Source organism: Polyodon spathula, chromosome 1, assembly GCF_017654505.1.
Source record: "Polyodon spathula isolate WHYD16114869_AA chromosome 1, ASM1765450v1, whole genome shotgun sequence".
NCBI classification, from domain to species: Eukaryota; Metazoa; Chordata; class Actinopteri; order Acipenseriformes; family Polyodontidae; genus Polyodon; species Polyodon spathula.
This window is the reverse complement of record NC_054534.1, coordinates 47113573-47223318: the sequence shown is the minus strand read 5'-3', so window position 1 is coordinate 47223318 and position 109746 is coordinate 47113573. Positions and strand designations below refer to the sequence as shown.

The following is a 109746-nucleotide window of genomic DNA, read 5'->3' as shown; positions in this document are numbered from 1 at the left end:
GGTTTTCTTTTCTTTTTTTCATTTTCTTTTCGGAAGCTTTAAACATTATTGTAATTAATCAAACTTACCAGTTCATTGTACTGTGGTCATCCTGTGTGCTCTCTTAAGCTGCCAACTTGGCTACCACACCAAACAATCAAACACAAATAGTTCACTATATACAGTGCCTATAGAAAGTTTACACCCCCTTTCAAAATGTTCACCTTTTGTTGCCTTATAACCTGGAATTAAAATGCATTAACATTGTTTTTTTCATTTATCTACACAGCCTACCCGACAACTTCCAAGTAAAAAAAATATTCTAGAAATTTGTTAAAATTAATTAAAAATAAAAACTGAAATATCTTGGTTGGATAAGTGTCTATCCCCCATGTAATAGCAATCCTAAATTAGTTCAGGTGTAACCAATCGCCTTCAAAATCACACACCAAGTTAAGTGGCCTCCACCGGTGTTAAATTGTAGTGATTCACATGATTTCAGGATAAATTCAACAGTTCCTGTAGGTTCCCTCTGCTGGGTAGTGCTTTTCAAAGCAAAGACTCAATCATGAGCACCAAGGCGCTTTCAAAAGAACTTTGGGACAAAGTTGTTGAAAGGCACAGATCAGGGGATTGGTATAAAAAAAAATATCAAAGGCCTTGAATATCCCTTGGAGCACAGTCAAGAAAATTATTAAGAAATGGAAGGTGTATGGCACAACCAAGACCCTGCCTAGAACAGGCCGTCCCTCCAAACTGGATGACCGAGCAAGAAGGAGACTGATCACAAAGGCTACCAAGAGACCAATGGCAACTTTACAAGAGCAACTGGCTTTTATGGCCAAGACTGGTCAAAGTGTGCATATGACAACAATATCCCAAACACTCCACAAATCTGGCCTGTATTGTAGGGTGGCAAGAAGGAAGCCATTACTCAAGAAAACCCACCTTGAATCCTTTTTGAAGTATGCAAAAAAAAAAAAAGAAAAACACTCAGGAGATTCTGCAGCCATGTGGCAAAGGGTTTTGTGGTCTGATGAAACTAAAGTGGAACTTTTTGGCCTAAATGCAAAGCATTATGTTTGGCGCAACCCCAACACAGCACATCACCCAAAAAGTCATCATCCATACTGTGAAGCATGGTGGTGGCAGCATCATGTTATGGGAATGTTTCTCATCAGCAGGGACTGGGGCACTTGTCAGGATAGAAAGGAAAATGAATAGAGCAAAGCACAGAGAAGTTTTTCAGATAAACCTGCTGCCCTTTGCAAGAAAGTTGAAACTGGGACGGAAGTTCACCTTTCAGCATGACAACGACCCATAGCACACAGCCAAAGCTACACTGGAGTGGCTAAAGAGCAAAAAGGTAAATGTCCTTGAGTGGTTCAGTCAGAGCCCCGACCTAAACCCAGTCGAAAATTTGGGGCATGACTTGAAGATTGCTGTCCATCAATGCTCCCCAAGGAACTTGACAGAGCTTGAACAGTTTTGTAAAGAAGAATGGTCAAATATTGCCAGATTTAGGTGTGCAAAGTTGTTAGAGACCTATCCCAACAGACTCATAGCTGTAATTGCTGCCAAAGGTGCTTCCACCAAGTATTAACTCAGGAGGGTGGAGACTTATCCAATTATGATCTTTCAGTTTTGTATTTTTAAGGTATAATTTTTTTTTCAATTGTAATAAATTGTAAATAAAGTGTGTTCTAGAAAGTTCTAGAAATGCGTTCGAGTTCGTCTGTGCCCTTGCCCTATAATAACCCGTATCTTATATAACTTGTTTTTGTCACGCTTATATAACTTGTTTTTGTCAGAATGTTCTAGGGAAAGGGATGGTTTATTCAGAGGGCCGAGCCTCGAGGGAGTGATCTGGCCAATCACTCTCTCACACGCAGAAGCCTAACTTGGTAAGTTATAAAGGACGGGGTTCTTCCCTGCTCTGATGAGAGTCAGCCGTGAGGATTAGCGTGCAGTCCTGCTCGGTATTTTCTTGGAGACAGCTGCTTTCTCTTACCAGGGTCGAAGGGCTCTCCCGATCTGCTTGGAAGGGTAAGAATTAGTTCAGTTGCGTCTCATGGATTGTATTGATCTGTGATTAATATAATCTTTGTATGTAACCTTGTTGGGTTGTGTCCCGTTAGGGATATCGTTATTCGCAGTATAGCATCTGTGTATGTAACTGTGTGTGTGTGTGTGTGTGTGTGTGTGTGTGTGTGTGTGTGTGTGTGTGAAATAATAAAGGACCTTTTGAAATTACTCTGTGAAGTAATTGTCTTATTTACCTCCACATCAACTTCCTTTTAAATTTAAAGTAATTAAATTTCACACAACATTATTGGCGTAGTCGGCAGGATCATAAAAGGAAGTTTGGACGTAAATAATCACAATGTTTAAACGCAAGAATAAGGAGCTTGAGCCTGAGGTGCTGCCTGAATGGGATGAAACCATTTATAGTGATGGGGCACAAGAATTAAGAAAGGGCGGAGGGCTGCCAGAATCTTGGTTTAAACTATTGAAACAAGCAAAACCTGAACAATTAACAACATGTCTAAAGAAAGTACCAGTTGGTAATAAACGAGGTATCATGTTTCCGTGTGTTGTAAAAAGACAGAACGGCAAAAAAAAAAACGTTGTGTTTTGTTGTTTATTGTTTTTTTTTATTATGTTCTTTTTTCTTTTTCCGTTTTGGGGGGCCGTTTTGGTTTATTGTTTTCATTTATGTTTTATCAATCTATCTATCTAGAACAGAACTACGTTGTACCTTGCAGGCTGCAACGCAGAACAAACGTAGTTAAACGTGTCTTGTTGTCACAACACTACAACAACAAAACACTCCCCTTTTAGATGTCGTTTGCTGTTCCTAGGTTTTTACGTACTTCTCTCCCGACAGACACATGACACCTCCCACACTCTATAACTTGAAGATTTCAATTGACATTATTGTGGTAAAAAAAAAAAAAAAAAAAAAGAAAACAAAAAAGGGCCCCTAGATGCCCTGTTTTTCGAGCTCGGCATCCCAGTGGCGTACACAATTGAAAATCCCCTCAATCTCTCTCATCCTCCAGTTCGGTTTTTTCTGAAAGATTTTGCCCAAGCACCCGAGATCAATCTTTTTACAATCGTCCCACCCTAGGCAACCACTCAGGGTTCCTATTGCTGGACCCTCTCGCTATCCCCTTCGGGGGGCGGCCCTCCTTATACCTTCCGACACCGCGTACCTCCCACTGTAAACCTCTCGAGCGCCTGTGCCGACTAGGCCCTGATATGATATAACCCTGGGCCCTGTATAATTTGGACTGTGGATGAAAAACTACTTGGCTGGAAACTTAGGGTTTTTGGTGGGGAAAACGTTCTCGATTTGGATCACAACTTCGTCTGTTCACACGTACCAGGTGGTCCCGATGAAAAACATGGGTTTCCCCGTTGCGCCCGTTAAGTATTATTACGCCTGTTTCAACATATTAGAAAACTGGCCGAATTGTGTTTTTGGTTACTCACTGAACTAATAAGTACTCTTCTCTTTGCCTATGAGCAGTAAGGCTCGTTGCACACGAACTACTTGGTTTAACTATTATACCCACAAAACAATGCGTCCAAGAAGTATGCTATGCTACGTTCCCTTTGACATGCACATCCTAGAAGCTAACTACATGAGACATTCAAAACCTGGAACTCCCGTCATCCTACTCATTTACTAATTAATCTGTTCACCCACAAACGAAAGAGCCAACCAGGTAATTAACCAACACCTATGATTAGAGAATGAGGTTGGGATTACCGTCTGAAAGGCAAGGCAAGAATTCCGTATTTACCAATCGTTTACCTGTTTTTTTTAAGATGTAACGTTTTCACCTGACTTTTCTCCCCCAACCCCACCCCCCTGGGACAAGTACCCCTTGGAAACTCAAAACTTCGCAACCTTAATGTCGCGAAGAAATTCCCTCGCCACGTCTCCAATTGATAGACTCTCTTAGCTCTTCGTGGGGCAAATGGCCTGTGCGCGTATACTTCATGCTTGTGCGGCGTATCCGCGTTACTTGGAAACCTGGCTTCATATTTACTTGCCCAAGAAAGGGAATAGTTACTTCATCAATATCTACTCAACTAATTCATTCCTCTTCACTTCATCCACTAATGGGCCAGGAACTGACGACCAACGTTGCGCGAACGACACACGCATGATCTCGATACGCGTCGGTGGCGGTGGTATATAATTCCCTTCTCGGTCTAACCGAAATGTTATAGTCTTTCACCCGTTGTCTGCGTCTCTCCATCCCATCCACCCATCCAAAATTTATTTAATCTCTTTCAAACACCACTGGATCAATCTACATCTTACCTTATCTCCGTGTGTCCTTTTCTTTCTGTCTGGTTTTTCTGTTCCTTTTTCTTTTGTCTCTTCTCTCTTATGTGTAACACCTGTAAGTCACCATTTATGGTTCCCTTGGTCCCCCTTGCCCCCCCCCCCTTCTCTCCACACCCACTCTCCCCCCCTAACCCGCTTCCCGCCCTCGACCCTCCGCTCTAACGTCCTCACCTCATCCCTGCCTCTCCTCACCACCAAAAAAAATTTTTCACCCCCTCCCCCCCACCGGCCCCCCCCCCCGAGAGAGGAGGCATCGTGTCGGCCGAGCTTACCCCCCCCGCGCCCCCCCCCCCACCCCCACCCCCCCCCCTCCAAAGGCGTCCCTGTGGGCGTCCGTTTGGAGAGGGTGGGGGAGGGGGGGGAGGGGGCCGTGTCGGCGTAACTATGTGCAGTCCGCCAAAACGCTTGTCACGACCCAAAACACGTGTTGTGGTTTCCTTTTTAAAACCAAACACGGTTACGGTACCGGTACGTCACGGGTCTCGGTTACAACCACACCGTTCTTCTTTGTACCAAGCCAACTGGTGTGGTTTCCTTTCCGTTATTTTTAAAACCTTTTCGGTTTTTCCTTTTAAAAAAACCGCGCCCAAACGGTTCTCCTCAAAAAAAGATGGAAAAAAAAAAAAAATAAAAAAAAGAAAAAAAAAAAAAAAAAAAAAAAAAGGAAAGAGAGAAACTTCTTCTTCCTTCTCACTGTTTTCTTTTTTTTTTCCCGTACTTTTTTTTAGTTTTCCATCGTTTTCTCCTTTTTTGTTTTACGTCTTACAAAAACAGGTTTTTTTGTTTTTCTTCTTTTTATTTTTTTTTCTGTTCTTCTTGTGGTTTTTTTTTTATTTTCTACTTATTTGTCTTAGTGTGTTGTTTTTTTTGCATTTTTTTTCCTTCGGTGTCTCGTTCTTCTATTGGTTGCTTTTTCTTTGTTTTGTTTCATTTTTTTGTTTTTTTTATGATTCTTTTTTGTCTTTTTTGTCTTTTTTCCTTCTTATTTTCGTTCACTTTTTTTTTGTTTTATCTCCCTTTCTTTGGAAAACAAAAAAAAAAAAAAAAAGACAGGGAAAGAAAAAGAAAAAAAAAAAAAAAAAAAAAAAAAAAAAAAAAAAAAAACAAAAAATAGAAAAGAAAAAAAACGCTTGTTCTTGTTTGCTAAAAACAAAAAACAAAAAAAAAAAAAAAAAAAAAAAAAAAAATAAAAAAAAAAAACAAAAAAAAAAAAAAAAAAAAAAAAAAAAAACAAAAAAAAAAAAAAAAAAAAAAAAAAAAAAAAAAAAAAAAAAAAAAAAAAGACAAAAAAAAAAAAAAAAAAAAAAAAAAAAAAAAAAAAAAAAAAAAAAAAAAAAGAAAAAAAAAAAAAAAAAAAAAAAAAAAAAGAAAAACAAAAAAAGAAAAAAAAAACAAAAAAAAAAAAAAAAAAAAAAAACAAAAAAAAAAGACAAAAAAAAAAAAAAAAAAAAAAAAAAAAAAAAAAAAAAAAAAAAAAAAAAAAAAAAAAAAAAAAAAAAAAAAAAAAAAAAAAAAAAAAAAAAAAAAAAAAAAAAAAAAAAAAAAAAAAAGGAAAAAAAAAAAAAAGAAAAAAAAAAAAAATAATAAAAAAAAAAAAACTAAAAAAGTCCCTTCCCTCGAGATGGTGAACGCTTAAACTATGTTACTTTGGGCGCTTCCCAGTATGCTCCTAACAGGCCGGTCGTAACGCCGGGGTTAAGCCCCAACAAACAACATTCGAGCTTTATCGTGTCCGTTATAATGGATATATTAGACCAATGTACCTCGGAATAGGATTTAGAAATACATTAAAAGTAAAAAAAAAATGTAACAAAAAATGGGGGGGGGGCCATTTGATTTGATATAAGGGGCTGGGGGGAGCGGAGGGAGGGAAGGCCCAAAGAGAGAGAGAGGCCACTTTAATAACGGGAAGCCAAGCAAGATTTAAGCAAAGCTTTAAAAAGCAAGAGATTTAAATGGCGATCTCAACTGTCAATGCTCCGACCCCCCCCGCCGCGGGGTTTTTTTGGGGTAGTATCACCCGCGGGGAGGGGGCGGGGTGTGAGGCGGGGGGTATGGGGGGGGTAGGGTTGTAGGTGCTGGGCGCGCTGGGTTAGGGGGGGGGTAGGGGGGCGGGGGTGGTAGTACCGCCGCGGGGGGCCCCGGCGGGGTAGGCGGGGGTGTGGTGGGGGGGGTGGGGTAGGGTGGGGGTAGGGGTAGGCCGTTTGTAGTATCCCCCCCGCGGGGGGGGGGTTAGGGGGGTGGGGTGGGGTACGTGGGGTAGTTGGTGGTGTTGTTTATCGGGCGGGGGGTATTATCGTTGGTGTTTGTTAATTAAGTCTTTAGATTATTTTTTTTTATCCCGTCAATGGACGGTTTCCTTTATGCGCACAACCATGAGGTCAAATTTTTTCTGGTACCAATATCCATACCTATATAAATTCTCCACATTATACTGGCGGAGCTTAAGCAGGGTATGACGACTCAATTTAAAGTTAAACCTGCTATCACCAGTGTTCTTGCTGGGAACAAAAAACACATGATCACCCCCTTTTGAAGCCAATTTTAATTTTAAATTAAATTTATATATTTAAAATTTTTAAATATTTTTATTATATTTTTACCTTGGGTAAGGTATGTTTATCGTAGAAATTGATTGCTCAACCCCGCTAAGTTCTGTTATGTCTTAAGGACCACCTGTAATGTCTTTAATGACCTTAATAACCCGATTTGGCCAGTAAAGAAATCTGACGGTACATGGAGAATGACAGTAGATTATCGTGAGTTGAATAAACATACACCCCCGTTAACTGCTGCAGTACCCGATACTATTAGTATTATTGAACGGGTGCAGCAGCATGCTGGCACATGGTATGGAGTAATTGATTTAGCAAATGCTTTCTTTACTATACCAATACCAGAAAATAGACAAGAGCAATTTGCATTTACGTGGGAAGGAAGACAGTATACTTTTACTAGATTGCCACAGGGATATTTACATAGTCCTACGATATGTCATCGAATAGTGGCTGAACATTTGGATGAAATAACCTTACAGACTAAAACTGACGTGCAGAGGTTTATAGGATTATTTGGATATTGGCGACATCACATACCACATTTAGGACAAATCCTACAGCCTCTATATAAGGTAACGCGTAAAAAGAACACCTTTGAATGGGGACCAGAACAGGACACAGCGTTCCGGTTAGCACAAGAGGCTATACAGCAGGCGGTATCTTTAGCTAAGATATTATCGGGGCCAGTAGAATTACAGGTGTCTGCTGATAATCAGTATGCCAACTGGGCACTATGGCAAAAGCAACAGGGTAAAAGACGTCCTTTAGGGTTTTGGTCACGGAAACTACCAGAAGCCGGAGCAAGATATACTCCGTTTGAACGATAACTTTTAGCTTGTTATTGGGCACTTAAGGATACTGAGCAATTAACAGTGGGACGAGAAGTAATGTTAAGACCTAAAATACCTATTTTAACATGGGTAAATAGCAACCCCTCTACGCACAGAATAGGAGGGGCTCAGGAAAGCAGTATTATTAAATGGAAATGGTATGTGGCAGACCGAGCCAAGCCAGGACCAAAGGGGGTATCAGTATTGCATGAACAGATAGCAGAGATACCCGAAACAGGAGAGCTTACTATAGAGGTTAAACCCTTAGTAGAATCATCGGTAAAATGGGGATGTCCTTATGATGCATTGAGTAAAGAGCAAAAGAAACATGCATGGTTTACAGATGGTTCAGCAAAGTTTATCGCTGGACAAAGAAAATGGAAAGCAGCGGATTTCAATCCAGAAACAGAACAGATCTTAGAAAAGGTAAGGACAGGACATAGCAGTCAATGGGCAGAATTACAGGCAGTAGTGTTGGCTTTAGATCAGGAAGGAATTACTGAGTGCAGAATTTATACCGATTCCTGGTCTGTAGCAAATGGGCTGTGTGTATGGATGCCAACTTGGCAACAACAGGGATGGAAAATAAAAACTAAAGAAGTGTGGGGAAAAGAACTGTGGGACAAAATATGGGAGAAGGTCCAAACTATGCGGGTGACAATTACACATGTAGACACACATACCCATTCGATTTCTGCAGAAGCTCTTCACAATGCAACAGTAGATTCTATTGTACATAATATGCCAATTGAAGTACAGAAACCGACAGAGTGCCCTGATGTAGCTGAATGGGCACACATAAAATCGGGACATTGGGGAGTGCAAGCTACACGTGAATGGGCATGACGGCGAGGAATTTATTTGTCAATAGATGAAGTAAAATCGGCTGTGTTACAATGTGATACTTGTCAGCATTTCCGAAAACAGGGATTACCACAGATCATTCAAGGTCAAATTGCACGAGGGAAAGAACCAAACCAAATCTGGCAGATAGATTTTATTGGACCCCTGCCAGAATCTAAAGGATGTAAATATGTTTGTACTGCAGTAGACACGTTTACGGGAATTGATGAGAGTCAGCCATGAGGATTAGCGCGCAGTCCTGCTCGGTATTTTCTTGGAGACAGCTGCTTTCTCTTACCAGGGTCGAAGGGCTCTCCCGATCTGCTTGGAAGGGTAAGAATTAGTTCAGTTGCGTCTCATGGATTGTATTGATCTGTGATTAATATAATCTTTGTATGTAACCTTGTTGGGTTGTGTCCCGTTAGGGATATCGTTATTCGCAGTATAGCATCTGTGTATGTAACTGTGTGTGTGTGTGTGTGTGTGTGTGTGTGTGTGTGTGTGTGTGTGTGTGTGTGTGAAATAATAAAGGACCTTTTGAAATTACTCTGTGAAGTAATTGTCTTATTTACCTCCACATCAACTTCCTTTTAAATTTAAAGTAATTAAATTTCACACAACATCAATAAAAACTTTTTTTCACTATTAAGGGAAAAAAAAGTTTTTATTGAGAAAAAACTCATGGTGCATAGATAAGTGGAAAAAAAATCCTCATTTAAATGCATGAAACGGGGGTGTTGACTTTCTGTAGGCACTATAAATATATATTCTTTAAAAAAAACGTTGTTAATGCATCAGTTAGGGTTGATATTAAAACGACAAAAGTAAGGAAGGGTTTTAACCCTAACTGTTCATTCCCTCCCACCCCCTCACAAGCAGTGCAAGGGGCAAGGCAACACAAGCAACCACAGACAGCCATCATCAGCTAAGACGAGCAACATACAACTCTCTGCAGATAACACGAGACATCCATCATCATGGTCCACTAGGCGTATGACTTCTAAGTGCTCCCTAGAGACCTACTGGGAGGCTGCTGAGGTTGTCGGGGAAGGCTCACTGCATAAGGATGGATGTTTACAGAACACATGTGTGTGCTATCTGCCAACATAGTCCTAGAACACTGGAGAATACAGAACCTACTGGTATTACAGCACAACGTATACAGCACAACTGACGGGGAGGCCAGCACTCCCATTAAACGGTATTCTGTTGCTCATCCAGTATAACACTGAAAAACTCTTCAACTGACATGAAAGCACATTCCACTTGCCCACGTAAACACAGTTTCATAACAGTGTACCTCATACACTTCCATTTTTACACGTGACAATATCATTGCGTTATTCATCTCTTGCATGGGTGTCCTGTTCTTAAAGTGCTCCCATTCCCCCTATCCATGTTACTATGAATGCTAATACTGGCCCATCACCCCTTCCTCCCTTGCAAAAGACTATTGTATTAGTCTTTATTATGCTATTGAACATCAGCAATTCCGTGCAACAGAAGGTTATGCTAGGTCATATTCATATTACAGCACTATTGGTAGTCATTCTGTTATGTACCTGTGTCTTACTACTGACTATACATATACACATCAAACATATGGATGCTACACTAGACACTGGTCATGGCAATGGAAGTCATAGAGGTAAAGTATGATGTTGGTGCCACTATTATGCATTTGTCTCCTACTAACATGCATAAGCAGTGCCCAGATATACACAATGCCCCAACACACTGGCATGGCAATAGACCTCATACACCTAGTGGACCATGATGATGGATGTCTCTTGTGTTATCTGCAGAGATGTATGTTGTTTGTCTTAACAAATGATGGTTGCTTGTGTTGCCTTGCCTTGTTTTGTTCTCTGTTTCTTCAGCCTTTTTATTTATAATAAACTTGTGCATCAGTACTTCACTCGCAGTACTGTTCTTTGTCTCTTCCTGGTCTGACGTCACCACAGGCCGACCTGATCACACTGTAGTAAAGGTTTACTTGGAAGCAATCCATAACACTCTAGGTCCAATTCCACAGATTGGTTGACAGGAATGCAGTAGTAGGTTTCAGCAAAAAAGCAGGATTGGTATGGAGCGTAAACTTTGTCCTGGCTTCTGCAGAAATTAAGCAGAGTTTCGCAATTGAGAATGCCTGCATCTCACACGGCAGCTTTGTGGAGGTTATTGCAAGCAAGAAAGCCACTTCAAACGATAACAATTTCAGCTCAGCTGAATGCAAGGACTCAAATGGAAGCTTTATGAATACTTCAAGCACCACGTTAAGCCCCAGCAAGGAACAATAGCCTTCATAGACAGCCAAAGCTACCAAGCTCCTTACAACAATCGCCCCAGCAGGAAGTGAGCTCCTGGGGAGACCGAACCAATTTTGACATGGCAAGCTGAAATAGCTGCCAGACAGACCTTTAATGTAGAGGGGGATTTCCCCTCATCAAACAGGTCCTGCAAAAATTGCAGTGTAACTGCCATGAGACAGGTCATGGGGTCAAACCCACGAGGAAGACACCATGTCTGAAAGACACCCCACTTGTACCAGTACTGGAAATGCGTGGACGCTGCTCAGGCATTTTACAGGGTGTCAATAACGCTAATGGACAGACCCAGATGGCACAAATACAGCAGTTCAGTGGCCAGACCCAGAGCTGCAGGCTCGATGAGTAGGGATGCCATAAGGTTCCACATGCTTGACTGAGCAGATACAGGCGCATGGACAGTCTCCACGGCTGGCCGATCAGGAGCTACGTCAGGGCTGAAAATTAGTCTCCTGGGCCAATAAGGGGCTACTAAATGCATTTTGGCCTGATCCTGTCTGATTTTCTCCAGGCATAGCCGGAGTATGGTGAGGGGTAGGAAGGCATATAGCAGTTGCCTCGGTCACTGGTGTGCCAAGGCATCTATCACCAGTGGGTTTCTGGAGAACTGCTCTCCCGAATCTCTCCCAAATGAGACTCACCCCCTCGAGGTGAAGGAGGACACGTCCATAGTGATGACCTCCCTTCTGGTGATACTGCCCAGTACGATGCCATGGGGTAAATGGGCAGGCTGTTTCCACCAAGAGAGTACCTTTAGACAGTGACGAGACAATGTCAATAGGCAGTTGAGGTTGAACACATGCTGAAAAATCCTGCTACTGAACCAGGCTTGCAGAGGAAACCGAAAAGTAGGGTCTGAGAAGCTGCTGCCATCAAGCCAAGAAGTTTCTGGAATGTTACTAATGTGAGCGCTCTGTTGAGCTGAAAGAGCTCTAAACAGGCAGCTATTCTCTGCACTCTGCTGTCTGACAAAGTAAACAGCCTGGACCTGGAGTACAAGCACACTCCTCGATAAGAGGCTGTCTGAGAAGGTGTGAGCTGGCACTTTGCATGATTCACCATAAGACCCAACAGTTGAAAGTGACCAGTGACCAGTTCTGTGAGAGCGTCTGTCTGAGCTGGATACTGGGCACAAATGAGGCAGTTGTCCAAATAATTGTGTACTAATAATTAATACTTTTTAGTCTCAATGGGGCTAGGATAGCTTCCATGCACATTGAAAAGGCACTGAGAGCTAGAGGTCAAACAGCAAGACCCGGAACTCCCTGAAAGGTAAACTGCAGGTACTTCCTGTGCGCTGTTTTTATGGGGTTATGGATTCTATGAGGTCCACCATGGTGAACCAGTCGTCTGGCCTGATTGACTGTAGACGCTGTTGCATCATCAACATTTTTAACCTCTTTCAGCTCAGATACAAGTTTACCTGTCTAAAGCCACCATCCCGCTTGGGCACCAAGAAATACCTGGTGTAGAACCCGTCCTCCACCTGGAGGTGGTCTATCATACAAATAGCCTGCTTTTGCAGCAGAGCTGCTACCTCCTGAGACACCACTGCGGCGTCTTGCAGGTACATGACTGATGTTGAAGTCACACCCTGAAAGGGAGGGGGACCGTGCTTGAACTGCAGAGAGTAGCTGGTTTGAATTGTAATAAGCACCCAGCTGTCCATGGTGCACTGACGTCAACACTCCAGATGGCTCCCTTTTTTTTGAAGCAAGTGCACCATCTCCTTTGTGTTCAGTTTAGACAGACGGAGCAGGTTCTTATTGATCAGATGCAAGTCATCCAGTTGTTGTGGTGATATCCTGTGGTTGTCAGAGAGGGACCTCATCAATAGTAACTGGATGGCTATTAAAGTTGCCCAGCCGTGTGGTGAATGCACTGGCTGAACAGCCACACTTAAGGATCACCTCCGAGACCCGAAACTGCTTGTTGGGACAGATAGCGTCCTTGTACAGGAGCACTATATTAGGCACCTGTACCAGTGCAGCAATAGAATATTGGGCCAAACCCAGCTTCTCTGCATCATGCACCGTATATAAGGTGTCCATAAACCGGGAAACAGCAGGCGCTGTAGTCAGATGACTCCAGGTCGACTGCATCTCAAAGAGTTAAATCCGGGTGCAGTGCAGGGGACACGGGAAAGGTAGCAGACTTGTCATCGAAGATTGACTGCCTTGCCTCACGTTCTGTAGATCAGGGCACCTGCAAGACTGCAGTGGAGAGCATGCTAGCCTGCTGCCAATCTGCACTCATAGCCCCCTGGGACCCAAAAGGGACAGGTGTGGCAGGCAGTGCAGAACGTTCACACAGCAACAGTTCCTTAGTGGGAAACTGCTGCCCAGAGCTTCTCCATTTGCATAGAGTCCACCGATCGCTTGGAACTTATTCCTCAGGGGAGAAGGAGAGGCAGAAGAAGATGAGGAAGACCGTGAAGACAGCTTCGTAATCCTCTCTCCCTTGGCACATGGGGTGAGGATGCAGCCACCTATCTAACAGAAGAGAAAGATCGCTGTGCAGGTGAAGGACTGCTCTCACTGTACGTGTGCTGCAGCACACGCTGCAGAGGCCTACGCTTAGTCTCTATGAAAACGGAAAAAAACAGAATGAGAAAATACATTTTCCTCACACAAAATACAATAATGAAATTACTTTATTAATATACAAACCGTCTCATAATTTTGTCCGAAGCCAAAAGAAGAATAAAATAACTTTAGCCAGAGCTATAGTAGCCTGAGAGGGAGCGATTGTATCCACTGGCTTCATGCGGGGCACAAGGCCACAGCGGGGAATTTGTGCAAACACGATTAATGTGAACATTTTAAGCAGAAAAAGTAACAAGTACTTATCTGAATAGGCTCTCCTGTCCGGTCAGTTCTTGAAAAATGGTGCTGAGATCTGTGTGGATGGTCCTTTATACCCTTGGGGACAGGCATGACTGCATCACAGAGGCTCAGCTGAGTAGCTTTGCTATATCTTATACAGGTTTTGGGTCTTAGAGAGGTTAATATCCATTCAGTAATGGTTACATTTAGTACTTGAAAGGAAATTACTTAATTAACTGCCAGTCCTGTGACTGTTGTATTCCTCAAAGAATGTACTATTCCATAGGGCTCATAGTGTTAACACCCAGTGTCCAGAAGCGTCATATGCAAGGCTCTACTTTTAACTATTAAACATACAAGAAATACAGAGGCTCCAAAAAGTGATGTGAGACAATTTTTCCAAAAATGTCTCACATCAGTCAACTGCTGATTTCAGTTGACTGATGTGAGACATTTGCTGCCTGTTTAACCCTGCATGTATAATAGTCTGCTCTTTAAATAATTACAATTATGTTAATGAGCAAGACATCCCACAGGAGCAGGGTTCCCCCAGTTCTAGGAATGATGAACAGCAGGGTTGGAACATTTATTGCCCATAAGCCCCTCTCAGATAATTTGTAGTAGTCAAGTATTTTAATAAGCAAGACTTCCCACAAATGTGCTGCACCCCAAACAATATCTATTTACAAACAATGCAGAAAGATTGTGTGCTCTTCACTTTAATCCAAAATGTGTTTCTGTAATGGTGACAGGCCTTATGTTGCTACTAGTATTGGCAGTTACTATTGCAGTAACACATATTTTGGATTAGGGAAAATGTGTGTGTGCGTATGTGTGTGTGTGTGTGTGTGTGTATATATATATATATATATATATATATATATATATATATATTATATATATATAATGGTATGTCTTTGCTTTAGTTGTCCCCCACAACCAATAGTCTTAAAACACTTGAGTGAGTGTTAATTCCATGGATTTTCCTTCATTTTAAATTGCGTCAGAGTGTTCAATAGAGTATATTTCTGTCAACTAGTAGCAAGTGTCTCAGATTGTATCACACTGTGACCTACACTTGTGTCTGATGGAGAATGTATTCAATTATACTTGTACAAGCACATTAGCAAGGCTTATAAATGACTATATTCTTATAATATCCTTCCTGTATGCATATATAAATTCATACATTTGAATTCATAATGAAAGTTCCTGTAGTTTCCAAAGATTGTATGTAAATAACTTATGTAAATAATAAAATATAGCCGTGGATACTCTTTACTGTTAACTTATTTATATTTTGCTCAGGAACTTGTAATTATGGTGTCAATTCTAACATTGCATGAAAGACCAGACCTCATACATTTCAAAACTAAACCATTTTCAGACAGTTTCTCTGTCCAATTTTAATGCAACTAGGTGAAATTCTGAGTAAGCCAGCTATTATAAACTGGTCAAACATTAATGGGATTGTAGCAGGGCAGAAGAGAGCCCTACACATAGTTAGTGGGACAGGGCAAAGCCTGCTTGTGTTACAAGTATTATGTGTAAGTTGTGTATTATGGTTTTTTAAAAAAGGAAATGTATTGTTTGGGAATGGATGTTGTTGTTGTGAAATGATTTGAATGTACTTTGTGTTTATTTAAAACAAGTGTTTTATTTGTTCTTGTTTGGCAGCGTGGATGGGGTTAAAGCTCGGGCAGAAAGTGGCTGTCTCAGAATCGATTCATTTCTTGTTAATTTCGGAGATGGTCACATATGTACAAACTTGCAGCTTGTGCTGATCGAAGAGGGTGTTCAGGACGGAGAAACTGGTGCAAGTGAGCAAGTAGAGAAATAAAAAATGAAAGTAAACAAGGTACTGCCCAGCCTAACCTAGGTTTTGTGTTTGTTGTATGTGTTTGTGATTTGTTTGGTTTAAATATGTTTTTTGCTCTGAGCGTTGTTTTTGTTTATTTTTATTTAAATTAATAGGTGCGTACAAGCACTTCCAGCTCCACAAGTACCTGTCTCTGTGTCAGTCCTGTCACAGGGATGAATGGCTTTTCTGATGTTCTTGTCATTAAGTGTTACAGTATCCTTACTGTCACAATGCTAAAGTGCAACACAAGAAACTAAAAATTGTATTGGAGAAAAGACCAGCATTTGAGCAAATGTACTTTATATATTTATAAATACTGCAAGAAATTGAATACATTCAGACACAAACTTTTTGACTAGAAGCATTTTTTCAGTGTTTTCAATTCAAAATATTTATCATTGAATTTATTATGCTTGTCAGTATTTATACATTTTGCACAATTGAATCTTCCATAGTGATGGGTGACAGCTTGTTTAGTGTTAGTCACCAATGCAGATCTGATGTTTAGCATATCCTTTCCTGTTTCACTAAAGCAGCTGTGCACAGTGTAAATGTTCTTTATTAGGGACATGGGCCAGATGTTTTCACTTTCTATGAGCTATTAATATGGTCAACCTTGATCTGACTATCTTTCACCATAGTTAACCATGCCTGAAAGATGATCCCACAGCCAAACCATATTCACATTGTAAGATCATGGCCTTTTATACACCATGACCATAAAACAATCAGTCAACAAGATTAACATGCTTTACCACTGTTACACACTTTCCCTTACAAACATATGTTGTTGTTTTTGGGGTTTTAGCTTTTAAAGAAAAAATCCATGTACATTCTTCATATGTTCATGCAAACAATTCTGCATTGACTTCTGACATTTCTTTTAGGAACTATAAAGTTAGTTTTGTTCATTGACTCGCTTTCTGGATTGGGTTTTGTATACTAAGTATTACTTAAGCAATAGCACCCTGATTAGAGGGTATTCATCCCGAATGGTAGTTAATCATGTAATGAATGTAGCGCTACCATAGAGAAAAGGTCAACTACCAAGGTAACACCTTGTAATGAGGTGTTTTAATTGCAAATACCAACTGGTAAATAGTGGGTTTTATTACATGTGTATAAATTTGATTATCAGGTGCATTTACCTGTTTCATGTTTTGTCTTCCTTACTTTTTGCTATTTTTAAGCTAGTGCCATCAAAAAATTCTGCGGTCAACCACTGTTTGGTAGTGCCCTGCAATGCAGCTTCCTGATGGTGGGTGAACGTTTTAAAGTTTCTAATGCAAAATAATTTCCCTTACCAGTGTCCACAACTGATTCTGAATTAAAAGACCATAATGAAAGTTCCCTAAATAGTAATCCTTTTAACAGAACACCCCCACACCACCTTATATTTTGAATGAAATCCTAAGTTCATTGCATTCTTGGCTCTTAACAGCAGGCTGACAGAAATGATCTAAATCCCCGGTTTGAAATCCAGTCAGTTTGATCAGTCTCCTTTCACTGAGGGTGAGTCTATAGTGAATGCTTTGCTCAGATTGTCCTGACTTTTCTTCTCATTCTTCCCTTTAATCTTTCATTGGTTTATCTACAGAGCTGCTTCAATAAACTGAGTGAATCACCATCAGAAATGTAAGAGAAACCAATGCATTCTGTCAGATATGTCTTTTCTCAGTTACATAAAACCTGCAGTATTTTTGCAGTATCTGTCTGTCTTGAAGAGTGAGTCAGACAATGAAAAGACAGTCTAGCAGCAAGGCAATGCTTGTGTGCTGCTTTACATGGGGTAACACAAAGCAGATTCATTTGGATCAGCAACTGATATATAATGTAACCAGAGTGGTAACAGGTCATATTTGATATGTCAAAGGTATCACAATGGAAAGAACCAATACCCACTGGTACTCTATTGAAGTACCATTGTGTCATTTAAAAACAAGCCTGCTACCGTATGAGAACCATTGTGCAATCTTTGTTCCAAGTCCATTGTTTCCATGGCTGGTAATGCTATGGTTTGTTTATGGGTCTATGGGTTTTCTTCAAAGTAATACACACTGCTGAATTATTGCTGCATATAAACACGTTATCAATCAATCTGAATTTCGAAAGCAATGTTGATGCTGAAATTTTAATAGAAAAACCTTTCACTATTTGTGTGACTTTTAGACTTTCCTGCAAAATACTTTGCAATGTGTGAGTCTGGGAACTAGACAACTAGAGACTTTCTGAACTAGTTACAACATGTAAATTTCTCAGCATATGTAACTTTTTTCATCTCCATTTTTCCTTTGGCAATGAGTTTACCATAAACATCATTCTTGTTCTCATGTCCCATCGTTAAAATCAGTCCTACATAGTTTACAGAAAGTATGCCTTTTTCCAACATTGCTTAGGATTATGTGGAATATGTTGTTGAGCAAAGAAGCTTGACATTTGCATCAATATTTAATTTATTTATTTTTTTGCCGGGAAGGCTTGATGGTCAAGTGTGTCAGCTTGCCTCACACACGAATGGATGCCCGACACAGGGCTCCCCTGGGTCCTAAACCTTGCACGGCACAAAACAGTTGGAAAACAGCAGTTTTTTTCTCAATTCGGAAATGTGTTTGTGCCTCGTAAAACCACCTGAGCATTCATTAGCAATATAGCAGAAATACACAAGAGCTATGAGTGAATGCGCAGAATTGGAATACTATGCGACAATGTAATGTAATGGAAACATTCTGCACAGTTCAAGCCTGTCATGCTTACTGCAAAACTTAGCCATTTTCATTTAAATTTGGCCTTCAGAGCAATTCAAATATTTTTGTGCTTAAGCATATGAAATTTGCACACATGCACACATTTGAATCTAATACCACTATCAAAGGTATTAGCATGGCTAATAAGCTAAATATTTAAAGGGCCATCACAGATTCTACAGAACTCAAACAGTTGCGTCTATGCTGTGTGTTTGCTGGGAAGTGAGTTTATGATTTCTCTACTTCTGAGTCCGTAATATTGACAGGTGCCACACAAATATGAGTACAGATTACCTATTCTAATTAATTAACATTTTTTGACTTTCTTGTTTTCTGTTACAGTACCATTCAGTATTAGCCATGATCCTACTTATCAAACCGCTATTGCTCCGTGTCTGGACTGATCTGATTTTTGTAATGTGTTTTTTTGTAAGAACTGTAAGTCGCCCTGGATAAGGGGGTCTGTTATAAGAAAATATATACATACATACATTAACAACAACATACATACATATATGTACACACACACATTTTCCCTAATCCAAAATATGTGTTTCCACAATAGTAACTGCCAATACTAGTATCAATATTACAGAAACACATTTTGGATTAAAGTGAAGAGCACACAATTTTTCTGTATTGTTTGTAAATAGATATAATTTGTGTAGATAGATAACTTGCTTAACAAACCGGGGGGGGGCAATTAATTCAACTTAAATAAAACAGGCTGAATGGGCAGTGGAATAAGAAAGGTGCACCTTTCAGAATTTTACATTCAAAACGCAGACAAAATTTACCAATACAGTAATCAATAGTCTAGCCTACTACTGTCATACATGCCAACAGTCCCTATATGGTCGGGACAGATCTTCCCGATGAATAGGAATAAGGTTCTGATATTTACCCATAGGAAAAAAAAAACATTTTTCTGCACAGTAGAGTTAGTGAAAACCACATGTTGTGCTCTTCGTGCGGCTGACACATCTGCTGATCTCTAACTTGCACAAAGGTAAGAACGCTTGATTTTGTCTATTCTTATTGTCATGATGGTCGTGTGGTATTTAGTTGAAGGGGATACGTCTATTATATGATAATGAGTGTTTTTTGCGTATGATTCCTCCCATGTGTATGATGCATATGACCCTTGGTATGTAACATAGACCGAGCTGGCAGTTCCCTTTCAATTCCAAGACGACCACCAACGACATTATGGATGGGATATGCCTGCCCATTGGGTAGTATTGCTGAGGTCTTTATATCAGAGTTGTCGATAGGCCCCTTCCTGGGATGACGCACTCTGTCCCATAACCCAAGCATTAGCGATGTGAGTTTACACCCTCAAGGACCCTCGTGCCTAACGAAGGCAGGGCAGGATCTACCACATTAAGGAAGTAGAACCTGCAGAAAGTGTGTGGCGTAGCCCAGCTAGCAGCAATACAAATATTGGACAGCAAGGCCCCTCTGAAGAGGGCCCAAGGTATAGCCAACCCTCTAGTGGAGTGTGTGACCACCCTACCAGGCGGGGGCAAGCCAGCATCATCATGTCCACAATCCAATGTGTCAGATGCTGCTTTGAGAATGGCATCTCTCATCCTCCCTTGAAGAAAATGGGGGTGGATGGGAGGACTCCAGTTCCACAGGCTGATTGATGTGGAAGACTGTGATCACCTTGGGGAAGAAAGTAGGGTTGGTGTGCAGAGACATCGTTGCCATAGTCCCAAATACGCATGCAGGAGCTGTGCACCGACTAATCTGCATTGCGGCAGTGATAGCCATGAGGAAGGCTGTTTTCATAGACAGATACTCCAACTCCATGGAGTGTATAGGCTCAAACAGGACCTAAGCGGTGGAGGGAGTACTGCAAGGGTTAGTGTGCCGTTTCTGCCGAGGCGAAGAGATCGACCTGCGCCCTCCCAAATTGTTCCCAAATGCGCTCCACTAACTGAGGGTGGAGTCGCCTCTCTGACAGAAGGGGAAACTCCCTTAAGAGGAGGTCCTCTGCCCAGTTCACCTCTCCGGTAACGTGCGTCATCCACAGTGACAGCAAGTACCTCTGAGCCCACATCAAAAGCCTGAAGGCCATGCGATGCAACCCTGGAGACTGTAGGCCACCCTGGTGGTTGACATACGCCAGCACTGTTGTGTTGTCCATCCGGAAGAACACGTGTACCTGTTAGCACTGAGAGGAAATGGCGGGGAGCTGCAGCTCCAGCATGTTTATATGTAGGGATGTCCAGCGGTCTCACTGAAGTTGGAGGCATCTGTCTTCACCATTTGGCAGTTGAAAACCACTCCCATATGTACACCCTTGCGCAGATGAGAGGTCATCCTCCACCAGCAGAGGGCTGCCGCACTTGGGAGTTAGGTGGAATGCATTGAGCCAAACTTGTAGCAGGCGCATGCGAAGTAGACCCAGCTGAATGGCCGTTATGGCTGTGGCCATCAGACCCAACAATTTCTGGCACAATAGGAGGGTGACCTGCGATCCCTGTCGAAACAAATAGAGGCAGCCCTGGATAGCTGTTACTCTGTTGTCTGACAGGTATGCCACATCATACTGGAGTCCAGCCGGAGCCCCAAGTATGTTGTGCACTGCACCGGTGTAAGCCGACTCTTTGCATCGTTGATGGTGAGGCCCAGCCTCACCAGATGGACTGTCACAACTGCAATGTGGGCCACTGCTCACTGGTCCTGGTGACAGTCCGCATCGGAGGAGCTAGCCAGATGTTCAACCTGCCTTTGTGGAACCCTGACTTGGCTGACATCGGTTCAGTGTTCCGCATCAGCTGTGCACTGAACACCACTTGGACTGCTCACAACGTGCACTCAAGTTCATGCACCGTGAGCACTATGTGCACCATGTATCATGCAGCACCGTGCTGTAGCGCTGGGTACCGTGCGCACCGAGATAGCGAATTACCAAAGGCTATTCGTGCACCGAGGTATCGAAGCACCAGGGGGCAGCAATGCAACGGTGGCTACCCTACCAGCACGTAGCATGCATGAGGGAGACACTTGCGATGGACGAGTTCAAAGCAAACAGCAAAAATATGGTAGGAACAGATGGATGAGAACACACTGTTGTTTGTTTACAAGGCCCAACTCACCGAGGTGGGTGGCCTACACAGCCGGAGAGATCTACTCTGCAGCGGGATGAAGTAACAGAGCCTGGTAGAGAAATACATGGCTGGATGGCTGCAGTAAAACAACCGCGCTGCAGCTAATCCACAGCATGACCTTGAAAACAGGGCCATGCTGTCTATCACAGAGACAGGGGACGCACAGCAGCAGCCAAACAACATGACCCACGGAATCAGTCGACAGCAGGGATGCAGCAAGGCCTAGCCCCGTGGAGGCACTGTTTGAAATAGACAATCAATCACAACAATGCAGGCGAGGAGGCTGCTGAAAGACAGAAGAAGAAGACTCGAATTAGAGAGTCGTGATTCCTGGAAAGTGGCAAGCCGGCTTTCAGCACGAATGCAAGGGAAATACAACACGACTCAGAAGCTCTTTCTATGAACACGCTCAGCTAGATAGAGGTCTCATCGTACCATCTTGAGAAGGTAAAAGAGAAATGGCTTCCTCAGGATGATGGTTTTAATCCCTTGGTGGGGGGGACTAGGTGCGTCACCCCAGAAAGGGGCCTACCAGCAGCTCTGATATAAAGAGCTCAGCAAGACCTACCCAATGGGCACATATCCCATACACGATGTCATGGTGGTCGTCTTTGAATTGAAAGGGAACTGCCAGCTCGGTCAATGTTACATACCAAAGGTATGTACTATGATACCATGCTTTCTGTTTTGGGAGTTATTCTTTCAGCACCAAGAAAGCATGCTTGGGAAAGTAATTATTTTTCTTTCGGTCCGAAAGAACAATCATGATTGCAGCTTCCATGTTTATATTTTAAACATGTATCAACACTAGTGATGCTGCTATCACAATCGTTCTTTTGAAAATAATCATTATATAGATGTGGACAGAACGTTGTATGATCACTGGGTGTTTTCCATTGTTGTAGTACTTCAGGAAGCACCTGCATTTCACTTCAGTGATTGGATGATTGAGTGCAGGAGTGATTTGCGCAGTTAAGGCTTGCTTTTTAAAAACGTTATTTTGTGCCTCGCAAAACTGGTTTTGTGCTTAGTACATCATTTTGAACATGGCAGGATCTCTGAAATTGTTAGCCACTCCCGCATAATTGCGCTATGCATTCGATTTGTGCAGAGTGCAAAGTGGATTGTGGCATGCAAAAAGAAGTTTCGAATATGGCTTATTTTGTACATTCGCCCATAACGGCCATTTGCAACGCGCATAACCCTCGAATATCTTGGGCCTATATCTGTTAGATTCCTGTAAGCCGGGCATATTCTCCACCACATTATGGTTGATGTCATGAATTGTGTTTCTCTGATGTGTCATGGAACACTGTAGATGAAACATGAACACTGATTGTCTAGAATTTTAGGTATTGATTTACATTTTCTAATAGGTTATGTTAAAGTCCACGTATTTCAATATGTGTAATAAATCAAGGTGTATATTATTGTGATGTTTATAGGTAACATATTTTAAATGTAGAATTTATATTATGAAAAGGGGACAGTTTGGTTGTATTTCAAATACATTCCTAATTTCAATGAATCCATCAATCAATCTATATTTTATATAGTGCCTTCCATAGTGGACCACCATTACAAAACACTTTAAAGATGCAGTAACAACAAGAAAATCCATAATACATTAAATACAATGAAAAATGTGTAATATATGAAATAGTAGCAACAACACAACAGCTAATAGCAGATATCAGGCTTAAAGAGCATGGAAAGCAAGAGAGAACAGGTGGGTCTTGAGAGTTGATTTACAGCGAGCAACAGTGGGCGTGACATGCACCAATGCTGGGAGAGAGTTCCAAAGAGTCAGAGCCATGAAGCTAAATCTGCGTTTTCCTGGCGTGGTGCACTTTTGCTTGGGGATAACAAGCAGGTCAGAGTCAGTGGACCTCAGCTTGCGGACAGGGACACAGCGTGTCAGCAGGTTGAGGAGGTACTCGGGCCCTGTGTGATGAAGGGCACTGTAGATGAGCAGGAGAGTTTTAAAAGTAATCCTGAACTTTACAGGTAGCCAGTGCAGCTGGGCAAGACGAGGGGTGATGTGATCACGTTTTTTGCATGTGGTAAGGATCCTGGCAGTGGCAATCTGAACGAGCTGCAGTCGGGTTATGGTGTACTATACATGATCATAAACATATTTGCTTTAAATTCATATTGACCATATGTTCATAATCAGAGCTTAATAATGTATTTGGATTGTTTGGTTGCTATACAAGAAGTAGCTTCAATTGTTAGATTATTGATTTTGTTTGTATTAACTTTTTATTAGCTTTTTATAAAACTTACAATTATTCTGTGTTCTGCTGCTCCAATATTAAAATTTGATTATTATTTTGTATCAGAATTCACAAGACAGAGCTCCTTACCCTTTAATTATGGAGGTCCGGGCTTTTGATTGGGAGTGGTTTCTAGGTTTCAGCCACTTTGAACATACCTGTAATCAGGAACCACTAATCTTTTAATAAAGAATGGCATAAAAGAGCTTTATTGCAAATGATTAAAGGTTTAATAATGCTTTGATCTTGGCAGAGTAGGCAAGATCGCCCTACTGTGATGTAAAGGTTATGTCCTATCTCCCTTAAGAACTGTTGACTGCCAAAACTCCCCAAGCCTCTGCTGGTCTTTTTGAAAAGAGAGACAGCTCAGATTCTTCAATCCCAAGACCTTACGAATAACTATGATTGTAAAATAAAAAGCAAGTTAATGAATAGTTACTGCTTTGGAGAAGACTCTAGACTTTTAAAATGTTTGTTGCACTCTTACTTTTATCTGAACTTGAACCTACAATTACTCCAGTTACCTTTTAATTAAAGTGAAACAAAAGCACACTAAACAAAGGTTTGCTCCTCCTGTGGTTACTTGGCTATTGACACTGACAATATGCCATGGAATATGCAAGCCATCAAACCTGTATTTGTCTCATTAAAATGTCCAGAAATGCAGATGCTGCCCAGCTGTGCAGCAATGACAGTGTCGCCTTCTGTTTTTTTTTTTTTTTTATCCACTTAAAGCCCCGCTCTCTCTATCTCGCTCTCTCTCTCTAAGATCTCCCTGGGACTGCCATTCATTTTTTTCTCATCAGCGGCAATTAGAGTAAATTGATTCATTTGTGGGCTAGGAAACCAAGGGATAAAGGTGACAATATAATTAAGGTTTTTAATTCTATGCCTGAGTCCAGTATTCATGACAATTAGGTAGCTATAATGATATATATCTTTCGTTGCTGTTTTTTCCGTTTTGCTCCCATTTCCTGTTATCATTCATCCCACTTGGTTTGAGGCTGGGAAATTATCTTTCCGTTGGCAACCAGTATGGACTATTTAGTGAGTGAGGTAGCCCAGATTTAAATCCTTTACTCCTATAAAAATAACATACATCTAAAATATACAGTTAACTGATTTGATCGCTGTAACTATTTTTCTGTTCTAAAACTAATGTATGGCATATATTTTTTACACCTAGGCATGTTTAAAACCGGCCGTAATATTCAGACAGTTGTCCTAAATTCCAATACCTATTGTTATATTGTCTCAATTATGTAAACAATAGGGTTGTTGGTGTAACTGTTTCTTAGAAATAGTGTGGGTGTAGTACAAGAACTGAAAGTACCTAAGACATGTGCTTTATTAAATATTTTCAACACAAGCAAATCACAACTCACAAAATCACAGCTTGCTTACAAGTCAAATTAAAAGATTAAACTAGATCATTCTCTAATATTTCATACCAAGACTGGTAGTCAGTACACTACTTGAAATAAAGATTTCATATACATTTTTTTAAGGAGGGAATTTTTAATATATGGATAATAATGCTTTATTTTTTTATTCATTTGTTGTATTTTTAAGTTTCAATGGTAAACACTATGACTATATTAATATAGTATAAAAGCTTTCTGACTTCATAGCTGCCTCTGCGTTCACTACCCTGAAAGCAGATCACCAGCTGTGTGATAGCAGCACTCAAGTGTCCAGCCAATAAAAGTTGTTAACCTTTACCCAAAATCTGACACTAAACTCATCACCAGATATAGCATGAACTCTTAACAAATATTTCATGTAAACTGAGACAGTGCAGTAGTCCATGAGCACTGAAGTAGCATCAGGATCAGTATTACATAAGGTAGTAGTTTTGTAGTCTGATAACATATCCCCTCAGACGCCTTTGTTGCATGGCTGTTTTTTTTTCATTGAATTCATGCAAGGAATCCACCAGAGCATGATCCCCAGTAGTGATCCGTTACACAGTGATGTCAACACCACGTATATTTGTAAAAGGGCTCCTCCTGATACACTGAGAGCTTTGAGCTTTCGTAAACAAAACTTCTGACTTTTTTTAACATAGAAAACTGGCACGTTTTCTGATTACATACAAGTTTGAATCAACAGTTCAGGAGAATTCGAAGCTACTGGGGGTCCTCCAATCTCACCACCACACCAACTGACTCTTTACATCCAGGAAGTTGACAGCAGAAGTCAGCGAGCTACCAGTCTCTGCAGGACAAAGGCCAAACCTGCAGGTATCTGCTTGAAATACTTGCTTTTATTTATTTATTTTTTAAATTTGCCTTTTAGTGCTTTTTAGCAAATGTGAGATGTGTCGAAGTACAAAGCCATTGACAGTTTTCATTTGCAGCTTCAAAAGCACACTTCAATACTCACCTTAAGACCAACTGCAAACAGAGTAGGTCCAAAACCTCTTTTAAGCAAAGGGTTAGCAATTATGTAAAAATGTGTGGAGTCCATCAAATAGTACACTTTGGATAAAAACCCATCCTTCCAGAGGTGAAAAGCATGAGATACTAATGAACTAGGCCATTACGCCACCTAGCCATGTTCAATAAGCAAAACCAATTTTTGTATGGGCAAGGAGTGTTCCGAGGAAACTGTTCCTTTAAGGGTCTGTGTGACTGGGAGACAGGAGAGGAGAGCGAGCCTGGCTGGCTGTCGCTGGTGTGGTTATGCTCTCCTGCTCCGTTCGGGAACACAGACAGTTTTCCTCCGACAGGTAACTGATTGGATTAAGAGGCCTGTCTGACAGCATGTCTGTTCAGCCGCAGAGGCTAATCAACCTCCCCCTTCCTGCCTGCTAATAAATCCTCCGCATGGGACCGTTCTGCTTGATGATCCCTCCTCTGGGAGTTTTTAGGGCTTCTCTCTGGCAAAATGACTTTGATTCTATTAAAATTGTAGTGCCAAAGTTGGCAGGTAGTTACCAGGGAGTGATGAGAGGTGCCCATCAACCAGGTGTAAATAGTAGGTATGTTTTACATATTTAAATTATTTTTTTAAAATATCAAATTACAGAATATCAAATTCAAATAAGATTAAAATAAAGAATACAGCAGTTAACTTATAGTAAAAAAAAAAAAAAAAGTACCTATACGAGTAAAGTCCAGTATGATCACGTAGTAAGTATGATAAATGGATGAGTATGAACACAGCTACCTAGAAGAGTTAAATCAAACACAAGTTACAGGAAGTAGTTATAGTTAAGAGCAGTAGTAGAATACGGCGAGGTATGGCGCAGTTCAGTGCAAGTACAAGCTGATGCAAGTACTGGAACAATTGGATGCCATATAGTCCAGTATAGTCAAGAGTTGAGGTTTACAGATGCATTCTGACCAGGTGTGTCTTGAGGAGGCGCCGGAAGGTGGTGAGGGACTGAGTAGTCCCGAGATCCGTGCATAGGTCTTTCCACTACTGACGGGCAAAGGTGGAGAAGGAGCGGGCTCTGGAAGTGGGGGAGCGGAGAGGGGGTACAGCTAATCTGCTGGTGGTGGAAGAGCGGAGAGGGCGAGAGGGGGTGTAGAGAGATATGATAGTCTGGAGATAGGAGGGAGCAGAAAGGTCAAGACAGCGATCGGCGTGTACAAGAGTTTTGAATTGAATACGAGCAGTGATAGGGAGCCAGTGATAGGGAGCCAGTGCAGACAGCGGAGCAGCTGTGTAGCATGGGAGAAACAAGAAAGGGAAAAGACAAGGTGAGCAGCAGAGTTTTGGATGAGCTGGAGTGGATTGATAGCAGGAGGCAGGGAGGCCGACCAGGAGGGAGTTGCAGTAGTCAAGGCGGGACAGTACCCTGAACTAGGAGCTGAGTGGAGCAGCGGTGGGGAGGAAGAAATTGAGGTTGTGTGTCAGATGATGTGAATGCATCCAGGAGGAGATGGCCAAGAGACAGGTAGAGATATGGGAGGAAATGTCAGAGTCAAAGGGGGGAAAGGAGAAGAAGATCTGGGCATCATCAGCATAGAAGTGATACGAGAAGCCTTGGGAGATGAGGGGACCCAGGGAGCGGGTGTAGAGAGAAAACAGGAGGGGTCCCAAGACTGAGCCTTAGGGAACACCTGTCAAAAGAGAGCAAGAGGTAGAGAGTGAGCCATGCCAGGACACCCGGTATGTGGAGAGGGAGACATTTGGTTATAGGAACCAAGTGCTTGTATAAGACTAATATTTGTCTTCTGCTAAATAACAACAACAAGCAGCAAAGAAACAAAAAGATCTTCAACAGAATAAAATGGGGACCAGTGATAATATTGTTAATATATTGTTATTATTATTGGCGGTATGAAAATGGATTTACCCAGGTTATTTAAAATAGGTAACATTATACTAGATACAAAAATTAACAAGACATAATTTCTGTTCTTCTAAATGTAACCATTGCATGCACATACAGAGGGCCTTTGTAGTATTATAGCCATTATGCAGGAATAGTTTATCGAATTTATAGCCATATAGGAGGCTAAGAGTGTATAACAGTTTGCTGCAAATCAAGGCAGTTATGTTCACAGTGCAGTTTGACAGACAGACAGATGGATAAACAGACATGAGCAGCAAAGTTTTCATGCATGATGCATTTTGCTTTTAAATCCTAGAATTTGATAATAACAACAATGCAAGGTAGGAATGGATAAATTAGTCTTGTGGACTTCAATATGTCAGTCAGGTCAATGTGTGTGAAGTCAAAAGGCATTAATTAGAGGGTTAGTTTGCAAACTGTAGGCAGTCTGGTCTATTCATACCTAAATATATATATTACTTCAACAAACAAGCACATTGCTACCAGCAGTACAGAAGCATAACTATGCCCTTCACTTGATATGTATGGTACCAATAACATTGAACAATGATGACTTTATCACTCTGATGGTTGGAAATACTACATACTGTCATTAAGGAAGTAATGTGTGTAAAAGGACAATAACAAGAAAATATGCTTTTTCAAGCCTGAAGTCCTCCTCTGCACTAAATTGTTCTGACCCTGTGCATCTGGTAACCTCATTATCTTACAAGGGAATGGAATGGCTCTACTAATGAGCTAGGGACAATGGTAGCAACTACAATGATTTGTTTGTTAAATAGTACCACTGTAGCAACATTTTCATATTTTGACATACCTGTAGTGTACAATGGTAACTTGAAAACTTGCTTCCTTCTGCTCTGACAATGTTCCCCAACTCTGAGGATTGGTTTTTCCAGCAGGACAATACTCCATGCCACACAGCCAGGTCAATCAAGGTGTGGATGGAGGACCACCAGATCAAGACCCTGTCATGGCAAGCCCAATCTCCAGACCTGAACCCCATTGAAAACCTCTGGAATGTGATCAAGAGGAAGATGGATACTCACAAGCCATCAAACAAAGCCGAGCTGCTTGAATTTTTGCGCCAGGGGTGGCATAAAGTCACCCAACATCAATGTGAAAGACTGGTGGAGAGCATGCCAAGACGCATGAAAGCTGCGCTTGAAAATCAGGGTTATTCCACCAAATATTGATTTCTGAACTCTTCCTAAGTTAAAACATTAGTATTGTGTTGTTTAAAAATGAATATGAACTTATTTTCTTTGCATTATTCGAGGTCTGACAACTGCATCTTTTTTTGTTATTTTGACCAGTTGTCATTTTCTGCAAATAAATGCTCTAAATGACAATATTTTTATTTGGAATTTTGGAGAAATTTTGTCAGTAGTTTATAGAATAAAACAAAAATGTTCATTTTACCCAAACACATACCTATAAATAGTAAAACCAGAGAAACTGATAATTTTGCAGTGGTCTCTTAATTTTTTCCAGAGCTCTCTCTCTCTCTCTCTCTCTCTCTCTCTCTCTCTCTCTCTCTCTCTCTCTCTCTCTCTCTCTCTCTCTCTCTCTCTCTCTCTATATATATATATATATATATATATATATATATATATATATATATATATATATACACACACACACACACACACACACACACAGTGGCTTGCAAAAGTATTCAGACCCCTGACCAATTCTCTCATATTACTGAATTACAAATGGTACATTGAAATTTCGTTCTCTTCGATATTTTATTTTAAAACACTGAAACTCAAAATTAATTATTGTAAGGTGACGTTGGTTTTATGTTGGGAAATATTAGTAAGAAAAATAAAAAAACTGAAATATCTTGTTTGCATAAGTATTCAACCTCCACACATTAATATTTGGTAGGGCTACCTTTCGCTGCAATAACAGCTTTAAGTCTTTTGGGGTAAGTATGTACCAGCTTTGCACACAGTGTCGGAGTGATTTTGGTCCATTCTTCTCGGCAGATTTACTACAGGTTGTTCAGGTTGGTTGGACGACGCTTGTGGACCGCAATTTTCAAATAGTGACACAGATTCTCAATGGGATTGAGATCACGACTTTCTGGTCCACTGCAGGACATTCACCTTTTTGTTCTTGAGCCACTCCAGTGTTGCTTTGGCCTTGTGCTTGGGATCATTGTCCTGCTGAAAGGTGAATTTCTTCCCAAGCTTCAGTTTTTTATGGACTGAAGCAGATTCTCTTGCAGTATTTTCCTGTATTTTGCTCCATCCATTCTTCCTTCAATTGTAACAAGATGCCCAGTCCCTGCTGATGACAAGCATCCCCACAGCATGATGCTGCCACCACTTCACTGTAGGGATGGTGTGTCTTGAGGCATGAGCAGTGTTAGGTTTGTGCCACACATAGCGCTTATAGCTTTTTGGCCAAAAAAGTGGTCTCATCTGACCACAAAATCTTTTCCCACATCACAGCTGGGTCACTCTCATGCTTTCTGGTAAACTCCAGACGTGCTTTCAGATGGTACTATTTGAGTAACGGCTTTCTTCTTGCCACCCTCCCATACAGGCCAGTGTTATGCAGAGCTCTTGATATGGTTGACTGGTGCCCCATTACTCCACTCCCAGCCACTGAACTCTGTAGCTCCTTCAAAGTGATTGTTGGCCTTTCTGTGGCTTCTCTCACAAGTCTCCTTCTTGTCTGAGCGCTGAGTTTTGAGGGACGGCCTTTTCTTGGCAGTGCCTGGGTGGTGTGATGCAGCTTCCACTTCCTGCTTATTGATCTAACTGTGCTCACTGGTATATCCAAACACTTGGATATTATTTTGTACCCTTACCCTAATCTATGCATTTGTATTACTTTATCGCTAACTTTTGTAGAATGCTCTTTGGTCTTCCCAATGATCCTTCAACAGTGGGGTTTTTATCCAGAAAATGTGACAGCAACTTTAATGGTTCACAGGTGGAGGCCAATGGTAAGGTAATTGTGTCCTCATTTGGGCAATTTCTTTCATCAGTGCAAACCGGGAGCTTCCACAGCACAGGGGTTGAATACTTATGCAAGCAAGATATTTCAGTTTTTTATTTTTCTTAAAAATATTTCCCAACATAAAACCAATGTCACCTTACAATAATTGATTCTGAGTTTCAGTGTTTAAAAATAAAATATCAAACAGAATGAAATTTCAATGTACCATTTGTAATTCAGTAATATGAGAGAATTGGTCTGGGGTCTGAATACTTTTGCAAGGCACTGTGTGTGTGTGTGTGTGTGTCTATATATATATATATATATATAATATATATATATATATATATATATATATATATATATAAAAGAAACCCACCTCACTTTTCCAATGAAATTAACTGCCACACCTTGTGAAATGTTTTATGAAAAATATGGTTAAAATCTTCCTGTAAAGATATTCCAAGCTTTAAAAACGATGCATTCTTCACGTAATATGAAACAAAAACTACATAACCATAACATTCTTCAAGTAACCTCTTTTTCCTGAATTATTCCAAAGGAAGTATCATTTATCTTGTGTGACTTTCCCAACCATTTGTTTAAAAACAGCAATGCACAATTAAGATACCACATTCAGCCTGATAACATAGCTGTTGTGATACATGGCCCATTTTTTATACCTCCTGTACTAATCCTCTGATAAAAAAAACACCCTGCCTCGTGGGACTCACCTCATGTTTTCGGCGCAGAAAGAAATAATCAATTCCCATGACTACACTTTGCACTGAATACCCACTTTTTCAGCCTGATAGCAAGGCTAAATTAGTTATTTAGTAGCTAGACCCTAATTTAAAAGTGATAAAATGTGGGAAACCAGGAAAATCCCTGGAAGGTGATAAATAGACAATTAGAAAACAGATACATTCTATGAGATCTGCAGGGCTCCTGGTGTTGTGATGGCTCGCAAGGAAAAGACAAGAGGTCCCTGCAAATTGGCGCACAATGAAAACCTGCTGTACTGCCATCACTCCTCTCAAGACAGCAAGCCATATGAGGCCATTTTCTAGAAAAACCTACTGGAATATATGGGACTGAGAGTCAATAACAGTTTCATTGAGCAAGAAAAAAATCCATATAAAAGTAGGGGTAAAGGAGTTGGTGGATTTTTACTATTACCCAATGATGTACAAAGGTGTGTATAGTGCTTCTGCGACAAATGCTATATACCACAATTGGGAGACTAAAATTTGAATGTTCATTTTCGTTCCAATAAAATAATTAATAAACAACTGCATCAAACAGACATCATGCAAAGAAAAAAAAAAGCATAAATGACTTCTGAAATAAATACCACACATTTTACTGTAGAGAACTACTGTAGAACAGTATTTATATTGAGATAACACATTTCCTGGTATATGTTAACTTTTTTGATCATAGACCACAAACCGTTTCTTTCTTGTGCTTATTGTTAGTTCTGCATCAAGGTTTAATTTGGATTGACTATTACCTTCTCCCTTCCAAATACAATCACATGGAAATGGTAGAACCTCAAACTTCTGTACGCTAGATTTATAGTGATTTTTTTTAGATATGTTGACTTGATAGATTTACGATACGTAAATCTCGAAAAACTACTCGCTTCTAAATCTTTTGTAGTCATTTTTGTATTACTTTAGTATAAATACATGTTAATTTGGATTCATATGTTGTTTTTTTCTGACTTTATGTGAACAAAAAGACACACATTTGCCCGTTCTCCCATTGGAAATAGTGATATTTTGAAATATCACTGTCCTGGTCACAAAAGCAAAGTTTATGGGGAATAACAGCCATTTTCTATACTTTTGAGGCACAAGCAATTAGGAAATAACACTTACTACCCAGCAACAAAAATTGTGTTACATAGTGTTATTTAACTAGCTGACAGTCACGCATCCTTATTTAATCTTGTGCAGACTGTGGCCGAGGGGTAATAAGGTAATTTAATTAATAGCTAGTTAACCCCTCGGCCAGAATATAAAAGCAGGCAGCTGTCTGCATTCGAGGTGGAGTGTAAGAGTGAGGAGAGATGTAAGTGTGTAAGAGAAGTGTGTAAGAGGAGAGGCGTAAGTCTGTACAAGAGGAATAGAACAATTGCTAGCGTGCTGGTTTATACACCAGCACAATACTTGTTTTGTTGCTATTTACTATTTGTTCATTTGTTTGGCCAATGCACTTTTTGTTTTGTTCAAACTGTTTTATTGTTTATTTAATAAAACTCTGAGCGCCACTGCACTTCAGTTTTGCCCTGCCATTCACTGTTTTGATATCTGTTTCTGGTCTGACGTCACCCCTGCAAAGCCATCCTGGTCACACTCCTAAAGACCCTGAAAGATATAAGGGGACTGCAAGCAAAGATCTTTTCATTTTTCCTTCAAACCTGCTGCAATCATGGATGCAACAACCTTGAAGGTTAATGGTTACATTTCTATTTCAGGGAACCAGGGTTAAGATCATAACCTAATGTTCCCTGTCAAGTATGAAGTGTAACCAAGATCTAATAGGTGAGTATATCAAAGCAGTTGCAATATTGCAGAATGACTAGAATGCTACCAGGCTAAGCTGGCTGCCTTGTGCATTACCATTAGGAACCCCATTAGTAGCTAAGGATAAAAAATTTAGGGAGAACTTGGCTGTATGCTTGTGTTGTAAGGGTTGACTCGGAAGCCAACTTTAAAAACAGTAGTTCTGAAGCCAGTTTAGAGTTTCCATATTTAGTCTGTACAACCTAGTGAAGGTATGGGGAGTAGCCCACACGGTTGCATTGCATATGTCTTTGACAGGTGCATCCTGGAATAAAGCCCACAAAGTTGTCATGCCTCTCATGGAATAGGCAGTGAGCTTTTCTGGAAGGGGCATGTTGGCTCGCTCATAGGTAGTCCTCTCTGTGTCTGCTATCCATTTGGACAGCCTCTGTTTAGACAGGGCTTGACCATGGGACTTGGCCCCATAGCAGACAAACTGTTCGGATTGCCTCCAACTTTTCGTCCTGTGCTCTGGTATTCTGCAGGGTGTCAATAACCCTATTAGAAAGCCCCAGACGGCTCAAATGCAGAAGTTCAGGGGCCACATCCAGAGCTGCATTCAGTCTGCCAGAAGGTCCCCCATGCCTGACTGAGCAGGTCACGGTGCTTGGGCAGTCTCCACGGCTGGCCGCTCAGGAGCTGCATCAGGGTTGAAAACCAGAGTCTCCTGGACCTACAACCCTACAAGGAATACCTTGGCCCAGTCCTGCCTGATCTTCTCCAAATACAGTGGGGAACAGGATGAGTTAGAGCAGTTGCCTTGGCCACTGGTGTGTCAAGGCATCAACTGCCAGCAGGTCCATGCCACTTGCTATGGAGAACCAAAGGGGACAGTGGGTCGATGCCTGGGACACAAAGATATCTACCTCTGCTCTCCCGAATTGAGTTTTGACACACGGAGCAGGTTCTTATTAACCAGGCGCAGCTCCTCCAGCTGTTGTCGTCAGGGCCTGTGACTGTTGGAAAGGGACCTCAGCAAATAGGACTGGTAGGCTGCCAGAATACTATTATAGTTGCCCAGCCGTGTGGCGAACACACTGGCCGAATAGGCATGCTTGAGGATCACCTCAGGAGACCCAGCACTGCTTGTTGGGGACTGTAGCATCCTTGGACAGGAGCGCTAAATTAGGTGCCTGTACCAAAGCGGCAAATGAGGCCTCCACTGGCGGAAAATGGGCCAGGCCCAGCTTCTCAACATCATGCATAGGGTGTCAATCGATCAGGAAACAATGACGACTGGATTTCAAAAAGAAAATTCGGGTACACTGAGCAAGGGGGGAGGGATATGACACACACAGGAGAGCTGGTAGGCTCATCATCAAAAATAGACTGCCTTGCAGGGGTATTTGCAAGACTGCAGAGGCCCTTGATCAGCGGTAGATCTGCTGACAGGGAAAGCTTAACCACAGGGGACGTGATGTCTGACTCCACATCCACATATGTGGATACACCAGTTACTGTTCGCTCAACTGAGAGGCACGATGGACAGCATGTCCACCTGTTGCCAATCTGTACTCGTAGCCCCCAAGCCTGAACAAGACTAGTTTGGTACCGTAACGGACCAGGGCCATGAGTACCATTCATGGTAGAGAGCCGTGTAGGACCGGATCGGTACAGGGATGGCACCTGGTCGGTTCTTGTTCGGTGACTTTAGTACCAGTTCAGTGACTTTAGCAGCAGGTCAGTACGGTATGCTAACAGTTCGGAACTGGGACGGTGACTTTAACACAGGGTCGGTACAAGGACGGTACCAGTTTGGTGACTTTAGCACTAGGTCAGAATGGTACGGGTTCAGTGACTTTAGCAATGGGACGGTACGGTACCGAGACAGTTTGGCGACTTTAGCACCGGTGCGGTAACCTCAGTCACTGTTTGGGAATGGAGCGGTGACCTCAGTACCGTATAGTACGGGTCCATCGATTCAGTTACCATGGGTAGCAATGTACAGGGATGTCTCACACGAGACTGAGGGAAGTCTACTTGTCAGAATGAACAAACAGCATTCGTAATGGTGATGCTAAAGCTGCCACCAAAATGGCATGAAGATACTGTGGGAAAGATTGCAAACCACCAAAACCTTGTTCCTGCACAGTGCTGTAGAGCCCAGCAGCTGCTGTTGCTACATGTATGTTCGCAGCACCATGTTGCAGACAGGCCTGTGCTTAGTGTCTGTGGAAAAAGAAAAACAGAATGGGAAATTTCTCAACAAAATACAGTAATGGTAACAATTACATAAAATATACAAACTGTCTCATAATTTTAGCTTATGCAAAAACGAGAAATAAACAACTCCAGTTGGAGCTATTGCAGCCTGGGGTGACAGCACAAAGTCAGACGACTTACAGTACCTATAGAAAGTATCACACCCTTTTTTTTAGATTTTGTTGTGTCAGTGCCTCAGAGTTTCATGCATTTAAATGACAATTGTTTTCCACTTATCTACACACACATTCTCTCTCTCTCTCTCTCTCTCTCTCTCTCTCTCTCTCTCTCTCTCTCTCTCTCTCTCTCTCTCTCTCTCTCTCTCTCTCTCTCTCTCTCTCTCTCTCTCTCTCTCTCTCTCTCTCTCTCTCTCTCTCTCTCTCTCTCTCTCTCTCTCTCTCTCTCTCTCTCTCTCTCTCTCTCTCTCTCTCTCTCTATATATATATATATATATATATATATATATATATATATAAATAAAAAAACTGAAAGATCATAATTGGATAAGTCTCCTCCCCCAAGTTAATACTTGGTGGAAGCACCTTCGGCAGCAATTACAGCTGTGAGTCTGTTGGGATAGGGCTCTACCATCTTTGCACACCTATATTTGGCAATATTTCCAATTGGGGTTTTATGGTTTGGGGGCTCTGACACTCGCCCCCATTCCTTTTTGTTCCTTAGCCACTCCAGTGTAGCTTTGGCTGTATGCTTTGGGTCATTGTCATGCTGAAAGGTGAACTTCAGACCCAATTTCAGCTATCTTGCACAGGGCAGCAGGTTTTCCTCGAGGACTTCTCTGTACTTTACTCCATTCATTTTCCCTTGTATCCTGACAAGTGCCCCAGTCCCTGCCGATAAGAAACATCCCCATAACATGATGCTGCCACCACCATGCTTCACAGTAGGGATGGTGTCATTTGGGTGAAGTCCTGTGTTGGCTTTGCGCCATACATAACGTTTTGCATTTAGGCCAAAAAGTTCCATTTTAGTTTTGTCAGACCACAAAACTTTTTGCCACATGGCTACAGAATCTCCAGAGTGTTTTTTTTTTTTTTTTTTGCATATTTCAAAACAGGATTCAAGGTAGTCTTTCTTGAGTAATGGCTTCCTTCTTGCCACGCTTACATACAGGCCTGATTTGTGGAGTGTTTCAGTCTTTGCCATAAAAGCCTGTAGCTCTTGCAAAGTTGCCATTGGCCTCTTGGTAGCCTCTCTGATCAGTCTCCTCCTAGCTCAGTCATCCAGTTTGGAGGGACGGCCTAATCTAGGCAGGGTCTTGGTGGTGCCACTTCTTAATAATCCTCTTGACCGTGCACTAAGGGATATTCAAAACCTTTGATATTTTTTTTATACCCATCTCCTGATCTGTGCTTTTCAAGAACTTTGTCCCAGATTTTTTTTGAAAGCGCCTTGGTGCTTATGGTTGAGTCTTTGCTTTGAAATGCACTACCCAGCAGAGGAAACCTACAGGAACTGCTGAATTTATCCTGAAATCATGTGAATCACTACAATTTAACACTGGTGGAGGCCACTTGGTGTGTGATTTTGAAGGCAATTGGTTACACCTGAGCTAATTTAGGATTGCTATTACAAGGGGGGTGGACACTTATCCAACCAAGCTATTTTATTTTTTATTTTTTATTAATTTTCTACAAATTTCTAGACTTTTTTTTTTTTCAATTGGAAGTTGCGGGGTAGGATGTGCAGATAAATAAAAAATACATATATTTTAATGCAATTTAATTCCAGGCTATAAGGCAACAAAAGGTGAACATTTTGAAAGGGGTGTAGACTTTCTATAGGCACTGTATGTTGCTTCATCTCTGCAAAGGAGTAATTCAAGCTGCCAGTTTCACACAGGGCACAAGGCCGCAGTGGGACGTAAGAAGCAGCTTTGATATATTATTCAGGTTTCGGGTCTTTAGGAGGTAAACACCCATATAACAATGGTTACATTTCGTACTTGAAATGGAACAGCAATGGTTATAAATAGAAATTTAGAAGAAACAAATTGTTTTAAAATTACAGTAAATCACCAGGACTTGTAAGCTTTATTCTTGTAGGGAATACATACATATTATTGGGGTTGCCTGACAAGTAAATCCAAGCTGTTTCATGACCAAAACAAGGACTAAGATTCCTATGATTTGGTCCCCAAACTGGAACACAAAAAACTAAAAGTGATCAAGGTCACTTAATTAGGGTTCTAATGTAAGCATATTCAGAATCACTCCTGAAAAATGTATTTCCTTTGCTGTGACAGAATTAAATTAGATTTAAAAGAAGAAACCGATGCAAGCAAGGTAATTGTAAATGAGATCACAGCAAGATAAGACAGCAATTTTAATCAACCTTATTTTTACTGGACATATAGTTTAACTCTGGTAACCACAGCTGTGGCTTACTTAACGATCCCAATAAATCCTACTTAAATCACAGACAGGAAGAGAATTATGCAAATGAAAACATAGTACTGAATAATGCTTTGGACATGTTTAAAAGCCATGCTTGCAAATGGGATCATCTCTGGCAGCGACAACAACTTCAAATGTAATGCGCACTAAAACAGCAACAAATATATCTACACATTTATTTTGAAAAACAGGACGATATACCCCACAGAAGAATGAGGTGTACAGATTTGCCAGCACAAAAACAAACACATACATATTAAAGTCAACATTGAAAAATTGTACATGATACACAGGAAAATTACGTGGACATACATTCTATTCTTGTGTTATGTTAGACATTCATTCAAAGACCTTCTGTTACCTTCTTTTTTAATTTTATTTTTAAAACAAACTAAGGCATCATTTTAATTCATGTAATGGTGAAATATAGATTAGCTACAGAGTAAGGCAGACTTGTGTATTATTGTGTCTCGTCTGTCATACTTTTGAACTGGTTAATATGTCTTCCACTAAATGCTTGTACACCCAAGCGTCACCCTTTAGCCTCCGTCTCCTGATTGCCACTACCTCTGGCTTGCTCAGCTGACACACCTCCAACTCAAACTGCATGGTGACCTTGCCAAAATCAGACTGGGTTTTACATTTCAGTGTGTATCTGTGTGGAATAGAAGCAATTATTATTTTTTTGTTTTACAGGAAGTATTCTGGAACTAAGAAACTAACTTGTGTTAGACAATACAGTAGAGCACTGACACATTCTAGGATAATTAGTGTAATAAAGGGTTTTTCTAAACTAATTACAAATATCTTCAATTTATATAATTTATTTTTTTTTAAACCCAAACTATGTAAACATCTGTAGCACAGATGAAGTAGGAGGATAACATCAAATTTTTTGCTAATATGTATTACCCGAATTTTCAATAACTTAACCAGCAGCTTTGCGGTGATACAACCGCCATGACCTACAGCATGGGAAGAGCATTTCAACAAACAAAGTGCAGTTGCCCCATAAAAAGTTAGCTTTCCATAACTACAGTTTATATATATATATTTGTATTCAATATACTTACCCCTTTTGTACAAACTCAACATTTTTTTCTGGAAGGATACCGATGATCTGATTCAGGACATATTCTGCATTAATCCTCTTTGTTAATGTCACATTATACTGTGCCTGAATTAAAACAGAATTTAAAAATATAATTAAAATAAAAATCAGTTTGAAACTAAAATGATGTCAAGCCAAACTTGAATTACTGATCTTCAGGATTTTGTCACTGGACTATAACAAAACAAACACCTGCTAAATCGGCTTGTAGTGGTTAACTGTGCTGCCAATCATCGGTATTGATATTACAGTAAACATTTACAGTTAGGTTGGTACAATTTATTCTCTTCTCAGAAATTGTAAACAAAATATCCCCATCAAACAGGGTTTTTCTATTATGATTTACCTGACCCCAAGCATTGCCAACGAGGTCATGTGGAAACTGACCCATTATAAATCAGATGGGCGTGCACAAAACTCTAGCACCATAGAGATTATTGACATCCCTTCAGTCACGTAAAGGCCTTCTGCAGCACCACTGTGCAAATTAATTATTTAAATATTAAATCTAATTATATTAGTGTATTTTAACTTATTATTTGAGATGTGCAAATAATTAAATTTGATGGTGAGGCCTACCAGAGCTGCTTTAATAAATGTTAATGCAAGATTCTGGCTCTGTACATGCAAATTACCTGTTTTTTGTTTTAATTATATAGATGTAAAATGTTCAAAGGAATCAAACATAATTATTATATTTTATGCACTTTATATTTTCTATAAAATAAAGACGTTTACTAAACTTTTTATGAGACACGTTTTACTGTGACACAGTGAAGTACGAAGGCAAGCCAGCTTGTCAGTCATTTCTGCTGTTGGAGGAGCACCAAACAATTGTTTGTTTGTTTTTTTAAAGCTACAGTGTGCCGCTAACTTGTTTAAATGTGCTCCAAGATAGTATTAAATGGTAAATTCCTCTATAGTCCAACCTTCTTTGAACCAATTTATCAAAAAAGCATATCATGTTGATTGTCCAGGTTGGTTCACAACCTGGTGTCCATGAATCAGTGGATGTCAAGCAATCCATGAAAAACAAATATGTCATAACCTTAGTGTCATTACATTTTCAAAATTAAAGATTTGAGTTGTTTTCATTCTAAAGGTTACCGGTAAATAACAATGGAATAAATGTAAGTGTTGACCGCTAAGATTTTCAAAAGATAATATAATGCACTAATTCTTTCACTCTGTCTGATATGTGTTCCTTTTTGTAGGTTCTCCTCATTTCTCCAACTAGTACATGCTCACTTTAACTTTTCAGAAAAGCTATATATTGTTTGTTTTTAATAAATACATAAAAATGTCACACAATATGGTAGAACTTACATAAAATTGTATTTAAATATGTTTCACTTTTATTATGACTGGTCTGTATATGTATAGACCTAGAAATGTATAAAGAAAAGTGATGGTGTCTCGTATCACAAAGACACGGTATTCCTTCTGTTGAAAGGCTTGCAGCAAGACTCAGAGAAGGCAGACTTATGCAAATACAAATATTAGACATTAATTTTGATCTTTTTCTAAATACTAAACAAAAATAAATCACTGTTTGCATGTTTTACAGGCTAAATACTAAAGTACAGAACAAAATTACATCACCTTACAATTACTAAACATTTATTCAAGTTCCTGCAGGTCTCCTTCAAATAAATTAATTCAGTAAAACAACTAAAAGTTCAAATACATTAATAAAATAAACAGTTTTCGTATTTTAATAGTGGTCATTTCAGACACGGGCACTGCAGAATGCCTTTACATGACCAAAGGGATTTATAGCCTCTCTCTCAATCATCTCTATGCTACCAGAGTTTTGTGCACTACCCACCTGATTGATGTCAATTTGCACGTAACCACTGTGGCTTGGGTTGGAAAAACATTGCGCCATAGTAAAAAACATTGTGGAGCCACATTTGATGTGATTATTTTGTTTACAATTTCTGAGGAGAGATGCTTAATTATTAATTGAAAACCACAGTGAAAGTTGTGAATACAAGTATAAATTCCTCACATATTTACAAGAAAACCTTGGTTGAGATCTAAAGCTTTACAGTCCCCAACTGTCACTCGCTCTCCAACAAGTCCACTTCACACAATGACCCTTTAATGTTCCGTCAGGGAATAATCAATAAACCCCTTCAGTAGTTGACTGGTGTCGCCATATTGATTTGAAATGTTGAAGTCAGAGGTTAACATGTACTGTCAGACCATTGTGAGCAGTTTACTAAATGAGAGCAGGTGTCAAAACAGTTTACATTTGGGCAAAGCCTCTCAAGACCTCCTAATTTAGAATGATTTAACACACTGTGGAGCACTCTATATAGTACTAATAGGCACGATGACATATAATGAACTTGTTTTAAACTGTATGTTTGTATATTTTATGAAATATAAAATGTAAAGCACAGACTTAACTGTAAATGTTACAAAAATGAATGCCAATATAACGCTCTACTATGCAATTCTTATTTATATGTTATACAGAATACTTATGTTGCTTTCTACTACATAAAGCAAATTACACAGAAATACCCAAAAGTTTAAAAGGTAAACCGTATAGATTACTGTATACATAATATGAAGTCACAAAGTGTTTAATGCTGTAATTCCTTCTTGGGGATCTGTTATTTGCCTTGAAGCCCTTGCCCAATCTTTTCAACTTGTCATTTTAATTTGGTGTGACCCAGTGCAACATATCTAACCATTTCTACTGAACTACCTTTTGTGTTTTCATTTCATTGAATAGGAGGACGCTGTGTGGTCCGGCAATTTAAAAAAAAAAAGGCTTGTAACCAGACAGTGCCTGGTTCAAATCCTGGCTCACTCACTGTGTGATCTTGAGCAAGTCACTTAACACTAGAACTACCAGACGTACATATATACCTTGAACTACCACAGCGGTCTTTTTAACAACTACATTAAAATGCGTATAAAACTACTGCAGAATTGCACGCTATGAATCTGTTCTATGTTAAAGTTAGAAGTACAGATATAACTACAAAGCGCAATTATTTCCACGCATCCTGATGTTAACTTTTTTGTTTGTTTTTTTAAACAATACAGATGTAATGTCTGACAGCGCAGACAGTTTTACACTGTAGTCAAAACAGTGTGTTTATTTCAACATACCAAAAATAGTGCTTACCTGGAATTCCAAATTCCTCACTTATATTTTCCCATAATTTATTTGTAATCTTTATCAAGATATTTCTTGTGCTGCTTTTATAAAGAACAGGCTATTGCTGCACTGCTATAATTAGACATTCCCCCATCTTGTCTGTGATATTTGGCGAGCAAACAATCAAGAAGAACAGGGTTGCAAAAAACGTTCAGTTTGACAATGTTTTTCTCCAGGATTATGTCCGATATAGTTTTTACAGCCTGCTTGGTATACATGATGGACAGCAGGCTTGGTGGTGGTGTTGGAAAGAGAGTTCTGATTGGTTGCATTGTGTAAAATGTTGCACATGTATGCAAATACTGGGCTATAAAATGGGGTGGTTTTAGCAACTTTTGAGTTGCAGCAGAAGCTTTCACACCCTGTAGAGCACTAGAGAATTACAGTGCCCACATCTGTTCAGCGTTTTTATTTTATACAAGTGTTTTCTGTTTACTCGCCTCATTTTATGCCCGAGTTGACTTTGTTAGCTATTCAGCGGTAATTTGCGTCTCCAGTCTTGCAATAGCTGGTTTGCTACACTATTATATAACAACTACTTTTGTTTTATAATATACTCATGCACAACAGAACATTAAAAACTGTTCAAAAACTCAAAAGGATGGAACTTACAACTCTTCAAAGGATGTAACTTACAACTGTTAAAAACTTGGATTGTTTAACTGTTCAAAAGCTGGAAAGGTAAAACTGTAAAAAATTTGTTCAAAATGTCCAAAAGATGTAACTTACAACTGTTACAAAGATGGAAATGTATAATGTTCAAAATGTGGAATGTAAAAAAAAGTACCTTGTGGAGTCTAGTTTGTGCAATCAACACAGACAGGTGCAGTGCACTTGCCACACTGTCTTATTGCACACAGCACAGCTGTCATGTGTCTGGTCTGCTATATCAACTCCAAGCTTTGTGGAATTAAAAAAAACTGTACAGGTCTCTGGGATCTTCTTTGCATCATTCCTGATGGCAAAGGTGTGCTCAGCAAAATCATTTTATTTCTTGGTTTGCACTTGTAGACTGTTAGAGTGCAGCCCTTCTACGTCCACAAGCTGTTACACGGAACACAACATTTCAGCAACTTCCTTATCACTTTCACTAACAGTAACCCCACTTGTGATCACAGTAAGTTTCATTACTGTCTCTTGGTCTGGAGCATTTTCGTTCCAGATTCGTCTTCCAATAACTCCTGAAAGTACTGCAGTCCTAAGTTGTGTTTGTCTATTTGTTTTCACTAGATAGTAAGTATTTCTGCAGTATTTCAATAAATCACTTGTCTGAAATAGTATCCTGTTGTAGCTGTTCAAAATAAACACAAAGCTTTCAAGTTCAGCAGCTCGATCACACACACTAAGCCAAACCCACCATTTTTACTACGACGGTCAAAATGACAACTCCAATAGGTCTAGTTATAACTTATTATATCGCCGTAAGTTTCTGCAATCCTGGGTCCTACTGATGCTTTGAGATGTTTAATACATACAGTATATTTAGGGAAAATCAAAAACACACAGACGCCTAGCTGCCAAATCAGTGGAGAAAAGTGTATTTAAAAACCAAGATCGGTCAAAAAGCTCCGGTAGTTCTAGTGTTAACTTCCTCGTGCTCAGTCTTTCGTGAAAGTGACTCTGGAGCCGAAGCATAGTTTACACGCCTTAGTCTCTGTAAGTCGCCTTGGATAAAGGCAGTTATGTCTGCTGCTGTATGCTGAGAAGATTTGCCTTACAATTTAAATCCAAACAAATTCAAATTATGAAATTGCACACCGTAACTTTTAAAGTATTTTTTAAAAAGCTTACAGCATATTAAATGCTGAAGAAAAGTAAAAATGCATGCACCTCCTTTTGGTTGTTTATTGAGTTAGTGAACAGTCTATTTTGCCTCTTTCTATTATAGCCATGCAGCAGCTCGATTTTTTTTCCTGCAGTGTATTTCAGCAATTTTTTGTAAATGTGTTAGTCTGAAAGGTTATATTCAAATGTATAGGTTTAGTTTTTCAAACGAACAAACACAACGAATAAATGCCTGTGTGAATAGACCTTTATTAATTCAATTTCGAAAACGTTTCCTGAAACTGGATATTTAAAATATGCTTATTTTAGAAATTGAATTGATAAACATTATATTTTTTTTACACATCCTTAAAAATGGAAAGGAGTAATCAACATGTATTTTTAAAAAGTTTGATAAATAAGTTTAACATGTTACAAATTAAGGTACCCACAAATGACATCATATTTTACACATGTTGCATTATTGGCAGTCTGTTTAGAAAAGCCTAGCTTGTTTCCAGTTGATAGGTCAGTTTATAAAACACAGGGAATGTTATTTATAGAATAGCTGGCTCATTTATAAATGTAGTTACTGGTAACACAATGCAACACAATAAATTGTATTCCACTAGAGCCGTAATTAGGGGATTTAAAATAAATGAAAACAATGTGCTGAGAAATCACAAGCTTGTACACATTTGCAGGACAAAAGACTGAGTATTAATTTGTCTATTGTGTAAATAAAATGAAGGGTGTGCTTGAAAAATGTAATTAACATTTGTAGGATACACAAAATATATAATCCTTTTGTATATTTGTATACTGTATTCTACAGATTATCCTATAAAACTATTATTCTAATTCCACAGCAACTTGTCCACAAACTGCAGTTGTACCTTACATATGGTACTGTAAATTATAAATGCATTTTACGTACCTATAATTCATTTGCTTCCATAATGGTACAGGCAATTTCTGTGTGAACAACTAGTTATCATAACTGAGTTTTCTTTTCATCAGATATTATTACTTTATTTAAAAAATAATGTATTCGTAACAAGACAAATGGACACCTGTAAACTGATCGGTGACTGAAATCCAATATTCATTCAATTATTTTATTGATTTTTTTTTCTTTCTTTGTTTTAGAATAAATACAACACAAAATAGAAAATATTCAGTTGTTCTCATAACCCTGGTTCCCTGAAATAGAAATGTAACCATTACCTAATGGGTGTTTACCTCCTAAAGACCCAAAACCTGAATAGATATACCAAAGCTTGATCCATGAGAGTCAGTCTATAGAACCTTGTACAGGTATGGGCATTAGCCACGACACTGCATTGTAAATGTCCTTGACTGATGCAACCTGGAATAAAGCCCACGAAGTTGCCATGCCTCTGGTGGAATGGGCAGTAAGCTTTTCTGGAGGGGGCAAGTTGGCTCGCTCATAGGCAGTCCTGACTGTGTCTGCTATCCAGTTAGATAGCCTGTTTAGACAGGGCTTGACCATGGGACTTCGCCCCATAAGAGACAAAAAACTGTTCGGACTGCCACCAACAAGACGTCACTCTTGGTCAAACTGGAAAGGAGGTGGATGGAAAGCCTCCATTCCAGACTGGTTGATGTGAAATGCACAGAAAGAAAGCAGGATTGGTATGAAATGTAACCCTTGTCCAGGCTTCTGCAAAAATTAAGAAGGTTTTCTCAATTTAAAATGATTGAATCTCACGCACCTGCTTAGCGGAGTAGATTGCAAGCAAACAGTCACTTGATCAATGGGCTCAAATGGAGGCTTCAAGAGTATATGGAACGCCACGTTTAACCTCCAGCGAGGAACAATGTCTTTTATAAGCGTCCGAAGCTGCTGAACCACTTTCAAAAAATTGCCCCGCCAGAAAGCTGAGCTCGTGGGGAGATAGTCAATTTTGACATGACGAACTGAAAGGCTGCCAGACAGACATTAATGTAGAGGGGATTCCCTCTTATCAAACAGGTCCTGCAAAACTGCAGCATTACTGCCATGGGACAAGTTGTGGGGTTGAACCCACGTCAGGTCCAATTTATTTTCACACGCACTGTTTAAATCCCCCACCTAACCCCCCCACCCCGAGTAAAACCGGTTTAAAAGGCCATTGCAATGCTAAGCGACATCAGTACTGCATCTCTAGCCAAGCCAAAAAAATTACTAGAGGCCTGTGCTTTACGTCTTTAGGGTCCAACATTGGACTGGAAAGGGAAAATCGTAATGTCATCCACTGTGCGACCAAACATATGCCCTGCAGTGATCGGGGTGTCCTGAACATGCCTAAAAAAGCCAAAAGCTGCCTATATGCAGCTACCAGCGTAGCCAACTTTCTACCTATAGGTTGTCCATTGAGCTTGGATACATGGAGCAGCTTCTTGTTAACCAGATGCAGCTCATCTAGCTATTGTGTAGTGGGCCTGCGGTTCTCAGAAAGGGGTCGCAGCAAACGTAACTGGAAGGCTACCAGGGTTGAATAAGCTCTCCTGAAGATCACCTCAGAGACCCGGCACAGCTTGATAGACGCGCTAAATTAAGTGCCTGGCCCAAGGTGGCAATAAAGTCTCAACCGGCAGAAAATGGGCCAGGCCCAGCTTCTCCGCATCATGCACCCTATACATGGCATCCATTGACTAGGAAACACCAGGAGCTGTTGCCTGATGATCCCAGGAAGACTGGATCTCTAAGAGAAAATCTGGGTGAACTGGGGTGGATATGGGAGAGGCGGTAGGCTCATCGTCGAAAATCGACTGCCTTGATTCCCCTGCTGTAGGCCAGGGCACTTGCAAGATTGCTGAGGCCCTCTTGATTAGTGGTATAAGTTCTGCTGGTGAGCGTAAAACGCAGAAGGCATGTCACCAGCTCGTTTGCCCAGCTCCTCAGGAGGCAGCGATCCTGTGGCCAATCTGTACTCACAGCACCATGGGGACATACAGGGCAGGTAGCGCTGAACATCCCCTCAGCATTTCAGTGAGAACGGTTCCTTGGTGGGAAACAGCTGCCTAGAACTTTTTCACCTGCTCTGAGTCTGCCGAACGCCTGGAATGGTGATCCTTCTTCCTCTTCCGTGGGTGGGGGAGAAGCAGAGTTCAAGGAGGATGAGGAAGACCGCTTTCCTGCCTGGGCTACTTTCCTAGGTCCATTGTCTGCTCTCCCGTGGCACAGAGCCATGGAGTGAGATCTCAGCCACCTCTAAGAGAGGGTGATGGGAAACAGCAGTGAGCAGGATTAATGATCAGAGTGCTCCTTGAGTGCTGCACTTGGAAAAGGGGACACAAAACTCACAGAAGCTGTGATTAACCAGTGCATCCTTGGCATGCTCTGGCCTCATGCAGGAAGAGCACCTGCCTTGCTTGTCTTCAACAAGCAGACCCACCTTGCATGTCTTACAGACAGGCCTGCGCGTAGTACCTGTAAAAATACACAGGGCTTCACGTGGGGCACAAGGCCGCAGCTGGACGCAACAAGCAACAGGCTGTATTGCACACAATATGTGTAATTAGTAAAAACTATTACAGCAATTAGTTTAAATATCACATAATTTGTGTAAAAACACAAATCAAACGTGAAATATATACAGTTACAAGCAACAACATACTTAACTGAACAAGGCTCTCCTTTCAGGTCAGTCTTGAAAGCATAAATGGCATTGAGATCTGCAAACGCAGCCCTTTGGGATCGGCCCATGACTGCGTCACTGGCTCAAAGAGCAGCTTTGGTATACAATATGCAGGATTCGGGTTTTTAGGTAAACCCATAAAAGTAATAGTTACATTTTGCACTTGAACAGTGTTTATAAGTAAATATTAGATTTACTTCTCCACCCCAATTCAAAAACAAGTAAATTTGTTTTTTCATTGCAGTTTTCTAAGTTCTCCTCATTTCAGGTGATTATTTACAAGATCTTTTCATACATAAATACTCTGGACCAAACAAAAAATGATCATGCATGCCTACTGTACCTTGATTTTTCTAGGCCCCTCTTTTGTGGATCCTTTCTTTTTGCTTGGAGTTAGCATTGTGATCATCTTGTCCAAACCTCTTTCTAGACTTCCAAATACCTTTGGCCCCTTTTTCTTTTGATTATTGTCCAGTTGTGCTTGGTGTATGTCTAATTCCAAAGAGCGGGACCTGTTGAATAAAAAAAAAAAAAAAATTAAAACTTGTGCTTGTGCCAATAAGGGTTTCTAAAACTTAACCTCAGGCAATAATAAAATCTGTAGTTCACACAGTACTGCTTTGGTATTGCCTTGATCAACCTGAAACCACACTTGGAGCAGCTCCACTATACTGTTTGAAAAGTGATAAGTTTCTCTGCATCAAATTCACAACTACAACCTCACCCCCCAGCAGAACCAAGTGATTAAGACAAACCTTCGTTCTGGACTGAAAGACAAAACTGCCAACTCATCTGTGTCCAGCTGCTCTGTATATTTCTTTGTAGAAGTGTCCTTAGAACTGTAGCTGCTTCCTGCTATAAAATGAGAAGATAGCATTAGGCTATTAACATAACCCTTGTTCCCCGAAATTCAAATGCAACCATTACCAATGGGTATTTACCACCTAAAGACAAAAACCTTAATAAAATAGATCAAAGCTGCTCGCAGACTGTGACACAGTCATGGCTCGACCACGACTGCACAAAATGACATCTCAGCGTCAATTTTTGCTTCAAGAATGCTACAAACATGTATGCAGCTACCTTGAAGGTTAATGGTTACACTTCATTCTCAGGGAACCAGGGTTATGACAACTAGGGCTGGGACAACGCATCAAGTCGTTGGAATAACCATCGAACAAGCAATGGAAGTATTACTTCGTGGACGGCAACAAACACACACCACTTCCAAGGAGACTTTAATCCAACAAGAGATGACGATTTATGCTTCTGAAACTCCATAAACATTAGGGAAGATCACCTGATTTGGTGGAAAAATAACCAGACATGCTTTCACAACCTAGCTGCCTTGGCAAAGAGCATGTTAAGTATCCCTGTAACATCGGTCCCGAGCGAGCGTGTGTTCAGCAAAGCAGGAATGCTTGTGATGTTTGTCATAATATTTCTGAATATGATAAAAACAGAAAATAAGCTCTTGAGAGAGCAAGACTGTTACATTGGACTTGTAAATAGTTATTCTTGTGTTCCCTGTTGGAGTTATTTGTAATGTTGTATTAACGTTTTGAGGGGAAACTCGCCAAAAGTGAATAGACATACATAATTAGAAATTTATAGTTTTAAGTTCAACTGGAAAAACATGTACTTTTCGTGATTAGATTTGATGAAAATAAATGTACTTATTTACACGTTTCTTTTGTATTATGAAAAAACATTGCATCGGGTCTTTATGAAAATGATGCATCGATAGTAAAAAAAAAAAAAAAAAAAAAAAAAACACTATTGTCCCAGCCCTAATGTTAACCTAATGTTACCTTTCAAATACGAAATGTAACCACTACCTAATGGATCAGTACACCCTAGCCATTGCAAGGGCAAGATTGCTGCATAATCAGAATGCTACAAGGCTAAGCTGAGGTTGCCTTGTGCGTTACAGTTAGAAACCCCAGTTACAAGTAGCTAGGGCTAAAACATTGAGGAAGAAACTCACCTTTATGCATGTGTTGTAAGGGTCAACTCGGAAACCCCCCTTAACACTGCTTGGACAGGGCTTGACCATGGGACAGTCGCAAAGCAGACAAAAAAAAAATTGTTTGGACTGCCTCCAACTTTTCGTCCTGTCAACATAGTATGCCAGGGCCTGCACTGGTCAGAGCGTATGAAGCGGCAGATCCCTGTGAGACTGGAAAGGAGGTCCACTGTGGTAACCAATCGTCTAGCCTGATTGACTGCAACAGCTGTTGCATGGTCAACATCTTGAACCTCAGTCGACTCAGATACAGGTTGACCAGTCTCAGGTCGAGAATTGGTCTGGAGGCCACCATCCCGCTTGGGCACCAGGAAGTACCTGGAGTAGAAACCTCAGGGCTTGAAAATAATCCACCAGCCACACAGACATTTTATCGGCAAACATCATTCCGGGGGGCGGGATGGATGACGACAAATGAAAATGCAAAAACAAGCAACGTTTATGAGCAATCTCAACAGGGTCTGAAAAAATCTGCTTCATGAGTGAAAATATAGCTTCTGAGATGTGTTGGGCATCTCCACAGACTGCAAGCACACAAACTGCACAGTCACCTGCCCTTTGTGCCAGAATCATACATATACTAGCTCCTCTTCTATGACAGTGCTGTTAATTGAACATCTGACATCGCTGACAGAAAGTTTACACTTTTTTCTTTTCTCTTCTTTCTACCTCAGCAATGTAGTGCGTAAATATACTTGCTTGTTTGTCACGCCTATAATTATTTCCTAGATTTAGTCCTTTCTGTTCAACAACCATATATTCTTAAAAATAATTCTAAAAATTAAAAATCCTATTTTTATTGCCACACTTTGACTGAGGATCTGCTAAACATTAACTTACTATGTTTTTTAAAGCTTAAACAAGTCAGTTCACGATTAAATTTATTCCAGTAAATAGTAAATTCCCCAAAATTCATTGTTATAGTTACCATTTTGTCAGTGATTCAAATCAGAATGTACTTTAACGTGGTTGATTATAGTTTACTAGCAATCACCTGAATCCCTTTCACAGTTTGTAGCACACAAATTATTATTATTATTATTATTATTATTATTATTATTATTATGATCATGAAACAAGTGCAATCGCAGACGCAGTGGTCTGCCCCATAGGGCGTGCTTCCCCAAAAGTGCGATTGTGATCAAAAAAAAAAAAACACAGCACAAGAGTGTTTAGTAGCGCAGTGACAGCGCCCAGCCAATCAATGCTGATTAGGTTGAAGAATCTGCTATCCAATCAGGGCCAGGCAACAATCCCTTTAAGAGACAGAATGCGCTTGCATCACCGCAAGCCTCCATTTTGAATGGACAACGTAGACTTTCTTTCAACAAGTAGGCAAAAGGTAAAATATAGCAATACTGTATTTACGTATTTTCACATGGATTGATTTGGAAAAGTGATTAAACAGTTTAAGACAACGTTCAAGGTCCTTCAGCAGAGATTTAAGCCTTTGTATTGACCAATCAGGTTTAAGGAAATCTCCGATCAATTTTCTAATTTGTTATAATGTTCCAAACTAGTAGCAGCAACTAGGAGGCAGCAAAAGTGATATCTTATTTCAGGTCTGCCGATACTAGTGACTTATTTCAAATCATGGAAACAAAGCAAATACATTGCGTTAAGTTTACACCGGTGTTAACTCGTTTAAAGTTGCATATGAGACACGCACACACACAGCACTAGCAAAAACCAGGGAAAGAAAGGACATACATACAGATACAGAAGTGGCGCTCCTGTTATGCTGCTCTCCACATACTATATGCAAATATTGTTCAGCAATTGATACTGATGTGTTCTCCTTTTTCATCTGATCTCTATAATCACCTCTACCGACTGCATATATGCAGGGATAAACACACCGAGCAGCACCGACAAACAACCGGTCGTCCATTTTGGCGTTGTAATAATCATAGCAACGAGGTCAAAGGTCAGTTGATTTGAACTGTCAGCGACTGCAGTTTGAGCAGGGCGATTACCAGTAGAAAGTATAAACTGCACGGCAACACAACATCGATGATCGCCGGTCGCCTTGCTCTTGAACAACAGTCGAGTGATGTTAAGTGTGCAAAAACGTACCAGCCACTGTGGCGTATAAGTAAATGAAATTAACCCCCGTTTGGCAGGTGGGTTAATTTCAAACCCTGAAACCTTCTTCCAAATGAAGATGTACTAGAGACTACAGTACAGCGTCTAGCGGGTCCGTGACCAACGTTGTAGCCACTCCCCGAAAGCGAGGGGGACCATGCTCGAATTGCAGAAAATAGCTGGTCTGAACAGTAGTAAGCACCCAGATGTCAGTGGTGCACTGACACCAACACTCCAGGTGGCTCCGTGAAAAGGAGCACTGGGCTTGTGGCAGCAAGCTCCTAGGTCTGCTGTTGGGCATTCGACTTAGCCTGAGGTTTTTGCCTCTGCGCCTGGCGGCAGACCTTGTTAAAGCTCCCATGGTGTGCAGCGGCAGGACAGTTATGAAAACCACCTCTAGCTGCAGTCAGATGTCACGGTCTATGAGGCTGTTCGGGGGCCTTGGGCACCAGTTTGCTGCTGGTTTGAGCTCTTGGGAAGGAGACTAACCAGCTCTTTTGTGGACTCCCGTGTTCGGTGAGAACACTGTAGTGGTCTCATCCACTGAAAGACAAAAGGACAACAACGGGACTGTTCAAGACCAGAACAACGGGACAGTTCAAGACCGGAACAAGCCCGGCTTGGTACCGGACAGAATTAGGGATGTAAGCCCTAGTTGGTAGTTGGTCAGAACCGGGGCGGTACCAGGTCTGTTCACTGACTTGAGTACTGGATTGGTACGGTACCGAAAAAGTACTGCAGTTTAGTGCAGTATGGTGCCAGGAACAGAGTGGGTCGCTGACCTCGGCACAGTACAGGCCCACCAGTTTGCAGTTACTGCCGGTAGCACTGTACAGGGATGTCCTGCAAAGCCACCGAGTCAGTACTCACAAGACTGAAGGAAGCCAGCCTGTTGGAATTGAGTCGGTACGGTAACCTCGGGCCTGGTACAGTCATCTAGGTCCAGGTTCAGTACAGGGTCAGGAATGGAGTGGGTTGGTGACCTCGGTAACAGTATGGTACAGGTTCACTGGTTTGCAGTTACCACAGGTAGCACAGTACAGGGATGCAAACCTGTGCAAGCTACTGGCTAAACCACTCAATCAGTACCCACACAAGACTGAGGGAAGCCTGCTTGTTAGAATGAAATAACAGGCCTCATAATGGTGATGCAAAAGTTGTTGCCAAAACAGCATCAAGATGCTGTGGCAAAGACTGTGGCAATCACAATCAAAGCAGCCTCTTGGTCCTGCACAGTACTGCTGAACCCAGCAGCTGCTATCACTACATGTGTGCCGCAGCACGCATCACAGACAGGCCTGCATTTACTCTCTGAAAACAGAAAAACAGAATGAGAAAAGAAATATTTCTCTCAGCAAAATACAGTAACAATTACTTTAATTTTACAAAACGTCTCGTAATTTTAGGCCAAAGCCAAAACGAGAATAAAATAACTCCTGCCGGAGCTATTGCAGCCTAGGGGAGAGCACAAAGTCAGCTGACATACGTCATACGTTGCTTGATCCCTGGGAAGGAGAGACTCGAGGCGCTGGCTTCACGCTGGGCAGAAGGCCGCAGCGGGATGTAACAAGCAGCAGGCTGTAGTGCACAAATACATGTAATTAATAAAACAAACACAGGATTAGTTTTTAAATCACATAATTTGTGTAGAAACACAATAAATGTGAAAATCTATAGCAAAAAAAACTAACAAATACTTATTGAATAGGCTCTTCTGTTACGTCAGTTTTTGAAAGGAAAAACAGCACTGAGATCTGTGCACTCAGTCGTTTATACTATCAGGGGCAGGCATGACTGCATCACAGCAGCTTTGTTATATCTTATTCAGGTTTCATGTCTTAGGAGGTAAATGGCCATTCGGTAATGGTTACATTTCGTACTTGAAAGGGAACACACTTATATAGAAGGCGAGATGTACACCATCTCCGCGGCGTCCACAAAGTGAAAGCACAGCTCACGTGACCTACCTCATATACAGTCTCTGCTTAACTCAATCAGATGTCGTAAATAATAGCGCTCCTGTGTCATAAACCAGCCGAATTTTGATAGATGGAGCGTGTCTATCTAAAAATGGTTCTATTTTTAGATCAGCGAAGGAGCTTCAACACCAGACCCCACCTCCACAGACTGTTTTTTGCATTTGTACACAAATCAGTAACAGACCTGGGAGAAGCCATTTTGATGGAAAACTTTCACCCATTCTGTAACTCCTACTGCATACGCTTTTTGAAAATCACAGGTTGCACCCTTTATGCATCGCATGTAACTGTTCACTTAAATGAACAAAAAGATATGCTCAAATACCACAATGGACATCCTGTAAACTTAATGTGTAAACCTATCAATAAATAGGTGTGTATACACTACTAATTGTACATGCCTGGTTTAAAGTAACATGTTTTCAATAAGGGAAATCTTTAAGGATTTAGAAATGTTTCCAGTCTCAAGATTTACTTAGATTTGGCCATGGCAGAGTAAACCACTTTTAAGAGGAAATATATTTGCAGTTATCCAAATTCCTCACTACTCATTTTGTTCCTAGTAATAAGGTAATGTTTGTTTTTGTTTTATGTCTTGTGTTTGTGCGCCCCTGCATTGGTGATTTTTTACAGTGCCGGTGGTTGGTTTGTCTTGTTTTTGTTTTCAAAAGTTGCATTTAGGAGTTTTATAAAACCAGACTTTTGGATATAGTGGCAGCTTTAATTAATCTTCCTGTTTTAGCTGTACTGCATTCTCAAATGCTACCGATATATATCTATTATGTTTTTTGTTTTTATTCAACTTTGTGTTTCTTGATTAGAGATAAAAAAAAAAAAAAAAAAAAAAAAAAAAAAATCAGGCTGGACTTTTTATTTGTGCTTACAAATTAATTGACACTCAAGTTCCTTTTTCCATACTCACCCATGGAATGGGCAGCGCGGTTACAGTTTGGAGTTGTTAGAACAACCGATTTCTTCTTGCTGGATGGGGTCTTTGGAGCAGGCAGCACAAAAGCATTGTTAGTTTTTTGGTTGGGTTTTGAATGGTGAACGTTCTCCTTATTTTCAAAGTTGCTGGACCAACCTCCCTCTTTGCTGGGAGACAGGAACTCATCATCCCCATCGTCAGGCACTGATCGAGTTTTGGGCCACTATAACAAAATAAAATTACAGAGTAGATCATAACTTAACTGAAATAGGGGTTTAAATTATACTATTAAACACGTTACCTATTACCATATTGTCAATGTTTGTAACCTAATCAGAAAAGCCATTATATGTGCCCACCATCACTATTTAATAGATTACTGTCCTACACTGTACCATTACTGTACTTATTAAAACACCAAGGCTCAATTTGCACCAGTATGGATTAAATAAATCTAAATTTAATGCTAAACTAGGGTTAGTTAACCTGGGGTCATGTTTTAAATCAGTTACATTGCACCACAAAAATCTAGACCAGGATTAGTAAATCTTGGATTAAGCAGGTAATCCTAGATTTCGGATTAGTAATTAGTCATTATTTGCATACACTATCAAAAAAAGAAAAAAAAAAAGAATTCAAGCATAAGAAAACATTCAATTCTACTAGTTTTACTCATTCCATAACATTTCTCTGCTCAGGTGATGTTTTAAATTAAAATGATCAAAAAGAGACAACATAGGCCCCACATGCATATATGTGCTTGAAGTTCTCATGTGCTTGTGGGTTTTCTGTCTTATTGCTGGTGTCGGTAGCTGCCTGCGGACCATTGCCTAGCTCTTTTTTAATATAATCTTCATCTTTGAACAATACCAGCGATGGGCTGACTAATCTGACAAACAGGAGTGACAAGCACTAGTTTTTTGGTAGTTCACCGTTTGGGTTGTGAAAAAAAAAAAAAAAAAGTCATTTTCTTACCCATTGCCCCATTCTAAAATATATCGTTACAGAACACTTGTCATTCAATTCATGGAATAGGAAACCTTTTGTACATGTTATGTACACAAGTTATTTTTTTAAACATTGTGACAGATATCGAATGATTCTTCGTGCTAGATCTCCCTCCTGACCTGCGAAGGCGCTGTGTAAAGGGAACAGAGTACCCTGGACTGGATGGCCCAACCATTCATTCCCAGGGTTAGGTGGAAGTGGAAAGGGGGCGGAGCTACAGTACATTAAATCACCGACCTGGAAGGGAAATGTTGTGGCATCCATGGATTGGAGGAGTAGTTGCACTCATTAACCAAGGGGTCATGGTTGACGGTATTTAAGGGGACGTAGTGATGTGATCTGTTTCTTTTGTGAAATGGTTAAACGTGAACCAGAAGGAGAAGCCTGTGTTGTCATCGTGAGTGTTTTGTTTGTTTCTTGTCCTGTCTAAAAATACTGTTTGTTATTATCTAGACGGCTGAAATACGATCCAGTCACCAAAGGCCAGCACTAAACACAGACCAACACCACTGCACTTTATATCACTCGAACTGTATCTTTGCTACAAGCACTACAGCACGCACTGTGGACTTGTATTTGTGTCTGTGTTACGTGTGGGTGAATAAGAACAAGAATGTATATTATTTGGGAATCAACAGTGGATTTAAACTGAGCAACACACGCTGCTGTACTGCCTGTTAACATTGTTTATTATTTACTGTTACGCTATCAGGCAATCCGATTACAAATTAAACAACATTGCACCTGGAATATCGTTGTCTGTGTTTCTTGATCACTGCTCCATTACCTTCACCTGCATACAGTTAACCACTTTGCCACAAAAATAAAATAACTTGTTTTCCTATTGGTCACTGCAAACTATATTCTCACCTGTCATTCAAAAAGTTACAAGATCTTGGATCTACTGCGATCCAGCACAAATGAACCCCTTCGTACAGTTATATACTTTTAACATGCCACATACTATTTTTTATTGTTTTAAAAAAAAAATGTTACACTTGTAATTGTACAAAATGATATTAAATGATAAATAACCTTCATCTATTACTTTTTGCCTTTACTCAAATATACAATACAGGCTACACAGTCAAAGCGCCACGGTCATTTTGATCAATTTAAAATAAACAGTGGCGCCAAAAGTAATAAGGTATATTTAACCTTTATTTTGTGACATCCTTCATCAAATTAATTTTCTCAACACTAACATGTGATAATGTATTTACATATACCTCAAGGTTTCCCGCCGCCAGTGTAATATGATAAACTGCACGTTTTACCGCTTACTGCTTTCCGCTACCACTACCGCTCCCAGTGTAATCAGTCCTTTACCAGGTTTCTACTGCTGAAATCTGGGCATTCACAGATCATTTAAATCATCAGCCCCCAAATTAGAACACAGTATTATAAAAATCCCAAAACCCAATATTCCTTTTCAATTCGAATAACAACCATTACCGAATGGGAATAGCCTCTCTGAGCATCAATCACTGAGCATCTATAAAAAAGCTGCCCTATCAGGGCCCTGCTGTGAGGGGGAAGTCCCTCCCACCTCCTGTTGAAGAGGGACGTCCTCACAGTAGCACACTGCCATTTTCTCTCTCATCTCACTGAGACAGATCAGACTGCGTTTGCTTTCTTGAACCAAAATTGGCTGGTTTATTAGGTTTTACCCGCAAATAAATATAATTTCCACGGTTAAAATCACGCTTTCGAGCGTTACTAAAGAGTGCTCTCGCCTAATTCTCACATCAGTTTACTGACTACAGATGATTTCGACCCCTCTTCTGAGATTGGCGGCGGCCATTACTCTTTTTTCACTGCACGAGGGCTTGTGTAGTTGATATACCATGTGAGGAGCTGTTGTGGTGCTGCAAGGAGACGGCGTGGGCTCGCGGCGTCGTCCTCTACGGCGATTTAATCTGTCACAGCGACCAAAAACAAAAACCTCTCAAGCCTCGGGCTTTCCTAGCACGGCTGCACTTGCCCTCGCCGACTGAATCGGCTGCATACCTTGGCATCGACCGTGGTTTTCCCGCCTACTTACAAGGTTGAGAAAAACAGAGCCTACCTGGTCCCAATTGACTTGTTGAATCTCTTCGGAGCCGTCTACAGCCCTGCACCAACCGCGCGACACATCAGCACCGATTGACTCGGCACCTACTGTGCTCTTTTCGACGCCGATCCCAGTACTGACTGATTCGGTACAGGTGAATAGCTTAGAGGAAGTCTACAGCCCGGCATCGACAGCCCGGCACCAAGCACAGCTGCTTCACCTGCAAAGCCACGTCGGTCCAGTCGACTGGGTCCTTCACTGGGTTTCACCAGTGTGACCAGTGCTCAGTGAAGCTGTCAAGGCAGGATGAGCACCAGTCCTGCACCAGACGCCTAGGGCCAGAACACGAGGCTAAAGCACTGGCAGGTGAGCTGGACTGCTCTCCCTGTAGGAAGTGAGGAGAACTAAGCGACGGAGAGCAGCCCTATCCCCAGCAGAAAGAACTACAGAAGCGGACACAGGGGAGCTCCAGACGGTAGCTAAGGCGATGACCGACCTATTAGGGGAGTTAGGTCAGGCATAAGGGAGGTAGCTGGTGGCGACAAGGCCACGGAGGTCGCCTACAAGGTTTCGTGCCTTCCGGCTTACAGTTAGCGCCCAAGGTGGCATTCGCAGCCTGCTAGGGTGAAAGGGTCTGAACTTCACCCTCCACCCCAGAGTAGACAAGCAGGCAGAGGTAGAGTCAGCAGCAGGGGACCACCACAGGCCAGGGATAACTGGTTCTCCAGCTGGAGACAGAGGCCGGGGTCTAAGAAAGACCCACCCCCTCCCAAGCCCAAGGGAGACCGCCCCTGAGGGGCCCCGGCTGCAACCAAACCCCCCCACAACCGGACTAACCAACTGCAACGACCCATGGCAAGGCTGCACCCAGGACTCCTGGGTGCTAAAATCAACAATGAGACACGGATACGTTCTACAATTCCGCATAGGTGCGCCACCCTTCAAGGGTGTGCTCTTCAGTACCGTCGAACCAGCGAGGGTGATACACCTTCAACAGGAGATTGCCAATCTTCAAAGGAAGAATGCTGTACGCTTGGTAAGCCCAAGCAATGCCCTCAGCGGCTTTTACTCCAGGTACTTCCTGGTGCTCAAAAGGGACGGTGGTTTCAGACCAATTATGGACCTCAGGTTCCTCAACCTTTTCCTCAAACAGAGGAAGTTCAACATGTTGACAGCACAGCATATCCTCCAGTCCGTCCAACCAGGCGACTGGTTCAGATCGATCGACCTGCAAGATGCCTACTTTCCCGATCCGTCCTGCGCATAGAAAATATCTGCACTTCGCCTTTCAAGGCAACGTGTACGAATTCTGTGTGCTGCCTTTGGCCTCTCGCTGGCACCCCGCACATTTTCCAAGTGCATGGATGCAGTACTGGCTCCACTCAGGCTGCGGGGTATTCGGATCCTGAACTATCTGGACGATTGCCTAGTTTGCATGCGTTCCAAAGCACGTGCCGAGGCGCACGCCAAACAGGTCACAGATCATGTGACGAAGTTAAGGCTCTCCATACATCAACAAAAGGGCAACTTCGTAATGTCTCAGTCCACAGTGTTCCTGGGGATCAAACTGAGCTCTGTGAGCATGCTTGCCTCATTGTCGGAAGACAGGATTCAGTCACTGGAAGTCACACTCTCTCAATTCAGAGAGGATGCTCTTCTACAGGTCAAAATATTTCAAAAAGGTTGTTGGGGCCGATGGCAGCTGCCTCAAGAATCCTTCCCCTAGGGCTGCTGAGAATGTGCCCGCTTCAAGCCTAGGTAAATACGCTCAAGTTGAACCCGATCCACGATTGATACCAGCTGGTGCGAGTGTCCATACAATACCGGAAGACACTGGAGTAGTGGCTCCGCCCCGGCAATCTGCGCCTCGGCTCTCTCCTCGGCTGCCCTTACAGAAGGGAAGTGATCACTACAGACGCCTCCAGCCTTGGCTGGGGAGCAGTCTAGAATGGGAGAGGAATAAGAGGTCAGTGGAAGGGACATTGGTAGCAAGCGCATATAAATGCCCAAGAGCTGCAAGCAGTGAACCTGACGTTATCTCACTTTCGACAGTAGTTACTGCGAAAGCATGTGCTGGTCTGGACGGGCAATACTACAGTGGTAGCCTACATAAACCACCATGGCAGCCTGCGCGTGCCAGGCCTTCACCACGCAGCGCACAGACTCCTGTCCCGGACGCACAGAAACTTGCATTCCACTTGCATTCCACAGTTCACCTCCCCGGTGTGGACAACAAGGCAGCAGACCTCCTGTCCAGAAGAACTTCAGATAGCTCGGAGTGGAGGCTGCATCCTCAAGTGGTGAAACAGATGTGGGAGAGGTTTCGACGGGCACGAGTCGACCTCTGCCACAGCCGAGTCCACTCATTGCCCCCTATGTTCCCCATGAAGAGAGACAGGGGGGGCCTGGGAGTAGACGCACTAGCTCACCCCTGGCCACAGGGGCTATTGTATGCGTTCCCTCCACTACCATTATCAGAGAGGTTTTGCTGGTTGCACCCAGATGGCCGAGGTGCCCCTGGTTTGCTCTCCTCTCCGACGTGTCGGATCAGCTGTGGCAGCTCCCGTTGCGCAGGGACCTCCTGAGCCAAGCGGAGGGGCTATTATGGCACCTGAACCCAGCCCAACTCCAACTATGGGTCTGGCTGTGGAACGGAGCCATCTATTTAGACGAGGTTCGCCAGATGTAGTATTAGAGACACTACAGTCTGCTAGGGCGCCGAGCACTAGAGCTCGGTACACACATAAATGGAAAGTTTTGCCAGACTGGTGCCTTGCCAAAGGCTCTGCTAATTTAGTCTAGTGTGAAAAATAGTATCTGTAATTGAATAAAACAGCCTAGGCTGTAGTTATTTAATACTTTCCCTTTCAAATCAGCACTGAAAAATGTATATTTCATAGTTTTCATTAGATATGCATGTTATGCGCTAGAAGTATCTTAAGACTAAGAATTTAATAGTCTTTTATAAAAATATGTGCATGGCACGCCTAGCCGGAACTAGTTAAGCCTCTCATCATGTGACGGAGTTCACAGTTTAGGTTTCATTTTGAGTCTATTGCTTGGTCAGCTAGACAAAGGGGGCGTGTATGTGTGTGTGTATATATATGTATATATATACACACAGAGAGAGAGAGAGAGTAGTCATAGAAAGTCTACACCCCCTTTCAAAATGTTCACCTTTTGTTGTCTTTAGCCTGGAATTAAAATGCATTAAAATAGTTGTTTGTTTGTTTTTTCATTTATCTACACATCCTACCCCATAACTTCCAAGTAAAAAAAAATAATCTAGAAATTTGTAAATTAAAAATAAAAAATAAAAATAGCTTGGTTGGATAACTGTCCACCCCCCTTGTAATAGCAATCCTAAATTAGCTCAGGTGTAATTAATCGCCTTCAAAATCACACACCAAGTTAAGTGGCTTCCACCTGCGTTAAATTGTAGTGATCACATGATTTCAGGATAAATTCAGCAGTTCCTGTAGGTTTCCTCTGCTGGGTAGTGCATTTCAAAGCAAAGACTCAACCATGAGCACCAACGCGCTTTCAAAAGAACTCTGGGACAAAGTTGTTGAAAGGCACAGATCAGGGGAGGGGTATAAATAAATATCAAAGTCCTTCAATATCCCTTGGAGCACAGTCAAGACAATTACTAAGAAATGGAAGGTGTATGGCATCACCAAGACCCTGCCTAGAGGAGGCCGTCCTTCCCAACAGGATGACCGAGCAAGATGACGAATGATCAGAGGCGCTACCAAGAGGCCAATGGCAAATTTGCAAGAACTACAAGCTTTTATAGCCAAAACAACAATATCCCAAGCATTCCACAAATCTGGCCTGTATGATAGGATGGCAAGGAGGAAGCCACACTCAAGTCCACCTTGAATCTCATTTGAAGTATTCAAAAAAACACTCAGGAGAGTCTTGTTTTGTGGTCTGACAAAAGTAAAATTGAACTTTTTGGCCTAAATGCAAAGCCTTATGTTTGGCGCAAACCCAACACAGCGCATCACCCAAAGAACACCATCCCTACTGTGAAGCACGGTGGTGGCAGCATCATGTTATGGGGATGTTTCTCATCGGCAGGGACTGGGGCACTTGTCAGGATAGAAGGGAAAATGAATGGAGCAAAGTACAGAGAAGTCCTTGAGGAAAACCTGCTGCCCTCTGCAAGAAAGCTGAAACTGGAACGGAAGTTCACCTTTCAGCATGACAACAACCCAAAGCACACCGCCAAAGCTGCACTGGAGTGGCTAAGGAACAAAAAGTTAATTGTCCTTGAGTGGCTCAGTCAGAGCCCCGACCTAAATCCAATCGAAAATTTGTGTGACATGAAGATTCTTGTCATTCAACGCTCCCCAGGGAACTTGACAGAGCTTGAACAGTTTTGTAAAGAAGAATGGTCAAATATTGCCAAATCTAGGTATGCAAAGTTGGTAGAGACCTATCCCAAATGACTCACAGCTATAATTGCTGCCAAAGGTGCTTCCACCAAGTATTAACTCAGGGGGTGGAGACTTATCCAATTATCAGTTTTGTATTTTAATATATAATTTTTTCTCAATAAAAACTTTTTTCCCCCCTTAACAGTGAGGAGTATGGTGTGTAGCTAAGTGGAAAAAAATCCTAATTTAAATGCATGAAACTGACAAACTGACACAACAAAATATGAAAAAAGTTCAACGGGGTGTAGACTTTCTACAGGCACTGTGTGTGTGTTTGTGTGTGTATATATGTGACCAAACGTGACTTTTTTTTGGAAAAGTGTTTTTTATATTTTTACATATATTCTCATCTGTACCACATATAGTATGCCTAGTATGCCTTATCCTGTGGCAAATTAAATACTATGAAAGAATTTTGTGGCCTTTCATTTGATATGTTACATGCATGCAGTGCAAATATCCAGTAGTAAACATACAGTAGTACAGTAGTGAAACAGGCAAATAGGAAAGCGTGTAAAGAGTAAAAAAAAAAAGAAAATAAAAAAAAAAAAAAAAAAAAAAATGGAGCGCTGGTTTAAAAGAAAAGCACCTTCTGTTCTTTGCAAAAACTTCACGTCAGGCAATGGCAAAATCAATGGAGAGTGCACTGTCTCAGTGATGAACAGCTGTTAGGTCTCCTGAAGGCAGCATATTTTAAACCAATACCAGTGTGAATGCTGATTTATGTAATATATATATATATATATATATATATATATATATATATATATATATATATATATATAGTTTTTTTATATGCAAAAGTGCATTTTTGCCATTCCCCCCTAAAATTTTGGTATCCCCACCACCCCCCATTGGCTACAGCATAGGGAGGAAATACCCCAGCACATAAAAATGAACTTCAAGCCCTGGCTTGTTTTGTGTTGTGTGTGTGCATATACACTGAACACTCATAGTACTGTAAATCCAAAATTAGTTATTTTTGTAATGTTTTGTGTTACTTGCAGTATTCTACAAGTATACTGATGTTATTTGTTATGAATTAAACATATTCGAAGCATTTAAAAAAAGAAAAAAACATTTTGTGGGTATTTACTTTTGTTTTTACTTTCCAGTTCGGTAAATTCAGATTATACCTAATATGAGAGTGTTCTCCTTGGTATTTACAGGTTCTACAGACAGTCAACTATTGTAAAAAGTATTACACTAAATGTTTTAAATGGTTAAATACACTAACTAACATAATAGACTAAAACCCTCTCAATCACGTCTCAGAAAGCTAAAATACGCACCTGTCAAACAATTGTGTAAAATCAACACACTTAATCTCATAGAGAAAACATTGTTTTGTTAATGATCCTCAGCTGTTTAGAAATGTATAGTATACTGTATACTTAAGGTGGATAATTTAGCTGATACAAGCCCTAATGTCAAGTGATGTCAGTCGGCCCTCAAAAACATAGGATTTTCAATCTGCAAAGGTTTAAAGGTATCGCTAAATCATTAAAAAAATATTTTTAAATGGCAGTTTAACAGAACAAGCTCACTGAAACAAACTTGTTTTTGCTGTCAGATCAGGACTTCACTGAGAGTATTCGAGCTGCTGCATGCCATTTCCCATACTATAACTGAATACAATTACAGGTGCAGTCACCAATTCCATACACAACATTTGCAAAATATCTAAAATAAACATGCTGAGTTCACTGCAGTCATTAGCTGCATAGATCAACCATTCAGCAGAATGCAGCAACAGACAAGTGAGTACACACATCAAGTTACTGTTTTAGTATCACTAGTGTCTTAGCAAGTTTATGCACTTTACCCTTTCCAGGCAGGATTTAGACTGCTAAGCTCAGAAGTTGAATATTATTTTACTGTTTACAGAATTCCGAACATGGTAAAATGTAAAAAGGTAAACTGGCAGAAAAAAAAAAGTTAAGTTAAAAGTTTAAAAAGAAATATAAATAATTATAATAATAATAAAAAAAGGTTTCCCCAATAACAATCTATCCTCCTACTCCCCCATTTCATTGTTTCAGGTCCCAAAACATGGTGCTACACATAAAGGAATGACCCCACAAGTGATATAAACATAATTTGTTTCAATAACGATTACATAAAATTCAGAACATTCTGGAATATAAAATAGTCCCAGAAATTACAAAGTAAAATTACAAACTTTTTTCAATAACTATGTATGTATTCACTTCTTCATGAAGTGCACACCTATGCTATGCTATCACTAATAACTATTTTAAAAACTTGAAAATCAAGAATAAAAACCGCCTTTTTATCTTTAGTATTATAGTTGTACACATACATCAAACGAAACATGTCAACATACTGCACTGTACATTTTCCACATTTATGGTCCCCCCTCCATCAACCCCACAGCAATAAAATAAAAAAAATAACACCTTCACCCTCCCACCTCCCAGAGAAATCATATCATTGTATCTATCTTTTTCATTTTTATATTAATAGTTTATTTAACTGCATAAGAAAAAGCTAAAATTATACTCACTTTGAAGTATAGATAAGCTCTGGACCAGTAAAAGTGTTTCATTTTAAAAGCAGTACAACAATTCAGTGTCTTAACAAATGTCAGAGAATTTTGTGTCTCAATCATAGGTGCCGAACTTTGTTAAAAAGTGGGGGGCAAACTGAAGGACTAACTGCAGAGCGTAGACAGGCAAATGTATTTTTTTTTTAAATTTTATTTAACAAGCTCTAAGAAACCAAGCAAACCTTGCTGTTGTGAAGTTAGTCTTAGTAATTGCAAACCTACAAAACTGGGCAGGTATTTCAGCATAAATTGTTCATTGTATACTTACTGAGCATGCATTAATTACAAATACAAGCAAGTAGCACCAAATGACAGAACCAGTACCAATGGTGTCTCTGCACAGTGATGCACCTGGAATTCCCACATGTAAGTTTATTAAAAAGTGTTAAACAAAGAAAAGCAAAGTACTGTTCTTTTGAAGATAATTATTCCCCAAGTATGGCAGTTCAAAATACTTTTTTGCGGAATAAAAGAATTTCAACAACAGTATACATTTAACAGTATAAACTTAGTTGCAGGAAGGACCAGTCTAGTTGTTTCTTATTTTATACCATTAAAATGGTTTTATTGCTCTAAGAAATTGTCTTTGCCTTTGTGCTTGCTTCTAAATATGGTCCATTAAGTTAGAGGGCAAAGTGTACCCATAACAAAATAACTGCTGCTAGTGCAACCAAGTAATTTCTTGCTAGTTTTTAAAATATTTATTTTTTACTTTAAATATTTGGGCAAGTTTTACACATGGTTCAGATGGCTAATCTTTTTTTTTTTTTTTTTTTTTTTTCTCCTTCGAGCTGTGACCTGGCAAAGGTCAATCTAAAGTGAAAGTGACCCTGACCAGAACAATCACCCTGGGCTCAACTCAGACGCCACCATCACCTCGTTCAACTCGAGAAAAAAAAATACCAGGAGCACCTAACTCACTTCTGGCAAGTTGCCAGAAAAGGTTAAGTGACGAGTTTTATTCCAACTTCAGCCTAACCCTTTACCCTCAGGGACAACCCTTCCAAACTTTTTGAAACACTTTTGGTTTCAAGTACCCCCACTGTCATTAACCCTTCTGAAAAGTGACAGGGTGTGCTTCTAATGGCACTAGCTTGGAACCGAGGGGTTATGAACTTGCGTATGGAACTTTGTAGATTTCTTTGTTACAATGACATATTCGAAACTACCAAAACCTCACGTTTTAAAAACTACAAACTGACAGAAAACACAAAATCTGGATTACTGTGGTAAACTTAAATAACTTGATGGGTTAACAAATTCCAGGGTTACTAGAATTTCACATCTACTCCTACTGGTTGGTTAGCAACTGCTATAGAAACCAGACATCAAAGTTCAGTAATCATCACATTTTTAATTATTGCGGGAGTAAACTGGAATGGGGAGGAAGATTTTTTTCACAATATTCTTCCTTCATAGAACATGTTGTCAGGGAAGGGTCACTTGAAGGTGTTCAGTCAAGCAGGATGCATAACCTTCAATTGTGCTTCATCATCACAGACGTTCAACTCCTCCAGCGAACAATTTGTTGTCATACAACAGCTTCACCTAGTCACCAACAACTGGACAACTGCACCTTTCAACACTGTCACCACAAGGAATTCCAGACTTTAACTGGTAAATGAGACCTTTATCTTGCCTGGTGTATCGGGTACAAAGTGGTGCGATTCCCTGAAGCCAGTGGTGATCTCTCCGTTTCTTCCTCTCTTTCCTTGTGGTTTCTCTCCAACAAAAGAAAAGTTAATGATAGGGTGTGGTGCCTACCTGATTGGCCAACCATTCATGAGAAAGCCATTTGCTGCATTCTCATGCTGGCCAAATCAGTCAATTAAGCCTCCTGGGCAGGCACACCTGAAAGTCTTTGGAGTTGAAGTCTTCAGTGGCAGGGAGCCTCTACCTTGCCACAATGGGCCAAGTCCTATTTCTTCAGGATGTGCCTGTTTCCACTCTGTATGGCTCCAGGACAGTGTAGTGTTCAAAACAACATGGCATCCACGCTGCATTGTCAAGATGGCAGAAGGCATGCATATGCAAAACGGTGGGGTAAACTGTTTTTTTGAAAAAGTTAATTTTCCATTATTTTTTCAACACCGAAAGTTTGCCAAGATTATCTATTTTTTGCGTTTTCTATCAGTTTGTAGTTTTTAAAACGCACCTTAGTGAGGTTTTGGTCATTTCAAATGTGTCACTGTAACAAAGAAATCTAAGTTCCACACGCAATTCATAACCCCTCAGCTCTAAGCTAGTGCCACTGGAAGCACACACTGTCACATTTTACCGTAGATCAAACCCCAGACAATGCAGTATTGAAGAATATCACAAGTTCTGTTACGTCTACGTGGTACTTTAGCCTCACCAAAGTGGCCATAAGCAATGCTCAAATAACAAATGCAACTTCAAAAAAGCAAAATCCGCAGATAACAAAATGCTTTGTTTGATTCTTGTAGATCTCATCAGCATCTATCCAAAAATATGTTTAGGTGATTTTCTGGAGCCCCCCCCAACCCCAACCCCACTTGAGTTATTTCGGCCAAAACTTGGTAGAAATATCAAAAATTCAAATTTTAGTGGGGTTAATGACAGTGGGGGGACTTGAAACCAAAAGCGTTTAACAAAATTTGGAAGAGTGGTCCCTAAAGTTCTTACAGCAATACAAATACCCCTTTGACACTGGCAACTCGACCCGTTGTTGACCTTTGCCAGTTCACAACTTGAAGGGGAAATACAAAAAAAAAAAAAGAGATTTGCATGTCTGAACTCAGCGAGCCCAAAAACCCCCAGGTGAATTTTTCTAGCAAAATCTGAGACTGTTGGGCAACAAATTTCCCCTTTTCTGGTTGAGTTGACGTGGAATTACCCGTACATTATTTTATATCATTAACAAGGGCTGAACAATGGCAAGAGTAGAAGCAAACATATTTTAAAATTACCTTAAGATTTCAGGAACATGCCTTTAAAGTAAAATGACACTATTGTCGTTTTTTTATACACTAACAAGCTTACTTGACTTGAAAAAACATCTTAAATGGTGCCAAGCACACTTCCACTTGGTTTGATTGAATAAGTATTAGCCTACACAAAAAGCTTCAATATGAAAGCTGAAAATTAACTTCAACTAAACAAGTTATCGTTAACTTTAGTGGTTATAAATAGTGCAGTGCAGACTATGGGTCAAAACAATGTTCGTTTACAGTGTGTTTTATTTATTTATTTTTATTAATGCTGGACTTAGAGTCTTCTGAATGTCGTTCCTTTTATTTTTTTTCATTTAAAAAGGCAAAGGCATAAAACTATATAGTGTGTATACACTGAGCAAAAAAAGTAGTGGCAAAATAGTTTGCCTCCCCTGTGCTCTACAGGTTAGGTGCCTATGGTCTCAGAGTTACAGTTCAGCAGGAGAAGAATACACTAAAAAGGTCACAAAAACATGCGAAAACATTTACAGTTTTCCACGATAAATATATACCCCTCTAAAATTTTACTTCTACAGACGGAACACTTTTACCCACAAGGATTAGTGCAGAGTGTAACCTTAGTTCTGGCCTCTGCAAAATAAAAACAAACAGACTTTCGCAATTGAGAAAGCTTCCATTTCGTTAATGCTTCCGGAGGTAATAGCAGGCAGGGAAATTGTCCAAGGACAGGAATTTCAGCTCTGCTGCATGTAGGGACTCTGGTGGCAGTCTTATAAATGCGTCCAGGACTACACTGAGCCGCCAGACAGGGACAAGATCCTTCCTAGGGGTCTTAACCTCCGAGCACCCTTAAATTGTCCAGCCAGGAAGCGTGCTCTGACCTAGAGCTGCAGAACTGTAGAGTCTGGATAAAAAGAGAGCCCGGCACCTGACTCAGCAGGTCCCAACAGGCCAGCAAACTCCCACAGCTGACTGGAGCTACAGCAGCTGTGCCAGTGTACAGACTCAGCTCCTGGGCCACTTCAGGGCTACTAAAAGCGCCTGAGCCTGGTCTTGCATGATCTTTTTCAAGGACAGTGGAAGCAGTAGCACTGATGAAAAGCTTGGACCATCTGTGGGCCAGGACATATATACAGACCAAGTGACCACTCTCCATTAGGGAATACCAGTGGGGACTATGGGTGGATTCCTGAGTCATAAGAGATCTATCTCCGTGAACCTAAACTTCTCCAATATGAGGTTACCATTCTGAATTGTGGGGGCCGCCTCTCGAGAGGTCCACCGCCCAGTTCCTCAAGTTTGGTAATGGTTACATTTTGTACTTGAAAGGGAACAGCAATCTTAAACCGAGACATACTCTACCTAAGCATTGCTGCATAGGTATCCTCAGTATCCCAATTTTTTTTGTCACAAACAACTACCTTAATGTAGTTTTTTACAATTTTTTTGAAGCACATCAAAGTTTTAAAGTATATATATATATATATATATATATATATATATATATATATATATATATATATATATATATATATATATATATATATATATATATATATATAGTGGCTTGCGAAAGTATTGACCCCCCTTGGCATTTTTCCTATTTTGTTGCCTTACAACCTGGAATTAAAATTGATTTTTATTTGGATTTCATGTAATGGACATACACAAAATAGTCCAAATTGGTGAAGTGAAATGAAAAAAATAACTTGTTTCAAAAAATTCTAAAAAATAAATAACGGAAAAGTGGTGCGTGCATATGTATTCACCCCCTTTGCTATTAAGCCTCTAAATAAGATCTGGTGAAACCAATTACCTTCAGAAGTCACATAATTAGTTAAATAAAGTCCACCTGTGTGCAATCTAAGTGTCACATGGTCTCAGTATATATACACCTGTTCTGAAAGGCCCCAGAGTCTGCAACACCACTAAGCAAGGGGCACCACCAAGCAAGCAGCACCATGAAGACCAATGAGCTATCCAAACAGGTCAGGGACAAAGTTGTGGAGAAGTACAGATCAGGGTTGGGTTATAAAAAAATATCAGAAACTTTGAACATCCCACGGAGCACGATTAAAGCCATTATTAAAAAATGGAAAGAATATGGCACCACAACAAACCTGGCAAGAGAGGGCCGCCCACCAAAACTGACGGACCAGGCAAGGAGGGCATTAATCACAGAGGCAACAAAGAGACCAAAGATAACCATGAAGGAGCTGCAAAGCTCCACAGCGGAGATTGGAGTATCTGGCCATAGGACCACTTTAAGCCGTACACTCCACAGAGCTGGGCTTTACGGAAGAGTGGCCAGAAAAAAGCCATTGCTTAAAGAAAAAAATAAGCAAACAGGTTTGGTGTTCGCCAAAAGGCATATGGGAGACTCCCCAAACATATGGAAGAAGGTACTCTGGTCAGATGAGACTAAAATTGAGCTTTTTGGCCATCAAGGAAAACGCTATGTCTGGCGCAAACCCAACACCTCTCATCACCCCGAGAACACCATCCCCACAGTGAAGCATGGTGGTGGCAGCATCATGTTGTGGGGATGTTTTTCATCGGCAGGGACTGGGAAACTGGTCAGAATTGAAGGAATGATGGATGGCGCTGAATACAGGGAAATTCTTGAGGGAAACCTGTTTCAGTCTTCCAGAGATTTGAGACTGGGACAGAGGTTCACCTTCCAGCAGGACAATGACCCTAAGAATACTGCTAAAGCAACACTCGAGTGGTTTAAAGGGAAACATTTAAATGTCTTGGAATGGCCTAGTCAAAGCCCAGACCACAATCCAATTGAGAATCTGTGGTATGACTTGAAGATTGCTGTACACCAGCGGAACCCATCCAACTTGAAGGAGCTGGAGCAGTTTTGCCTTGAAGAATGGGCAAAAATCCCAGTGGCTAGATGTGCCAAGCTTATAGATACAGATACATACACTCCAAGAGACTTGCAGCTGTAATTGCTGCAAAAGGTGGCTCTACAAAGTATTGACTTTGGGGGGGTGAATACTTATGCACGCTCAAGTTTTCTGTTTTTTTTGTCTTATTTCTTATTTGTTTCACAATAAAAAATATTTTGCATCTTCAAAGTGGTAGGCATGTTGTGTAAATCAAATGATACAAACCCCCAAAAAATCAATTTTAATTCCAGGTTGTAAGGCAACAAAATAGGAAAAACGCCAAGGGGGGTCAATACTTTCGCAAGCCACTGTATACACACACACACACACACACACACACACATACAGTGCCTTGCAAAAGTATTCAGACCCCTGACCAATTCTCTCATATTACTGAATTACAAATGGTACAATTGCAACTTCGTTCTGTTAGATATTTTATTTTTAAACACTGAAACTCAGAATCAATTATTTTAAGGTGACATTGGTTTTATGTTGGGAAATATTTTTAAGAAAAATAAAAAACTGAAATATCTTGCTTGCATAAGTATTCAACCCTTGTGCTGTGGAAGCTCCCAGTTTGCACTGATGAAAGAAATTGCCTTACCACTGGCCTCCATCTGTGAACCATTAAAGTTGCTGTCACATTTTCTGGATAAAAACCCCAGTGTTGAAGGATCATTGGTAAGGCTATGAATATGAAGGAAAATGAAGACCAAAGAGCATTCTACAGAAGTTAGAGATAAAGTAATACAAATGCATAGATTAGGGAAAGGGTACAAAATAATATCCAAGTGTTTGGATATCCCAGTGAGCACAGCTGGATCAATAATCAGGAAGTGGGAGCTGCATCACACCACCCAGGCACTGCCAAGTAAAGGCTGTCCTTCAAAAATCAGCGCTCAAACAAGAAGGAGATTTGTGAGAGAAGCCACAGAGGCCAACAATCACTTTGAAGGAGCTACAGAGTTCAGTGGCTGGGAGTGGAGTAATGGTGCACCAGTCAACCATATCAAGAGCTCTGCATAACACTGAACTGTATGGGAGGGTGGAAAGAAAGAAGCCATTACTCAAAAAGTACCATCTGAAAGCATGTCTGGAGTTTGCCAGAAAGCATGAGAGTGACCCAGCTGTGATGTGGGAAAATGTTTTGTGGTCAGATGAGACCAAGATAGAGCTTTTTGGCCAAAACTCAAAGCGCTATGTGTAACAAACCTAACACTGCCCATGTCAAGACACACCATCCCTACAGTGAAGTATGGTGGTGGCAGCATTATGCTGTGGGGATGCTTCTCATCAGCAGGGACTGCGCATCTTGTTACAATTGAAGGAAGAATGGATGGAGCAAAATACAGGAAAATACTGCAAGAGAATCTGCTTCAGTTCGCTAAAAAACTGAATCTTGGGAGGAAATTCACCTTACAGCAGGACAATGATCCCAAGCACAAGACCAAAGCAACATTGGAGTGGCTCAAGAACAAAAAGGTGAATGTCCTACAGTGGCCCAGTCAAAGTCCTGATCTCAATCCCACTGAGAATCTGTGGCACTATTTGAAAATTGTGGTCCACAAGCGTCGTCCAACCAACCTGAACAACCTGGAGCAAATCTGCCAAGAAGAATGGGCCAAAATCACTCCGACACTGTGTGCAAAGCTAGTACATACTTACCCCAAAAGACTTAAAGCTGTTATTGCAGCGAAAGGTGGCTCTACCAAATATTAATGTGTGGGAGTTGACTACTTATGCAAGCAAGATATTTCAGTTTTTTATTTTTCTTAAATATTTCCCAACATAAAACCATGTCACCTTACAATAACTGATTTTCAGTTCCAGTGTTTTAAAATAAAATATCAAACAGAACGAAATTTCAATGTACCATTTGTAATTCAGTAATATGAGAGAATTGGTCAGGGGTCTGAATACTTTTGCAAGGCACTGTATATATATATATATATATATATATATATATATATATATATATATATATATATATACACACACATACACACACACACACACACACACACACATATACACACACAGTCATAACAACCCCCCCGGGACCTCGCGAAATGTTTGTTATATAAGGTTGTTCACTACAATAGGGTTTGGCAATTTGCTGTATCAGAATAATGAAGAAATGCCCAAATTGAACATCTTTATACAGTATACAGTAGTTATTTCAAGACAACTTCACATTGATCAACATTTGAACTGTACATTTAAAAGAAAACAGTAAATAAAAATATAAAAAGTACACTTATGCTGCATACACCAATTGCATGCCCTTTCTCATGAAAAATACACCCAGCGTTGATTACTTCATATTTTTGCTGTTTCAATTTTGTTTCCTCCTCATGCCTGTTGCCATGGTTGCAGTTCGTGTTAAGATTGTAACGGTTGCATACGTCACACATGATTCGCACTACAATAGGTTATCTATGAATCAGCCTTATCTTCGAATTAGCCTACCAAGGTCTTTGCTTTCACTGAGAGAATAACACATTCACACTGGAGAAAGCTAGTGTCAGTCACTACCAAGATCATTTTATCCGGGTAGATTCTGTATAAGTAATTGTTCTAATAGGGCTAATTTCCCTTGAATAAAATGGTTCTTGCTGCTTGAAATCGTTAAGTTTGTTCGTTATAGTGAAGCTAGACTATTGTATGAGCTATTGATGTAAAACATACGTATATACTTATATAATGCCACACAATATTCCCCTCAGCACTTGTTCTTTGAACTAACCTGTTGCTGTCTTGGAGTCAAAGGCATAAAGACGGAGTCCTTTATAAAATGATTTTCATCAGGAAACTCCATGGAGCAAAACACTAGCGGAACTTCCATGCTGTCTGGTTCATCAACAAAGTTCAGTGTTTTTTTAGACTGGTAAAAAATTTAAAATAAGTTAGAACCAAAATCAACACAAACAATAACATGCATAATCTAAATCAATATGGTAGCATCCATATATTTCATAATACATTCAGAGGTAAAAGTTGTGTATGAATTATTATTACATTTACCAAAATAACATGAACCTTTTGCATTTCAAAATTGGCCCTGAAAGAGTAGTAACCTCAATTTAGAATTAAAATTCACAAGGTTGCATCATTTGTTTAAATGTGGATTACAAGCTTGTTTGTTTTGAAAATATATTTCTTGCAAAATATGACTTCTCCCTAAATTCTGCAATATACAGCACTGCACATTCATCTGGTAAATAACTAATGAAATAAGTTACACAAAGCAAATTCATTTTATTGCACACAGTCGCAGACAAAAATATTGGCGTCCTACACATTATACCATGATTCAAGGTAACCGATTAAGGACAAGCATTTAGTAAACACTTTCTAATAAAACACAATTTCTAGTAATTTAAAAATATAATTGTTTTCAAAAAACAAACTTGTTTCATTTAAAGTATTCATTCATGACTCTGCATTAGTACTTGTCTCCCTTTTGCTTTTATTACGGCTTTGGTTTATGACCATTCTTAACCAGTATGTTACATCTTGCTGGTGAAACGTGGGCCCAGTGTGTTTTGGATATTTCTCAGTTTATTGTGTTTTTAAAGCATCATCTCTTTTACAGACGTATTGCCATTTACCTAATTTAAAAAAACACTATGCACCTGAGTTAGAGTACCTTTGTGCCGTCTCTGCAAAATAACGCATTTTTTAACTTAGATATAATAAATATTTCAGTGTTAAATTCATAGAAATTGTGCAAACAACTGTCAGTTCTGTAATTGACAAAAATAATGTATATTTGGTGGGACTTGTAAAGAAAATATGGTTTTGTTTGGTTTAAAAATAAAATTATTTTTTGTAAAATAATGTGCTTGCTATGGCAAGGCTGGGCGATTAGACTTTCCTCCCTGCCTAATTGAACCTTGATGTGCAGCAGGTGGCCGGGTGTTAATTGACTAATTGAGTATCAATTAACCCTGGTCACATGCAAAAAAAAAAAAAAAAAAAAAAAAAAAAGGGAGGCTGAAAAGCCAGTTTCTTGGATCTTTTTTTGTTTGTTGTCTTCTGCATGCCTGGAGGTGAATAAGCATATATGGGTTCTACCAGGGTGCGCTACAGGGGTATAATTGTGTATAGACTGGGATAAAATACTATAGAAAAGGGATTCATTTCGGGGATTTAGTTTATGCATTTTAGTTTATGGTTACTGACATGGGACCGAGCGTGGCCACCTTTTGTTTTGTAGCAGTTTTTCCCCCCACTGTGTTTTGTTTTTATTCTAACAAATCCTCCACAACCCATCTCCACTGGGTAAACCTGGACTCACCAGCCTCGCTGTTCCACTTCAACAGCTAGTTGAGAATACTGAAGTTTCTTCCTTTCGTATGTCTCATCCACAGCATCCTCCCATGGCACTGTTAACTCTACAAGATGAACAAGGCATGCTGATCCAGACCACAAGACAATATTAGCTCGAAGGTTAGTGGTGGCAATCACAGGTGGGAAAATAAGCCTTTGTCAGATATCTGCCAGCATGTTGCAGTCTCTAGCAGCTTCCAGTTGTTATAGACACATTTTGGTTTTAATATCTTTTCATGGAAGTTGCTCCCCTGGACAGAGGAATGTTGTTCTTCTTGTGTCATATATTGCTGGCATTAGAGGCAACGTGTTGGTCATGCTGCACTTGTCTTCCAATGCTAAGCCCAAACATTGCAGCACGTGGTCATGATGCCAAGTAAACTGTCCTTGGCTAAGAGCAACTTTACATCCTGTCAAAATGTGTCTGGCAATGGACAAAAAGGACACTAAATATCCTCTTCTACCCATAGATTAAGTTTCATCATATGTTGACCTGATGAGGAAACTGATCCTGCAATGTTCCATTGTCCCTAGATCTTGAGTTGTTCCACAGTCTCCAGTGTCATCCATTCTCCCTGCTTGGCCTGGGAAACTGCCTTTACGTACCTCATCTGTTCCTCTTGTTTTTGCACCTTGTTGACTACTAGCTTCCTCTGTTGACCTTCCTTTGTGCCTTGTAGGAGGAGCTGAACTCAGACCAAGGCCTGCTTTTCCATGCTGTACTTCCCCATGATATCACTGATACAAAGGGCAGCCTTTGCCGCCCACTTTCTTCCAGTTTAACAGAGGTGCTGCTTCCCTCACACATTTGGTCGTGTGACTATCAGTGTCATTTCCAATCAAACCTTGGTGCACTTAAACTCCTTGGTTAGAGCCGAGACTGGCAGCTGTAGTATCCATTTACCATACAGTCCCGCTCTGCTGAGGAAGCGTGAAACTCCTAACCATTTCCCCACGTATGAACTGATTAACACTTCCCGCTACTCTACTGTTGTCAAGGAAACCTCACAGACAGTGAGTGGCCACAGAAGTCTTGGCAGTAGACCAAACTGAAAGCACCAGAGCTTAAGTTTGCCCGGTAAAGCGCTGTCGTTTATGCTCTTCAACCCTTCCACTGCTTGTTGTCTCAATTCTCTCAAACGAACTGTCCTTTAGGTCCCCATCATACCATCTCCCAAGACTTTTCAGGCTTCTCAGACACTGTTGGTATTGCCTCACAGTTAATTTAGAACCTCTTATCCACTACTTGACCTTTAATTATAGAGATGCTCCTTGACTTAGTGGGCTTGAATTGCATTTTGTGCCCATTCAAGGTTATTGATTAGTTTGCCTAATAACCAATTAGTGCAGGCTACTGTTGTAGTCATGATTGTCATGTCATTCATGTGTGCTCTAATTGGTGGCAGTCGTATTCCAGAAGTCAAGCATTCTCCTTGCACTACCCATTGACACCCTAATAATTACTTCCATTGACATGATAAAAGCCAGTGGAGAAATGGTGCATCCTGCCATTATTCCAACTTCTAGACATTGCCATGTAGTGGTGAATTGACGTTGAAAAACAAAATTGATAATTTCCGAAATATGCTTTCACTAAGTTTGTTATTTTACTTGGTACACTGAAATAAAACAAATGCTGCTTAAAGAAGCTCGTGAGGTACTGAGCAGTATGCATTAACTACATCCAGGAATGTCACATTTAAAGTGGCTATCCTATATAGATTCATATACAAATGTTTTAGCCGTTTGAATTTGCTACCAGATCACACTGACCCATGCTACTTTCATCAATTTCCACAGGATTCATAGAGCACCAGGGGCACTCTTGTACACTCTGTACGGAACTCCATTAGGCCCTGGAGATGATGACGCCCTTGTCTTTTTCACAGCTTGCTCTACTTCTTTCCACTTAGGTGCATAGTTCTCCATTTGGTATTCTGGTGGATTGATAGATGGGATGGTGAAATTGCATACCGTTGTTAAGGGAACCGTGGGGATGCAAATGCCACAGTTATTAATTGTCACTAGGCGGCGGCACTGGTTACTGCAACATATTTCCATGCTACAGTACTATGGGTATAAATAGTCCTGTCACTCGCAGGGCAGCTCAGTCAAGCAACATGAAGCTGATAAGTGTGCAGAGAGGTGAACTGCTCAAGTTTTTTTACAGCAAAGAAAGCTCTCAGGGAATACTGTAGAGTGCATAATATCCACAACAGGCTGTGTTCAAGAGTTGCTTTTCACAAGTTAATCAAAAAATTTGAGGAAACAGGCTGCACTTGTGATAAGCCTCGTAATGGCAGACCACCGACACCGACCGAAGTTGTCGCTGAGATTAGCAATACTGTAGCAGAACAACCCAGCAGAAGCGCACGTGCGGTTGTCCGCCGCCTGGATTTGCCTAATTCAGCTGTTCTTAAGGATCTTTGTTCAACTCTGCAGATGTTTCCATACAAGTTATATTCAATGTTTTGGGTATTTTGTGCGACGGAGAGAGGGCAAGAAGATTTTTCTTGCATTTTGTCCCTTGGACAATAAATTCCTGAGATGGTGTTTTTGTGCTTTGTAGAATGTTTTGATACATGGCTGCATTCATTTGATCTTCAAATCACAGATGTCTCCAGTACCTGAACTGCTCCCCATATAATGATTGAACCACCTTCATGTTTACTTAAATACATTTTTTTTCTGGCTATTGACTTTAAAATGCAGCTTAGTTACTGTGTAATGGTTTTCAATCCATTAATATTATTTATATTACATTTTTACAGACTTAATGTAAAGGTGCCAATACTTTTGAACAAATATTTGAAACTGCTTAATTGAATGTGTATTAACTTGTTCACTAAATGCTTGTATTTAACATGTTTTCTTGATTTCTTTTATATTAAGTGTCAGATGTCAATACTTTTGTCTGCAACTGTATCAATCATCATTTAGAGATTGGATAAACTCTAGCACCAATAACTTACTGCAAGCAGCAAGTAAATTAGTTCCAGCCAGTGAAAGACCACTATAAATGTTTAACTGTATTTTAAAATGCAATACATGAAAACTTCATGTTTGTCCTTGCACTACAAATATATAAAATACATGCACCTCAGCATTTCAAAGACCCTGGTATAATTTTGTGGGCCTCATCCCTGGAAATCTTCTTTGAATGTCATTGCACTTTTCTGACAAAAACACTGCAACCAGTCACACCACATGAAGCCCCAGCATGGTTAACAGATAACATTCAGATCTGAGCATCATCATGCTACTGAAGAATGCACTGACGTGCCAGTACTATATACCAGGTGATGTGAAAGTGTGTTCCACTATGCTAGGATTTGTTATTAAAGCCTACTAAAGAAGGATTTATAGTGTGTTTACAACCCCACTTCCACCCATTGTCCTAATCTTTTTAATGCAATTAAATATATACAACAGTACTGGTCTCCAACCTTAAATTCTTGGATTGGTGTGAAGACTGGTGGATCTACAGGAAAAAGGGATCTCAGTCGAATAGGCTTTCCACGGCACTTTTTAGCCAAAAGCAGCAGGTATGTTGCTGTAGTCTGGTCATACTTCCACTTAGAAAGAACAAGGAAAAAAAAGGGTAAGATATGGAACAACTACTAAAACATTTCTGGGGATAGAGGTCTCTGGATTGACATAAAAAGCCCTTAAGTCAATGGCGTAGATGGTAATAACATTACCTGGAGTGGGTGTCTTGGTTGAGTCCCTAGTAGACCGTTGTCTTAATTTTAAACCCACCATCACAGCTGTCTTTGTTTTGAGTAGCCCACCCATGTAATCCAAAACTTTATTTTGACATCTGACTTCTACATCGAAAATTGTATTACTGGAACCAGTTAAAAGAAAAACAAATGGGACTTTTACAATTTACTAACAACATGGCCTAACTGTGAATTAAATGAGTGAATTAACAAATAGGGAAATATTGAGTGAACACACATATATGCTGTATATATTTGTTACTTTGTTATTCAAATTTCAGTTGATAAACCTGGAGGATTTTTATTTGTATTATTATTATTATTAACTGTCCTTAAATCTGAAATAAAAATAAATAGCTCTAAACCCATTGAAAATAGTAGAATAAAATACCAACAGTACCACTAAAACCATGGCTAGGTACAAATGTAGCTTTAGACTGCATGTTGCATATGTGTTTGGGATAAATGTCACAATAGCCAGCTTACTAACATTCTGAATGCAATACTGTACAGTAACACTGAAGTTTTTAATGCAAAGCAAGATTTTACACAAATATCTTCAACATATTTTGTGCTATAGTGCCATCACATGGTTGAGTTACTGCAACTAAAACTTAAATAAAATGAAAGACTCAAATTAGAGCAATATAATCCTGGTAAAAGGCAATGTTCATTAAAATGACACAATTTTTTATGACAAAAAATATTACACCAAGGACATCAAGTGGGCCAAATCACTATACAAAAGAACACGTTTAAATGTATAAGAGTCTTAAAGCCCAAAAAACACAAATTATTTAAGGGTACCTCTGAAACTAGGTCCACCATGCTCCGTTTGGATCGTCTGTAACAAACTGCCATCTCTGTAATACAGTCCTCATCAATATGACCAATCTTGGAATAGGAAAAAAGTTACAAATGTAAAAACAGAACTTACAGCACAAATAAGCAGCTGACAAACATGCAAATTTGTTTTAACATCAGTAACCTACAGTGTAAATTTGTTAAGCCTAACAGATGTGGTCTGGTATTATTCAGAATAAAAGGATTTATGGGCGTGCACAGATGTTTAGCACTTGTGCAAGCTTTTCAATTTACTGGCGAGTATTTACATATATAGTTTTTTTTTTTTTTTTTAATTATTATTATTTATACACACACACACACACATATATATGACACACACACACAGTAACACCAAGGCTGCATACTCTGTTGGAGCCATGTAACAAATGAAAAATACCAATGGAATTGTATCCAATGTTTAAGGTCAAGCATGTATATATTGATTCTTAAGTAAATACAATTGGTTTAAAGTTATACTGTAAAAAAAAAAAAAAAACAGCAACATTTTATCATCTTTTTGGACTGATTTTGGATAGTATTTATATGGATGCTACCAAAATGTAAAAGGCAAAAAAAAATGTATTAAATTAAACCAGTTTAACAAATAAATTCCACTAACAAAAGCCATAAGAAATGATTTCTTTAGAAAAATCTGAATTTTGAATGACAGTGGATACAAGCGAACTTACTGGGTGTTTGGTATGCCACTCGGCTGGAGTTGTGTAGCCCTGCATAAGCCATGGGTGGCTAAGAAGATGTTTGACTGTAATGCGCCTCTTTGGTTCCACCTAGTGAAAATTAAAGCTAATACATTTAAACAGTTGTATCTTTCAGGGATAGTAACACACAGTGAAAGGGTTGTATAGGTTGTCAATACAATTTTAGTACTGAAAGAAATAATTGAGCTTAGTAAAAATAATTGCCAATTCAGAAGTTTAGGGAGTTATTACTGAAGAGTTAAAATATATTTTCTTATCTCATATTTGAACTGATATCATGTCAGCAACACCACATCTTCCCACCTTAGTCTTCTGCTAACTTATTGGTATACTGGTTGTTTATTTTAATTTCATTATTTTTTAAATATAAAAACGTAAAAGCCAGTGTTGTATGGCTTGTGTCAGGGCTGACGTGATCACCAGATACCCTTTTATTCAGAGGCCTTGTCTTGATCTTGCAAATTGAGTCATGGTTTATAAACAGCTAGGAAGGAACAGCAATACAAACATGTCAGATGTGATATAGTTTGGAATAGAACAGCAAATTACCTGCATCATTTGACTCAGCAGTACAACAGTGCCTGGAGAAAGCCAGTTGGGGTTGTCATATTTACCTCTCTAAGAGAAAAATATAACATAAGAATAATAAACTTCTATAATGTGGGGAATAAAAAATAACTCCTTACATTTTTTATTTGGTTGTCAATGGAAACAATGTAGTAATGCATTATGCACTCAAAGCTCTGCAATATTAGATACATTTGATGTTTAATCTGGTACAGGTTTCAACTCAGTATAGAGGCTGTAAAAATGCTTTAGAGCTTACAGATATTTTCTTGTAGAGAATCATAACGTTGTCATCATCAAAAGGGAGATACCCGCACAGCAGTGCATACAGCAGCACTCCCATACTCCATATATCAGCCTAAAAAAAATTCAGGAGAAAGTCAAATCTCTACAGACCATACAGTACAAAATACAACATCAATGTGACACTATGTCAGTGCTTTTTTCTGGTGGTTGTATTGACCAAAACTAATTCCATAAACCCTACCAGTTCCGCTCTTTCATTGGTAACATAGGTCTCAAATGTGAGTCATGAAAGAGAAAGAGGTTATGGCAAATATATATTTTCACTATAACACACAATATCTCTTACAACATTAGGTTAAAGAAAGTTCTTCGGTCCCATGCTATACTTTAAGGAAATGTGTAACTATGTTACACTTCCTGGGTCATTTCACCTCAGCAGCATCTTCTGGTTCAAATTGAAAGCATGTCAGTTACTGGTTGAAAGCATTTTAGTCAATAGGAGAAACAACTGGTCGGTTACTGACAAGAAGGAAGCTGTTGAAGGGTGGGGACAAATGTAGTATGGGATATCATGTTTTTCAATAGAATTTCATGTTTACTAGAACAGGTTTCTTTCATAACTGCACATTTAGGATCTATATAAAAATGGAATGAAAGTGCATGGCATGGAAGATACATTAAACATTTTTTTAAAACTATAATGACTTTAAAATATAGCCCTTCCAAAATGTTATATAAAAAAAAATCTGAAATAATGATTATGAATTTCAGTAGAAAACTATATAGACTGTAATGCTTGGAGTACAACCAAAACAATATTTATTCTCCCACACCCTAGCTGGCAACATTACTGTTGATGAACTGTCAAAAAGCACCAGCTACAAGGAATCTAAATATCATGAGAAAGTAAGACAGCACAAAGTCAACCATGGGGCAAAGTGAATTAAGCAAATTCAGTTACCTCTGATCCAATATAGGCTTTGCCTTGGATTAATTCTGGTGCAGCATAGGCTGGGCTTCCACAGCAAGTCATTAGCTTGCAGTCCATTCCACCCTGTGAGATAATAAACACTGATGTGGTCAGTTCTATCTGGTCTGGTAGATTAAACAAATTGAGTGATTCATTAATGGGTTATGACTAAATCAAAACAGGTCAATGGGAATCAAGAAAGACTTGAATTCAAAACTTTGCTGTCTACCAACAGAACGCTTACAGAAAATTATTTGAATTGTTGCAATTTGCTGATTATTATTACTTATTTATTGCTACCTGTACACACATTTTTGCTTCAGGGGCCAGTTAAACTAAAGTGATCCAATCCTGGATCCAGGCACTGATGTTGATCCTGTGACTTACTGAGTTGCAATAAAGGGTTCAATGCGGATACTGATCACAGTTTGAGCTCAAGTTCTGAGCCTGGGGCCGGTGGTACCAATGATAAAAAATGGGATCAGATCTGGGATCACCGGGTCGTGCAAAGGTGTTTTAGTAAGCGGATCTGGAATGAACTCCACTGATCCGTAATCTTGAGCCGATCCTGGAGCTGCATGCGCCGTAACTAGGGAAACTAACCAATGTGAAGCAAACATTAGTGGCATATACAGTGCCGAGAAAGTTTGTGAACCCCAATGATAATTATGGAAATTCCAGTTTTACCATGATAGCCTTCTTGAAACAAAACCAGTCTTTTCTTAACCCTTTGCGGTCCTATGTCGGACCAGGTCCGACATTACAATTTTCCCTTTCCAGTCCATTGTCGGACCCTGTCCTACATCATCAAAAAGATGTAAAGTATAGGACTCTACTCGTTTTTATCCCGGAAAAAGCTGAGAAAACCTTTCAATGGCCGAGTGAGACTGATAGCAGCAAACAAAACCGAAAAAAAACAAAACAAGGGCTCATCTCACAGCCCAATGCTCTACAAAGATAACATGGACATAACAAAGGAGGTAACTGCTTCTGCATCCAGCACTCAAAGAATATCACAGACATTTGCAGAGCTTTTTGAGATGTTATAGTAATAAAATAATGACTTGGATCGCATTATTGAGGGGTTTTGTGATAAAATGAGTGATCAGGAGAGGATTTATCAGTATGCACGTCTATAAGGGGTGGGGCTTGGCTGTAGATACAGTAATGAGTGTTTTTTGCGATTCAATGCCTTTTCAACTTGTTTTACTCTGGTGAAAAAAAAAAAAAATTAACAGCGCGTGTAAAATAAACAACGCATGTGGTCTTCACCACACAGGTGTGTGGAAACACGTCATGCCACGATCAAAATAAATCTGAGAACCTCAGATTTCTAAGGATTTGGGTCTCCAACAATCCACTGTCAGACAGATAGTCTACAAATAGAGAAAGTTCAAGACCACAGTCACTCTACCCAGGAGCGGTTGTCCTACCAAAATCTCTCCAAGAACAAACCGGAAAATTACCAAGTCACAAAGAACCCCAGAGTAACACCCAAGGATCTGCAGGCCACTCTCACCTTGGCTAATGTGAGTGTTCATAACTAAACTATCAGAAAAAGACTGAACAAGAACGGTATTCATGGAAGGATAGCCAGGAGGAAACCACTGCACTCTAAAAAGAACTTTGCTGCCCGTCTGAAGTTTACCAAAGAGCACATAGATGATCATAAGACTTCTGGAACAATGTTCTCTAGACAGACGAGTCAAAGGTAGAACTTTTTGACCTCAATGAGAAACGTTGTTTGGCGAAAACCAAACATTGCATTCGAACAGAAAACCTCATCCCAACCGTCAAGCATAGTGGTGGAAGTGTGATGGTTTGAGGCTGTTTTGCTGCCTCAGGACCTGGACGGCTTTCCATCATTGACACAACCATGAATTCTGCATTGTATCAGAAGATTCTAGAGGAGAACGTCAGGCCATCCGTCCGTGAGCTGAAGCTGAACCAAAAGTGGGTCATGCAGTAAGACAATGATCCTAAACACACAAGCAGATCTACAAAAGAATGGCTGCAGAAGAAAGAATTCCACATTTTAGAATGGCCTACTCAGTCTGGACCTAAACCCCATCAAAATGTTGTGACAGGACCTGAAGCAAGCTGTCCATGCAAGGAAGCCCTCAAATTTAACAGAGTTGAAGCAGTTCTGTAAGGAGGAATGGGACCAAATTCTTCAAAACCGATGTGAGAGGCTGACCAACAGTTACAGGAAATGCTTAGTTGAAGTCATTGCTGCTCAAGGGGTGCCACCAGTTACTGAATCTAAAGGTTCACATACTTTTTCACCATGGATATTGAATGTTGAATCATTTGTGGACAAATAAATGTTGAAAAGGTATGATGTTTTTGTGTCATTTGTTTAAATCAGGTTATCTTTATCTATTACTAGGACTTAGGATTAAGATCTAATAACATTTTAGGTTTGAAATATGTGAAAATCCTAAGGGGTTCACAAACTTTTTCTCGGCACTAGTTTAAAGACTCCGGCTGTCAAATTTGTATACAGGCTGAGATCACTGTAATTAAACAATGCAAATCCAAAACACTATTTTATGTCAGCAACAAAAAAGCTTACATTTTTTAACTCACCGTAGCTGTGACTTTTACAACTGTCATTACACTGAGGTGTCTAATGGTCTACGTGCAATTTAACTTTTCCTATGAAACTGAAATAGTAAACTTAAAATGGTACAGCGAAACGACTTGTGTATACATATACAGTACACACACATACACACTGGGTGTCACTAAAACATCACGTAGGGGTCTCGCAAATGTTGCATGTGGATCTCTCCAACCAGATAACACAGTTGTGCGTGTTCACACTTTCAGACAAGGTGAAATGCGCTTCATCTGTCCATAGGAAATTAGCTGGCAACTGGTCATCAAAAAGTGTCGTGCCAAGAACTACAATGCAAAATTGACGTGTCTGATGAAATCCGTCTCCTCCAATGCTTGAACATGATGCAGCTGTATGGAAACATCTGCAAGTTGAACAAAGATCCTTACAAACAACTGAACTGGGCAAATCCAGGCGGTGGACGACAGCATGTGTATTTGGGCTGGGTTGTTCTGCTACAGTATGGCTAATCTCAGCGACAACTTCGGTTGGTGTTGGTGGTCTGCCACTATGAGGCTTATCACAAGTGCAACCTGTTTCCTCAAATTTTTTGATTAACTTGTGAACAGCAACTCTTGAACACAGCCTGTTGTGGATATTATGCACTCTACAGTATTCCCTGAGAGCTTTCTTTGCTGTAAAAAAAACTTGAGCAGTTCACCTCTCTGCACACTTATCAGCTTCATGTTGCTTGACTGAGCTGCCTTGCGAGTGACAGGACTATTTATACCCATAGTACTGTAGCATGGAAATATGTTGCAGTAACCAGTGCCGCCGCCTAGTGACAAATTAATAACTGTGGCATTTGCATCCCCACGGTTCCCTTAACAACGGTATGCAATTTCACCATCCTATGCCCTACCCATTGTGAGAGATGGTGCATTGATTTGGTAAACGTATTTTCTAATCGCCCTGTACATACAAAAACAAATGTTACCTTGTGCAAATAAATAAAAAGACAGCAATGAAAAAATAAATACTTGTGGGGCTCCCAAGTGGTGCATCTAGTAAAAGCCACTCCGCGTGGAGTGCAGAACATGCCCTATAGCCTGGAGATAGCAGGTTAGAATCCAAGGTTATGTCATTGGCAACTGTGACCGGGTAGGGAGGGCTTAGGTTGGCAGGGGAATCCATGGTTCACCACGTACTAGCGACCCTGTGGCCGATAGGGCGAATGTGATTCTGCAGTTGAGCCATCAGATCAGTGTTGTCCACTGGCACTATAGGTCTGGTGGTCTCGCTGTGGATCAGCAGTGCGAAAAATAACAGATTGGCATGAGCGTGTTTCGGAGGATGCGTGTTCCAGCTGCCGTTTCCACCCCCCAAGTCACCAGGGGGAGGCCTTGCAGCGGTGAAATGGGGTACAAATAACAATTGGGCATTCCAAAATGGGGAGAAAACCGGGGTAAAAAAAACATTGGTGATGACTAAATTTAAAAATAAAAATACTTCACCAATCACACTTTACACGATTATTATACCAAAACTAATCATGAATATTGCTCACTTAAAATTGTGGGTGTTAAATACATCACACAGACTCTCGCATTTCTATTTACATTTAATTACTGAAAGTTCATACATTTTGCAAAAACTTTAGGCCATGTTTTACTAAACATTTTTAACACTTAATAAACAATTACGATAACAAACACTATCGTACAGGCTTGAATTTCATTTTTGTGTGCTGGGGGGGGGGGGGATTTCCCCCCTATGCTGCAGCCAATGGGGGGGGGGGGGTCCAAAATTTTAGGGGAGAAAGGCCAAAAAAAGGCACTTTTGCCTATAAAAAACTATATATACACACTACACAGGATTGTGCCAGTGTGAAATGGGCTTAACATTTCAGTTTACAAATGCTCCTTTATTTAAGACTCAAGGTATGTTTTACAAAACATAACATACCCAATTAAAGTCCAAACAAGCAAAGATGATATTTATCACAAATAGGGAAACAATGATAATGTTACTAAAGCTTATAACAAGCAAAAAGTTTTATTTTGAAGGCTTGGTAATCACTTGTTTGACCATCAGACACTTTGTCAATAACACAGAATGACCTTCCAAAAAGCATTGTTCAAGTTGAAAACCTACCTTTGGCTTTGCACACAGACCAAAATCAATAAGTTTTAGATTATGATCTTCGTCAATAAGCAAATTTTCCTGTAGAGAAAAATCTGTTTACTTGACTTTCGTGGTCACCGACATATGTCAGTCGTGAGTCTATACTGTGAGTCCTACGTGTAGTGGACGTGGATGTTTCGAGAAGTCACAATGTTAATATAAATTATTCACAGTTTGCGGTGCGTTGGGGGGGGGGGGGGGGGGGGGGGGGGGGGGGGGGTTTGGGTTGTTTGTTTTTCTGGGATGGCAAATCAGTCTGTCTTTATTGTGCACTGCAGTTACACAACACTGCCTCCAAAAACAAAGCGACGAGACAGTTTTAGATACTGTGGTGCACTTATTTAAATCTGTCATCTTTAATTGTTTTTTGTGCATTTTCATTTGCAAGTGAACTGTGACATTATAGCCTTATCGAGCACTATATTCTGCAATTTTGAATACTGACTTTGGATACCGTTTTAATTCTGGAGACTTGTTATTTTTTAATCTTTTGCTAAATTGCACTGCGTTTACGTTTTAAGCAGTTCTGTGCATAGGTAACATTTTGAAATCTTTTTTTTTTGTTGGGTTGTTAATGGGGAATTGTACATACTCCTACAATACGTACCGGATTTAAAAGTATGTACTGGATTACAGTTCACTTGTCCAATTGTCTCTTGGTATGTGATATTTTCAGAATCATATCGTTCTAAATTACAATATTACTTCCATTGAAACTATAGTACTGTACCATCAAAACTAACTACAGTACATCTAAATGGAAGCCTGCTTATTTTAAAACTGTCCTTTCAGCTATGTATTTTTGACATTGTATATTTGTGTTCCCTGAAAAAAACCTGACAAGTTTTTGTCTTATTCCCCCAATTTGTGCATTAACAAATTTCAATGAAAGAATCAACGTCTCCCTCCAGTTCCTCAAACGCAAGTCATATTTTTCCTTTATACATAACGTACGTACGTGTGTGTGTGTGTGTGTGTGTGTGTGTGTGTGTGTGTGTGTGTGTGTGTGTGTGTGTACGCGCGTGAGGTTGTTTGTTTGGTAGGGTCAGGTTACAATGTGCTCACCTACATACACATCAAAAAGCAGAAGAAATAATCAGATATGCGTCACACCCATTTAACAGTCACTGAAGTCAATTTTATAGGGTCGGATATGTGAGTGCTGACTGAAGTATTTGTTTGAATAAGATGAAGGAGACGGCAAACAAGGAATTGTAATCAGGATTATAGATCCATTATAAAATATTTTGTAAATTTGTCAAGCTCATACATTCTCACATACAATTTGTAAATGGTTAAAATCCCTTTTCAACAATTTCTGTTTCTAATACCTGATGTAGATTAATACCGCAGGGCTGGAAACAATACTCCTATTGCATAGCAGTTTCACTTTACAGGTGAGACAAGCTTGATTAGGCACAGTGTATAGGCAACAACCTCCGGTGTCTTATTAAACTCGTGGTAAAACTGCTATGCAATGAGTCTTATTTCCATCACTGTACTGGTCCTGTTTAATAGTTTATACTTAAAAAATCATCTACTATAAACTAAAAAGCATATTTTGTTGCATTAGTATATGAAGACAAAAAGCTAAATGAATCCCTTTACAGCTATCTCTTATATTAACATTTTGCAAAAAAAATATTTCTTAATTTGTTTTATATCTTATGCATGTATGGTGATTCCCTAGTGTTTCTGCTTACAACATGATTTGACATGCTTACTAACTAGTCTTTAAAAATTGCATCTGAAAGGTTTCCTCAAGATAGAGTAGCACAGACTTCAGTGCACAGCTGAACTCCTCACAATTAACCTTGAATATTCTTTTCAAATGCAATTTGATGGTACAGTAAGTAAGCATGGCAAATATTGATCAAAGAGGAAATGATAGAAAATAAGACAATACACAAAATGGGATACTAAACAGGTAAGTAAAAATAAGATGATCTAAAGCATCCCTTTAAATGTGGTGTTGAAAGGATTCTAAATTAAATTAGCTTACAGGTTTGAGGTCCCGGTGAGCATAGCCTTGGCTGTGAACATAAGCAATTGCTGATACAATCTGTCGGAAAAATATTCGAGCTTCATCTTCAGATAAACGATCTTTAGCAATAATGTAATCAAACAGCTCTCCCCCAGGACAGTACTGTGTGAAAGAAAGAAATAAATCACAAAATGTTTCATCACATCATAAAACACCAGCATCACCCTTTAACAGCATTGTCTGTTTAGAAAGTGCCAGCTCATATGTTTCATTGCAAGTAAGGCTGTATTTTTTTTGCACACCATTTTCTTCACTATGAAAGAGCTCCTCTTATTAGGGTTGTACAGACAAAGTTGAGATATTTCAGATATGTTTGACTGAAATGCATTTCATAATTATAGCATTGTTTGGTTATAGGTCAGTTTGGACAAGCATGGTTTAGATTAGTTTGGAGATTATTGTATTTTATAAGAAGGGCTTCTGATTTTTGGTTTTAACCAATGAAACCTGATCAAACAAAAAATGAAATTGGTGGATAGCCAACAAACACCAGAAAAACGAAATGGTTAATCAATTCACATTGACATTACCCTTTTCCCATTAAAAAATAAAACCTACTACAAAAATAATAATAAATACATTTCCCAGTGCTGCTGGGCAATGTCCCGCCTTCCTGACTTGTATCTATCATTCGTTCTAAATACTGTAAACCCGTCCCAATAACCGAGTGACAGCTCATTCCTACATTTCTATTGGAGACTCCGCTTGTGAGATTTAAAACGAGATTGCAACGAGGATGGAGGCTTGTTAGCAGGATTTCAAAGTAGGGATGCACCAAATCCAGGATTTAGTTTCGGATTCAGCCCAAATACCTTCTTTTTGAGCAGGGTTCGGATTCGGCCGAATACTCAGGATTCGATGAACCGAATCCGAATCCTACATCCGCACATCCATTTTAATACATCCCTCCAATGTGCGCAGTTCTTCTTTAAATAGAAAGACAAATCCGATATTGAACGTAAATGTTGTACAGTATTTAATAAAAAGAACATATTTTATGAACTCTGTCGAAGCTCTCAACTCCCTAAATTACCGTGACACACGCACTAAAAACACGCAGCTGCTGAATGCGAACATACCCCAGTAAGCAACGGCACAGTCACATCACTCTTCATAGAGTAAACCTGTTATATATAGTAAGAGCAACCTGTTGTAGACTTTTGTGCTTTGTCTGTCAAACGTGTTCTAAAGATTATACTGAGACTTCAAATAAATAAATAAATAAATAAATAAATGAAAAAATTGGTGCACAGAAATATATATTTTTTGTAACTTTAACTTTCAAATCATGTGCAAGACATTGTTGAACAATATGCTTTAGTAAATTTAATTTTACGTTATTGCAATGTGCCAATACAAGTTGAACCATTTGGGACCCGCTGTGTTTTATTAAAATATTTGTAAAACTACTTCATAGCTTATTTGATATGTGTTACACACACGGTGCATTTAAATCAATGTCTGTTTTATTTGGCAGGGCGATCATTCAGGTCACTAATCATGGTAATTTTGTCCTCATAGCTCTCAGTTGCAGATCAGGTGACACAAGTCGAAACATCATTAAAGTGAATAGTGGGTTAGGGCCAGTGGTGTAGTCCTAAATCTTAAAGTACCGGGTTCACAGGAGATAAGTTAGCGTTTGCCTTTTTGAGCCTTCCTGTGCCCACGCGAGGATTTTAGAAGTTATAGGCATGGTTCTGTGGAGATTTATCCAAGATTTCACAGATGCCATTTGTATTTTTTTAAGAAATGAAAACAGGTATTATAGACCATATTTTTGTGTTTAAAAATGTGACGTTTGACATCATATTTATCGAAGTGTATTTCAGGCATCATTTTTCTGTTTAAAAAAGTAACATTTGTCGTCTTATTTATCAAAGTGTAAATGTACGTTTAAATTTTTATAAATACAGTTTATTTAAAAGTAAAGTGCCCGTTGTGTTTGGATGTGCTGTGTGGTTTTTAGCAAAAATAAATATTTTAAAAACAATATTTTGTCAGTAGTTAAAATCACTACTTGCCAAATGTTTATTTCTTTTCAAAAATGTTATGGGGAAGTGGATACAAACACTTATTGGCACAGAGAATACTGTTTTTACTGTTTTAAATCAAGTCTACGAGTGGGAATATCTAAACCTGTTTTAATATATACAGAAAACATATACGTTTTTAGTGAAAGATGGTGTTTTAAGAGATATATTAGATAGATCATTTGAGAAACGCACAAAACGATTGTCTTCCTATACATACTTTCATATGATCATATGAAGAAACACACGCAGACTTCATTAGATATATATATTATATATATATATATATATATATATATATATATATATATATATATATATATATATATATATATATAGTGCATGGACATCTGTACCTGTATTACGAATGATAAATTAGAGTGCAGTACTTACAGATCGATGCTTGTGATGTGGTCTGGTTTTGTTTTTTGTATATTTAAAAAAAAATAAACTGTTTTAGATTTTGCACCTTTTTTGGGGTGGGCCTGGGCAGTATACATTATAAAGGGGAGGGGTTTGTGACTTGACAGCTGTAATAATCTAATTGCACATAAAAATAAATAGCAATGCTTAATTGTTTCTGATATGTCGTAACCAATGTACAGAATATCGTATTTATTTCTCTTTCGGTAATATTTGTACAAAGAAAACCGATAACATAAATATCCGGAGATCACAAACTTAAAGTGACAGTTTAAACTGGGAATGTTCAATAATAGATGGTCATATTATCTAAAAAGCGTTATTATAATTGCACATAAAAATAAACGCAAATCGCACGACCACATCTTTGTAGTAGCTTAAAGTTAACCGCTATTATTAAATAAAATACAACATGATACAATAAAGTGTTATTAATATTATAACAAGGTGTTTTCCATTTAACCACATATAATGTAGCTTTAATAAAGATCCTGACCACATTTTTTAAAGTAAAACTATTTTCTCAATTAAAGTTTACCGACAGAAAATGGAGACGGCTTAACCTTGCCTTTAAATTCTAAAATTCGTCGTGAGCAGAAAGACTCAAAAAGGCAAACGCTAACTTATTTCCTGTGACATCGGAACTATTATTTGTTCAGTACACTGAGCTTGAGGGAACATTTAATTTAATTGTAATGCATGCTTCTCGCATGCGACGTTGTTGCTAGTCCCCCACTACTGGGTGCTGTTTTTCCAGATTTTCCAAATTTGGCTTACGGGTTCATGTTGTCCTTGGTGGTTTGGTTATTTTTTTAGCTATTTTTTTTTTTTTTTTTATCAAACATGGGTTTTTTTCTGTTCTAATATATTGTCATCTCCAGCGCAGAACTTCAAATCAGCACGCTGTAGAAATCACGTCCTCCCCCCGTCTTTTTTTCTGGAGTTCTGCATCCAATACAATTACAAATCACTCCAACGCTTAGTATTTTTATTCATCACCAATTTAAGAACTGTATCAGTACATTTTTTTACATGTATTTTTAAAGACTATTTGCTGACAGTTTTGAACAAATTAATTGTACACTTGACAAAAAGTGAATGAATCTGAAATCAACAATCTCCCTCTCGACTTGTAAGAGCACTGCACAGCAGGAATTGCGTGCCCTGTACTGAATGGTTGGGCAGTTCATTCCAGGGGGTGTCGGAAGCCAGCCATTCAGGAAAGGGACGACATCACGGTACCAGGAGTCAACGCCCTAGTACAGTGAGCGAAGTTTCATTCATGAATTGGAGGAGACGTGATTGAACTAGCTATCGGAGGGGGAGTGGCTATGGGTACTTTAACGGGACGTGATCAGTTCCTTTGTTGTGTTTTTTCAAAACAAGGACTGTTTTGAAAAAACGGAGTGAAGTGTGTGCTTGTTTTGCAACCGTGTGATTTTGTCGGCAGACTGATCAAGCATGGAGCTGGGAGCTGCAGCCTTGGGGCCAGCGATTCACCCGGACTTCACCACACCTGCACTTAACCAGCATCACTGTTTCAGCACCGCACCTACACTAAGAGTACTGTCCGGAGACGTGTCTGTTTGTGTTGTGTCTGTGTTTTTGTATTATTATTTCGGGACTGTAACCCCTCGTTTTGGTGCTGGCGATACCCACACTGTTATTATTTTTGATCGGTGAAAGCAATTAAAGAGAATTAAAACTTGAACTTTGTGTCTGTGCTTGTTTGGAGCACTTGCAACACCCTCTCACTACGCACAGCAAACCACATGTTCACAACACTACATTAGCTAAAAATAAATTTTATATAGACAGCTCTGGAAAAAATTAAGAGACCACTGCAAAATTATCAGTATCTCTGGTTTTACTATTTATAGGTATGTGTTTGGGTAAAATGAACATTTTTGCTTTATTCTATAAACTACTGACAACATTTCTCCCAAATTCCAAATAAAAATATTGTCATTTAGAGCATTTATTTGCAGAAAATGACAACTGGTCAAAATAACAAAAAAGATGCAGTGTTGTCAGACCTCGAATAATGCAAAGAAAATAAGTTCAGATTCATTTTCCAGGACAACCTTGTACTTGGCTTGATTCATGCATCCTTCACAAGGACAAATCTGCCCGATTCCAGCCTTGCTGAAGCACCCCCAGATGAGTGCAATTTTCAGCTTTGCCCAACACCTGGTCGTCTAATGGTTAGACGGAGACCTGGAGAGGCCTACAAGCCACAGTGTCTCGCACCCACTGTGAAATGTGGTGGAGGATCGGCGATGATGTGGGGGTGCTTCAGCAGATTTGTCCTTGTGAAGGATGCATGAATCAAGCCAAGTACAAGGTTGTCCTGGAAGAAAACATGCTTCCTTCTGCTCTGACAATGTTCCCCAACTCTGAGGATTGTTTTTTCCAGCAGGACAATGCTCCATGCCACACAGCCAGGTCAATCAAGGTGTGGATGAAGGACCACCAGATCAAGATCCTGTCATGGCCAGCCCAATCTCCAGACCTGAACCCCATTGAATACCTCTGGAATGTGATCAAGAGGAAGATGGATGGTCATAAGCCATCAAACAAAGCCGAGCTGCTTGAATTTTTGTGCCAGGAGTGGCATAAAGTCACTCAACATCAATGTGAAAGACTGGTGGAGTGCATGCCAAGACGCATGAAAGCTGTGCTTGAAAATCAGGGTTATTCCACCAAATATTGATTTCTGAACTCTTCCTAAGTTAAAACATTAGTATTGTGTTGTTTAAAAATGAATATGAACTTATTTTCTTTGCATTATTCGAGGTCTGACAACACTGCATCTTTTTTGTTATTTTGACCAGTTGTCATTTTCTGCAAATAAATGCTCTAAATGACAATATTTTTATTTGGAATTTGGGAGAAATGTTGTCAGTAGTTTATAGAATAAAGCAAAAATGTTCATTTTACCCAAACACATACCTATAAATAGTAAAACCAGAGATACTGATAATTTTGCAGTGGTCTCTTAATTTTTTCCAGAGTGTGTGTGTGTGTGTGTGTATGTATGTATGTATGTATGCATGCATGCTGCATGTATGTATAGATATCTATGGATATATATATATATATATATATATATATATATATATATATATATATAATAAATATCAAAAAAGTTGTACACAGAAGGTTTAAATGATTACATTTATACTTCGCTATCAATTCGGCATCAGAGCATAGATCAAGGGGGTTCGATCGATCCCTTAACACCCTCTCCCTTCTAATCTCCCTACCGTAACGACGACGAACAAGTAAAATCAACGCCATTGCAAATGTGTTCTCTTTTTCTCTATGATAACTCTGGTATTGCGATAAAAAAGGCACTTGCGGTTGCTTCCAAGCACTCGCAGATTTCAACAGAAAACCTGCGAGACCGCAGCCCCTGAAAGATCTGCGATGCCTTCGTGAAACAAGTTTTCTAACTAAAAAAAACTAAAAAAAGTTTCACTTGCGACCTCACTGCGAGAGCGATTCCTCGCAGATCACTTTCATGAAACGAGCCCCTGGTGCAAGCTGTGAGTAACATTACCTACCAGTGTTTTTTTTCTTATTTTAAATACATGTGTAGCACGGTTTATTAATATATATTAAATCTTAAATGCAAGGGCAGTTGTTCACTCCAATCCCCAGGTCTCTGTGACCAATGTACAAAACAACTTTAAACCCGTGTTTATGGCCACAATCGTAGCATGCCCTTTTGCTGTCAGCTGTCATAGTCAGCATTTTTACGAAAATAAGTGTAAAGTAGTACTGTAGTTTGTAATAGAAGTACTAATGTTCACTTCAGTGCATCACAAGTACGACAATCAGACAATTGTGCGGGAGATTTGACTACAAACATTTTAAATACGCGCTATTCAGGCTTGGATTCTGAACGTACCATCAAAACATGTAGGGAGGGTATCGGACACTGACTTATTTGTTCCTAGTGCTTATTCAATGGAAAGACAGAAAATAGATTGCTTCATTGATGCCCAGCCACTGAAATTTGAGCGGTCTGGTTCCATATAAGCATTTTCATAAATAAAAAAATTGGTAAATGTTCTTAGTTAATTCTTAAGTCAGCCTATAGAAAAAAAAAAGTATCAGAACGGTGTTCTGGACTGTTCCGGCTCGAGTACCTAACGGTAAAAGTAAACAATTCTGTATTTTTACATTTCTATTGTGGGGGGAGGGGCGAAATGTACAAAAATGCCTGCACACAAAAACACCAGAAGAATGTGCCCGTGACCACAGGGATTTCCTTGTGGAAGACAGCAAAGGAAAGAAGGTACAACTTAAGTGTGCAAGTACTGTCAAGTTACTACTATACATATTTTGACAGAAAAACCTTTAAGATAAAAACATGTATATTACCTTCTATCACCGATATGTTAATTTTGCATGATGCCCTGTAGAACAAAATGTTGCTGCAGTGTCAGATTTACCTCTAGAATCATGAATATTTTCTGAGCCGTCTCAATAACATGATACAAACGGCAAACATGCTGATGACTTAGATTCTTCATGGCTTCGATTTCTGTCTTGACACGAGGCAAATCTTCCTACACAAAGAAAAGAAAATGTGTGATCAAAGCATGGCAAGGGATGCCCCTGGAACATTCTCAAACATTAACAGCTCTATGGGCTCAATTCCAATGAAACGAGTGCAATCGCAGACACAGTGGTTAAAGTCAAACGTGTCTCACAGCCCATCAGTGCTGAGTAGGTTGGGGAATCTGCTATCCAGTAAGGGCCAGGCTACAATTTAAGAGACAGAATGCGCTTGCGACACCGCCAGTATTTAAGATCTTGTTAGGTTCCAACATTTATTAGCAAAATGTATACAATAAAAAGTTTTAGTAATTAAAAATAATCTAGTTATCTGCAGTATGTGTTAATCCTGATCGTGCTGTTTGATCAGTTACTTGTTTACTGTGTGTTCATAAAGTCAAAGCCTCCTTCTCCTGGCTTTAGAATAGATGCGATGTGCCTGTGTTGTTGCTGTGATATGCTTAAATTAAGTTGCTGAAACTAATCAGACTGTGTGCAGTTGTTTGCTTTCAACTCGTCATTCAAATGGAGGCTAGTTGCTATAGTATTGTGGTTACTGTATAGCCACTGACAGCAAACACTTTCGATTATTTTATTTTTTATCTTTATTTGCTATACTAAATTTATATACTAAATAGATAGGACAGTGAGGAAGCAGAATATTTTACACTGACAGACAACACTTAGAAGGCGTGTGCACTACAAGAACAGAGACTTTCTTTCAACAAGCGGGCAAAAGGTAAAATACACCAAGACTATACAGGCGATCCTCGACTTACGACGCACGGCACTTCCGACTATTGCATTATTGTCCTGCTTTGACTTTATGACATCGATGTTATTTACGACACGGCGACACCTGAGCCAACCGTCACGTGCGCAGCTCCGTAGCTCCGTGTCCGAAATGCAGTACCTGTCGTGGTCGCCCTGACTTAGTCTAACTTTTTTTTTTTTTTTTTTTCTGCCGTTAACAAAATGTCTGGTAAGAGCAATTGACACAAAACGAAACCTAAGCTCTGAACTCAGTCACATGATGAGTGGCTTAACTTCAGGTGATCTTATTTCCCGCTAGGAGTACCACATACACACACTGGATACGTCACTGGAAAAGGAAATCTCAGATCAACTTTCTAATTTGTTATAATGTTAAGCTAATTAAGTAGTTAAGCTCATACATTATCAGGCAGGGAAATCGATATCTTGTTTCAGGTCTCCCGATAGTAGTGACTTATTTCAATCACGGAAACAAAGCCAACTCTGTGTCCACTTTACACAGTAGTTAACTCGTTTAAAATACACGATACACGCACACACACACACACACACACACACAGCACTAGCAACAACCAGAGAAAGAACGGACAGACACACAAACAGAAGTGGCGCTCCTGTTATGCTGCTCTCCATATATGGTACGCAAATATTTTCACTTGTAATAGGTGGTTTGGTGGTCTAGCAGTTAGATGAAGGAGCTTGTTACCAGGAGGTTCCCAGTTCAATCCCAGCTCAGCTACTGGTTCCTATTCTAAGTGACTCTGCAGCAGTTGTGACGCATAGCTCACCCCCAAGTCGCTGTAAGTTGCTTTGGATAAAATAGTCTGCTAAATGACTAAATAATAATAACAATAATAGCCGTGACAATAAAGTGCTACAGTCCTCGTGAAAATATATTATTCATATATGTGTTTATTATTAATTTACCAACACTAGTGTTAGTGTCTTATGTTTTGTTGTTTTTTGTCTTGGGTTCTTTTCCTCTTTTACTTTTCTTTCTTTGATTTCCTCTTTCTATGTCAGTCCAAACGCACGCAGTTGCTCACATTTTTATTTTTATGGTTTTACGTCCATTAAATTTCTTTAAGCTACAGCACAGTAGTTGGTGCCACCTTGTTTTTTTTTTTTTCTGTAACCCAACATTTCTGAAGTTGGGCAATAAGTTGGCTATATTTTCTTCATTATGTGTACTTACCCCAAGATCTTTCTTGATCATAATTTTAATAGCAACCTTTTCCCCTGTAAGGATGTGCCTTGCAAGCTTTACTTTTGCAAACCCTCCTAGTTAAATAAGAAATAAGAGTAATTTATTTGCAGCAACTGTAATCAAGTAGTGAGTTACTTATGACTATAGTATCAAAATACAATCAAATATTACAAACACAGTAACAGCAACTATATTTTATTAGTGGCATAAAAGTTTTCATAGTACATAGGACTAATGAACCAATGCATATTTTGTTCATTACTTGTAGGGATTGCAAATCTCCAATACATTTTCAATTTTTAAAAAACAGTGTGTGTGCATGGCATCTGCACTGCATTACTTTTCTATTCAACCTGATTTCACATTTACTGTGAGAATGCAGTTACTTTGAAACATTTACACTGAATAATGATCTAGATTTGGAAATGGGTTTTACATTTGGTTGGGTTAACTGCAAAATATTAATCTCACTTGCTGAACACCTGTTACAACATACCTGTGCCTATCGTGTCATACAATTCATAATACTTAAGAAGTTCCCCAGACTCATCCAAAGCCATGGTTCAAGGGTGTTATCTGTCACAAAGTGCAGTGATCCAGAAAACCAATTAGAAATGCTGAAAAACAACAAAGACAAGGGGGTTAGCAACATTTAGGGGTTAGCAACTGTTACACCAGAATGTGACATAAAAACTATATTTAATTTGGATTTGGTTTATTCATTTTACAATTTAAGTTCTTAAACCAAATTATTTGGGAATCTTTATTGAAGTCCTGTAAACAGACAAATGATTTGTTTCCAACCCCAGTACTCGAAAATGAACAGCATCTACGTGGCAATTGCAGCAGCGCCCATCAATATATATGTCTATTCACAGCAATTATGGACACAGTGCCCTTTCCGCTACAGCAACTAGAGATGCCAGGGTTGTGCAATTAAAAACAAAAAAACTTCTGTTCAAGGAACAAAATGCTAAAATAGAAAATGATAGAATATCACTTAGGATTTTGCTTTTATTAAAGAATGAACACAATCAATTAGTAATTAATAATAATTTTTGCTTCAGGAAATCAAATACAGAAAACGTAATTCAGTCCAAACAAAACTGAGCCAATCTAATTTTTGTGCATGACCCTGAAAAGGCAGCCAAAACCCAGGTCGGCACTTGCAGGGTTAAGGAGGATCGCGTGATGTTTCCAAGGCAGGGCGGTCTAGTGCAAGATGACTGTTTTGCTTTTCATATATTGTTTTGTTTTGCCGTTTTGTTTTTGCTACAGTTATACTTTTCACACAAAATGTTCTAGTGCAGAGTGACTTTGTTTTGCTTGATGCAGTTGCACTTTCAAAAGATTAGGGAAAGAATGTGTCCAAGGTTACCGTATCTGTGTGAGAGAGTTAAACTGTTTTCCTGAGCTTTGAGCGAAAACAACTCCTTATAGGGATGATACTGTTGACGTATTAATCTGCTCAGTGTTGCTATGCTAAACAGCTATAAGTATTGAGCCACCTAATCTTAAAACTGAGAGAGTGTGTTCGTGTACTGCTGCGGTGTGTTCATGTAACTGCTTCTCTTCCCTTGCGCGCATTGTAATAAACTTCTTGAACTGCATCAGTCATTTTATACAACAGGAGATTTTCCCCCTACTACAACCCAAACAAAAATAATAATTAAAAAAGATTTAAACTATGTCAGAGATAACAAAATTACATATTTCTGAAGAAAATTAGAGTACATTTTAAAACGTATTTTGATTCAGAGCATACATTTCATCATAGAGTGAACAAGTTATTCTCTTAATAATCTTCAGACTCTCAGCTGTTTAGAAAGGTACACACGATACTTTCAGTGGTTATTTGTCCTGATACACAAGCCGAAAGTCACACTATGTCAGTCAGACCTCAAACAGGCAGAATGTTCACTGGAGAGGAAGTGTTAAAGGATTGGTTTGTAAACTGCATTACCCAGAAGAACAGCGATGACGCTTGTTTAATACTGTAGCATGCAAGGGGGAAGGCAGCAGCAGGGCTGGTAGGTGACGTAATCACACACGAAGGCATAAGCCCGATATACACTCCTTGCTCTTTTGTACAGCGTTATCAACACTGTTTAGTGCAAGAGGTCCCAGGTTCGCACCCACCCTCTGCCTGCATGTGGATTGCCTCGCACTGTGTGATACGTCTGCCTGCGTTAACCGAGATCGCTATAATACGTTTTGGTTTCCTATATGGCCATTGGATAAAGAGAAAAAAAATGGTTTTGTGGATGTTTCAGTGGGAGACTGAGGGTACTCAGCGGAGAGTCAAGTAGCAGTTTAGTAAAAGTGCAATGCTATGGAGTAATTTCATAGTTGTATTCAAAATAATTAAGTCAATCAATCTACTGCTTTACAAACCTACTGCCAAACCACCCAATTTAAAGTAGCTCTAAGAAATAAATTGCTAAACCTTTACATATAAAACAAACAAAGTTTAAATATTTTGTCATTTTTATTATGTTAAATATTTCTTCCTACAGCTGGCAGTCAAACTTTACTGGGCTCCTACAGCAGACAAAGGCAATTTAATAGTATTGTTGCATTAATTTAAATGTATTTGTTACTGTGTGTGATGGAGGGTTTGAGAATTAAAAGGATACGTGTATTTGGGTACTCTATATACATTTTTGCTTTGCAGTTTCGTTACGAATTTTTATTTTTATTTTTTTTTTTATTTTAAATGAAGTACTTGTCCGATGGGCAGAGTATAACGGTAAAACTTGTCTCTCACAAAAATCTTGTTCCCGGGCGTCAGGCGATATGAATTGCACACCCCTGATGTACACACCAAATTAAAAAGTGTTTGAATCCAAATAATAACATGATTACGTTATCTGCATGGTTAAGTCACAACAGCAAGGGGGAACAAAATTAACAAACACTACCTTTAAGCACTTGGATTTCTACCATGTTTAATAATTCCATCCCATTAAAGTCATTGAAAAAAAAAAGTAGGCGGCCTTGCACAATCTACGTAAAATGTACAAAACTTGATCATTTTTCAGGTCAGTAGTTTAGAAAAGTTTAAGATACTTACAATTGGTTTACTTTCAGGTTTTAAAAAAATCTAATTTACTGTAACTAACTTAAAAATGGTTAAATTGCTGTTATCTATCAATTTTTATTTCCTTATTTTTACAAGATTTTCTACATTGTTGTATTACAGTGTTTATTTTCATTATTTGTTCATCTTATGACAAAAGTAAAGTTCATGTTTTTTCAGTTCATCCATAAATGCAACACAGCACCCCAGCATTTTGAATGTTACACACTGGAATATGAAGATTACCTTTAATATGGTTTCTTCAGTGGATGATGAACTCCACACAACGTGAACTTCCCGGTCTCCAGATCTCTTTCCCAAAGATCCTTTTAATAATCCTTATTGCGCTAATAGCGTGCTCCTCCTCCATAAAATCTCACCTCATATCCACATCAGGTTGTCCAAATTTAAACAAAGTAAACAACGCAAGAGGATAAAAATAGAAATGCAAAGAAATGAGAAGGGGAACAGGAGGGTGGGATATAGGTGTGTGGAGTTCATCATCCAATGAAGAAACCATATTATAGGTAATCTTCGTATTCATACCTCGTCAGATGAACTCCAAGCAAAGTGCATATACCAAAGTATGTAGACTGAAGGGTGGTAGGGTAGATTTTAGTAGAACAAACCACAGATAAAACTGAATGAGCAAAGTTAGGTTGAGAGCAAGAAACATTGAAGTTATAGTGTTTGATGAAAGTGTCAAAAGATGCCCAAGTGGCAGCATTGCAGAAGTCCTGAATCAAAATGGATTTTAATTTGCCCAAGTAGTAGCCACCTCCCTTACAGAGTGTGCTTTGATGGGTTTTGGAACTATTTTATTGCCAAGCCTGTAGCAGAACTCAATGCATGATGTTATCCAGCGTGAAATCATCTGTTTAGAGACAAGTTTGACCTTGTCAGGTGAACTGAAGGAGATAAAAAGTTGCCCTGATGGTCTGCTACCAATGGTCCTGTGGATGTGCCCTTAAAGTCGTGCGTCAATAACCAGTGCTTGGAGCTCGCTTATCCTTCTTGCAGATGTCGCTGCCATCGGAAATGCTGTTTTCCATGTCAGGTATTTCATATCACAAGTTGCCATGGGCTCAAAGGAAGGACCCAAGAACTTGTTAAGTACCAGACTGAGGTTCCATTGGAGAAAAAGACGTTCTCTTTGGGAATGGTAAAATGCTAGAGATTGCAGCAACATGTACTTTGGTAGAGGACAGGGAGAGACCTTTATGGAATAAGTGAAATTCCACAAGGGGAATGTTTGAATGGTGCAAGGATTTTGATTTGCACCAAGGGACAAACTCCCTCCATTTACCTGAGTCGGCCTGAAAGGTGGAAGGTTTTCTTAAAGCGAGTAAAATATTTACCACTTGTTCCGATAACCCCTTATCCCTCGATTGTTGCCGTTCAATCTCCAAGCAGCAAGTTGAAAATGTGCTGGATTGTGGTGAAGTAGTTTCCCCCTGTTCTGAGATAACAGATCAGGGTTTTGTGGAAACTGCATGGGTTTTGTCTCCGTTAGCTGTAGAATCTCCGAGAACCACTACCTCTCAGGCCACCAGGGGGCTACTAGTATGAAACTGGCTCTGTCTCTTCTCACCTTCCTGAGAACCTCTGGGATTAGAGGTAAGGGTGGGAAAGAGTACATCAGGTCATTTGAACCTGAAATGGACAGACCATCTGTTGCTATTGCTGTCTCCTGGTGAAACTGTGAGCAAAAGGGTGGTAGCATTTTCTGCCAGGTCAAATCTTCGTTGAATATCCCCTCTAGTTTGTCTGGCCGGATCCTCCATTCATGGGGTGCCATTACCCTGCTGAGTAGGTCTGACACACCATTGTCAAATCCTGGTAAATAAGACGCTCTTATAGAGATGTCCAGTGTTCTGCACCAGTTCCAGATGTTCATGGCTAGAGTGCAGAGGTCCCACGATTTTGTGCCTCCCTGATGGTTTATGTATTTTACTGCTGTGGTGTTGTCCGTGAGGATCAGTACTGTTTTTGTTTTAATATTGGAGTGAAGTGCCTTAGTGACAGGGAGATCGCTAAGAGCTCTGTGGCAGGCTGGCGAGTGGATAGAGGCCCAGAGACAGTCTGTAGTTCAAAAAAATAACTATTTTATTATAAATAAACACAAAAATGAAAGGGCACAAGGGCCAGAACAAAGCGATTTAAACACAAAAAGAAAGACAAAAAGCAAAACTTACAAAAATAACAATTTCCAGGCTGGGCAATGCCTTCACTGGATTCAAACTTTCCAAACAATCAAAACCTGCTTCCTCAGCTCCCTCTCTCCCAAATGAGAAGCAGAGGCCTCCTTTTATGTCAGGTGGCTGGGCGCTGATTGATCGTTAATTAAACTAATCATCTAATCAACCCCAGCCACCTGAACACAATGAACCAAGGCAGGTAGGGGAATTTAACCCCATCCCTGCCAACTTCTAAAGAGCAGAGCTGTGCTCTGCCACAAGCTCCAAATAATTTATGTTGCAAGATTTTTGTTTTGGTGATCACATACCTTGGAGGCGTACGTATATAGACGGAGAGTAGGTGGATGTGGAGATAGTGGCATCCCCATACCTACTCGAGGTGAAAGCTGCCACCATCTGGCTTCTGTGGCTGCCCCTGGGGAGACCCTGTAGAGGTGGGAGACTGACAGAGTGTGGTTCCAAGAAGATAAGAGGTATCTCTTACAAGAAGATTGATGCTGCTAAGTGCCCCAGAAACTGCTGATAGGAACAAGCTGTTATTCTGGCTCCTATTTTGAAATGCTTTGCCATGTGTCGGACTGTGGTAGCTCTTTCTTCTGAGAGGTAAACTCTTCCGATACTGTATTGAACTGTGCTCCCAGGAAGATTAGAGACTAGGGATGAGAGATGACTTTTCTTCATTGACCAGTAAGCCCAAGTCCTGAAAAAGGAGGAGTACCTTGTCCTTGTGTCCCAAAGTCTTCTCTCTGGAAGAAGCTCTTACCAGCCAGTCATCGATGTATAGATGGATGTGGATGCCCATGCCCTTATCTTGGTAAAAACCCTGGGGGCTGTGGAGATCCCAAAAGGAAGGACTACAACTGGAATTGGTGGTTTTTCATGGAGAATCTGAGATATTTTCTGTATTCTTTGTGTATAGGAAGATGGAAGTAGGCATCTTTGAGATCAAAAATAATAAAAGTGCAACACATGTAGTCTTTCCCAAACATACACAGGAGAAAGCTGGACAACCTGATGTGGATATAAGGTGAGACATTATGGAGGAAGAGCACGCTATTAGCATCAATAAGGATTATAAAAAGGATCTCTGGGAAAGACATCTGGTTCTTTCTCCTGACCCAAGCGACATGGAGTCCGGGAAGTTCACGCTGATGCGTGCTTTGGATCGTTGTCATGTTTGAATGTCCAGTTGCGCTTTAAAACAAGCCTTCTGGTATGCTATGGAACCCATTTTACCATGTATTGGAACTCAATTTCCTGTGCTAACAGGATAAACTGCCCCATCGAAGGACACTGCCACCTCCATGCTTGACAGTCGGTATGGTGTTCTTTTCTTTGTACGCCTCACAAGACTTTCTCCAAACCTACCGATTATCAGCGTAACCAAATAGCTCAATTTTTGTTTCATCACTCCACAAAACCTTTGACCAGAACTCATATCTATCATTCAAATTCCGTTTTGCAAACCTTAAGCGATTGTTCTTGTGACGTTTTCCTAAGAGTGACTTTTTCCTCGGCCCTAGGTCGGCCAGGGTGTCCTCAGCTCACAGCGTACCAGTGATCCTTGTAGTCTGGCAGGACGCCTGCAAGCTTGCCTGCAAGCTACCTAGAGCTGCATTGTGCTCCGACACTATAGCTCTGAGGTGGCTGCATGGTGAGTCTGCAGTCTGAAAAGAAGCAGTCGGCTGACGGCACATGCTTCGCAGGATAGCGTGCGTTTGTGTTCTCCGCTCCAGAGTCAGTGCAGAGGTTGTAGGGGTGAGCTGAGCCTAAAAATAATTTGAATATTCACATATTCTATATTGGGAGAAAATACGAAAAATAATTGGCAACTACTAAATTTAAATAAATAAATAAATAAATAAATGTTAACCTACAATCCAGCATTTTCTAGACTGTTCTAGAATTAGGTTCTGCATTATCATATTGAAATTTCTAGCATCTTGTAGACAATACTATAGCAAAGGGTATGAACACTAACATTTTTGGAGTTTTGCAAAGAAATTGCTGAAATAAATCATTGTAGACGTCTTTTAGTGGTAAACAGCAAAACTTTAGCTACAAAAGATTTTTCCAAAATTTTTTTGTTTGAGAAATTTGTAGAAATTATAAATCTCCACTGAGGTATGTAAACTTTCTACTACAACTGTGTGTGTGTGTGTGTGTGTGTGTGTGTGTGTGTGTGTGTGTGTGTGTGTATATATATACATACATACATACATACACACACACACACACACACACTCGGATGAAGGCAATATCTTCATCATGAGCCATTCAGATGGGAAAAAAAGGCATAATAGCAATTTGTGTTTTTTAGGAACAAATCTGCATCTGAATATTTACAATCATCCTTCACCAACAGGTGCACCAACCAAGCAAGCAACACAAATCTTTAACTATTTATAAAATTAATTTAAAAAAGGAATACCCCACTGAAACATAATTTCCTTAAATACATTATTTTTTGCAGGTCATTATCTACCCAGTTTAATTCACCATTCCTGAATTATCAAAAACAATTAGATTTAAGATTGATTCTTTAATATTGACATAATGTACGTTATTATTATTCATTACATTTGAACCCTGAGGCAGTGTGGTCAAGTGGTTAAAGTCCAGAGCTTGTACCCAGAAGGTCACCTGTTCAAATCCTGGCTCAATCACTGACTCACTGTGTGACCCTGAGCAAGACACTTAACCTCCTTGCGCTCCATCCTGCAGATGACACGTTAAGTAAATGTCCTATTGTAAGTGACTCTGCATGTAATGCACATTTCACAGTCTACCTCTGTAAAGCGCTTTGTGAAGGTGGTCCTCTACAAAAGGCGCTATATAAAAATAATTAAGATATATACATAGATAGTAACACTTGTTTACATATATACCAATATCCATGTATTATAAAAAAATAGTAGACAGCACAAGCCCAGCACAAAGCAAATAGGCACAATTGCAAAAGCAGTGAAACTCAAGGTTGTTTCTACTAACTTAGTTTGTGTTTTTGATTCAAGTTCAATCTGTTATTGTGTTTAATAGCAGTTCTGAGGTAAATGTTTTGGTAATTTTATGACCTTGCTATAAATATTAGTAAAAATCACAAATTAAAACCAGTAACTAAACAAGTTTAGTTAAATATAATAATTTATCTGCTGAAAGAAAGTCATTCGGACATTTTCTTCAAGGTAAATTCTTCAAAACAGCTAGTCTTCAAATTAATTTCTACAAAATCTGGTCATTGCGTCATTGTTTTCGTCTAAACTACACTGGGACAGACTCAAATTTATTGAAGTTAACTATGCATAAATTTTAAATTGCATAAAGCAATTTTGTTTTACTTTTCAAAAAGAGTGTTTCCATTGTGTCACGTTAAAGCAATGATTAGCATATTTAAACCAAAAAGGTATTTTAAATATTATTAAGCGACATTTGAATTACATTTATTTACACTGGCTTGGGCACCATGTTGGTAAAGGACTACTATTACACTGCTTAGGGTTAGGGTGCAATATATACAGTATTGAGTGATGTGCTCATTATAGAACTAGTATCCCTCCATTTTCACCTTTTCCACCATCGCAGGCAGAAGACTCTTTTACTATGATATTTAGCAAAGTGTGATATTTATCTTACACTAGGACCTTGATTTAACGTCTCACATGAAGGACGGAGCACAAGGAGGTTAAGTGGCTGAGCTGGGATTGAACTGGGAACCTCCAGGTAACAAGCCCCTTTTTCTAACCACTGGACCACCAAACCTCCTCTTCTGGGGGTCTGTGGTCATCTAAAACATCACATATTACCAGCAAATTACCGTACAAGCTAAATATTGCTGTATTTTTTATTCTTGTATTATCCTCCTTTTGTAATCTACTTTGCATGATAAAAATCTATATCAAATATGTTGTCTATCTGTGAGTTATTTTTGTATTATTATTACAGCCTATGGATAATTATCCCTATTTAAAACTGACTTGAATACTAATGAATCACAAAAGTGTAAAAGTTAGGGTCACCATATTATCTTTAAAACTATATAATACCTCCCATGGGCACTTTGAACATTGCAAAAAATAATGAAAATGATTAGACTCCAAGGCTTGAATTTCAGCGCGGGATCGCAGGAATCGTGCATCTCCATAATCATATCTGTAACTTTCAGTTAGACAAAATCACGCAGAGATATTTTAACATACATGCCAACAGTCCCTATATGGTCGGGACAGTCACGATTTCCTAGCAAATGTCGCGCGTGCCGATGCATAGGAAGAAAGTCAAGATATTTACACATAGAAAAAAAATCATTTATTCTGCACAGTAGAGTTAGTGAAAACCACACGCTCTGATCACTAACTTACAGGTATACAAAGGTAAGAACGCTTCATTATGTCTGTTTACTGTCATGCTGGTCGTGTGGTGTTCAGTTGAGGGGATACGTCTACATGATAGTGTTTTTTGCGTATGACCCCTCCCGTGAGTATGATGCGTATAATAACCCCCCCCCCCCCCCCCCCCTTTTTTTTTTTGCTTCTGCTGCAATCAAAAACTTCACGTCAACGTCAGGCAATGGCAAAAGCAACGGAGAGTGCTCTGTCTCGCAGTGATGAACAGCTGTTAGGTCTCCTGAAAGCAGCTTATTTTAAAGCAACACCAGTGTGAATGATGATGCAGTAAAATTATATATAGTTTTTTTAGTCAAAGTAGGGTGTACAGTATTGATTCTGCTCCTACTATGTTGATAGTAAAGAGAAAATAGCATATGCATTGATACACACAGCGACAGATTTAAATACAGCTACTGTTTCAAGGCTTTTTACACACAGTCATCTGAAGAAGCAGCAAATAGGTAGGGGCAGCATTTTAAATCAGTGTTTTTTTTTTTTGTCAGAACAGAAACATTCTAGATACGATTAGTTTTCTGATCACATTACTCCAAACAGTGTAGTTACATATAACGTACATTAAAAAAGTAATGCACATTAGCAGCAGAAGTGGAGTTCAAATGAAGATGGCGCTTGATGCAATATTGTGTTCCCGTGTAGAAGACTAATTTGAAAATATGGAACAATTGCTCTCTGTATGATCATGCAGAATTATCTAGCTGACATTAAGTGGACAACACTGAAGATGATAAGGTAATAAACATTAAATCAATTCAGTAACATGGCACGTCACCTACATAACCAGCCTAAGCACTGACCCAATATATGCTTAATTGCATCATATTCACAGGTGCTGTACATGATTAATGTCCAATTACTTTCTTTTTACTGTATCTCTGACACTAAAGACTAATATAAAATGACAAAGTCATGCTGAATTTAAATTATTTGTAAATTAGCTTTTTACATGACATTTGTATTTTTACAAAAAAAAAAAAACTAAGTCAGATATGCACGGGAGAAGTAATAATCGGTAACAAGACTACTGTAGCTGTTTGTAAATTCACCTAATGAAAAAAACAATTTTAGTTGTTAATAAACACGGACATTCAAATAGTGTACTTACTTGTTCTTAGTTTTCTGGTGTTCTCTCAAGCCTCAGGTTCCGTCACTTGTTTTACATGAATGAAGACAGACACTTTGGACTGGCAATGAGGACACAAACACTTAACTAAACTTAACTAAAAAGCGTTTGGAGATTTTAAACTTAACGCAAGTCACTATGTTAGCTGACTATCCAATGTCTCATGACTTGGTTTAATTTGCATGAGACATGTGACAATATCTACAGCACCAAATTCAAAAAATGTAAACCTCTGAGAAGATATGATATGGCAAAGAACTACGGTAAAAGTTTGAATTTTCCTCTGTGACGCCTCTTCCGTTTCCCGGCACTGAACTAACCAATAGAACTAAAGCAGTCTCCAGACCTGAGTTGAACGCATACTATGTAAACCGGGCGGCCATTTTGCCTAGGCAAACTGCATTCCTAAAAGTAACAGATAGGAGCGGAGATAGTGAGTCGTTTGGTTGTTGTTTAAATTTTAACGTGTTCCAGGAATACATTCAAATCACCACTATTACGTGAAATTATAAATTTACAAAACGGGTGTGCTTTTTGATCGTTAAATAAAAACCCAGAATGAAGGGTGGTAATATATAGAGACGGCCAGACAGCGGAGACGGACTTTGTTCTTCCTTAGGCTTTTTGATATTGTCATATTAATAAATAAAGTAAATACATACCTACTCTACATACATCATAAATACATCCCATTATTTCAACAGTACCCTCCTGATTAACTTTTTTTTTTTTTTTTTTTTTTTTTTTTATGGGCATGAATACCAATAATTTGTAATGAAGTATAACTACCATAGCTATAAAAAAATGTATATATCTATGACCCCATTCACGAGAGATTGTTGATCCTGAGCAAAAAGTACATCTCCTAGGCAATTAACAACCTTTCAATCACTAATATGATCATATGTTACATTGTAGTGTAACAACAAATTCACATTATGAAGTTACAATGAATTGCTTTAGATAAAAATATTAAGTG

General features: G+C 39.7%; 1 protein-coding gene across 1 annotated transcript; it reads right to left on the bottom strand.

Annotated features, from left to right (window-relative positions):
* Positions 1-38334: 38334 nt before the first annotated feature.
* Positions 38335-109013, bottom strand: melk (maternal embryonic leucine zipper kinase). The gene is made up of 18 exons (XM_041256756.1): positions 108750-109013; positions 98461-98581; positions 97953-98038; positions 95878-95994; positions 88923-89066; positions 86891-86959; positions 82168-82260; positions 81220-81318; positions 80943-81011; positions 80364-80462; positions 79636-79722; positions 78553-78681; positions 73521-73658; positions 54882-55110; positions 48625-48724; positions 48213-48381; positions 39246-39349; positions 38335-38827 (listed from the first exon to the last, which is right to left on the bottom strand). Exons 2-18 carry the CDS (start codon positions 98522-98524, stop codon positions 38650-38652), a joined length of 1974 nt encoding a protein of 657 aa, XP_041112690.1. The 5' UTR covers positions 98525-98581; positions 108750-109013; the 3' UTR covers positions 38335-38649.
* Between the last annotated feature and the right edge of the window lie 733 nt (positions 109014-109746).

Excerpts from the sequence above, each read along its gene's own strand:
- melk (XM_041256756.1), bottom strand. The coding sequence starts at position 98,524 with ATGGCTTTGGATGAGTCTGGGGAACTTCTTAAGTATTATGAATTGTAT. Across the intron at positions 81,319-82,167 it reads AAGCCTATATTGGATCAGAG|GCTGATATATGGAGTATGGG; the intron begins GTAACTGAATTT and ends AATTTTTTTTAG. Across the intron at positions 48,382-48,624 it reads TCTTTCAGTCCAGAACGAAG|GTCCCGCTCTTTGGAATTAG; the intron begins GTTTGTCTTAAT and ends TTTATTCAACAG.